Source organism: Enhydra lutris, unplaced genomic scaffold, assembly GCF_002288905.1.
Source record: "Enhydra lutris kenyoni isolate GAN:26980312 unplaced genomic scaffold, ASM228890v2 scaffoldscaffold8, whole genome shotgun sequence".
Lineage (NCBI taxonomy): Eukaryota > Metazoa > Chordata > Mammalia > Carnivora > Mustelidae > Enhydra > Enhydra lutris.
Genome location: NW_019154092.1, coordinates 27,152,293 through 27,296,471, shown reverse-complemented (window position 1 = coordinate 27,296,471; position 144,179 = coordinate 27,152,293). Strand labels below are relative to the sequence as shown.

Here is a 144,179-nt window from a genome sequence, read left to right as displayed (position 1 = left end):
TCAACAGAGCATGGCACCAGTCAGGAGTCAAAAGAGGAAGGACAGCAGGAGGGAGTAGAGAAATCAAGGAACCACTGAAATGGTATGAATTTTCAAATGCACAATTGTTTATGTCTAGCTCATCTCTTCTAACTTAGTCTCTTTGAAAGCAGAGATCTGAGTTTCATTTCATTGTAGATCTCACATAGTGTTCAGTATAATACCTGAGCCTAGTTAGCCCTCATAGAGATATATTGAATTAATTAATTGACTAACACTTAATGCATTAACTAGAAATGCCCCTTTGATCCCTTGGTCCTCTAAGACTATCTTTAGCACCTCTATACACAAGTAAACAATGCATGTCTATAACTCTGTTTATCAGTTTACTTTCCCTACTAGGTGAGGATTTTAGGATTTAAGAAAGGACTGAAATTGTCTGTGTTGTGGTCTGGCATTCATCTGCATTTCCTGAAAAGAAAGAAAATGTAAATAGGGGAGCCTGGGTGGCTCAGTGGGTTAAAACCTCTGCCTTCGTTCAGCTCAGGTCATGATCTCAGGGTCCTGGGTTCAAGCCCCACCTCGCATTGGGCTCTCTGCTCAGCAGGGAACCTGCTTCCCCCTCTCTCTCTGCCTACCTCTCTGCCTACTTGTGATCTCTGTCTGTCAAATAAATAAATAAAATCTTAAAAAAAAGAAAGAAAGAAAGAAAATGTAAATAAATAAACCAAAGACACAGACAAAAAGACTAACAGGAGTCCATGTTGTTCAGCCTCCTTTACAAGAAAATAAAAATATTCCAAGAAATATTTCAAGGTACATCTGTACCTGGACAGATTAGAGTAAGTTACAACCCAGGGCAAAATGAAAAGAGAACCAAACGTCCTACTACTAACATAAATTTGAGAACAAATGGAAAGTAACACTGGGACTTTGAAAATACGGGGGCTGACCCTGAGGATTTCAACTGAACTGCCTTGCCTTCTGCTTGAACAACCGAACAAAGAGCTGAGGGGCCATGTTCCGGCCTGAGAGCTCCCCACGTGTTTGCATTAGTGAGGTAAGCAACTGCAAGGAGGGGACTTAAAAGAAGACTTTGTATTGTTCATGGAGCCTTTCAAGCATAGCAAGGGTGGAATTCCATCTGTTCAGCTCAGTTTGGTTCAGTGAGCCAGTTCACTTTTAATGGTTCACTGACTTGTGACACCTAGTAGAAATTACAACCAATGTTTTAACAAAAAAAAAAAAAAAAAAAGAAAAGAAAGAAAGAAAGAAAGAAAGAAAAACTTTACATGATCATTTTTGAAACTGCGTGGCATTTATTAAAGTTTACTTTGAAGTTTTCAGCTCCGTGTGTTTCTGATCTGTTTCCACGACTTCTTTCCCCAGTGGGGAGAAAAAAAATAGCATTAAAAAATGCTGCTGAAAAAGAGGACTACATTTGTTGAGCTCTGTTTTGCACACTGGCTTAATTTGTGCCTGATTTCAGACAAACACAGGAAGTTACAGAGCTCTCACTCAAGGCTTGCATTCACCTAACCGTGAGCTCTTTATACGTAGAAAGAGCTATAAATGCCTACCAGTCTGCAGCAGCTTACCAGATACTCTACCTTGAGGAACAGGTAGAATTCCACTCTCCTCGCTTGAATGACTCACTGAACAATACCAAGTTATTGAGTTTTTCAGGAGCGAGGAGGTGATGGGGGAGGGTGCTCCATCTGATACGTGCTCAGTGGCGTCTTAAAAAAAGCCTGTGTGCTTGCATGGACCTTTGCAGGAGACCAGGTGCTGATCAGCGATTGTGATCAGTTAGATCATCATTTGCACTTACCTAGAGGAGAAGCAATCAAGTGGCGCAGGGCTCTGGTGATGTAAAGTGATGAATGGTTATTTGCCATGTATTTTGCAAATAGCACATTGGGCATGATGAAGGAGAACCCTTGTAAGAAGTTCAACAAATAACACAAGGCATTCCCACTACACTTTAAGAAACCTGCCTCAAAGCTGCCAGACCTATTTCTCACAAAGGGAAGGAAGCATGCAATCTACCAGGAGAAAAAAACAAAATAGAGAGAGGAATGCTTAAGGAGGATTTCCACTGCATGCACTGGAGATCTGAAAAGAATGAAAGCAAATCTCTAAAACAGAAATGTAAGGTAGAAGGAAATGCAAGGAGGCAGACCACATCAGGCACCAAGTCTGGCTGATTATGCCTTCATCACTGAATGCCACTGATGGTTTTGGCTTATCTAACACACATCGTACGCTTCAGTTGACTCCAAAAAGTAGCTCCAACATTTTCATCTGATCATTGCTGAGTACAGGAGGGGACTGGAACACAAAACGGACAGGCTATCCCTGGGTGTCAACACTAAAGAGTTTCCTGTTGGCAGTAACACTTCGTCAAGTAAAAAGATCCTGATTTGTCTGTCATCAGTGAAAAGGACACCATTTAAAGTAGCTCCTTTAAAATGATGCTTTTGGGGCGCCTGGGTGGCTCAGTAGGTTAAGCCTCTGCCTTCGGCTCAGGTCATGATCTCAGAGTCCTGGGATCGAGCCCCGCATCAGGCTCTCTGCTCAGCGGGGAGCCTGCTTCCTCCTCTCTCTCTGCCTGCCTCTCTGCCTCCTTGTGATCTCTGTCTGTCAAATAAATAAATAAAATCTTTAAAAAAATTAAAAAAAAATAAAATGATGCTTTTGCCATTTTTTGCTTCCTCTACATCTCTGACATTACTGCATTTTTTTCAAGTTCAGCTTACCATTTTACTCATTCCAAGACTGTCTCTTTGAACTGGGTTCTTGCTTTTCTTCACGGTCACCTCCGAGATTGTCGTTGCCAAGTCAAAGCAGGTGGGGCAGAGGAAAGTTTGCTGCAAAGGAAGCATCTGAAGCAAGCTTGCTTCTCTGAGGTCTACTCATATCTCTGATGAGATCCTTCCCTCTAGACTTTCAGGCTGTTAGTTGTTGGATGTTTGTGTCTTGGCTCTGTCCCTTTGCATTTGTCTCAGACTTCAACTTCTGAACAGTTGTCATCATCTTCCATCAGAGTGAGTGGATGGCTCATTTCCGGCCTGTTTAAGACAGGTCGACAGCATGCTATTAATACACAGAGCACTTGCTATTCTTGGTTCCAACCCCTTTTAGCCTAGTTTCTCTATACTAATCTTCTTTTCCAAAGCTGCTCATTTTGAACAGTAAATTCTATTGGTCAAATTAGTCTTTATTCGATTATTTTTCAAATTATTTGAATTATTTTTATTTTACTAGGTGGCCGAGGAAGCATCTAATAGATCAACTCTGTCCACTTTACAGATCCATTTTTCTTCTTTTTAAAAAGAAAAAAAAATGCTATAAAGTGTTTCGCATGTTCATCCTCCCAACAAAAAGTAAGCACACATACACACACGAAACTGTAATTGGACCTGAGTTTTTATTAACATTTATAACAAAAGGAAATGCTTCTCTCTAGAAATGAATATGAAAATAAAGGGAGAAAACTGACAAATATACTACAAAAAAAAAAAAGATGTTTCTGAGTACTCTCTGGAAAGTGCAAATCAGCTACTTGTGTGTCTGTGGGTTAAATCTTTCTTTGGAACTATTTCAGGGGCTAACCTGGGTGGCATTTAGAAAATCACAGCATGATTAAAGATTGCTGGCATGCTTTACAAAAAGAAAAGAAGAAAAAGAGGAAGGTCAGGCCTCACCAACTTCTTGGAATTTCTGGAAGACACAACTGACCATGGAGACAGAGAGAATAGAATGAACACCCTATTCTTTGCATTTTTTTTTACAAAAAGCTTTTGATACTGGTCTGTGTGAGATACTATGAGAAGTTTTAAAACAGGTGAAATCATCAGGACATGGGGAAGAAGTGAAAATATGTAGAGTTGTACCCTGAAAAATGGGTCCATCTGCCCATTCAAAAGGTAACAAATACCAAAATGTGTGTGAAACGTTCTAAAACAGAAACAAAATAGATACTTATTGGACACCTACTGTGTCCGAGGCATGTCACAAGCTTGCTCTCAGTGGATCTTCGCTCAGCCATGCTAGGTAGATACGGCTATCTTCCTTTACCACATGAGGAAACTGTTTCTCCATGAGACTGAGTAGATAGTTCTGAGTGACCTGGCTGGTGACTGAGTGGGGTAACAGGTATTCAAACTCAAGTGTAGCTGGCACCAGCCCTCAAGGTCTTGTCACTATGCCGCATGGCCTCCTGGGGAGACTGATGTTGGTGTCTCTGGAGCCCAAACCCTTCAGCCCTCTTTTTCCCCAGGAGGGCTCTCTGCTAGCCTCTTCTTCCAGATCCCCATTAAACAGATCCTGGATTTCTCCATCCACAGTAAAGTACAACAATGGTGGTATTTGGATTTCCCCCATGTTTTCAGCCTTAACTAAAGGGATTTTGTTCTAAGAGGAAATTCTAGTATTTGGGGAATGACAGGAGGGGAGGCTTACCATCTCCTTGTGACCTGTTCCTGGCTCTGCAGAAGGTCTCCCCTGCTCATGTATACCTTTAAATATGAGTGTGTGCAATGCACCGTGCAGAGTTCAGCAACATCTTTTGGCTAACTAGCTGACATTTTGGTGCTTAATAAAAATGGACAGAGCCTGGGGGAGTCAATTACAATGAGGGTACTGAGCTAGAACCTTGCTAGAAAGGAAGAGGAAAAACAAAAGAATAAAGTGGCTAGAATTGAAAAAAAAGTTTAACAGGTGAACTTCGATAATGGTTATATTAGTTCATATCATGAACTTTGTCCCCATAACTATAGGATGTCTTTTAATGTTCTAGTGTCCATATCTCTCAGCTAGTAAACATTAGACACTATGTATAGTACATACACACACTACACACATACATATTTACACATATATATTTACACAGATACATACACATACATATATATACACATGCACACACATATCTCAAAAAAGCAATCATAAGTTCAATATTTATAAGGCTTTTGAAAATTAAAGCAAATTACAATTACTAGACACAGTTTTTTTCTATGATCATCCCTCGAGATTATTTTTTACATCCTGGGGTATCACAAAATCAAAGTACCTTATGCTCCAGTGCTAGAAGTATTTTGGCCTTCAGAGAATAAATGCCCTGAGGAGCTTACCAGAGGGACTTGCTTGTAAGGGAGGGTCACTTCCTGTGTTTCTTCCGGAAGTCCATTAACGACCCACCCCCCACAAGATCCCCCATGATAGGTAACACAGCAATTTTAACTTCGTCCTTTCATGCTCACATGTGGCATTTGGCCAAGATTGTTGAGAGCCTCCAAAGAGAGTATGATTAAGAAATCAAAATCTTACCAAAGTTTTTTGTTGTTGTTTTTTCATAATCCACACTAGTGATTCTCACACCCTTTGTTTCAGGAATCCTTTACACTATTAAAAAATATTCAGTACTAAAAAGAGATTTTAATTACATGGATTATACCTATTGACATTTACCTTGCTAGAAATGAAAAAGCAGACATTTCAAATATATATTTATTAATTCATTTAAAAATGACAAACCTATTACATGTTACAATTGATCACAATTTTGTGAAAAGTACATATATTGTTCAGAACAACCCAAAATTAGGGAACTGTCTGGCATTTAAAAAATATGTTTACAAATCACTTCACTGTCTGGCTTATTAGATGACAATTGGATTCCTATGTCTGCTTCTGCATTCAATTGTTATAACATGTTGCTTTGGGAGAAGCATATGAAGAAAATCTGCTCACACAGACCTATAGTTAGATAAGGGAGGGCATTTTTGTGATCATTTCAGCTAATTATGGATATCCTTTTTTGATACTACACCAATACTTGACAGGCAATAGTTTCCTTTCAATCAGTTGCAATGTGAAATATGAGATTATAATAATTAACTTTCTATACTCTGTTAAATTGAATTCATTGCTTTATCTTGCATTTTTTTTCATGAATCCTTTGCCCATGTATGATTTTGTATGCCAAGCATCAATATTTGGAAAATATGGTTTCATCAAATTATGTTAAACTTCTAAGTGTTGACACATATCATTGTACAATATTTTAAAAAATCATCTGTTAATTGTAGTACCACCAATTTCATATGATAAATGTTTAAGTCAAGTTCATGGTGGTGCATGTAGTTTTCCAAAATTCTATTTTTCACTAGAAAGCTCAAATTTTATCATTGGCAATAAGTACTGTCAATTGCTTTTCTTGAAATGACAGGGTTCACTGTGTTTGTTGTCAAGAGAATTTCAGCCATATATCCATGTCTGAAAATACTTCTCAGTCATTCTTTCAAATCCTGTCACATGAAAATTTAAAAAAAAAAGGTTAGTTTAGCTTGCAACTCAAACAGTTGTACAAGAAGTTTTCCTTAAGACAACCATTACACTTGGGTATACTGGAACACTTCCCATTTTGTCACATAGAACATTAAAAAAATACATATTCAAAATTAGTATGTAACAAAATTAAAATTTTATTTATTTATCAAAGACATTCTTAAGTGAAATTGACAATTTTTTAAAACCAAAAGTACGTAGCATTTAAGAACACAATGACGCTTGTTTTGTTTGGTACTGCTGCCTTAAATCGTCCTAAGGCACCAGCAATTTTACCACCATTGTTTTTCCACTGTCAGTAAAAAGTCAAAGTGGTAAAAAGTTCAGATAACATCTTTATTATTGAAATAGTTTTGGCTTCATGCAAAGGATTTCAGGCACCACCAAGAGGTCTATGAACCACACGTTAAGAACTATTGCTCTATATAAATAATCTCTTGTGCTTATAACTACAAAAATTTGAGCATCCTAGAGCTATTAGAAACTCTGCATCCTTGCCTTTAGGCTTTTTCTGACTGGTTATCTGTGGTATTGTTGATAAAGTGTGGGTAACTATGTATGTGTTGTCATGAAATTTCCTCAAGGTGAGTGGGTTTCAGTTAGTGCTTTGTCTGCTGGCTGTTTTCACTTGCCTGATTTTAGCCCCGTATTCAATAATTACTCGGGTTTTTTAGATATCTGGCCTTTCTTTCATGTTCTGCAGAGCTGAATGGCTGAACTCTTTTTTTTTTTTTAAAGATTATTTATTTATTTATTTGACAGACAGATCACAAGTAGGCAGAGAGGCAGGCAGAGAGAGAGAAAGGGAAGCAGGCTCCCTGCCAAGCAGAGAGCCTGACGCGGGGCTCGATCCCAGGACCCTGGGATCATGACCTGAGCCGAAGGCAGAGGCTTTAACCCACTGAGCCACCCAGGCGCCCCAGGCTGAACTCTTTCAGAGCAGATATTGTATCTCTTCCATTTCTGAATTTGTACCACATGACACTTGGTAAGTGCTTGGGAAAGGTTGAAGTTCAGTGAATTAGAAGATGACAGGGTAGTTGTCTTGCTGGGGGATATTGTTCACCCTTATTTTATTACTGTTTATTTAGGGTAAGTGGTAGATGGTGATATGAAAATTACCTAAGAATGTAAGGCAGGATCATTTTTGGATACTGTCACTCACTTAGTCATCTTTATTTTTCTCCTTGAAAATTCAGTGCCACATTCATGTTACTAAAGAAGCTTGCAGGCTATCTGAATGTGCCTATCTAGTTCCTTGTCATACCAAAATTCCAGACCAGCTTGCTTTTGAATTACTAGGGAATCGTGCATTATTTTCCCTCATACAAATTGATAGAAGACTTTGTTTTTTCCTCAGATTTTGTGTGTCTTTGGTGCACTCACTGAAGAAAGTCATGGAATCAAACAGGCTTGAATTTGCCAAGTGTGTACTTAGAAATAGTAATTCCCCAACTCTAATTGTTTCACTTTGTTTCTGAAAAAATTAATATATTAAACCAACATGTATGCATCCTTTTACATTTTACGATTTATTTCATGTACATTCACATTGTTTTTTCACATAACAAGAGCTATTGTACATCGAGGATTTTCTTTTTGCCGATTTCTAGACTGGAAAATCAACACACACAGTTCTGGTTGATGCTCACAAAAATTCTGTGAGGCACATATTTTTACCAGTCCCAATTTATAGATGAGAAAACTGAGGCTCAGTGGGATAACTAACTTGGACTTAGATCTAGCAAGTTACAGAGGTGGAAATCAAGTCCAGTTCTCTAACTCCAAAGCTCGAATCTTTTCCACTAAAGCACACTCCTGGAAATTTAATTTTGTTATTCTTATTGAAAATACTCCAAATTCTTTATCAGAAGTTTGCTTCAAAACACTGTGGTTTGGGATTTACTGTTTTTGGAAAGCTTACAAAAAGATTAAGAGTCTTAGGATTGATATTATTTTTAAGAGTCTCGGAGCTAAGAGGGAATATTATCAAACCCTGAAATATTTGGTTAGGATGACGGTCTGGAATATTAGTAAAAGTACTTGGTTAATGCCTTTAGCAAACTTAGCACTTAGCTAAATGTTGAGTTTTATTTTGTTTTTTAGAAGTTCTTTGCTTTATTATAGCCCAATTTCAAAGACAATTCTTAATTTTTATCTTTAATGTAATTTTTTAAAATACTATTTAACCAAATTTAGTAAACTAATAGAGAACAATTTTCCAATTTAGATTACGGATATAATAAAAATGGATTTAAGAACCATTCCAGGGGCACCTGGGTGGCTCAGTGTGTTAAGCCTCTGCCTTTGGCTTAGGTCATGATCTCAGGGTCCTGGGATGGAGCTCATCATCTAGCTTTCTGCTCAGCAGGGTGCCTGCTTCCCTCTCTCTCTCTGCCTGCCTCTCTGCCTACTTGTGATCTCTCTCTCTCTGACAAATAAATAAATAAAATCTTTTAAAAAAGAATGATTTCAATCATTTCCTAAATATTATATTTATGTTCTTGAAAAAATTATATTATCCCATCTAATAGTATTTAATAATAACACAGAAAGAATACTGGCCTCATGAGTGTGACCCAAGAGCTATTTTGAACTTGTGCTTTCCATTGAAATTAAGACTTAATTAAAAATAAGTTAATTTCTACAGGGCATCTGTAAGTCAATGAGTATTAACCTTTGTCAAATGTCTTAGTGTCAAATATACAGTTACAAAATTGAAATGCTTTCCATAAAGTTCTCTCTCCTTCCAAATAGACCTGATATAAAACTCCATGGATTTTCCCCCTCATCCACTAGCAAATATTATTCAAATGGTACTGTTGAACATTATTCATTTAGGTGACCATTCATTAAATAATATTTATTTTATCAAGTGCTGTTTCTAATGCGGGGAAATCAGCAATATAGGGACAAAGAAAAGAATAAAACATGGTCCTGTAATGGTTTGTTTTTATTATTTTTTCCAACAATTAAATTGCATTAACTCAGATGGTACATTTGAATCTGCTGCATAATCAAGTGAAATTTTAAATGTGTCAGCACCTGGAAGACTGAAAAAATACTCTACATTGTTAACTGTTATTATTATTTGTGCTATTTTAGCACAGATTGAATCATCTTATTGCCTGGTCCAGTTATCTGTAGACTGAAGATAGATGAGATAAAAGTTATATAATTAAATGCTTTATTCCAACTTATAGGAGTCTAAGATTTCACTTTTGTGGAGACATTAAGGAATAGACATTTAAGTGTTCTTGATGGGTTGGTTTGACGACATGACTAGGCTCACTCTGGAACACTGGTTCTCAAATTTAAATAGGCATCAGAATCTTCTAGAAGGCTTATAAAAACACAAATTGCTAGGCCCTACCTCTAGAATTACTAATTCAGTGGATCTAGGGCGGTGGGGTTCAAGCATTTCTAACAACTTCTCAGGTGATGCCCTTGGGGCTGGCTGGTCCAGAGACCACACTTTGACAGTCCCTCTTCCAACATAGCTAGAGTCACACTAGATGTCAGAATGTGATATCTAATAATGAATTATTTGTGTGAGTGAATCTATAGTCATTCATTAACATATCAATAAAGATAATCATGTTAAAGGTTGTAACTGCATTTGTGGCAGAAGAAAGAGAGAAAAGAAGAAAAAGGGAAAAGCCTCTAATAAATGACTTCAGTAACTGAGCCAGCATCAGTGAAGGAAATAGAGAATCTTACTTTGCTTGCTGTATTTGCACATGATCTTTAAAGTCATGACAGTAAGTGTTGGAAGTGCTATCCCTACGCAAAGATCATGACTTGATAGCCTCAGATTCGGGAACAGAACAAATAAAAATATTAATGGGAGAAAAGAAATATAATCTTTTCCTCCTCAAGGTAAAAGGAACACTTTAAGTTAGCTTCGAATGTCTTTAAGACACTGCATTCCATCCATATGTAACAGGCCTAGCCTTAAGTCTGGTAAAGGTTAACTTCATGGAGCATGGAGGGCACTACTAAGTGATCAATTGCTTTAGCAGGCAATCTAGATTCCTGCATGCACGTCTGTCCTTGGGGCTGCTGCCCTCCCTAGAACCCCCATGGCCAACTTGCCACTGCAAACCCATCACTTTTCTGTGGACAACAGCTAGAAGCACACAGACCTTTCTGAAATTCTAAGCAAGATCTGGAGTACCTCCCTGAATCCTGAGCCCACAGAAATGTAACAAAGTGACTATTAATATTCAGATACTCTCTCACTGTCACAGACAATAATAATGCTTGGGAAACGTTGGGGTCATCCAAAGAGGGAGAATTTTGTCTGAAGTGAACCCATTATCCTGAAGGGATCTGTACCAGTAACTCACCTCATTCAGCTCTGAGCTATAGTGAATCCCACCCACATGAAAGGATTAAACACACAGGTTTTATTCCGTATAGGTAGGTAGCCCAGAACAGTGGGGAGGTTTCATGAAATCATCAGGGACCCAAGTCCCTTCAAGTTCTCTGACCCACCAATCTCAGATGTCAGCCATCTCCCCATGGTTCAGGATGAGCTGCTGAGGTTCCCATTAATATGGGCTAAGCACACTAAAGAAAAGGAAGAGAAAAGGCATGGCCCAACCTTTGAAGGAAGACATTTTACAAATCCCACACAGAAGCCTCTCTTATATCTGTCAGGAAGGTTGAAAAATGATAATTGGACAACAAGGACTCAGATGAAAATTAAGTTTGCCTTATTAAAAAGAAAGAAAAATACAGATACTAAGTAACCTAATAGTAATTTCAGCCATCAGGTCCCAGAAAATCAAAATTCTTACTTCCTTCCCATAGAAAGGGGTAAAGGGGGAAACATACCAACATCATGACTGAGTGTCCCACACTCTGGGGACATAAGAGCTCCTTGGGGGTCCTTGCTGAAGTTCAGAATGCTGGTGCCCAGGAAATGCTAAGTTGACATTCTCGTTCAGTCATTGTGATCCTGGAGGTACCCAGGGCCACACTTTGAGAAATACTGCTTTGCAGCTTCATTACCATTTGTCAGCCTTTCACCTGCTGCTGCCTGGAATGCTCTTGGTCATCCCTTGATAACAAAATGTTTTGTTCCTTTTTAACTCTCTTATTCTCTATAATTAGATCATACAAATGGGCTGGACATACTCCTCAGAATATTAGTTCTGTTAACTAATATGGCAAAGTTGAACTAATATGGACATACTCCTCAGAATATTAGTTCTGTTAACTAATATGGCAAAGTTGAAAGGGTAATGACAGATGGGTTTGGGTGTTGCAAGAAGTCCCTCCTTGCAGGCAGGAGGAAAAGTCTTCCCCAGGAGAAGCTAACCCGGGTCCCAAAGTGGAGAAGCAAGGCCAGGCCTTTTGGTGACTCTGATGGCTGGAAGCAGCCAGATCAAGCGCGGCAGTCAGTCTAACAGTGAGTGATCAATAGCCAAGCAGGATCTCTGGAGCTTTATTCCCCAGTCCCTGCTCTGCTTCCTCTTTAACACTCAGGTAAATGTCAAAAGTGGACCTAGGGATTATAGCTGACAAGGGGTAAATGCCTTCATGTTGTCCTCCAAAGGTTAAGGTTTCCCACACTCAGTTGGAAGCCCCAATCTCCAATAACCATTAATCCACTCTACACTGGTAGGAGTGAGCATATTTATGACTGCAGTCACTAAAGGGTGAAATAAAGATTAGTTTTTAGTTAGGAACGCAAAGCTTTTGAGATCAATACAAACTCACTGCTGAAATCAATCTAAAGTTTGGAATTTTTAAGTAAAGATTTACTGGGCTTCCCTGTACAGTTAATTTTCCAAAGGGAAAATAAGCTCAGAAATGTAACATAGTAATCAAATTGAGTAAACACCAGTCAGTTTGTAAACTGACCTTGGTTATGTGCATAGCAAATAAGTGTGCAAAGCAATAAAAATGCCCATAATGTGGATTGTGAATTTGCCAATAAACAGGTAAAACCAAAATACACATATAGATTTACATGATAAAAATACTAGCAGCACATTTGCTTATGTTTTTGCTTATGAAAACATAAATAATCAATAAACATTAATAATGAAGTTATTCATGCATTTCCCCATTACTGTGCATATTAAGTGTCTCAATTATTTATACTTAGTTTGATAGATAAATGTATGGCTGTATTTTGTAAAAAGCCTTCGGAAGGGATATAGAATTGTTCTTGAAAACAAAAGCTACTGCTTGAATGTGAGAACAAGCAGACTGGAAATACATAGCTTGTTATACTCCTCTGCTGTTCATGTTTGATGCATGTATACAATTTATTATGCAATTTCTTGAGATTTGACAAAGTAATTGTCTGGCAAACCATAGGTTTAATGATTTTTTTTTTCTGTTTCGTATGCAAAGACTAGGTATTTTAGGAAAATGGTTTAATAGATCAGTGCCTGTAAGCATGCCTTTGCTTGTTATATATCTGTAGGTTGTGGAGACCCAGAGATATTTTAGGAGAAGTGTGATTCCATGTAGTAAATTCATTTTCTTCAGCAGAGTAAGTGCATGAAAGCTTACAGTAAGCTATAACTTCAGAAATTATTTAAGCTACCCATGGGCCCTCATAGTGGAACTGCATATCTTCTCCGTTGGTGGGGGGGGGGAGCAAACAGGAGAGTGTCTCCAATGCAAAGGGGTCCTGGAAGACAGGCACAGCCTCCAGTTAATTTCTGACAGGGATATTGTGATCACAGGTTGGTGTTTTCTGCAGATAGTGGAGGGTAAAATGACCAGCTTCACTCTAAATGATCTGTAGCTCAGACTCATTGGTCACCATCTGCTGCCTGGATGCCAGAAATGGGCTCAGAAAGCCCTTCACCTGGAGCATATTCCTTCCATTCACTCCATATCATGGGGCAGAGCTGTAGAAAAATTTAGATTCTGAGTACTGATGTTGTACTCTTTGAAATAGTTAGAGAGTAGAGCGAAATTTTTTTAGTTGCTTAACATTGGCATCTGCCACCTGGTGCCCCACTCTGGGGAAATATACAAAGCCACTGAGCAAACGTGTATATATTCTCAAATAGCAGAATCCACGTGGGTCATAGGAGACAGGTAATATTTCTTCCTCCACTAAAGCTATTACATTGGTCCTAAAACAATATCTTAATAAGTCATACCCTCTAAGGATGGGTAAAACAATTCTTAAGCTTTACAATGTGCACACATACAGTAAAGAAGTGCACATATACAGTAAAGAAGTATACTATGTATATCTATGTGTGTGTAGATGTGTATGTATGGGAAAATATAATTCATGTGTGCACACACATACATATCTGTGTGCTCCCATGTTAATGTACAAGAATGGATATAAACACGCATGCAAAATCATCACATTTATCCTGGTAGAGAAAAGTTGACTACTTATATTGTTTTCAGATGTTTTGATCAACAGTACATTATTTTCCCAAATAATATGGTGGTTTTTAAGTTACTTTAATAAATTACATTTTTATTAAGAAATTTACTTAGCACAAATACACCCTCAGATTTCTGACACGTGCCATTAGAATAAAGCAATCTGGGGTGAAGGTTGGGGAACCGCCATCGTGTATGTGTATGAGTTCAAGAAAAGTCAGATTAGGAGTTACGAAACCAGAAGAGTTTTTAGTCTCTGCAGATTTCAGAAGCATATTAAGTGACAGGGTGCTTAGATGGTCCTACAGCACCAGTTCTTCCATTGCACAGACCTCAAAGCATTTGTTCTAAGAAACAACATGTGAGGACAAAAGTCATCTCACACAGAGTTAACTATTTTGTTGAATGAATGAATACACATACACATACATACATTAGTGAGACCCACCTGCATACACAAGTGAGACAAACAAGTCCAACTCTTCCAGGCCCAGTGGTGACCAGTTAACTGTTGAAGTGGCTCCAGGCAGGAAGTTGGGCCCTTGGGAGCCACAGGATTCTTCCAAGTCAGCAGGGAAGGAGGCCATACAAACAGAAGGAAGCTCTAAGAGCCTCAACTCTTCATGTCACAGGAATTCCTGAAATAGAAGGCTCTAAAAGGAAATCTATATTGAGCTCTGTATCTTTGTGCATCACAGAAATCCATCTACCTCCACAGCTACTTGTTACAGACTTAGCAGAATTCTTAAAGAAGCATGCATGGGGTAGATACACACTCTCTGGTGCCTAAAATTACAAATTTCAAAAAACTAGCACTACCACAAACCTTGCAAAGTCCACAAAATAACATAATTTTAACTAACTAACATATACCTCTATAATGCTCTTTTCCATGAAATTTTGACTTTATAGTCTTCAAAATGCATGATGGCAAAACAAACAAACAAAACAAACAAACAAAACTTGTAATACAATTTTCTAGAGGACAAATAAGAGATCAGTGTTTCTAGTCTTTCTTCTACCATGATTGATCGAAATTTGTTTTTTTAATTATTGATAGCTTAGACAATTTCTTTCAGCTTCCCAACATGTATGATAAATTTCTTTCATACACTTTCATACACTAACTATATGATTTCAATTTTCTTGTGCAGGGAATCATCTTAAATACCCCCATATTTTTCAAGGACTATTTCAAGAGTACATATTCATATCACAATAGAACTTCCAATCCAATTTTTTTCCTTGACAGTGTGTGAGTCAGCACAGTGGAAAGCCAGAATATTCCTAGTAGTTATTCTTTCATTGGGGTAGCTAATAATAACCTAACTCTATGTGAAAGTAATTGTGAGCACATAAATTACATCCTAATATATCTTACTCGGTTCACATTACATTCTCTGTTCAACTTCTGTTTAACCAGTGTCTCAAAAATGTTTAGGGCTCCTTCTCCAACACCATCTGACATGAAAGAAAATTCAAGTGGAAATAGAGAGAAATTTTAATTGGTTGCGATTAAAATGTCTTATTTTTGAAATTTTACACATTGCTGGGACCCCTCTCAGAGCCTTGGAGGGGGCCCCTGCAAGTGAAGAAGCCTTACAGGGTACAGCCTTCCCTGATCACTGAATTCAGGCATAATTTATCTGAGGCCCCTTATAGCTTGCTTGGGAGGCCCAATCCTCCTGCTTCCCAAATTCAAGAGAATTTACCCAGACTCTGTGTGGTTCTGTCAACATTTCAAGGAAATGGAGATTCAGATCTGGAGATTTAGAGCTAAAAAGGATATTACCCCTCTCTACTCATTAGATGATTAAACTGAAATCTAAATGAATCCAGTTCTACCTACAAAAAACCCTGATTCTTTGAGAAATTAGGTTTCTTGCCTAATTTTACACAGTTGGGAAATTGTGTAGTTGAGATTCTAACCCAGTCTCTTTCCAAAATCAACATTCTTGATCACCACGATATATCATCTTCAGCTACCTACATGGACATATCTCCTCCTATAATATTTTTTGCATTGCTTTTATCAATTCAAAAATTATTTTCACATTTGTTTGCTTTCTTGACTGTTATATTGCCCTTAACATATAAATGGTACAAAATTCTTATTATCCCCTTTTAAAAATGAGAAAATTGAGGTTAGAGGCATTAGGATGTTTATGTTACCAATGAATGATAGAGGAGATCTTCAAATACTTTTCTTTTTATTCTAAATCCTGTGATTTTTCTCCTGTTCCCTCTGGGCTTATGAACTATTGGATCAACTGTAGCTACAACCGTCCTCTTATGGAATTTCCAGTGTTCATCAGGACCAATAGAAACAAGATCAGGCTAGGTCTGAGATGCTTTTTCTTATAGCCTTTTCTCAATAGGCCTTTGTTTGGGTTTTCCTCTGTAGTTATAGAACTCTGACATCTTTCCTACTGAAAAGATACTGAAAAAATATTGGACTTCAGTGGCAAAGTATTCATTTTCTGCATGTTACACATTTGAAGTATACCCCTATTAAATAATAAATCTGAAGACCATTACTCAATGGCTTGTTCCTCCATAATAGCACTTGTTTACATCCTGCAAAAGCTCAGTGTACTCTGTGGTCTCATTAACCCCAAAGTAGGGACACTATTTTGCCTGTTCGTACTCCTTTCATGTTTTTCACATGTAAACCATTTAAGTTGAAATCAAGTTGGTTGGTGATGGATTAAAGTTGGAGACATCAATATGAACTCACGGTTAGTTTATATGGATGCAGATGGTTCTGTATAGAAACATGTATAGATATGTGTACATACAGGATTACTATATATACATATATTTCCTGTCCTGCCTACTGTCAGGTCTAAAGGAAACACCCCGGGAGCAACTAGCACACTTAATGCTCAGATCTTCATTTATTTTTTTTTCAGATCTTCATTTTTAATACCATCTCCAATAAAAAGAAGCAAAATTCCTTGGAGAAATGGTTGATCCTAAGACTAAAGCATGAAATATACAATGTGAACATGCACTATCTTGCCATGCCAGGAAGGAAGGAAGGGAGGAAGGGAGGAAGGAAGGAAAGGAGGAAGGGAGAGAGAAAGGAAGGAAGGATGGAAAGGAGAGAGGGAGAAAAAGAGGGAAGGAGGAAAGGAGGGAAGGGGTCAAGAGGGGTGGGAAGAAGGAAAAAAGGACAGTAATGAAAGGAATATATCGAGGGATACAGGAGCCAGTTGAAAGACCTCCCAATGGCTGAAGCTGAAACAGTTCAAACAACAGAATAAAGTAGTACTGGATTATAACCCAAAGAACAAAAATAAATATCCATGGGTCCAAACAGATATAAAGAAATGATTAAATGAATAAATAAATAAATGGGGAAGAATAGATCAAGTATCCTTTGCCAACAAGTTCCAAATATTTTATGTAGATACTTCAACCTCAGGGAGTTGGAGCGTAACTCTTCCATTCCTTAAGTATGAGCTGTGAATAATAACTTCTTTCCAAGGAGTACAATTTAAGGGGAAAATTGTTGGGGGTGGGGGGCGCTACCCTCAATGTGTAGAAACCTAGCAAATACTACTTCAGCCAGGTGATCAAGTTTAACATCCACATTGATAAGTCATGTTGCTCACATGTACCCTTGATGTTATGAGATTAAAATGTCACCTTGTTTACCTTTGTGGTCCTCTTCCTAAAAACCCATAAACCCAGTCTCATCATGAGAAAAACATCAGATAATTCCCAACTGGGAGATATTTTTAAATTATCAAATCACTATCTCTAAAAATTCAAGGTCATCAGAAACAAGGAAAGTATGAGAAACTGGACAGCCAAAAGGAACCTAAGGAAATGTGACAACCAAATGTAATATGATATTCTGGGTGGGATTCTGGAAAAAGAAATTAGGTTAAAAATCAAGTAAATTTTAATAAACTATGGACTTTAGTTAATAATAGTAATGCATCAGGGGCTCCTGGGTGGCTCTGTGGGTTAAGGCCTCTGCCTTCAGCTCAGGTCATGGTCCCAGGTTCCTGGGATCGAGCCCCGCGTCAGGCTCTCTGCTCAGCAGGGAGCCTGCTTCCTCCCTTCTCTCTCTCTGCCTTCCTCTCTGCCTACTTGTGATCTGTCTGTCAAATAAATAAATAAAAATCTTTTAAAAAAATAATAGTAATGCATCAATATTGTTTATTAATTGTAACAAATACACCATACTAACATAAGATGTTAATAATAGGGGACACAAGTGCTAGGTATATGGGAACTCTGTACTATCCTTTCAATTTTTCTGTAAATCTAAATCTATTCTAAAATTTAAAAATTATTTTAAAAATACCTCTGTAGCTTAGGGAAAAAAAAAACAAAATAAAATATTGTATTAATAATAGTTTCAAAAGAAAATAGACTTGGCAAGTACTGACAACTACCCATGCTGAGGAATAATAACTTTGGAGAACAACAGCAAATATACACATACATTTTTACCTTCAAAATTAAACACTGTACTCATTACCTAAATTCATTATACTTGAGCTTTTCCCAACCATCGGTAGCACATATTCATTAAATAGGCAAATAAGCATTTACATATGAGATTCAACTGACAATTTTACCCACTTCAGAGATGCCATAGAATTTTGTGTCAAGAGTACATGCATTTTTACATTTATGGAATATTACAATTGAAAGCCTTTCTTGAAGATAAGAACTGCAAAGAGTTCCATCTTATACTCACAAAGGAGTGTTCTTGACATTTCTTTTGAAGCGTTTGGTTTCTTTTGACTATTGTTAGAAAGCCAAGGAAATTAATATACATAAAACAAGATAAAACTGGACAAAATGTTCTTGCAGATGAGATTCAAGTGCCTACAGGGAACTTAAATCAATCCTTATCTCAACCCATGTTACTTTAATGTTGAGCTCAATAATATGTAATGTCAAAATGAAAAGGGTCCAGTCCAGATTTGCCATGTTGTCTTAGCAGCGGCTGTATGTTACCATCAAATTTTGAGAAAATACATCCTTTAGTTAGTTGGTTGTCTTTTAAAAAATAGAATGAAATGAAATACCCAACAGAATTCTTGAATTGTATGTCACCTCAGCCAACCAGCTCCCAAAATGTATCCAAACTGTCAAACAAAACTTCAACAGTATAACAACATCAAGCCATTGACTTTGAGCAATTCAAACTTTCTGAAGTATTGTGAAATATTGTATTTCAAACAAACATAATAGAAGTAGAAATAGGATTGGATGTACTAGGGTGGGATGCAGAAGTGGTAGGCTATGGTGAAAAAATAAGAGAGAAACAAAGAAAGATTATTCTGAAAATGGACAATTGGACAAATTTGCACTAATATCAAAGAAACTGAGAGCAGAAATAAATAGATATTTAAAGGTATAAACAGCTCATCTGTAAGGGAAATTGCACCTTACTCAAGATGGTATGTTCTTGTAAATACAATAATATTTATTGATTAAGCATATAGATACTTGACTAAAAATCTTACATCACTCTCTCTTGATTATGAAAAACTCAATGGTCTGGTAAATATTCCAACACAGCAATACATATCTTCATTTTTAAGAATTGGTAAGAGAAAGAAAAAAATTGCCACAAATAAAAGAAACATTTGAAGGGCGCCTGGGTGGCTTAGTCTGCTAAGCATCCAACTCTTGATTTCAACTCAGGTCATGATCCCAGGGATCCAGCCTGTGGGCTCCACACTCAGTGCGGAGTCTGCTTGAGATTCTCTCTCTCCTTCTCCCTCCGCCCCTCCCCCGATCTCTCTCTCTCTTTCTCTCTCTCTAAAAAATAAATAAATAAATTTGAAAGAAAAAGATAGGAAGGAAGGAAGGAAGGGAGGGAGGGAAGGAGAGAAAAAAAGGAAGGAAGGAAGATAGGAAGGAAGAGAGAAAGAAAAGAAAATTTTGAGGGTGGGAAAGGTGATTAGGATAATTTGCAAATTTAGGTGACAATTCTTTGTGATAAAGATGCACTGTCTTGCTCATAGGGAAACATTTCCATACCTTCCTTTATTCAACATTCAGAATATGGCATTTCTACAGTAAAACAAATACTTTTCCATAAACCCCAACTCTTGGAAAACTTTGATGCATATAAAATGATTTATTTGTGAGTGCACATAATTTCTGTTAATACACTCAAAATGCTTCCAATTGTTTATTTGTTTGTATCTGACTATTTCCCCCAAAGAGGACTTGGTAAATACTCTGGCCTCAAACTTCTGGGCAGCTTTCAGGGATAGGGTTGTTTTCTTCTTGTATTACTTAAACCTTCATCTTATTCCTCAAGTCATGAAGAAAAGTTCCCAACTATTCTCTGAGGAGCATTCACTTTAGTTTTATCTCAATGCAGCCCCACACTAGTTCAGTGAAGGAAATGCTCTTTCCAAATATGGGAAAACTGAGACCTGGAGAATAAAAGTGATTTGTCCAGGGTCACAGATAATGTCAAAGACAGGAGCTGAAGCCCAACGACCTCCTCTCTCATCTCAGTCATTGGCATGAAGGCCTATTGCCAAAAAGCCACTTTTCAGAGTCAAGCATATATTCAACAACCTATCATCAAACTATTACTAATAATAAATGACCTTACATTTTTAGAATCTCAATTCCTTAAGACACGTACATAGAACACCAATGTTCCCAAAGATAAAAGAATGGTGGTTTTTAAAACTACAGGAAAACAAACTAAAACATAAAACTTTGAAAGAATAAAGTCAAAAATAATGGTTCTTCTTTTGTTAAAGTAACCCATTTTTCTGGAAATAGAATTATGAATTATTGCAAACCTGAGAAAAGCAGATGTCTTTATTCCTTCTATCCCATATTTGTTGGGTTCTGGGCCTAGTGTGCAGAAAAGAAAGAATAAAAGGAACACTAAGAAGTCTTTAGCTACATACATGTATTTTTTATTTAACAAACATTCACATGGCTCTTGCTATATGTCTAGAACTGTTCTAAACACTTTTAGAAATATTGACAAAATTTAAGCATTATAAAATCCTAGGAGGCAGGTACTATAATTATCCTCATTCTTGAATGTGGAAACTGGGCAGAGAAATGTTATTTACCCAAAGTTGCAAAGATGGAAAGTGGCAAAGCTAGGATTCAAATATAAGCGGTCTGCTTCCCGAATGCAGGCTTAGAAACACAACTTTGTGTTACCTTGGTTTAGTAGTTAAATCAGTATTTCCATAAAAGTAACTATTCCCTTCAAATTTTTAGAGCACTTTGCTGAGTGATGATTGCCATAGGTGAAGGATTTGAGGGAAACTCTCATGAGGTCCTATCAGACTCTTATCAATGTGCTATGAAATAAATGCTTATTTCACAATGTTAAAAAGATTTTTTTTAATTTTTAGACAGTAGATCAGTAAAATCAAGAGATTGAGTAAGGCCACATGGTTGAATGCCCAACACAGTCCCTGATTATTAAATACGCCCTTGTTCCTTCTGATGTTACCCTGAAAAATTTGAAAATTCATCTTTCATCGTCCATCAATATATTTATTGAGTAATGTTTTGAGCAAGGTACAGAGCTGTGGACCATGGGAGATTTTATCAGATACCAGGTTTTTTCTCCTCCAGAAGCTTATAATCTAGCTGAGACCAAAAATATATTGACCTAAATAAGAAACAAACATACAAAACAACATAGAAAGTGGAAAACAATAAATGTCAAAAGAGTATTACAGGTAATAAGTACTATAAGGAAGTTAGAAGCCTGTTCTTTCCACTCCAGTTGTTCATTACACATACTCTTATTAGAGCAATTATCACACTGTAATTATTCACATGCTGTGTCTAATTTACCTGCCTGTCTCCTCCATTAGAATGTTAGCCCCTTGAGGGCAAGAATGCAGTTTTACTCATCATCATATCTTCCACGTTTAGCACGTTGTCTGGGATGTAATAATACCTTACATATGCTTGATGAATAAAGGAATGAAGTTCACAGAAGGCAGGCACTTCTTTCATGGCTAGTGTAGCCGAATGGTTCATCTCTGGAGTCAGGTTGTGTTAGTCTGGATCTTAGCTCTATCTTGGAAAAGCTGTGTGGCCCTGAAAATTTTACCTGATTTCTCTGCACTTCATTTTGCTCGTTGGTAAGATTAGAATAAAGGTACCTTTCTTTATTGGCTAATTTCGGGGGAACAAGTCACCCCCAAAATTAATGGCTCGAAACAGCAGCCATTTATTTCACTTAGAGCTCTGCGTGTTAGTAAATTTGAGCTACCTTGGTTCTTCTGTCCCAGCCGGGCCCATTCCTACATCCTAGGTCAGCTGGGATCATGTGGTTTCTCATCTGTCACCAGGCTAACCTGGGCTTTTTTATATGGACGTGGACAGGGCTCAAAGAGGGGACTCTGAGGCGTACAAGGCCTTTTGAGGCTCAGACCTGGAACTGGCACAAAGTTCCTTCTGGCACATTCTATTGATAAACAAGGGACAAGGCCAGCTCACTTTCAAAGGGTGGGGAGGTAGACTCCGCTCTTACAGGGAGAACAGCAGAGCCTCTTTATAATGGGGTATTTATATCCGGAAGTATAGAAAGTTGGCTCCATTTTTACAATCTACCATACTCTCTCACAGGATTAGCAAAAGGATTAAGAAAACAAACATCTAAAGGATTTAGGCTAGTGTCCACCAAACAAGTAATGAGTTCAATAAAAATTAGCTATGGTTATTCTGTCCCTAGTTGCCAAGAAGAGTTTCAAAGTGGAAACAAATCTGAGTTTAGTCTGAGATTAGGTGGGATTTCTCTAGGTAGAAAACCAACGCCTCTCCTAAGGATACAACATAAAGATGTGCTGTGAGAGTGGGGTGTATTTCAGAAAGCAGACAACGGACTTCCCAGAAGAGCTACAACAGTACCTGGGGTACTGGCCAAGGACTTTGATTTGACCCTGGGACAAGAGTAAACCATTGGCTTTGACTAGATGCTAGCCAATTGTACCATTTCTTATCTTTTACTGTTATTTCAGACTTCTTGTTCTTCCAGAAGCTTCCTGAAGCTGCTGGTTTTGCGATATTTCTGGCCATGCCTACCCAAGTAGAAAACCTATCATTTTTCTCTTGGTTTTGCCACTCCCTGGCTTTGGGGACCTAGGGGGTCCTTCTTTGCTCAATTTTATGGTAAAATGGAATAATTCCTCCCTTCTTCCATTTTACAAAGGCAACCACCATGAAGGTCAGCCCACAGGAAGTAGTGTTTACTGACCAAGAGCAACACGGGACAGGTCGGGCGTTGGTGTTTCTATAATTTGGTGGTCACTCCTAAATCTTAAAGCAGAAAAGTCAAGAACGAGGAAAATAAAGTTTCAGTGTGACTGCCCCTTCACATGAAGCAGAAAAAAACCCTTCTGGAACTGTTCTGAAGATAATCTGAAGTTCATCCAGTCCGGTGAGGTGGTCCTGAGATACCAGAGCCACTGATCCCCCCTGGGTCCCTGCCCCTGGGGAGGGCTGACCAGACGAGCTTCGAGCCAAAGCTCAAGTAGAATGCTCAGTGGCAGCAGTTCCAGAATCTCTCCACTGTACATAGTTTCAATGCAGGTTCACTGATGAATAATTTTGATAATTCTGTCGAAGTATGAAGACTGCTTGAATTAGACGACTACAGGATCCTATTTAGCTTTTTTCTAAGATAATTCGGGCTTCTCTTATGCCATGTGCAATCCGTCCTGCTGAGTGCTCTTCACTAGTCACGTCCTTCCTGCCATTTTAAAAACAATAGTGGCAGAGACGCAAGCTGCTGATAGTGCTCAGCAGGACAGATCAAACACACAGATGCAATTTCTGTACGTTGAACAGTGAAGTAGGATAAAATTCAAATACTTACAATCGCTTAGTAGCTAGCATCTGATTGCTGCAAATTGAATCTTTCATAACGGGATTTATTGTAAATAGTGTCATATCATTTGTGAGTTCTGCAATAATTTCAGTCAAAGCCAGTGCAAGATATTGGAGGTGTGAGACTTACATGATTTATACACCGCTTTACACATACATTATGAAGGGATGTTTAATCATCAATGTTATTTTTAGTTGCTTACAAAATAGCCGTAATTGTCATTTTTTTCTCTGAAATCTTAAACATTCTCATGTAGTGTAACTTTAAAACCCAGGAGAAACAGCCTAGCCACTTCCTTTCAACAGCTGTTTTAGAATTCCAAGACCCCAACCCAACCCTTCTCTTCCCCTTCCACTCTCATTGTTAAATAAGCATCAAAATTATAGTTAAAATTCTTAAAATGTGTATTTCATGTTGTTTGGGAGCAACAAAGGTCCTCATAGTCGTAATTAGTGATCAATATAGCCTATTAGTAAAAAAAAAAAAAAAAAAGAAATTCAAAATCAAGATATTTTGAGATCTCACGCACATCTTACTTTCTTTATGAGAACATGGAAAGATGGCAATAGTTTAAAAGATCAATACTCTTACTCATCTTTGGATTTAGTTCCAAATACTGGAAGTGAATATGAATAATATTGATATATGAATATCATATATGAATATATGAATAATAATAATATGTGAATAATAGGTAAACATCAAAGGCATATTATACAAATTATACGGTTAGTGTACGAGAATTTGGTGATACTGCATGTACTTGATAGCTTTCATTGCTAATGCACAGAACCCCCCCGGAAAGACACTATGTCACAATTACACAATCTTCCTGTTCAAGACCTAAATAAGAAAGGAAAATTCAAAGAAGGAAAAATTCAAAACAAATAGTAGGGCCAGAAGATTTGGATAATCTGTTCCCTTTCTTTTCCTGCTCTAAAAGAAAAAAAAAATCCTTTTCTATTATTTGACCATGTATTTGAGCTTTGTGTTATAAATATGAAATGTGAAATGCAGCATCTCTGCAAGATCTGAATAAAGTATCTTACTCTCAGATAACCTAGGACCTTGATAGAGAAGGGCCTTTGTGAAGAGTAAATGCTTCAGTTCGATCCTTCTTCATTTATTTAAGAGCAAATATCCCACATGCATGTTAATGTTTATTATTCTAAAGGGGGAATTCCCTATTTCTAAACCAAAGAATTTTCAGTTTTCTTCCCCTCTCTTAAGCAGGTGTCTTTCCATATCTCACAAATCAAAAGGGAAGGTGAGAAGACAGCCTTTCAGTGGTGCCCTGATGTGTATTTTAATAAGTTTACTGATCAGAGCACATATAAATTAGAATGAATCATATTCATATATTTAATAGCAAAGAAAATTCAATTTAACTCATGTCCAGCTTTCTTTCATGTTCATTTTATTCAAGGGCATGTCTTCCTTTTTTTGCTTTTTTTTCTTTCTTTCTTTCTTGGACACCTCCAACCCCCATTGACAACCGAAATGTAGGGCTATAAATGTAAGGGTGCAATACATTATGAGATAAGTCCAGAGAACATGTCCTCTACCAAAATGCACATGAATCTTTGGTACAGTGAAAATTCCAGAATCGTTTGGGGGTTCATTTTGCATGCTAAGCAGGGTCAAAAACGTGAGCTTTATGTGGTCATCCTTATATATCAGATGAAGTCCAAAGTTTAAAGGTGACATTTGTGAAATTGCAGCTGGATTTCCTAGCACTTGATTCTAGCTCCTGCAAATCAAAGACTCTTAATTGAAAGACAAAGCTGACAATATGATCATCTTTCAATTAAATAAAAATATGACTTCTGAACCCGTATCTGTTGAAGAGCTGACATAGAAGTTTGGAGATGGTTGTTTAACCAGACAAAATGATAGAGAAAATATATTTTCCAACAAGATCATAAGGTTTGAATAGTGCAGGGAAACAAATGTAAACCAAAGGGCTGTCCTCTGTTCCCTCTACCAGCTCTAATTCCCCCACCCCCAGTTTGTACACTCAGCCACTCACCTTTAGGCAAGGGCTAGTGTCTTCCAAATTAGACTCAAACCCCAAATACCAAGACACTAGAAAGTGGCATCTTGGCATACTTTGAGATCAGGCGTTTTCTGCATTTCATGGTGTGGGGGGAGGAAGCAGCATACCAATGTAGTGAAATCTGGAAACAACAGCATATATACAGACACAAAAAAAAAGTTTGCATATTGCACAGAGCGCTTGAAGATCATAAATCTATGCATGAGAAAGATGTAGTGGAAATTTTGGGGGGGATTAGAGTTTATTTTTGTCATCTCTGTGAGACAGCTACTCATTCATCCAGATCACAGCTAAGAAAAAAGCTGGTCACAGAAATTAGCAGTTTCAGCTCAGCAGCGAAGTCGCCAGCCTGTGAAGGCAGAGAGAAATTGACTAATTAGCAATGCGCACTAAAACTTGACGGTTCTTTATAGAGAGAGAGAAGAGAGAGGGAGAGAGAGGGAGAGGGAGGGAGGGGGGGCTCGCTTTTTCCCCTTCTTTCTTCCAAAGATGTTTGAAATCGCAGTCATTTACGCTCGACAATTTTTACAATAGCCTTGAGCCATAATTTTGCGAGTCTCTCCAGCATCCATCCCCCTGTATGGTCTCTCTCTACTGGCCAAGCACGACCGTTTCTCTCCCCAACCGTGGATTTCCTATTACTCTCGTTACGACTCACTGAGCCCCAGGCCCAAGGATAATGATGTGTTGTTTCTTGGTAGCATAATTTGTCACACGTACATTTTTTCTTCTTCTTCTCTTGCAGAAAGCTCTGCTCCCTCTCTCTCTCTCCCTCTCTCTCCCTCTCTCTCCCTCTCTCTTTCTCTCTTTTCTCCCTCTCCTACATTTTCTTGCTGTTGCTAATTCATGGTGATCAAATGATGTACGACAAAATAAATTGTAAAGAGTGACTGCCTGGAGTTGGGAACCAGAAGGTGTTTTCCCCCTCCCAAGGAGAGAACAAACCTTTAAAAAGGAAGGACAATTGATTTTTGGGGGGGAGCTTAAGTGAGCCTTGACTTTGCAGCTGGTTGAAAGCAGGTAAGTTTCTGGCCTTGTGTCTGCCTTGCGTGTATTTTGTTCTGTCTTTTGGGTTGTTGGCGGGGGGAAGGGATGGGGAGGGAGTCTTTGGGGGGGGGGCGGTTAGTTGCCTGGCAAACGCTCATAAAGAATAAAACTCCTATTGCAAGATATAAGCAGATAAGGGGGAAAGGCAAAGGAGGAGAACAAGAAGGAAGGGGAACAGGAAAAGATGGGGGGGGAGCGAGACAACGAAGCGGGGAAAGCGAGAGAGAGGTATGACCGGGTCCACTTAAAGGGAGAGACTCTGGGAGATGTTTCAAGAAACCCAGATCTTTGGGGGCCGGTGGGGGAGGGGGTCCTGCCGGGGGAGGGAGCTCGAGGGAGGTTAGGGTCCACCTGGAACAGGATGGTAAAGTGAGTCGAGAGGAGCCCAGTGTGGTATAAATAGGAAACCGGCGATCCAGGACTGGCGCCAGGCAGGGCAGAGTGAGCCGCAGTGGAAGGGGCAGGTCCGGCGGGATCCCTCGGAGCCGAGCGGCGGCGGCGGCGGTGGCTCTCCCGGGCGGGCGGGCGCGCGGGCGGGATGTGGGCAGAGGGTCCCTTTCTGCTCGGCCCTGGAAGGTGCAATTACAGGTTAAGGACCTGGCGTATCGATTTTGCCTAGCCTCCCCCCCCATCCTGCCGTCCTCCGCCTAGATGCGGGCGGTTCAGACTTTTTTTACAGAAGTAGTTCCAGGGCCAGGGGAGTGGGGGGTGCCCGAGTAGGGGGTCGCTGGGGGTTTTACCGAGGGGCTCGTGGGGAAGCTGAGGCTTCACGCGGAGATGCTGGGTGGGATGCAGAGACCCTGCACGGAACCTACCCCCCCCCTCTATTGGACAGCCCCCACCCCCTCCCCCAACACCTGCCAGTTAACTTGAACTTCTCACAGTTACTGGAGTTAAAGCCACTGTTCCTGGTGCCTTGGAGACAGAACCTTTCACGTGAATCCCTCCGGGCCTCTGGGGTCCTGCTCTAAATCCACCCCAGTGGCCCCACTTCCTCCCTCCTCTTCTCCCCGGTGCCGCCCCGCGAGAGAAGGGGAGATACACGTCTGAACTTCCGCGCTTTGAAATGCGGGGGGCGGGAGAGAGGGGGTCGGGGGTGGGGGGCCGAAAGGATTCTCCTGCCAGGTTTAAAGGCGTCTCTGGAAAATTAGCAAAACTGAGTGGTGACGGGGAAGCCAACAGTTTGCGAAGCAGGCAAGCAGGCAGGGCCGGGGTGAGGGAAATGAGCTAGAATTGATAAGGACAGCTCCCGCCTCTGCCGAGTCCACTGAGCTGGTCCTCACCGCGCTCCACTGCACTTTCCCGGGAGAAGAAAGGGCTTTATCTGCTACCTCAGACTATTAGCCTAGGAGTTTCTCGGGGCAGCACGGATAATCGAAGGGGTTCCCAGCTTTTGGAGAGCTAAGAATCGCCCACCCGCACGCTTGTCGGGTCCCCTTTCCTACCCCCCAAACTGGACCAACTGCGAAAAGCAAAGCTGCAGGCACAAGTTGACCTGGAACCTCTGCCGACGGTCGCCTCTGCGCTCTCCGGGAAGCCCTGGCTCCCCACTCCCTGGCCTTTCCCTTTCTCAGGCCCGGCATGGACACAAGCCCACGAGGTGTCTCGGCCTCCTCCGCCACTTTGCCGTCGCTGCTGCCACCCCTGTCGCTGCCAAGAGCCGAGCCAGGGTGGTTTTAGGAAAGTGAGGGACGAAGTGTGTGGGCGGTGGCGAGAGGAGTAGCACGGAGCTGAACCGGCGCCCCGACCCCAGACAGGGCCCTTTTGGTGGCGCTCACGGATTCAGCGCCTTCAGACCTTACTCCTAGGGTCGGGGTCCTGGGGCGCGCTGGGCAGGAGCCAAGCTGAACACTGATTGTTGTCTTCGCCCTCCCCTCCCCTCCACACCCTTCCCCACCCCGACCACACCCCACCCCCTCCACTACCCTTCACCCCTCCCTCCCATCCCCCACCCCTGTCTGCCAGGTTGGAGGAGGGTTTAAAGCCAGGTGCGCCGAGTCAGCTCGCCATGTCCAGATCCGGGGACAGGACCTCCACCTTCGACCCCAGCCACAGCGACAACCTGCTGCACGGCCTCAACCTGCTGTGGAGGAAGCAGCTGTTTTGCGACGTGACCCTGACGGCCCAGGGCCAGCAGTTCCACTGCCACAAGGCCGTGCTGGCCTCCTGCTCGCAGTACTTCCGATCGCTCTTCTCCAGTCACCCCCCTCTCGGGGGAGGGGTCGGCGGCCAGGACGGCCTGGGGGCCCCCAAGGACCAGCAGCAGCAGCAGCCGCAGCAGCAGCCGCCACAGCAGCAGCAGCCGCCGCCGCAGGAGGAGCCCGGGACTCCTTCCTCCTCCCCCGACGACAAGCTGCTGACCAGTCCTCGGGCCATCAACAACCTGGTGCTGCAGGGCTGCTCGTCCATCGGGCTGCGCCTGGTGCTCGAGTACCTCTACACGGCCAACGTGACCCTCTCCCTGGACACGGTGGAGGAGGTGCTGTCGGTCAGCAAGATCTTGCACATCCCCCAGGTCACCAAGCTCTGCGTGCAGTTCCTCAACGACCAGATCTCCGTACAGAACTACAAGCAGGTGTGCAAGATCGCTGCGCTGCACGGCCTGGAGGAGACCAAGAAGCTGGCCAACAAGTACCTGGTGGAGGATGTGCTGCTGCTCAACTTCGAGGAGATGCGCGCCCTGCTGGACTCGCTGCCGCCCCCCGTGGAGTCGGAGCTGGCTCTCTTCCAGATGTCCGTGCTGTGGCTGGAGCACGACCGCGAGACCCGCATGCAGTACGCGCCCGACCTCATGAAGCGCCTCCGCTTCGCGCTCATCCCGGCCCCGGAGCTGGTGGAGCGGGTCCAGTCAGTGGATTTCATGCGCACCGACCCGGTCTGCCAGAAGCTGCTGCTGGACGCCATGAACTACCACCTGATGCCCTTCAGGCAGCACTGCAGGCAGAGCCTGGCCAGCAGGTAGGAGACAACAAAGAGGAGGGCGGGGGGTGGGGGGGGGAGCAGGAAAGGCCGGAGGGAGGGGAGGGGGGCAGAGAGGAGTGGGGAGAGGGGTGGGCTGCGCGCGAGGCTCTGGCGAGCTGAAAACAAACGCAAACAAACAATTCAGACTGTGTGGGGAAAGTTGATTTCGGACTCTCCGAAAGGTCAACAGGAAAGTGGCCTAACAGCATCCCTGAGCGCTGGAAAGCCCACGTTCCCAACATCCCCAGGGCGAGAAATGCGGGACTTGGGGGCTGAAACTGACAGGCAGGTGGGGCCAAAGGCCGGGGCAGTTCCCAGTGCCTCTCGGGAACCCTCTCTAAGCAGTCCTCCCTCCAAATCTCAAAATGAACTTCCTTGAGGAAAAGGATTCTGCAATGACAAGTCCCACCCCACTCCACCTCTTTCCTGCCTGGGGTGAGCAGGAACGCCCTGGCGACGCTCCACGAGGAGAGCTTTCATTCTTTCTGTCAGACACTCAAGGTCTGTTGTTGTTGTTGTTGTTGTTGTTGTTGTTGTTGTTGTGTTTAGTGACTGAGTCTGCTGCTCCCTTTGGAAGTTAGAGCTCCCAAACCTTTTGTCTCTTAGGGCCACTATCGGAAATTCTGGCATCACAGACCCAGGCAAACTTTCTGTCTTGTGGAAAGCCTTTCTTTTTCACTTTTAAAGGGGAGCAAAGCAAGAGGTTTCAGGGTGTCAGAGTGAATCATGCCTAGCAGCTCCCAGCTCTAAGGGGAGCACTGCTGACAACTGGGAGGAGGGGAGTCTTCTGCCTCTCCAGTTAGGTCCTTGTGCCAGCTCCGAAGTCACAAAGAAGTTGGGGACTTGCTGTCGCTCTCTGGAATGTGTCTGTGTGTGCTGCAAATAGGGTTTCATGTCAGAGGGGAGAGGGAAATGATGACTTTTTAAAATGTGACAGATTTTTTTTTTAACTTTGGAATCGACAGTCCTGTTTTATTGGCTCCAATCTTAAAACCCCTTTTAATGAGCCCTAGCAGAGCGTTTCTTTCTCTTTTTAAAAAAGAGAAGCAGTATCTTCTCAGTTTCTCATGATAAAACATCACGATTTCAGATGCCAGGCTACCCCAGCCTAATCCACTGGAGTGTTACATGGTTTAAAAATCCATCATGGCATTTTCCCATTCAGAAGGATGTCTAAAGTGGGGAAGGGGGGCCATTTCATGCAGCTTTGTGGAATTAAATATTTATTTTTTAGTCATGATGTTTCTACTAGACTCAGGTAGAAATGTAAGAAAAGGAAGATATTCTGTACAGCACTGGTGTTCAGGTGAGGCCCACGGAGTTATGGGAAACCTTAGACTTAGAAACCTTCTAAGTTGATTTTCTACTCTTATGTGAGAGATGAGTTAATGAATTGTGTCAATAAATGACAGTAGGACAATAGCACAAGCAAGAATTCAATCCCTTGTGTGCTTGAATAGTGAGCATAGGAGTCCAGGTGTGAAGAAGAACATGGAATGTACTTTTATTTTGTAAGAGTTTTTCATTTGCCTAAAGATCGAAACTTAGCGTAGTGGGCAAATGTTACCCTGCCAATGGGCACTGGTGATTAATATTCTGTTCTTAACTTTTATCAGTTTCAATAACTTACGAGTATACTTAACTTAGCATATATTATACATATTCAGGAATATATATACATATTCAGGAATTCAAACAACACAGTTATAGTCCTGAACATACATTTATTTGTATTTTTAAAAACATGTAAAATCTAATAGAAACGCAGAAACCCAGAGGGATAATAAGATTAAAGCTTAACTTGTTTTAAGAGTGATTTTGGGATACGAGCATTACAAATTTGATCTTATAAAGAATTTCTGAAGCCCTCAATGTACTTGTGCTTAATAAGTATGTTCTAGGGCTCAGTATTAGAACGGTTGACTTTCAAAATGCAAAATCCATTTTCCACCTTCGTCCGGATTCAGCATACCAGCTGGGGCCTGCTGGTTCTGTCCTGGTGGATGGCTGAGATACCAGGCTGCCTGGCTTGGTGATGACACCTTCCAGCTTCACTGGGCCATATCATTTGAAGGATATGTAGTGGCGTCTGACCACTAAATGCTTACAAGTGTCATGGATGCTGCAGGAATCTGATACTTCTGCGGTAGGAAGAAACCTGTATTTTTCTTTAAAAGCAGAAGATACACGGAAGAAAACAGTTCGTGTGAACCTGTTGTTGATCTCAAAGTAATGTAATTTAGCTTTTGTTCCATTATTGGAGCTGTGGCAATTTAATTTGGGGGGGACTAATTGCAGTACTCCAATTTTAATTTGCAGGAAGAATGTAAGATTAACCACCAAGATCTTAACTTTATTGTAGACAAAATGCTGGAAGTTGTAACCAATAGTATTATGTTGGCCCATTTATTACAGCATCAGCAGAATATAAAAATGTTCTCTCAGACTTACATGTAGTTTAACAGAAGGATTAATGTGCTAAACAATTGCTTATGCAAATGCATCACTTTCATTGAAGACAACTGAATGGAGAGTCATTGTATATATTACTTTTTATCCACCTATAGTGTTAAAGTCTAAACATGAAAGGAGTCTTCAAATTTAGGCAAGGAGTTGAAAAATTAAAATTGATTAATCTGTTGGAAAAAGTACAAAATATAAGGAAATACAATCACTTAAAAAAGAATTTATTTGTTTAAGAATACATGGTCATCTGTAGAAAGTAGGGCTTTAATGTAATAACAATATTTTAAATATTTTTGAAGATTATTAAGTAATTTTGAATTTTTATTACATCTAGAAAAATAAAGCAACCCAAGCCTGAAGACTTTATAAATACCCAAATTAATATTTAATTTTTGCTCTAGTTGCCTTAGTCTTTCTGAGTATGCCATTTATGCTTAGATTCATGTTTTATTTTAGCAAATTAAGCATAAGAACAATAAATTAAAAATAAAAGACGTACTATCTTATATTCAAATATATGCATAACTAATTTAAGAGAAAAGGACTTAAGGAGACAAAAACTAAGACATCCGAAGTCTTATTTCTTATTTTCTTTTTGTTTTATTGCAAGAAATATAAAACTTAAGAAATAAGTTCTTGAAAAAGTTTCTGGAAGAGTCATTTTTAAAGGCTTTTAAAGCATGAAAATTTGATTTAGTAAGTGACATCACATGCAATGTTTAGTACATTAATAAGTAAATATCAGAAGACATACAGTCTAAGTTTAGCCTAAACAACTCCAGAAGTTTCTTTTTTATTTGTATTTTTAAAACTTTAGTGCATAATTTAGTAGTTGTTCAAATAAGTCAATTTGGCCTGGATTCATTAACTTCTTCTTTACATTTTCATCGCATCTCACATAACTTAGCAGTTAAATAAATGCTTATTGAAAGTTGAAAGCATTGAGATTATAAAATAAGAAAGCTTCAGTGTTGCACTTCACCAATATGCTCCTCGATTGCACATAACAAAAATCCACGGAAGCTTCTACAGGAACACACCTGTAATAGAAAAGCATTGGTGAAAATAATCATATTATTTAAAACATTCAACCACCAGCTATTACAGTCCCATGTACAGTCCTATACTGAAGTGTAGTTTTCCAGAGATTATATTTTACAGAAGAAAGCAGGCTACCTTATAAAGATTTCACTCTCTAAAAGAGTCTATTTAAAGATTTCATATAAATTAATTTAAAAATCTACTTAAACATCAGGAGCACAATTATCTATTGGCTAAAATGACTTGTAATGATTAAAAAGCCATTAAATTTCCTAATACACAGTTTTGATTCCTGGCCTTGGTGCTTAGAAAGCGTTTCTTTAAATGTAGGACTATATTTTCTATCAGTTCTCTTCCTAAGGCCTGAATAACAACCTTAGCAAAGCAAACTAATCTTGTATCCATGTATTCTCTAAATTGTTACTTCCCTTTATATCAATTTGATACCCTCAGATTAGAAGTTGTTAGGTAGTTAGATTTTTGTATCAGAAGTTACCCAACCATTCAGAATACAATTTGTTTATTATGTGAAACAGGACCATTGATTATTTTCACAGGACCTGTGAAAATTATATCACAGGTATGGGAGCCAAATAGTTATATCCTACAATCAAAAGGCAATTAGAGCAGATATTAATGTGTTGTATTGGCTTAGAGGATTTACTGACAAAAGTAGACATGTTCAAATTTTAATTCATATCTTGTATTTTTTCCGTATTTATGAACATGTTGAGGTTCACTCATTACCTTAGCCAATTTCCAAGTATCTCTATTTTCTTAACTTAAAAATGAAGTAAAAAAATACATCACTTTATTTACAACAGCTACTTTATACCAGAGGATCTTCTAAGCATTTTACAAATATTAACTTATTTAATGGTCAAACAGCCCTAATGGATGAATGCCAGCATTAGCCTCATTCTATAGATGGAAAAACTGGTACACAGAGAAGTTAAGCATGTTGCCCACGGTTGCACAGCTGCTTAGGGTTAGAACCAAAGTCTGAGCCTGGGCATTGTGGCTCTGGAGTCTGTGTTCTCATCCACAGTTTTCCACTTCTTGCTATGAGCCTCTCTGTGCTAGGATATGATCTAGTGATCGTCCTTAGTATTATATATAGACTTAAGGCTATCCTTTTGGAAAGAAACTTGTGAGGGTTAAATATTAATGTGTCTGACTTTAAAAGAAGTTAAGGAAGGGTATTTGTTCTAGGCCTGGAGTCAGAATTTTTTTCCTGTAAAATACCAAATAGTAATTCTTTTTGGCTTTAGGAGTCACACAATCTTTGTTAAAACTACTCCACTCTTCCCTTGTGGCACAAAAACAGGACAATACGTAAATGAATGGGCATGGCTGTGTTATAACAGGACATCAGTTATGGGCACTGAAATTTTGTAAAATTTTCACATGTCATGAAATATTCTTCTCCTTTTGATTTTTTTCCCCACCATTTGAAAATGTAAAAAACATTCAGGAAGGAGGGCATATACATAAACAGGAGGCATCCCAGATTTGTTCAGTGAGTCCTAGTTTGCCAACCCCTGTCCTAGGCACTTGGGATATATCAATGAGCAAAATGGACACAAAATTTTGTCCTTATTCTAGTGGGAAGAACCCCATTGATCTTCCTGCCTGTGCCTGGAAAGAATACAAGTCTCAATAATTTTACCAACTCCAAATTAGAATCTCAAATTTACATTTTAAGGCCTAAGAATTTAAATAGCTATCTCAGGAAAGTAAAGAGTAATTAATTTAAAAAGTGAACAAGCTGCTCATTTTTTTCAAGTGTACGATAAAGAAAACCAACTAACACAGATTTGGTCATTATTCAGAAGAGGTTTAAATATCATTTGTATGATATTTTAATGATTTCTAGTAGGAAATTAGTCAGGTATATTTAACACATTGCTAAGATTGACAGACACATGTCCAGCAGACTAATCAAAACACATAAATGAACACATGAACAATTATTTTTCTAAATGCCATCCCATATCTCCAGCTGCTTTGATCAAAGGGTACGTGTTGTCAGGACTCCTGACTTCCAAGTGAGTTAGCTGGACTGAGTACATCTGTAGTAACTCCCTGCCTTCTCCAAAATGAGTAACCTCTGGAGGAACACTCCTGCTGTTGTAGGTTTGGTTTAGGTGTCCCTCTCCCTCAGTAGATCAGGTGCCTGACCTTGATCTAGAAATGTGAGTTCAATTTGAATTAATATTGGTCTTAAGTATAGTTGAGGTGGACACTTAGGATTTGGTCAGTTAAGTGTGAATTGACAAAGCCAAAGTTGAAATAAAAATGGAGGTTATTTTAAAGATGATCGACACACATACAGTGTTGTTTACCAACCACAATAGTAACTGTCACTGTTGAGTGACTTCTGTGAGCTTGACATATTACTTACTTACATATTCTAGTCCTTGTAACATTTTTCTCTTCTTTTTAAATATTAGAAAATTGAGGCTCAGGGAAGATAAATAATTTGTCTAATTATATGGATGGGATTGAGTTGGGAGTCTGTCGTCATCATCTGAAGAATACTCCCCGGTTGTAAGTGTATTTAATAGATATGGCTTATACAGAAAGCATACTCAAATCTACAACTTCCATATCTTTGTTTTACCACATCACAGAAGAGATTAAAAGTTACAACTTTCTAATGCTTCTTCAAACCCACCAGAATAAAAGGAGTGAGAAGAATATTTTGGAAAGCCAAAATTCTTTGCCATTGGTCTACCATACTTAATTATTAGTTCTGAGATTAAGAGGCTATATAATGGGGTTGCTGAGATTTTTTCACCACAAAATTAACTTACTAAAAATATGTTGAGCCAATATATTTTAAATAAATCAATAAAAATAAGAACTCTCAATTTAACTATGGAAAATAATTGTGAAAATAAAAACAAGCAAACAAACAAACAAACAAAAAACAAAGCCTAGAAGCTTGAATTTAAACCAAGAGATTTTTTTTTTCCCCTAGATTTCTGTGCACTGGTGGAATACTAGAGTGGTATCAGCTTTGTTTCTGGGAGGACAATAGAAAGCCCTTCATGTTGGTGAAACTTACAGGTGATAAATACAACAGGTAGAAGCCAAAAGTATAAAAATACCTGTATACTCTCATAACATAAAATAAGGTTACTCTAATTGGAAATTTATTGTTTATATTTTGTTTCAAGAAAATCATTTTAACAATTGTTATGCCATAAATGTTTATACCTTCTGTCATTCACTTAGAATTTCAGAAAATATATTCACTGTTATGTCCTTTCCATTAACTTCCAAGATAATTCATGATGCATGAATTACTAATGATGATTTCTTTTAAAAAAGAATACCCCACACACAACACTATTATGATATGGGCAGGAGAACGAGCTAACCAGAGGAAGAACCCTCAGTTGTAGCATAGAAGAAACAGTGAATATATCTATTTCACTGTGAATATTAAAACGGCCTATCTAGCCACAAATAATATTAATGAAAATACGGTTAGAACTGTTGGCAACATTAGAATTAAAGCAGAAAGTTACTAGAAAAAGCCTACAAGCGTGAGGAAATAAAAATAGTGAATGTTTATGATGGCAAAGAGAGAAAATAAATCATAGGGAAGTGAAAAAAGAAGAAAAAGCAGCAGTAAGGGAAATACAAGGAAATATAGGAACTCAAAGAAATTATTAAAAATAAAACCATCTGAAAAAGAAAGAAAAAGAGGACTAGCAGTACAGGGAGATGGGCAAGGAAATTTTAGAGCCTGGAGAGTAGGTGTTCAATTATCTGTTGTACAAAGAAGTACAAATTTAGAAGCATTTATGTCACTACATACCCAACTAATATAGTTTACAAGGTTATCGATGGTGTTCCATTGAAAAGAGAAAAGCCAGTCCTTAAAAGAAACAAAAAAGACTGCTTCCCCAAGGAAAAGAAAAAGGCCAATCATGGTATCTTCACTCCTATAATTCAATTCAGTTCAGCAATTACATATTTGTAAAATGAGTTAATTAAGATGTTTTATTAAAAACTCTGTCCTTAAGCTAGATAATGCAGGAGTTTCAGAAGTGTCAGAGTTCAAAGGGGACAGTCTGCTGTTCCAATAGGAGGAGATGAAAATATAGCTGCATTCCTTGTAAAATCATCTTAATTTTCAATATAATTGGAACTGGCAGTGAACCTGAGAAGCAAGGCGGGCTCTTCTGAATCCATGCCTATGACCGCACCCTCTCCCCCCACAGTGGGCACTCCGGACAATGCGTTGCAGTATACAGCCACAAGAAGTCCTGCTGTGAGCTATCCCCCACGTTTGTACTGAACATAAACCTATCATCCACCAAGCCCTGAGCTAGGTTCTGAGACACAGAGTTAAACAGGACAAAATGCATTGCTGATTTTGTGCAGTTTACAGTGTAAGGAAAAAGAATAAAGAATTGCACAAATCAATCAGACTGGTAATACATGCTGCGGATTAGCAAACTTCTGGGAGATAACATATTCCAGAGTAACATATCCCAGAGTCTTGCAACCTCCCTGGGGAGACCAAAGAAGAGTTTCTCTACAAAGCGGTCTTGAAAGATGAGCTATCCAGAGTGATGGGTCTGCAGGAAGGCCAGGCGGTCGCCCAGGGAAAGCACGGGGTGCGGTAGAGTGTGCCCATGAGCACCAGGCAGAGAAGAGTTTGGTACCTTCCAGAAACTGAAAGAAAGTGTGTGTGGCCAGGGGTTGGGTGGGAAGGGTTGTTGAAATCAATCAGGAAGTTGTAGGCCCTGCTAAGGATTATCCACTACATGGCTGAATTCCACAGTGGAAAAATGAGCTTTCTTTTTTTTTTTTTTTTTTTTTTTTAATTTGAGTTAAGAAAATAAGCAATAGTATGGTAGAAACACTGCCTTTGAAATCATAAACCTAACTAGGTGTCCCAAATTCACTTTCGCTGAGCCCCACATCAGTAAAATGGGTTAATAATTAGAGTTCTACTTGCCAGGATTTTGGTAAGGACAGGCTGAGACAGTGAAGAAAACCATATACATAGAAAATGCTATTTAGAACTGACTTATTAATTTTCAAAGATACAATAAGTCAAGTTTACCTGAATACATTTTTGCCTATCAAGAAAACTCGAGTATAAATGCGATTTCACTGGAGCACAGAATTAGAGAGTTTTCAGACCAGATGAACAAAGTTTAAGGAACCCGAAGGTGAACACAAGGGCATTAGAAGAAAGTGGGATAATAAGACTTTCTGACTGCTCTCAGTAATTTATATATAATTCTTCAAAGGGAAGATGATGGCCTTTTTAGATGTAAAACCCTTCCGTTTCTTCCATTCGTAGAGGAGACCCCCCTCTTCTTTTTAATCTCACTAACTCCGGCTTTGAGGCTTCCTTTTTCTGGGGTCCCCGAGCCCCTCACGTACATACGTCAGGTCCTGGGGCTCCCAGTGCTCCTGTGAGTGGGGTGGTAAATGACACCTGCTCGGGGACTCTCCAAGCTTCCCCACAGCTCAGCTGGGGCCACCGTATGGAGACTGGCTCACCGGAGGCTGCAGAGAAGTGAACTGAAGAATTACAGTCGGTTTCACTTCCCTGCCTTATGTGCCTTCAGGTGCCTCTGAAGACAGGCGAGGCCCGTGAAACGGAGAGGAGGAGGAAGAGAGACAGCACCAATGTTAGAGAAGAAAGAGTCCTTGCAAATGTAGGGGCACTGTAGAAACACATGGCTGGGTGGATGTGTGTACGTGTCTGCATGTGTATATCCACAGACACAGTGCGTGGTGCTCAGTGCCCGCTTTGAGTTTTCTGTACAGTGATTTCTGAGATGTGTTTTTACCAGCCAAAGATCTGTTTTGTATGTGGGAATGGGAGCGGGACAGTCAACAGTTCCCAGTCTGGCACTGAGTAAGGAATTACCGCATTGGGAGGGTCAGTTTTTCGCCAGGAAGAAAATAATCACATTTGTAAATCCCGCTTAGAAAAAAGCAGCAGACCACTGTCTGGCCCGGAGTTTTAGCCGCGCCCCCCCCGGCCCCCCCCACCCCCCCCGCCTCAAAACCAACCGTATCAGAATATCCAGGGCAAATGGAAAGGATGAGAAGCGAGAACGTAAAATCTGTGTGTCTGAGACAGAAACTTTAAAGGAAAAACTTTAACGCTTTAATACGCACATGAGGACTTTCTCATATGTGTCAACAGGGGTTCATTGATACTGTGAAGGATCCCAGACAATATTGGTGTATTACATGAAGGCAGAAGTATGTGCCTCCTAGCAGAGACCAATTGGGTGGATTGGTTACTATGACAACTGTACCACTAGGGTCAGTGGCAATCCCTGTAATCTCCCTGTTTGAAGGTTTTCACAAGCGTTCCCTCCAAAATGACATTTATAGGTAGGGACTACAGAGTAAAGCTAGGAAATATACACATATGAATAAGAGAGAGGAAATGGTATAAGGGGAGGTACCAACAAAGCAGTTATGTTATAATGCAAGTCTTAAACAGTTCTATGGCAGAGTAATTAAGACCTAAAGGTCACACAGATGTAGGTCAGATCCCATCCTGACCACTTACAAGCTGGCTTTTTTTGGGTGATTTACTTAACTGCATTTTCAGATTGCTTATCTACAAACTGTACATAATAATACCCACTTCATTCAGGCCGTTGTGAATGTTGGAAGGATGTACATACAACACTTCACATAGTTCCTGGCTGTGAATACTATATAATGGGTAGCATTTATTTTTACGGGAATAGTTCTATTTATATCTAATTGGCTTTTCTGTTCCCTTATTAGGACTCCTAATTCCATACAATACGTTCTTTCTAGAGCTGGATTATCATAGCATGAATCCCAAGTGCTGCTCTGATAGTGGTAACGTCTCTGCTGAAAGTTTCCATTTTCTACACTTTTGAGTGGACATTGCTTAGGCAATGTCGCTTCCATCCTCTTGGTCTAGCCATGTCAGTAGCTGGAAAGGTGAGAAAAATCATGGTAGATTCACGTTGAATGGCTTTACTGAGATATAATTTATGTAATATACAATTCCTTTTACAGTGTAAAATACAGTCATTTTAGTATATTCAGAGCTGTACAGCCATCGGCACAATTAACTTTAAAACATTTCTATCACTCCCTTCCCAAAACACCCTGTATCTGTAGACAATTAGACCCCATCCTGCCTTAGCCCATCCCCCCAGCCCTAGGCAACCCCTCATCCACTTCCTGTCTCCAGAGACCCATAGTATTGTTTGTTCTGGGCATTTCAGATAAATCGAATCCTGCAATATATGGTCTTTTTTCTGGCTTCTTTCATATAGCATCAGGCTTTCAAAGTTCATCCATGTTGAAGGAATGAAGTAATAGTACTTCATTCCTTCTTACGGCTAAATAGTTTTCCATCGTTTGGATAGGCCACATTTTATTTATGCATGAATTGATGGACATTGAGGTTGTTTCCACTTTTTGCTATTATGAATAATGCTGTTATAAACAATTCCTCTACAAGTTTGGGTATGGACTTATGTTTCTGTTTCTTTCGGGGGATACACCTGGGAGTGGAAGTGCCGGGTCTTAGGGTAATCAGTGGACAATGAACAAATGTTTCACCTTTTGAGGAACTGTCAGATTGTTTTCCAAAGCAGCTGCACCGCTTTGCATTCTCACCAGCAGTTTATAAAGGTTCCACTTTCTCCACTTCCCTGCCAACGCCTGTTGTCTGTTTTTTGACCACATCATGGCCATGATGTGCTAGCTCACTGTGGTTTGCATTTCGCTAGTGGCTAACGAGGTCTTTTCATGTGTTTATTGGCCACTTGTATCGTTTGTTGGTTTTGTTTTGAAAAATACCTAGTCAAATCCTTTGGCCATCTCTTAGGTGGGTTATTTGTCTTTTTCTTATTGAATTATGAGTCTTTGAAGGATTTTTAGTAGTGTTTCCTGTGGCTCCTAGATCACAGCCAGGGCCCATCTTCTGCAGAAATTGGCTGTTGTGGCTGATAAAAATGAAAAGAAAATGCATGCAGATTGTACAGGGGAAAACTCTCAAGATACTTTTGAATGACATCTATGTCTATTACTAAAACTCTTCAGTGTTGGTTGTGACAGAGACAATATCTGTGGTCGATTTTGTTGTTGTTTTCTTCTCCATGTGATTATTCTGGCTTTGTTGGCTTAGGCATTATATTTCTCAACTGATAGTTGAGACTCGGTTTAGCAAAACTTTTATTTAAAAAAATCAATGACTTAAATAATTTATTTAAATTTTCTTAGAGGTACATAAGACATTTCTATTCAAATTGTGTTTATACAATATTTATTTTAGGGAAAGGAGTTAAAATTCTTTGGTTGCCGAGAGTATGGAATGAGGTGAAATTTTGTGGTTGGCAAGACGATGATAACTCATGATAGCCACTGCAGAAGAAGAAATATGTAAAAAGAAAACAAGACTGCAAAACAGTTGCTCTCAATTGGAAGGGGCTGCAAAAGTGTTTCTTACAGGGATCAGCACGGAACAGTACAGCCCAGGATTTTTGGTCATGGCTGGGTTTCACCTAAAGGCTTCACGACACATATCACCAAGGCAGTTTCTGCCACGGTAAAGCTAAATTTGACATGAGAATAACTTGCCCACTTTCATCCTCCTTTGCTACAGTCTCCTGGCATTTTTCATCAGGGATAAAAAAAAATACCTGCTACTCTTAACAAGAAATTACCCTTATGACTCATAGTAGGTTACATAATATTATTTCACTAACTGTTCTTTTGAGTGTATGGCTATGGAAGAACATTCAGCAAATCACTTCCTAAACTTAATGTTTATGCTTTTGGATGGACAATTTCTAATCTGATTATGAATCTCTTTGAACAATCAAATGTTTACTTTCTGTTAAGGTTTACAATCTCCCTTACATAACAAAGGCAACTCCAGATCTACGACTCCATCATAGATCTGGGTGCAAAGTGGTAAGAATCTTAACGTGGATTTCTTTATCTAGATACAAAGTGTTATCAAAGGTATATGATAATTTTATAGTTTCTCGTATGCACTGCCAACAGATTCCAACACAGCAGGTAACCTCTCTAAATTAGTCATTGGTGTAATGTTTAAAAGGCAGGCATCTTCTTCCCTCTGTGGAAGTCATACTCACATAGAGAAGGTACTAATTCTAGACAGTCACTTCAGTATTTCTGGAAGCTAACAAATTTCCACTGTCCCTCAGACATTCTTATATTCCAAACTCGGAAAGAGAGGAAGCAGACAAAGCAAAACTGAAATATGTAAACATCACTCTAATGCACTCAAAAAATTCAAGGTTTGTGATTTCTCCAGACATAGAAATCAGCAAACTAAACCAGCAGCAAGTAGTCTAAGTAAAACTCTATTCCTAGGAAGGGGCACCCCATGTTCAGAGAGGAGCCCCTCAAGCCTTCCATCAGCCTAGTCAAACTGAGAGCCCAAGTTCCAGAAAACGATAGTCTTTTTGACCCAGAAAGAATAATTCTCAACTCAGAAAGATGTGTCTGGAAAATGCTTCACATTTTTTTTTATGGAAGGAGACTGTAGAGTCTCAGAGCAGAAGAAACATTGAAAATTTGTGAAAGCACAAAGAAATTCATGTCTGTGGCTTTTATAGACACTAATTAGAGTCTGCCACAAAAGCGGATGTGAATCACTTCTCTCAATTAGCTGTGTCTGTTATTATCCCTCCTGATAGCCCTTCTTCCACTGGAACATCATTATCCATTACACTTACTACATACATACAGGATTCGAACACCAAGCAGAGGAGGAAATAAGGAGACTCCCTCCCCACATTCCAAATTCTCTGTATAGAGTGTAGATGGCAGGCTACTATAAAGGAGAGTTATTCTGTGGTAAAATTAGGAAAACCCTTTCTCAAGGTAGTTACGCATGTTTCACCATAGAGGGCTCCTTCTCAAGTGTCAGTTCTGGAAAGTGAGTATGGGATTCATCGGTTTCTTTTTGCCCTGTGTTCCTGTTGGCTGGACAGTTGTAAGGAAAGCTGTATTCATCAGCTTGAGCTGCCGTAGTAAAATAACACGGACTGGATGGCTTAAGTAACAGGAATTCGTTTTCTCACAGTTCTGTGAGGCTGAAAGTCCAAGGTCAAGTTGCCAGCAGGGTTGGTTTCTGGTGATGCCTCTCTTCCTGGTTTACAGACAACAGCCTTCTGTGTCCTCACATGGCCCTTCCTCTGTATGCAGAGACAGAGATTTCTGGTGTCTCATCCTCTTCTGATAAGGACCCCAGTCCAACAGATTAGTGCCCCACCCTGATGACCTCATTTAACCTTAATTACCTCCTAAAGACCCAATCTTCAAGTATAGTCACAGTGGGTTGGGGGGGGCGGGTTTAAAGATTCAACATATGAATTTGGGGGAAACACGATTCAGTTTATAACAAGAGCTAATAATAGGATCCAGGAATTAGAAAACAGGTTAGGGAAGCTAACTGAATTGTTACTTTTCGACTAGCTCTATAGGGCAAAGTTATATAGGCAGCTGAGCAATGATCCAAGTCAGCACTATATTAATAGCTATTCCAGTAATACAAAGCTCGAAGTGAAAAATGTCCTCTTTCCTCAGCCTCATAAAGTCTTGCCTAAATCAGTAGTTCTCTTAAGAATCAACAATAGAGATTTTTAATAATATATATCTTCCCTAGCCCTACCTCAGAGATTCTAGATAAATTGATCTGGAATGTGGACCCAAGAACCTGCATATGTAGCCACATCCCAGGTAGTCTTGATACTACTGGTGGTTTTGGTCCACACCTTGAAAATCGTGAGATTAAAACAAAAATTGCTTCTGCTTTCCAATTTGCTACATATTGGTAGAAGATGGGAGAACATGCTAACAGTAATTTACTGAAAGATAAGTTTGAGGGAAACATGTTGCAAAATTAAAAGAAATCTGATAAACTGACACGGGGAGGGGGGGGATGAGTCACAGGGAAAGTTATTGGAATTACCAGACTCTAAGGGATTTATTTCCTGATTATGGAATTGGGGTACCTACCGCACTAGAGAATTTTCAGAATAATGCAAGCCACGCAGTAGAGTGTCCCCAGTTCAGCCTCGGAGAATGTGGTCAATTTCCCCAGCATAATTCGTTCCTGCCTGACAAAGATCTGATGATTGAAACCGATATTGTCATGGATTGGTTGACCGGGGGGGGGGGGGGGGGGGGGTGTCTGGGAGGCTTCCACACAGACAGACGCCCTTCCCAGGGGGAATGCTGGGGAGCCTCTCAGCCACCCAAAGCCCTGGAGTTAGGGTTTACTTAAGTATTAGCCCCTCCAGGGTTGGTGAAGCAGCAAAGAACAGAAAGAACGGGCTCCCCACAGGGAGGGAGAGGAAAAGAGGAGGAGAATCAGAGATTCTTGTTTCACCCAGAGCAGCAGGGTGTCCCTAAGCTGGATCCCACAAGCCACACCTCATTGTCTCCACAGCACACACACCCCCGGCCTGCCTCAGTCCCTTGCTGCTTATCTGTCCAAAAGTAAGGGTAACCTTCTTCATTTATCTTAACCCCAGGATGATTTCATAGGCCTGTTCTTCCCCGCAAATCCAATTCTGGGCCCTTTCAGAAGGTATCAGCTGCAACTCCCTTTGCTTGAGTTGAAGATGGACACTAATTTATTGCCATGAATATTCCAAGAGCAGCCCGGAATGATATATTCGGTTACTAACTAACTTTTCTCACTGTCTTCCCGCATGGCCACTCCTGCAGTGACTCTCCAACTGGAAACAGCCTGCTTGGCAGGAGGCTGGCTCCGGTTCCTCGGAATGAGCTTTCTAGTTTCCCCACAAGAAATCTCTCCCTGGAGTTCAGAGTAATGGATAAAACCAGGCTCTAGATCAGGAGGTAGGATCTGGCCATGGTCCCCCTCAGCATCATCCAGAATGGCTGGACTTTCTTTGGGATGCTGATTCTGTTAATAGATTGATTTTGACTGTTATGTCCTAGACCCTCAGCAACAAGTCATGGTAGCGGGGTATGTGATATCCTGAACTTGAATTTTCAACGTTATTCTGTGATCTCGTGTCTTTCTGCACTTTTTCTTGTGCAGCAGGTATCAGTCTCCCCAGGTCAGGAAGTCACTATCTTTTCGAAAAGTCAGCCAGATGGGTGCCCAGAGAGAGAAAGGGAGAGAGAGAAGTCTCCATAATGAGATTAGTTCTCAGGGGGCAGCATAGTCTAATAATTGAGCTTTATTAGGAGTTCGAAGGCAGGCATTACTTATGAGTCCGTCACTAACGCGAGAGTGCTACTTTATCTCCTTTTGTCACCAAGCTGCACAGAGCTTCAGTGGCTCCTTTGTGACAGGCTGCGTAGAACCACTTCTCTCTTGAACAAGGAGAAGAGCTTTCTCCTATCGCACAAACGTTGGTTGTCCCTGCCAGCCCGTTCGGTAGCAAGCATCTGTGTTAGTGAGCGGTGAGATCCCGTGTCCCACTTGCAGGCGTGAGGATTAGTCCAGGAGGTAATACTTGCCACTCAACTTCCTCACAGGGATGCGGGGAGGATTAATGAGATGCTATTTCCGTTGCAATTTATGGTCTTCAGAAAAAAGGCACTAAGTACTAGGTATTAGAATTAAGGATTATATAGGTAATCAAGCAAAGAAGATATTCAACTGCTTCTAGTTACTAAAGGAAGCTTTAATGTGGGCGGTGTGGAAGGAGGGGGGAAAGGCAGTGAGTATAAACTTGGCCGGGAGCCATGGTCCCCCAGGAAGCAGAGGACCACGGATGGAGTGTGAAGTGCTCTGTACAGTATAAACATGGCCCTTTTGTGGCCCTGAAGGCTTTTGATCCAAGGGAGAGGCCTATGTTTCTTGGATTCAGATGAAAGCTTTCTTGTCACATCTACCTCTCCCATCATGAGCCAGTCTACCGCTTTGGTCCCAGGAGAGAGTGGCAAAAGCAGCTGCAGACTGCCCCATCCACATACAGGAAGACACAGTCACATTTCCTAAGTGCCTGGAATTCATACATGCCAGGGAGAAATCACGAAAGACCCCGGCATGCTACAGGGGCTCAGGCAAGGAGTGAGGGGACGGGAAGATACTTAGAATTGTGGTGTGCAAAGCTGTGGTCCAGAAAGAGTGGGCGTCCTCACGGCTGGACGTAAGCAATAGCAGAGGTGGAACGCAAGATGGTTTTCAGAGGTTCAGATCTTAAAGTCCAGGCTTCTTCCGCTTGTTATAGTGTGTCCTCAACTACGTTTGCCTTCCTCGGGTAGGATGGGAGACAATTTCAGATAGCACACAAAAAACCATTTTTAAATTTATGGTAATAATTAAGTTAGGTATTAGATTCAATTTGAGCATGTATTAGAAATAAACATTTAACCTGTGAAGTCCATAAGTCATAAATATGACCGCTTAGAGCAGTAATTCTCAATATTGCCCGCACAGTGGAATCGCATGGAAAGCTTATAAGGAAACAAACAAAAAAGAGCAAAAAAACAGCGCTGGGCCCCACCCTCAGTCATTAAACCAGAGTCTCTGAGAGCTTGTCCCATCCTAGATACTTTGTAAAAGCTTTCCCAAGGGATCCCAAAGAGCCTCACAGCACTGGGAACCACTAAGACAGAATGGGGTTCACTTTTTTAAGTGAGCAGTTTTAAACAAAATATTAAATAATATCATAGTGTGTGGTAAACTTTCTATCTCGGGTAGCTCCCATTCTGTGAGACAATAATAGTCCTGAAGAGCAAAGAGAAAAGCAGGGATATCCAATAAAAATCATGAATGTGGTGGTGGGATGACAGCTAGCCTGATTATTTGCACCTGCTCAAGGGGGCATAAAAGACAAAAGCATTGGGGCAGGGCAGAGTAAAGGTGGCAGGTTAGATCTGGTGTTTGTCAATAAGACTGTTGCCCAAAGTATTACTCTCTGACTCTGCCACCTTATAGTTCAGAAACCATGGCTTTTCCTCTTCCCCTTTTGCCTTCTGATGTCCTCATCACCACACTCACTGACTGAACCTTAAAACAAATGAGCAAAAACAAACAAAAAGGATGACAAAAAGTCAGTAATGATCTTTTGAAGGTGGGATTACCAGTGACTCTTTTCACCCATTCGTTCTTTTATCACTACTTCATTCATACAAGAAGCATTTATTAACCACCTACTGTATACTAAGTCCTTTCTGCTCTTCAGTCTAGTCAGAATTTTTCTCATTGAGCATGAATTATCTTTACGATATGATCAAGACAAATCATCAAGTTACTTCCATCTTACAAAAATTGAATATTGTATATGACTAACCATTCTCCGGTCACTGGATAGCCAGGCTTGTGGTGGTAGGAAGTGGGGAAGTTCCAATGTCAGTAGATTGGAAGCTAAGGCATTTCCAATTATTCCTGACTCTGAGAATCACAGAAAGGGGGTGTGAGAAAACCCTAGAGACATTTCCTTTGTGAGACAGAGGAAATAAAACCCATCCTGAGGCACTGGGAAAGACACCCAAGCCCTTTTTCCTCTATTCTTTCATCTATTAAATGGGGATAATGATACTTTGTGTTTACATACCTCAGAGAGGCATTATCAGGTCTATTTAAAGGCTCTTCCGATGAAGGCTGCTGTGTAATTACCAAGAACAGCTATGATAAAGAAACCTAAATACAACAGCATATCAGCTGGAACAAATTCTCAAGGGAGTTTACTTCTCTGGAAAATTTTAAGAAAAGGGTAGCAGCTCTCCTCTGAGGACTTTTGGGTACCATTCTAGGTGGAAGTTTAGGGAAGGCTAGCTGATTTTCAAAGTCTCCTCCTGGCCAACCATTCAGGATCTTCCTCTGCTTACTTTTCCCCATGGTCTAAGCAGTTTCCATCTGAAATTCCTCTTTCAAGTTTTTTCAGACCTTAACTCAGAAACTCTTTTATCCCTGAAAAGAACTGCAAGCAAGGCATTTACCTGTGAGAAAGAAAGAGCGAGAAAATGGAAGTTATAATGTGGGGAGAATGTGCACCTCATAAATGATAGGTAACAGGGGGAACTCTTTGATAGTTTTAAAAAAGAAGACTGAAGTAGTTGATCAGTAACGCCAGACTTTGCTGAAACTCATTTGACAAAGTTATGGAGGGTAGAGTCAACGGAAGCAGGAGCACAAAAAACAGGGACACCACTCCTCCATCAGCTTAGGAGAGAGCCAACCCGGCAAATTCAGGATATTAGCAGTTTGACTAGAATATAGAGATAAGCTAAAGAAACATTACGGCTCTAGAATCCTATAGGACTTAGCAAAACATTGAAGATAGCAAGAAAATGGAAGAAGAATCGAGATTATCGTAAAACTTGGCGACTTTGATAAGGTTTGGCGACATCCTTAGCAGAGAGATTGCAGCCCAGAGAATTAGCAGGTTGAAATTACTAATGAGATCTGAGTCCCTACCATTGTAGGAAACCCGATGGTTTTATATTTTTGTGAAACTTACTCATGCAGTAAAGATTCTGACTATTTATAAATATAACCTATAGTTTCTGAAAGCCTTCTAAGCAATATCAGATAAAGCCAAATTCCAATGAGTGATTTTCACATGAATGATTGGTAAGGTTAATAATTATGCATAATAATAATAATAATAGTTACCATTTATTGATTGATTACCATGGGAACTACATAAATCTTTTCCATATGCAACCCAAGTGTCTGCTGGTGGTCTTCCCAGATCTGGTAAAACCGTTCCAAACCCCACCAATTTCATGGCCTATGGAAATCCAAAACCATCATCACATCGGCGAATCCCTAGGAGTTTGTGTCTCCCTGGCTTTTCCTGACTCCCAGACTGGATGTGAAATTGCCCATTCACTCACTGCTTGTGTAAAATGCCAAGCCATCATAGGATTTGTGAAGTCCATTGAGATCGGAAAATGATGGGACTGAATCATAACGTCTTCCGATCTTCTCCAGCCTCTCTGCACTGGATTATGTCAGAGGTACCCGTTGTTCTCTCCTTTCACCAAGCAGAGGTACTCATTTCCAAGGAGGCAGCAGCAGCATGAAGTACTTTCCATTTGTTAAAGCGACTGGCTCTGGAAGGTGGTTTTATTCACAAGTAACAACCATTCATTTTTCCATTGCACTTAACCCTCACAACATCCCCACTTTACAGATGAAGCAACTAAGACTTAAAGAGATGGAATACCAGCCCAAGGATATAAACCTATGAAGTGGCAGAAAAAAAATTTAAATCCAGGCCTGGCTGACTCTTACATTAAAATTAACGTGGTGTTTAGAGGAAGGGACAATGATTATCTACTACAGTTTACTTTGCCACTTCAAAATTGCTTAGTTTTTCCATCAAATCTCTATATTAAAAAAAAAAAGACAATATATTCTTAAAGAATAAAATATAAATAAAATATAAATAAAAAATAAATATAAATAATATTTATATATATATATTTATATATATATATTTACATATATATATAAATAAAATATAAATAAAAAAGCTCTAGAGTAAAAACCCCAAGGAGTCAGTATTGTTTCAGAGAGAACAAGTTAGGATAATTAAAATATGTAAACAATGGAAATGCGGCACTATTATTTTTAAGTAATAAAACTGAGATAGGGACATAGGCCACTAGCTTGTCAAACCTGCAAATTACACAAAGAAATAGCTGACACTGATAATGGCAATGAGGAGGAGGATGGTAATGATAGCACTTATCTAGCGATACTATGAGTGCTTTGCGAATATTATTTAATTTAATGAAAAAAAAAAAAAAAACCTGTGCCTTGACTCCGTCATTATCCCTATTTTATAAATAAGGTTTAAAAGGGAAAAGAGCCTAGCCCAAGGTCATTCATCTCAAAAGAGCTAAAGCCAGGAGCATCTGGTGGCTCAGTCCTTTGAGTATGGGCTGAGTTTGGGCTCAGGTTGTAACCTCAGGGTTGTGGGGTTGAGTCCCACGTTGGGCTCTGTGCTGAACAGAGAGCCTGCTTGGGATTCCCTCTCCCTCTCCCTCTGCCCCTCTCACTGCTCACTCGCTCACTCTCTTAAAAAAAAAAAAAAAAAAAAAAAAAAAAAAGCTGAAGCCAGGGGTCTTCCCCAAGTTGTTGGAATTACACCCTTAACTTAACCCTTAATGACTTAACACCCTTAACAACTTAATTGCTTCTAGAATCATGATGTTTCCAATAGATGTCCCCTCTAGAATGGAAGTAAGTGCCATGAGAAACAAGGAATTTATACCTCTTGTTCCCACCGTTGACTCTAGTGTTTAGAACCGTACCTGGAACATAGTAGGAACTCAGTTAATAACTGCTAAATTATAAGTGAATGAAACAAAATATCTAAATCAGTAGAGGATATAAAAACATTTAAAAATAGTCACATGTTGGGGTGCCTGGGTGGCTCAGTGGGTTAAGGCCTCTGCCTTCGGCTCGGGTCATGTTCCCGGGGTCCTGGGATCGAGCCCCACATCGGGCTCTCTGCTCAGCAGGGAGCCTGCTTCCTCCTCTCTCTCTCTCTGCCTGCCTCTCTGCCTACTTGTGATCTGTCTGTCAAATAAATAAATAAATAAAAATCTTAAAACAAAAAAAATAGTCACATGTTGATGTTTAAAATATTTAACCAGAAGAAATGTAGGATAGGAAAAACCTGGCTTGAAAACATTTGTTTTTGTTTTTTTTTTTTTAATCTGTATTCATAGTCCTCTGGAAGCTGAAGAGGAACCTGACCCTGCACTGTAACAGCTAAAAGACTACTGTAATTTTAGAAAGCCTTAAAATATAGATTTTATAGATATACACTTACATATATACACATATACATTGTATCACATATCATATTTGTTATTTTGTGCACAATTCTGATCACGTCTTAAAAAGGGAACAGTGAAAGTCTAGAGATTCTCAAAGGAAGTGAGTATGACGGTAGGGAAAATGGAAACTTTCTCAGAAAGAAATGAGGATTTTCAACAAAGAAGACATACGGCGACCATCTTGCGATATTTAAGGTGCTAATGTGATTCAGAGATAGGCACTTGATCTTTTTTTTTCTAGAAAACTTGGGTAGATTTCTCAGCTCAGAGTAAAGAGAAAAATATATTTAACACGACTGTCCAACATCTTTCAACCATATTTCAAATGGATTTGAAAAACCAAGGTCCATTTTGTTATAAATTGCCAAAATGATAAGAATAATTACCTGTGGAAAAAAATACTAAAAAGATCTCTACATTATGGAGAGGGACCAAGTCAGTTAACACAAGCCTGGCTATATGCTAATTAGAATCAACTGGAAAACTGTGAAACCGTGTTAATTTTTAAGGCATCATCCCAACTGAATCATAATCTCTGGGAGTGAGGACCCGAGAATCTGTATCAAAAATCTGAATTGTGTAATCCCCTCAGATGATCCTGGTCACTCGCCAGGCTTGGGGGTCACTGAACTAGATTACTTCAAAGTTCTCTTCTAACTCGCTGATTTAATGATTCTTATAAGATTGCAGAATGATTTCCTTAACAAATAAATGAAAAAGATCTGTGATCTGTAAAATGTACATAGGTCGCTCTAAAGTGCCAGCAGTCCACCTGATTCCTTCAACAGGTTAAAATTCTCCTTGCAATCTAGTTAGCGAAAACTTTTTCCATGTATCATAGAAAGGTAAATTTTATCTGGCCTGTTTCCCAATTATTAAAGTTCCAAACCACTGAAATATAAATAAATGAGACTTTACCGTACTTAGAACACCAGTATGATGAAAAATTTGTTTACACCAGGAGGTTTTAGGTCATCCTTCAGTCATTCATCCCCGGAACCAAAGTACCTATGCACGCGTGAGCACACATGCGTACACGCACTAACGCACGCGCACGTGCATGTGAGCGCGCGCGCTCCCCCCCCCACACGCACAAATGTGACACATGGTAAATGTTGGGCAATTACTGAGCTGGAACAAAGGAGACCTTCAAATTCCATTGCCTTTTTAACCTTATATTTTTCTAGGCAAGAATCTGGGAAGCCAAATCAAAGGCATCTAAATAACGTTATGAATCATGACATACTAAGCTCTTTGTCTCTAATTCCTTGTCTTTTAAACACATTACTTTGAAAAAAATGACTTTGGTCTAGGTGGTGCTAAGTTGAGGAGTAAAAAGGAGTAAAAGGAGTATTTTAAAGTATTAAAAGATTTGAAGAGATCATATTCACCTTAGCTAAATCGGTATAATGATTTCTAAAACGTATACCGGGTAGCCATTTGAAGGAACTCTAATTATTGCAAAAGGACTACACCTGTAGATTTTTTCCTAATCTAAAATTAAACCTGTAAGGCTCTGCTGGAATCATTTAGGAAAGAATAATTGAAACCCCCTTCAGCAAGTTAATTCAGAATCTCCTAATTTTACTTTTCTTGTTCACAGGGTATCTTTTTTATCATGGTGTTTTCAAATTGAAGCTCACACACATCAAATAAATAGCATGATAATCAGAGGTTCCAATATCCAATACACACTCATTATTATCTGTCATTATTGTCAGTGTCACTATTATAATTGCACATGGTAAAAAGAATGGAAGCTTTTCCACAGGAATTATTCACGTGTATTATTTTCTAGGAGTAATTGAATAGTTGACATTGCATTTATATCAAAGTAAAATATGTGATGTTTTCTCATTTGTTTTATTCTTAAGAAATAAGAAATATAGAGTAATCTCTATTAGTCCCTTTATTTGGATCCAGAAAGGTTCAGTTTTATGTAATGTCCAAATGTGTATTTTCTTATAATAAGGCTCCAAAGATATCCAATATGATTAAAGTGATAATTTTCTAAGAACATATAAGATAACAACTGGGTAGCGAAGTCCTCTTAATTAGCTTGTATTTATATACATGAACTCAACAAGAATCTCAGTAGAAAAGATTACTTTTCTTTTTTAACTATTTAATCAGGTTTGGTATGTTGAAATGAAGCCCACATTGTATTGCCAATATCTACAGATTAATAATAATTTCCCTTAGAGTTTACATAGAACTTTCACTTTATCATTTTATGTAATCCTCATGACAACCCCTTGAAGAGGCAAGTCAGATACTATCAATCTATTTAAATATGAGAAAACAGAGGCTCCAAAAAGCCAAGTAATTTATACAAAATTACTCTGCTGAGTAGAAAACTGGTCCTAGAAGGGCTCTCCTGGGTGACTCAATCAGCTGAGGATCTGACTTCAGCTCAGGCTATGATCGTGGGTGGGGGGGTGGGGGAATGGTGTAGAGGGGGTGTGGGGGGGTTGTAGGGGATCAAGCCCCATGGTGGGCTCCACTCAGCGGGGAGTCAGCTTCTTCCTCTCTCTGCCCCTCCTCCTGCTGGTTTTCTCTCTCTCTCTCTCTCTCTCTCAAATAAACAAAATCTTAATTTAAAAAAAAAAAGGAAAAGAAAATTAACCCTAGAATCCTGGTCATCTGGATCTTTTTTTTTTTTTTTCTCCATCTGGATCTTAATTAGAAGTTATGGTAAAATAAAAATTTAAAAAAATAAACGTGAATTTTAGAAAAATCATAGGCCTGGTAGCATTAAGAGGCCAGAGTCTGAACACTCTTTATGCCATTTTATTTTACTATGGGAGCCTTCTAATGTCCCTTTAAAATGGAGTTACTTCTGTAGCTTTAAGGCTGTTTTGACAGTCAATGGAGGAAATGGGGAGAAAGACACATGTGTTCTGTGAGTCTATGTGTTATTTCTTTCTTCTGTCCTCTACTACTTCTCACATGCTTTATCCTATTTTTGGTTTCTATGTGATTCACCTTCACAAAGTTGGTTTTGTTTTTTTTTTTTTAGATTATTTATTTATTTATTTGACAGACAGAAATCACAAGTAGGTAGAGAGACAGGCAGAGAGAGAGGAGGAAGCAGTCTCCCCGCTGAGCAGAGAGTCTGATGCGGGGCTCGATCCCAGGACCCTGGGATCATGACCTGAGCCGAAGGCAGAGGCTTTAACCCACTGAGCCACCCAGGTGCCCCCTTCACAAAGTCGTTTTAAACTTTATTTAGACTTAAGTAATGTCAATACTGAGTTAGAAAATTGAGTGACACAAGCTTTAGAAACAAAATAATCTAAGGGAAATGCCGTACTGAGTTGAATGAATGATAATACGAATATAGGAATGCAAGATTTAAAATGTCTTTTCGCTCACTACAAGGCCATACATGATGACCTTAAAACACGGTTCCTTCACAGAAAACACACAACCAATGAGGAAGGGAGGTAGAGTTTCCTTTCCTTCCATGTAATTCTTCATCACATTCCCTGAGGAGGCTGGATGGTTTAGAGATTTATCTTAGTTTATGTGGAGGCTTTTGTGGCTGCTAGGCTAGCTAGCTAGCCCTCTGAATCCTCTCACTGTTGGCAGGGGTGAAGGTTGTTTCCATTTGCCAACTGTTCAGTGGCTTAGGTCTCGGTAGTCTCCGGCCAGTTCTTAAAGGACAGATGGCAGAGAGTGGCTATTTGGGCGGAGAGAACAAAGACTCTAGATCCTGTCCTCATCTCTGGAGATGGTCCATCTCATTTGCCGTTGAAAATCACCCACGTGGATTTGTCCCGGGAAGCTGGCCTTCTCAATTAATGAAACAACCTTACCCAGCATCATTAAGTCATTCATTCCTCTCTGTCTGTCATTCATGAAACATGTTTTAAAAGCAGTACCTTTATTTAAATGTCAAAACAGAGACTGAATTAGATTGCTTCGGTCCCACTATCACCGCCCTGAGTCCTTTCCTCTCCCGTCTAAGCATAGGTATTGGCCCGGCCTGTCTGCCGCCTCCGCAGTCCGGCAGCAGGTAGAGGTGTTACGGCAAGACAACCACACAGTGGCACCTTCTATTGGAACAGGAGAAGTCTCCACAGGGTACCCAGTAGCAGCGGCCTGAAAAAGAGTACTTGCTCTCATCTTGACTTGTCTTAGACTCACCGAGTGGTTGATTATTTGGACTAAAATGACAACAATAAAATAGTCCTCTATTAGTCCTGTAACCGTGCATTTAGGAAATTACAAAGAACATCAATGACGTATGTTCTCATTTCAAATTAATAGAAAGCTACTTACGACACTGAGTTTCCATCACTCCTCTTAGCAAACCACCCCAATCACCCAAATCCTCAAAGTATGGAGCTCTCTGCTATTAGATTCCGGTTTTGTTTCCCAACCACTGATCTGTAAGGCATATGGGTACATATGGGTACCTTAAATTCAAAGAAGCAAGGGGGCTTTTTGTGCATGACAAAATTAATATTGCAAACTGGTATTACATTAGGCATCCTTCTGGAAGTCCAGCTCCCCCTATCCATAATTCCCCGATCAGAGTTCCTCCAGAAGGCATTTTTTCTACTGAGGCATAGACAATGCATTCACTGGCACCAGAGTTTCATTAAAGGAATTCTCCTGTTCCCTTCCTTCCCATGGAAATGTCATTAACTGTATTAAGTTAACTCTCCGAATGTTAGGTTCTTAACCAACAAACAGTGCTTCTCCACAAGGGCATACTTTGCCAAGCGTCCTGGAATCCAAACGATGGGCTGAATATGTCCTAACAGATTCAGAGCCCCCACGATTGGTCGCGATCATATTTAAGAGGGACCTTTTTGTATTTATTGACTTTTTTCCTTCCGTCATGGTCGTTCCCTTTCTTCCACCACCACCTTCAGCCTTTCAGGTAAATGAAAAGTTCAATTATATGTAAAGCGACCGTTAAATCAGCAGGCCCCTCGTGGGGGTCTGGGCCTCCCGTCCCCGCTCCAATCGCAAGTGTGCTCAATCCATTAGCCTTCCCGAGGATCACACATCCATCAGGTCGAGTGTGCCGGCCAGGGTGCATCTTACAGCTTTTACTGCATATGAGACGTTGCAGGCCTGTTCTCAGGAGCTGCCAGGCAGACTGGGAATCACAGTCACGGTTAATAGCAGCGAATTGCCAGCTCTTGATGGGTGGGTAGTCACTCCTTTCAGTGGTTGCCCCCTGGGGGAGAAGGTAGAAAAACAGAGGGAGGGAATTAGAGTGACTTTGCACAGTTGAGCAGGTTCATGCCGCTGGATCAGTGGCAAGCATTGGCAGGGCTCCACTCTGGGGAGGCTCAAAACAACCTCACAGTCTCATTTTTACCAATTGGTGCTGCTGTGTCGCCAGTGTGCCCAGGGATGGGGGGGGTGGGGGAGAGTGCGGGGGCAGGAAAGGGGTGGGGGGCGCTGGAAAGAAGATGAAGGCAGAAGTCTCAGCTAAATTAAACAAACAAAAAGTCTCCCTGATACTGGTTAACCTACCCCAGTTAGCCCTGTGCTAACTAATTGTACCAAACTGGTATTCAAAGTTCCCTGGGTGATTAAAGAGTTGGCTCACAAACTCTCTGCATAACCTTAATTTTTTCAAGGTTCTTTGAGTGGAGAATGGCTTATAATAATGATTTTGACTAATACGATTTTTGACATGCAACTTTAATGCTTAACCTTAGTACAACTCCAGAGCATTTCATGTGTACTCAGCTGTAAAGAGTGATGATTTAAAGGGATAATATAAGAAAAAGGTCGTTCTAGAATGAACCTCTAACAAATTGCATAAAGGGAGCTTATTATTCCATGAGTATGGGGATATGCTGCTCTTCTGATCATTTTTCTGCTTGGTTCAAAAAAAGTTGTTGAGACATGAATGGGAGAAGAAACAGGAAAAAATGAAATAGAAATCTGCAAGCAAGGAACATTCTTTTGATGGTTATGATTTCGTCGCCACTAAAAAGGCTCTACAATAATGTGGTTATTCATCTCCTCTTTTGTTTTGGGTGAAGAATTCGCTCTAACAAGAAAATGCTGTTACTGGTCGGAGGCTTGCCTCCCGGGCCGGACCGACTCCCCAGCAACTTGGTTCAGTACTACGATGATGAGAAGAAGACATGGAAAATACTCACGAGTGAGTGGCCTTCTCTCTTTATTTACCCACCTGTTTATTTCTGCTTAGAGCTGTCTCAATGAATTTGAAAACATGGCTAATCAAATTAGACATTTTATTGATTTGTTACCCTTTGGAGGTCTGTTTATGTATCACAAGGGATTTGGAGTAAAAGACTAAATTAACATTGCAGAGGTGGCCCATTTGGTAAATGAATGGGCATAAATGAAACTGGACTCAAAGCCCTGCGAGAGTTTGTGTCTCTGTGACACAGAGGGGGTGGGTCACAGAGATGTTCCGAAAGAAATGCCTCCGTTCTTTTTTTTTTTTTTTTTTTTTGCTTACCGAAAAGTGGAAGGTTGGTTAATAGCCCCAGTAAATTTTCTCACATCATAAGGGGTGTTTCATTCATTGTCTTTGTAACTAACGTTCATGTTGCCTTTTAGACATTTTCTGCTCATTCGCCTGTAGTCTGTGGGACTGGGTCTTAGAGAAACCCGGCCCTCGATAGAGCGGTAGCAACAGCCACACAGTGTGGATGGACAGACATCCGCGGCCTGTCCCAGCCGCATTCCACTGTGCTTGCGAACTTCCACCCAACGGTCTCTTCCGCACCCCCTGAAAGGGTGATTGTGTTTTACAGCAAACCTCTTGCCTTGGGCGCTGAGATTTGGAACTTATTGTTACATTGGTTACGATTCCCAATCTGACTCAGTCATGGAATCAAAAATCATCATTTCTTGAGTGCAGCAGGCTGTGTGCTCCGGGCCCCTCGTGGGCACAGTGGCTGCACTGGTCAATAAAACTAAATTTTAACTGTCAAAATTGCCCAGAGCTGTATAGATAAAATAATAAATGAGTAATTTTGATCCATAAATCAAAGCCATACATTTAAAACCAACAAAAGAGAAAGTTAGATTTTCTTATGGCATGTGTCTTTTAAGCAGTTATATGTTTTATCAGATTTTAAAAAAATCATTTCCTTTCCTCGTACTAAAAGCCCTTTAAAATAATAGGAATAGGACAACAGTTTGCCCATAAGAGCAGAAGAGACGCAAAGACATGTGAGGTGGTGCTTGAAATAATGCATCTCGGAGCTGGCTTACCCCGGTGAGACCACTGGTAGCATTGTCCAGGATCTGCGACGAGGAAGCTCCCCAGACACCCATACACTACGAAAGAAGTGGGGGCATAGTAGCGGGAAGCTTAAGGAGAAGGAGGGAAGAAAAATAAATTACAGATCCTTAAAATGGTTTTCACTCTCTTTTTTGATAAAAGGACCATTCATATCAATCATTCATAGAGATTTGAACATCTGAATGAGTGACCAAGCTGTATTTTTAAAGTAAAACCAAAGAATCGATTATCTGACACTGATCACTAGAGAAAGCCTACATAGAATAAGACACGGATGCTAGGAGGAGGAGAGAAGAAAGAGGAAAGACAAAGATTCCCGAAGAGAGAGGACAGAGACATAGAAGCAAAAGAAGTGATAGGCATTCACAAACCCATCTGCTTTCCCACATACACCGGGCGAGGCCCAGTTTGCTACTGGTTTGAAGCCCTTCATTAAAGGCAAAAGGATTAATTAAAACATCATGAGTAATACTCTAAGAAAAGTCTTAGGTTCATTTGAAAGCTTGTTTGGGGACAGAGTGATCATTTAGTCTCCAAACGGGGACACTTCAGAGCATGACATGGGGACCTATTGATTATGCTGGGACAATAGGGATAGACTGGAACGTAGGGTCACCCTGCTCAAATTTTTCACCTTAACTTAGAAGGATGTGGTAAGAAGGCATAAACTTGAAACAGTCAGACCTGAGTTCAAACCCATGTCTTTGACCTTGATCCAGACATGACAGTTTCCCAAGTCATGGCTTCTTCATTTTGTCAGCACAGTTGGAGTATTTTTCTAAATAAAATTGTGTTTATAAGTCATCTAGCACATAGCGTGAGTGCAACCAACTGCAGGTGTCACGGCCATTATTATCACAACACCACCATTCTGAGGACAAGGACTGTGTGGACCTTTACACCCTAGAGGTGTCAGTCAACTCAAACTCTCCATGCAGAGGGGAGACCAATTACAGGGCAACAGATACAGCACTCTGACCCGCGGTCCCGGAGCCAGGAACCTAGTTTCCGTAGTTTTCCTACGTTGCATGTGGTAATCTACAGACTCAGAAGGAGAGATAAATGATGGTCAGTCGATTCCATTCACCAGGTTTGAAATGGAAGAAAATAAAGACATGAATGTATAGAAAAGTTCTTATAATAGGAGCATACTCAAAGATCTCGAACCTCTTTTCTATAGTCAGGCAGGCTTACAGCTTTGAAATAAATGTCTACTCCACTTACACTCTTGATTTCCCTGGAACTCATACTTTAAAAATTGAGTTTATTACCTGCTGGGCTGTGACTACATGGCCCCAAGTGAAGGCATATTTTCCAGGTTTGTTGGAGAGAGATAGTTTATCTGGATGATTTCTGCTGAGGTATGTATTTTTTAATTAAGGCATCTTATTTGGCTAATAAATAGGACCGGTCACGGACAGATTTCCACGCTATTCTGGCCATCTAACAATAAAGGAAGAAATGTTTCTTACTGGAATAGAAAAAAAAAAAATCCAAATTCTCCCTAAATCCAGAGAAACATTAGGGATTGCAGAGCTTCCCACTGTCATTCTTTTGCCCCTGAAGGACCTCTAAACTTACTGGCAGGGAGATGTGGATGACCGTTAATGCTAGCAGACAGGGCCAGGCTTGGGGTCTGCTTATTGATTAAATGGCCATCTCCATAGGAACTGACAAATAAACTAACTAGCAAAAACCTAAAACCCGACTCAGCTAGAGCCTCTGACTCTTAGAATCCTTTGCCCATGTGGCTTAAACACAGATGTCTCAGCCTGTTTCATAAACACGCTCCTTCGAGAAAGATGGCATTCCACAGGCAGGAGCACAGAAACCCAGTTATGGGAACCACATGGCTTACCCGAATCAGATAACAAAGAAGAATGCAAAGGAAGGGCAGTCGTTACTCTCTTTGGATCTTACCTGTTATGTGATATTTTAGAATCACAGTTTAAGGGGTACACAAATAATAATAAATTGAATGGAGAAGGGTGAGTAGAAGGGAGAAAATGGATCGACAGGACATAAAAGAAAACAAAATCCAACCGCCAGCCAGTCAGCGGTCTGGTCTACCCAAACAGCAAAGAGAACAATTACTCCCACTGAAAAGACTGTATTGGTAACATGCTGACACAGATTGCATTTTTATCTGCCCCTTTGGAAAAATCATTTAATATAACATTATATAATTAATGTTGAGAATAGTGACGGAGCTCCGTGGTCTCTCACAGAAAAAGTATTGGGAGGGAAATAACACGTAAAAATGACTGTAAAGTCCTTCTGTCAGTGTAAAATGTTAAGTAGTAACAGTAAAATTGGCATTGTTTTTCTCTCGACTGTTAATAATAGAAGGGAAGTTGGGATGCACTTTCGTTCATTTTTATTTTACAGTAGTGCTTCCCCTGCATTTCTCACTCCTGCACGCAGTCTCCCGTTTCATTCTTAACTTATTAGAAAGCAGTACAGGAGACATGAATACTAAAATGGCCAGTGTAAAAAACATGCCTCCTGCACTTTGCAGGCCCTAAATCCTTGGTGCAGAGATCAAACGAAACAATTCCTGTGACTGCTTTAGACATTTTTATAACATTTTATAACACAAAGTTTTTATGAAGTCCATGTGTAGAAGTCCTTTATATTGCCGAACCCCCCTACCCCCACCCCACCACCAAGAGACAGCACTGAGGAGCCATCTACTTTCTTCATGCTCACCACTGGCTGAGTCCTTCACTGGTGGGGAGAGGCATTTCCTGGGGACGGACTTCCTTCCTCCTGCATTTCAGATGAGACATTCTGCTTGTTAACGGCTTGTTACTACTTTCCGTGAGTGATGAGGGGGTAAAGGACTTCAAAACAAAGATCTGTCCTTCCATGTGCCCATGACGACTTCCCTTGAATAATGTCAGGTTGAAAATTAGAAGAACTAACTTAGAAAGGTATCTTCCTTCTTCTGGCCACCTTCATTCCCTTTGCCAGAGGTAGGGGGAAATGCCTTCTTTTCTCTCTTCCTTTCAGTTGACTTGTGGCTCTGTTCTCTTCCTGTTAGTGCAGTTGGGGGCCGTGTATTTTTCAGTGGCGGGACAAAAAGGAAACCACTGTGTGGAGATGTCCTGGGTGGACTCCTCTGATCCCTGGAGGACATTGAATTTGTTCCCATCCACACAGGACGGTTCCAGGATCTGGGTGTCAGTGATTTCTTTTAGGAGAATCACAAAGATCAGAGGCTGGTGGACTCTTCTTCTTCTTCTTCTTTTTTTTTTTTTTAAGAATGGGGAGTGGTTGAGGGCAAGAGAGATTGAGAATCCCAAGCAGGCTCCAAGCCCAGTGTATAGCCCTGCCAAGGGGCTTGATCTCACGTCCCCTAGATCATTACCTGAGCCGAGATTAAGAATCAGTTGCTCAAACCACATGCCCCTTCATTCTTTTTTTAAAATATACTTTCCGGAAATGCCTGGGTGGCTCAGTCAGTTTAATCATCTGCCTTTGATTATGGTCGTGATCCCGGGGTCCTGGGATCGAGTCCCGCATCAGGCTCCCTGCTCCGTGGGGAGCCTGCTTCTCTTTCTGTCTGCTGCTCCCCCTGCTTGTGCATGTACTCTCTCTGTCTCTCTCTCTGACAAATAAAATCTTTTAAAGAAAATAAAATAAAATATACTTTCCTTAAATGTTAAAGGAATAATACCAAGAAAGCAAATCCTATAGAAGACCATGAAACTCAGTTCTGAAAGATAAACACAGGTTTGATCATACCCGATACCTAATAAGTGCTGATTATTCAGGAAGTAATAAGCCTGCACACTGATCCTTTCACCTGGACTTCTTTCCTTGGCCCCTCTGTTTTTTTGACTTCAGTTTATTTCTTTGAGGATACATGTTGGAGGGAAAGTCAAGTTAGTCGAAAGCTAATAATTATTTCTTTTGATTATTTATTTAGAAAGAATTAAAAAGTAAGTCAATTGAGGGTTTTATAGCTGTGGGTTTCCTTTATTTATATTATCTTTAGACCTAAACCCCACAAATTAATTTTATTTAATTTCGTTTCTAGACAGGGATGCAGATCCCATACATAGTGCATTTCTCATTGCAGGGGAACCTCAGAAAACAATTAGGTGCTTCCAGAATGACTCTGAAACTGCCTGGGAAGAATTTAGAATTATTTATAGACGTCATTCCTTCATGTAACGAGCGATTACTGAATACGCACCCTGTGCTGGGTTAGAATGCAGATAAGATCATTTCCCCTCTGAAGAAACTAAGGAAGCAATTACAATATAGAGTGTTGAGGAATAGCGCTCAGGGTGCTTGGGGGGGGCAGAGAAAAAAGACCCCAAATATGAAAGGTTAGGGAAACTTTCCTCAAAGTGACCTTCTGTAAAGTTGAAAAAATGGATAGGAAGTATCAAGGCAAAGAAGCGGATGAAAAGTATTTTAGTAAAAGGGTCTAGTACTGGGAATGCCAAAAGGCAAGACAGAGTTGGTGCCTTCTAGAAACTGAAATGAATTTGTGTATCTGTAGGAGAGTCTGAGGCTGGGAAAGTAGGTGGTGTGGCTGGAGGAGTCAGCAAGAACCATATTATATGGGACTATTTCACGGAATTGTTAAGATCGGTTGAAGAAGTAAGAGCTGAGTGGGGTGCCGGGGTGGCTCAGTCGGTTAAATATATGACTCTTGATTTTGAATTAGGTCATGTTCTCAGGGTCTTGATCTCAGGACTGTGAGATCAAGCCCCATGTCAAGCCCCACCTTGGGCTCTGCTGGGTGTGGAGCCTGCTTAAGATTTTCTTTCTCCCTCTCCCTCTGCAACTCCCCTGTCCAAAAAAAAAAAAAAAGAAAGAAAGAAAGAACGAACTGAAAGAACTGAGAGGTGTTAGTGAAAACATAGTGATCTAAAAACTTTATACAATAGCAGGACAGTTGTCCTTTCTTAGCCTGGAACTTTTTATTTCAGTTCACGGAGTGATTGTTTCCATGACTTTGGACAAAGAAGAAGGAGAGAGAATTGTGTTTGGACTTTTTAAATATGTTAGCATCTAATTTTACCTTCAATGAGCTCAATTCTAATTTGAGATACCTGGCTGCACATTGCTATATATCTTGAATTATTTGCTACTGTGTATTCACGCACCAGTGCATTAGTGGATTTTTCATAGATTTTTTAAAAAAATATGTGTGGTGGTCACTTCCAAAATACTGTATTTCAAGGAAGTTGGGTGCCTGGAAAAACTAGTTGGCTTCCTTTCTGGTTTATACCTCCCTGGAATATAGAAGTTGCTTTTTCCTCCAGACAACAGCATGTGTACAAATAATTCTGAGGCTTTCGTTACATACAAGCTGTGGTACTTGCTACTGAGTCTAGTACACAGGGGGAATGAGTCATATTTGCTACTTAAATGTACTCTGTGTCATTCCTAGGCAAATGCAGACTAAGTCTGGCCAAGCCAATGAATGTGAATACTAGGAGATTAGATGATCTCTTTGCCCAGCCCTCTCATTTTACACATTAATTTCATTTATTCAATAAATGTAATTGATATCTTCTGGGTACCAGCCATTGTTCTCAATGCAAAGAAAACAAGGTCAACTCAAAGCAAATATTATTATGCCTTCACCAGTGTTTGAGCTGGGGGGAGTACCGACATTAATAAATAATCCCAGATAGCAATATATAATAACAAAATGTGATAGTTATATGAAGGAAGAGCAGAAAGGTATAAAAGGTATGTATGTAAGATCTTGTAACAGAGAGACCCGATCTAGTTTAGCCTTCTTGGAGGATGCCATCCAAGAGGTATTTGAGCTGAGAACTGAAGGATGAGACAGTTAGCCAAGTAAAGATGTGAAAAGAAGATTGTTTCAGTTAGTTAATAATGAGTACAAAGACCCTGTAGAAAGAAGATGTGTGGCCAAAATCAAAGAGCTGGGATTCTGAAGGAAGAGAGGACACGGGACGGAAGACATTCGCAGAAACCAGACCATGTAGGCTCTTCTATGGCAGGTTCACAAATTTGGCTTTTACTTTAAGTGACTGAAAAAAGGTGTCATACCCAGAGCCACACGATGATTTAGTGGCAGGATGAGGAATAGAACACTGGTCTCTGTATTTCCATCAAGCAGTGCTGCCTCATGGACCACACCAATCTGTCTCACCAGCAAGTGCCATTAGTCAAGAATCCAAGCAGATGAATGGGTTGTAATCTGTGCTGACCCATTTCACTCATGAAAATCTAAATGGATCCAATATACTTGTCATAGTACCACATTCAGAGAATAAAACTAGTATAGGTTAATTGAATGAATATCCTAATTCTAGAGATTAAGAATATTATCTTGGTTTATGGACTAAACTGCGAGTTATGATATGTAAGTGATAAAATTTGCATTTAATATTATTGACTAGCCATAATTTAATACAAATTTCTTGACATTTTTAACTTTGAGGCAGTGTCAAAAATGGAAAAACAAAACCCACCCCCTACACACACACACACACACACACACACACACACACACACACACACATAGCCTCATCTTTCAGGATGGAGAGATCTAAATTGAAATTCACGCCCAGGCACTGGCTGACTGAAACCTTGGTATGCTTTTTTCACCCTGAGCCTTCTCACCTGCAAAGCAAATGTAATTCTACCCACCTCTTAGAGTTATTGTGAGAATTAAATCAAATAATACCCATAAGGTTGTGTAGGCTCAGTATTGGGAAGATCGTTGTTCCTTAAAAAATTTTTATTCTACTTTAGTCTATTTTGCATATAACCAGAGCAAAGCAAAAGATTAAATCTTGCCTTCTGCTCTTATCACCAGGAGTTTGGGAAAGAAGACACACCTTTGATTCAGAATGAAATTTCTATCTATTTCTAGCATGAAGCCATGTGTATCAGTCAGGTTGGGCGAGATTATGCTGTGGTAAGAAACAACTCCAAAATCTCAGGGTTTTAAGCCGAAAAAAAAAAAATTTTATCTCTCGTTCATGCTACATGTCCATTGCGAGTTGGCAGAGAACACCTGTTCATCAGAGGCAGGCAGGGATCCAAGCATGTGGAGCTGCATCTTAACACAGATCTCTACCATCAACACCATGGGGGGAGCATATGCTGTTGGTGTCTTGCACTGGCACTTAAAAGTGACAGTTAGCATTTATGCTTGGTCACAAGACCACACCCCATTTTAAGGGGACAGGGAAGCGCAATCTTCCCCGGGTTCAGGAAGAAGAGGATCAAAGTATCTGGTGAGCAGCGCAGTGTGCCTACTATAATCGGCCCTCCTGGACATTAGATATTCCACATACTCTCCTGGCCATGCTCAAAGTACCCTTGCTCCTCCACACAAGAGAGAGCACCACAAATCACCAAGTTCAGTGATGGTCTCTGAGAGATGGACAGTCATTCCAGTATCGGGCTCATTTGTTCTTGATCTTGATCTGGAAACAAACTAAACAATCAGATTACCTAGTTTCCTCCCACATCTTGCAGAGTGATGGGTTAGGGAGAGGATGAGCATGAGAAGCATTTTCATCTGGAAAGAGCATAGCACTTTAGCAGGCCCATCAAACAGACATGCTGAAGGGTTGTGTTCCTTGATCTGGGCCCTCCCTAGTTCTGATCATTGTCCTTTGTTCTCCGTGGCCCCTGGCTCCACCTTATGGGAGACGCTTCTTTTTCCATTATCTTCTTTGGACATATCTGAAGAAAACTTGAGACTATGCTCTTCCTGGGGGCAGAAGAGTTTTTATTTTTATTTTTTTTTTAATGTTTATTTATTTATTTGACAGAGATCACAAGTAGGCAGAGAGGCAGGCAGAGAGAGAGAGGAGGAAGCAGGCTCCCTGAGGAGCAGAGAGCCCAATGCGGGACTCAATCCCAAGACCCTGGGATCATGACCTGAGCTGAAGGCAGAGGTCTTAACCCACGGAGCCACTCAGGTGCCCCCGGAAGAGTTTTTAAGTACCTTTCATGTCTGTAGATATTTAAGTCTCTAATTTTCATAGCCTGTTTTAATCCAGACTGGGGGTCTTTTGGCAGTTAACTCCCTAGAAAGCGTAGCTGTCTTCTCATGTTATATCCACTCCATGGCCACTAACCACATCCACAGTTCTTTTCCGATATACTTCTTAGATTGCTTTTTCCTTCTTCTTTTTTTAAATTTCCCTTTCTCTCTCTCTCTTTCTCTCTCTCTCTCTCTCTCTCTCTCTCACACACACACACCTTTTTACTCTTTTACTGGGTATCTCATCCTTTGTTGAAACTTTCCTCCAAGATACTCTAATGTGGTAAAATTACTGTGAAAGCCATATCTTTAATTTTGTCTTTGTCAGCTGAGTTGTAATTAAGCTATTTTGCTTAAAATGCACCTCATTTTGTGTATGATGCACAAAACTGAAATCTTCTACCAGAAGAGATTCAAAAAAATTACTTATTCCAGCACTGCACACTCCTGGATTTCTGGACTCCCTTTTCCTTTCACTTCTGCTTATAAATGGGCCAACTTTGTTTGTGAAATCATCTCTTTTTCTGTAGCTCTTGCTGGATGCTACCAACAGCGACCAAGGCACATTGTCAACATTCTGTCTTCCAACCTTGGAGTGGAAGATTATTAAAGAAGCGATCTGCTAAGTAAGAGCAAGTAGCCTTTACCAAGTGGTGTTCCGTGCCATAACACGCATTTCCATCCTTCCACCCCTGGGTCTCAGCTCTCTTGTCATCAGCCACTCTGGGCCTTCTTGATACCAAAGCCTATTATCAGTCAGATTAGGGGAGGCTAGACTAAGGGGTCATAACAGCAATCCCCCAATTTTTTTTAAGATTTTACTTTATTTATTTGTTAGAGAGACTGAAAGAAAGAGAGAGTGAGCACAAGCAAGGGGGAGCAGCAGGCAGAGTTAGAGGCAGACTCCCCGTAGAGCAGGGAGAATGCAGGACTCTCTGCGATCATGACCTGAGCCTAAGGCAGATGCTTAACCCACTGAGCCACCCAGGTGTCCCAACAATCCCAAATCTTACTGGCTTATTTCTCTTCATGTCACCTGTCTACTACGGTAGGTTGGCTGGGATCTCTGTTCAAGTCCTTCTTATACCAATCCTCAGGTTCATAACAGTTCCACTATTTGACTTGTCATTCTTGCTGTGGCAAGGGAGAGGACAGTTTCGCTTGGACTCTTTAAGCTCCTAGTCTGAATTTAGCACATATTATTGGCAAAATAAATCACCTAGTCACACCTAACTTCAAAGTGGGCGGAAAAGTGCAATCCTCCCAAGCTCTCAGAAGGATTACCAAAATATTTCTTTATTTTTTTTAAGATTTTATTTATTTATTTGACATACAGAGATCACAAGTAGGCAGAGAGGCAGGCAGAGAGAGAGGAGGAAGCAGGCTCCCTGCAGAGCAGAGAACCCAATGCAGGGCTCCATCCCAGGACCCTGGGATCATGACCTGAGCTGAAGGCAGAGGCTTTAACCCACTGAGCCACCCAGGTGCCCCAAAATATTTCTTTAATAGCATTAATGATTACAACCCACGCACCTTTAAGTTCAACGAATAATTCGGTGCACTCTTCTTATCACATGCAAAATATCCTCGCTCCTCTTATGAACCGTTATGAGTTAGAACAGATAGCTCGCTTCTCTGTGCATCTCTCTCTCTTCCTGTCTCGGTGTGACCTCATTGGCAGGAGCGATATTTATCCACAGAAGACTGGATGCCTCTATATTAGAGGAAATGTTTAAAAATACATTCCAAATATTATAATGCATTGGGGGTGGAATTTTAAAAATTTTGCCTCTCCCCAAATGGTTTAATTATCTCTGACTTTATGTGATTTTCACTGTTTCTACTGCTTATTATATATACGTAAACTACTACACATCTACAATGTAGATATGCAAACATGTATATAGACAAAAATTGCATTGATACACATAATTCCCATAGAACAAAATGGTTTTTATCATTTAGGGAGAACTCATTAAAAGAAGAATTGAAATAACCTTCAAAATTACAACCAAAAGGGCACCTGGGTGGCTCAGTGGGTTGAGCCGCTGCCTTCGGCTCCAGTCATGATCTCAGGGTCCTGGGATCGAGTCCCGCATCGGGCTCTCTGCTCAGCAGGGAGCCTGCTTCCCTCTCTCTCTCTCTCTCTCTCTCTCTCTCTGCCTGCCTCTCTGTCTACTTGTGATCTCTCTCTGTCAAATAAATAAATAAATAAATAATCTTTAAAAAAAAAATTACAACCAAAAAATGGAAAGATAATTGGGGTGAGTGATTATTGTATGCGAATATCTCCATCAAAATAAAGGAGTAATTAAGGCAAAGTGCAAATAAGCAAACTCTTCCTTTTCAGATCCCTGAGATCACTTTGCACTGGAGTTCGGAAGTAAATCAGCATTTCATGACTCTCTGGCCAGTTAGAAACTGGTGTTACATATCATACACAAGACGACCTCCCGGACTGGGGAACGATCACTTTGATCACACCTTTGTATTTATTAATTATACTGTTTTTGATGGTACCTTTCGTGGAAGGTACCCTAAGAGCCTGGCCACATTCGGCTGGCTTCAACAATGGTTTTGTTGAAAGGGGAGTGCTGAGCAGACACTTTTTTTACCTCTGTGTCTGGATGCCAAGGCAAACTATTGCTCCTTATGGCGTGTGCTAATTATTAATCCTAACCGGCGTACCTTGTTTGGTCATTAAGTCTTAATTTCTTTAAAAAAAAATTAAGATTGAACTCCAGCTATTTGGCTAGGACAATAATCATTGTGAGTTTCAAAGACCAAAATCTTCCCACATTTTTATGTCGAGAACCGCAAAGTGCTTTCAGAAAACCCTACTGCTAAGGCAATGATGTATCGCTTTCGCTTTCATTATATGTTTTTAATCAGAGCATGACTTCACACTAGACAAAGCGATGCTTTATGCATGGTCTCACTTGTTTTTGCTAAAATCTTTTGACATGATTAATTTTACTTTAATGCTTTGTCTTGTTGTAATGGTAAGGATGATGGGTATAAACCAAGCAAAAATACATGCTTTTCTATTATAATGCCTCTGAGCATTAAAAATATCTTAGATGAAAAGGAAAAAAAAAATCACAGGAGACTGGTCTGACTGGAATTAAATTTCTTGCTACCTGAACACAGAGTATAGGAGATTAAAAAAAATGATTCAGTCATTGTTTTTAGTTTTATTTTTGGTATTTTTTATAGCAATTTATTCATCTGTATTATTGGATCTGAAGAGGAGGAAAGAGATTGTGGCTCACAGATTTTTTGATCTCATTTGTCGCCTTGTAGCATTTACTTCCCTCTCAGTATTAAGGGACCAAAATATTAACCAATTTTATACGAAGTGTGCCTCCACCTGATGAGGGGAAAGCTCGCCATCATTTTCCATGGTGAAGCCCTGGATAGAGGTGCATTTTCAGCTATACTAATTTTCGGTCTAAAAGAATTAATACAGTATCCTTTGTCCAAATTACAGAAAAGCAGTGATGTAAATTATTTTATGAAGAAAACAGTAGGCTCTTCAGTGAGACTTGCCTTATGAGCAGCTGTCCAAGTATAAATTCTACCATAGTCACTTTTTCTTTTTTCTTTAATAAATGATGGAATTATTTATTCATATTACAAGAGTATGACACTTTTCCTTTTTCCTACACAACCTGTCTGCTTGTTCTACTTGCCTCCCAAATAAATCTTATCAATGATAAAAATATCATCCAGCATTGTCCAATAGAATTTTATGCGATGATGGAAATGTTCTTTCAAACATCAAAGCCCAATACAGCAGCCACTAGCCACATGTGGCTATTAAGCACTGGAAATGTGGCTACAGCAGAGAAGCTGAGTTTCGGGTTTTACTTAATTTTAATAAATTTCCACTTACCAGTCACCTCCCGTGGTAAGTGGCTTCTGTATCAACGGCACAGCTCCAGGTGACAGAAAGCTCTGTGATGCTTGCATTTACTCTGGAGAGCTGTCTGCCACCCAGCTTTGCTGGTCAAACCCTATTGCCCTCCATACCAGGAAAAAAATAGGTAGCCCTATGAAATAACTAGATTCAAAGAACAGGCAATGAACCACATGCAAGCCCTCTTATAGGTACTGAGTTTCACCTTTTAATGCCTCATTCTCTTCTTCCACAAGTCCCCACTTTCTCATCTAGATTACTGGTGTATTCATTTCTTGGAGCTGCCATAACAAAATACCAAAAACTAGACGACTTAAAACAACAAAACGTATCATCTCTCGTTACTGGAGATTGGAAGTCTGAAGTCAAAGTGTCCCCAGAGCCACGGGCCCTTCCCAAGACTGGAGGGAGAATGCTTCTTCTCTTTTTCCTGGCTTCTGACAGCTCCTGGCAATGCTCAAGATTCCTTGGTTTATAGCTTCATTCCCCCCATCTCTGCCTCGTCTTTGCATAGACTCCCTCCCTGTGACACTCTCCTTAGTCCAAATCTTTCTCTCCTTTCTTTTAATAAAAACATCTCTCATTGGCTAATCCAATCTGACCTCCTCTTAACTTGATTACATTTGCAAAGACCCTACTTCCAAAGAAGTTTATGTTCTCAGGTCCTGGGGGTTAGGACTTAAACCTATGTTTTTGGAAGACGCAGTTGACCTCACTACCCCTAGCAAATGACACAGATAAAGAAAAACCACAACACAAGAGACACTTACTATGTGGAAGGCACAGGGTCTAGTCACTTCACTAGCATTTATTCATTTAATTCTTACAGCACCACTAGAGTATTAGGCACTCTGAATATTTCTGCTTGAGATGAAGAAATGGAAGCACAGAGATATCAAGTCATTTACTCAGGATCCCACAGATGGTAAATGGCAGAGCCAAAATGTGTACCCAGATAGACCTTCAGACCCTGCACTCCTGTGTTTCTTACTACAGGAGTAATCACAGAGTGCATTTTATAAAGAGTTAAAGGCAAAGCAAGGCTGGGCAGGCCATTTCAGCACTCTTTGTGGAATAAAATGGAATGTTATTTGTACAAACTGAATATATTAATATCATAAATACACATATTTGTTGAACTTTCTGCTATCCCCTTTGTTACTAATTAAAGATCAAAGGAAGAATATTGTATTGAGTTATTCTTGGGGAAAATCATTCTAGAATGAGGTCAACTTCCATCCTAGGGGACTTACAACTCCTGCCACCGCTCTCTTGTCTAGCTCTCCCCTGGAAGAAGTCCTAATTGTAGGATCTGTGTGCCAAGACGTGATTTGCTAAAGAGGGAAAAGCTGCGCATGTCTGCTTCCCTGCTTGTCTGTTTCATCTTGTACTAATGCCGCAGGTGGCCTCCTTTGTCTGAAGCGTGTTGGTAAATCTTAGATCTCCATTTCCTGTCTGGTCATAAATTTGTTTGAGGTGTTTCATTACTAAGTTTACCAAGTACCAGTAGCTGCTCTTGTGGGCACATAAACATTTCCTAGGATTAAATTACTTCTTCCACATTAGAGCTTTCATTTAAAAAAAAAAAAATGATAAAGGTTCCTTTTTTGTCTTTATTCTTGTCAAAAACCCAAGTCCTTTTTTCCTGACCTGAGTGATAATCAAAAGATCTAGGTGCTGATGAATTAAGAATTGTAATGGTTATGTGCATTCAATGTTATTAAATTTGCAAGGTCTGATATCTTACATTGTGTTTGTCACAAATACATGTAAATGGGTTTCTAGATCTAGTTTCTAGATCTAGTCCAGAAAATAACCCAGGATGGTTCTTCTATTCCGTGGACGTGTATCTCTGATGTGCAGTTCCTATGCTTATCTCCGCATCAGGGTTTCATCACCATCTGGTCTCCGCCCTAAACTGAAAAGCTTAGTAGACGTGAGTCCAGGATGAAGCCAAAAGGGGGCACTACCAAGATCTTTCACTACACAGAATAACCCTTCTTGACCTTTGGAAAACTGTTAGGTTTCCCATACTGTTTTCAAAAAGAAAACAGAAACGTGAAATACTTATCTTTTTAAGAAGCAACTGTTGTTCTCTTATCCAACATTAGTCACTTACAAATATGAGAGCCAATGCCTGATTGTACCATGATCTAAGGAAAGCAAAAGATAAGGGTTCCATTCCCTCTACAGCTCCACTGGCTCTATATGGAAGGAATGCTTTTTCCAAGCCAGGGGCTGTGCCCTACAGCTTCGTATAGGCATCTGTCACTATTGGTAATGCAAGCCCCCTGAAAGAGAGGATGGAACGGTGTGAATCCATTAACATTGCTGGAAAATACCAGGACACTGATTCTGCTGAAAGCTGGTTCGTGGCACCATCTCATGCATGTTGCTTCCTTTAGAAGAACTGATGGGGGCTGGGAGGGCATAAAGCAGTACCGTCTGAGGTCATCTGAATTTCACTTGTTTGCAGTGTATGTCACTTGACAGAATGCAGACACATGAATATAACACATTTCCCAGAATAAAGAATATCTACCACAACTTTTCCTTTTGAGAAAAAAAATGCTAGTAGTAGCTGTCTATCCAGGGGTCAATGAACTTTTTCTGGTCTCTGTCACCACTACTCAACTCTGCCACTGTAGCATCAAAGTAGCCATAGGTGACACAGGAACGAATATGCATGGCTCTGTTCCAGGAAAGCTTTATTTATAAAATAGGTGGAGAGCTGGATTTGACCTACAACCTGTAGTTTACTGACCTTTGCACTCTAATCTAAGGACATAACTATTTTATTCATAAATCATACTTCTTGGTAGTGAAACAATGCTTAGGGTCTCATAACTAACATTTTTTAGACTAAGCCCTTTACCTGCATTAGCTCATTCAATCTTCACAACAATCCCACGGCACAAGATCCACTATCACTCCCATTTTATAGGGGAGGAACCAAGGCATTAAGAGGTAAAATAGGGGCGCCTGGATGGCTCAGTCACTTGGGCATCTGCCTTCAGCTCAGGTCATGATCTTGGGGTCCTGGGATCAGTTGAGCCCCAGGTCTGGCTCCCTGCCCAGTGGAAAGACTGCTTCTCCCTCTCCCTCTGCCTGCTGCTCCCCGCTGCTTGTGTGCTCACACCCTCTCTCTGTGTCAAATAAATAAATAAAATCTTTAAAAAAAAAAAAAAGAGGTAAAATAATTGTCCAATGCCCTGAGTAAGAAGCAAAGCCAAGGGGCCCCTGGGAGGTGCAGTTGGTTTGGTGTCCAACTCTCATTTTCAGCTCAGGTCACGACCTCAGGGTCTTGAGATCAAGCCCCACATGGGGCTCCATGCCCAGTGCAGAGTCTGCTAAAGTGTCTTCCTCCCTTTCCCTCCCCCTCCTTCCCCTCCCCCTCACTTGCTTGCTTTCTCTCTAAAATAAATAAATCTTTAAAAAAAAAAAAAAAGGAGAAGGAGAAGAAGTGAAGCCAAGATTCAAACTCAGGTAGTCTCGCTCCAGAGATCACACTCTTAAATCACAAACCATACTGACTCTCAGGGAATATTTTGTGAACTTCCCTTTTAACTTTGGAGATAGACTTTGCTCTGAGCATAAATGAAATACTTCCTCTGCCAGCAGCAGGAAAGCAGACACTCTGTCTACCTTGTTGACTCACTCCACTCCCCTGCTGGCTCACAGGACACAGCCCACAGACAGTGAGCAAAGGCTGAATAGGGGGATTGCCTCTCACTCTTGCCAGCGCCACAAGCCCGTCCCCAAAGTAACTAAACATTGGCTCAACAGCCATTTGGGTCCTCCAGGAGGTTATCTGCTGCTTGTGCTGAGACACTGTCCGCCTTTCAAAGATACGTCCAGCCCTTAAATGTATGCAGTTACATTTTCTGGTTGTCTTAATTCTGTCTTTGAACTTGCAAGTATCTGCTATGTAAACCAGCCTGTTTTCAGACTATAGATGTAAAAGCAGTAAAGGATAAAAAGATAAGGAAAGGATTTTTAATTTTAGCAACACCAAAATGAGCACAAACATTTTAATTGAGCATTTATTCTGTGGCCAGCATTGTGCCGAACAGATTGCATACATCTTCTTATTTAGATCTCATTCTAAGGCAGATATAACTACCCTGGTAAGGATTTAAAAACTAAAGCTTAGGATGGCTAAATAACTTGTCGAAAATTACAGTTAATATTCCAAGGCACGAGTTTTCTTACATCCAAGCCCGGATGCTTAACTACTGTATGACACTGTCTTCACTGAGATGCTCTCTCTCAACCTCCATGACTTAAGGCTAAATAGGTCGCGAACTTATTTTTGTAAGACATTGTGCTGCATGGGATACTCAGCATGACAGTTTGAGCTTGGAGTCATTATTTTTCCATTTATTAATAGGAAACCAAGGTCAAGGAGTATTTCCCAGATAGTTTGGTGGAACCAGAATATGGAACTAACCAGTTGTCTTCTACCTCTTCAACTGAATGTTGTACTGCTTTTATCTTATTAGTATAATTTTAAGCATCAGAGTAGGCATGTCCAGAGGGCTTTCCAGGATAATAGAACTTTACATGTATTTATTGGATACATTTTATCCTCATAACAACCCTGGGTGATACCCCTATCCAGTCCTCACATTTGGAAAGCACGTCCAAGTCTATCATTCATTGAGTCGCCCAGAATAACCCTCTGAGATAAACAGGTCAGGCATTATTACCACTGTCTGACATATGAGGAAACTAAAGTTCAGAGTGGTTAAGTGACTTGTCAAGGTCATGCAATAATTGATGAATTTGTGACTCAAACCTGTGGCTTCTGACCTAATTTAATTTAGTGTTCTTTCTATTAGGCCATGTTCTATGAAACCTTGTTAGGAGTTCTTTGACCTGTAACTGACATTATTTGATCTCTTCCTAACACAGTATTTTTTTTTCCAACTGGATTGTTTAGAAAAGTATATATCAGAATCTTTTAATTCACTGGAGCCATTTTGAATGGAAAGTAATTAACTCCTTGTTGCAAATTATGCAGACATGAGAACTCACAAGGTGCCATAGGAAAGTTGAAGCATCCTTGATGAATTACACAGGATACCAGCAGGAAGCAGAAATTAAGAGCTGCTCCCCTCATGGAGTGGTGCACCCCGCTTTCCAATGCCCCCATACAAATGGTGGGGCACTGTTTCTCATCCAGGTCTGAAAGGCAAAGAGTGGGGGAAGTTAGCAGAACCAGGGACAGAGGGGCTGTGTTGAGGAGATTAACAGGACCTTCATTCAAACCAAAGACGTAGCCCACACTGACCCAGAAGAAGGAAGCCAGGGAAGCATATACCCTGACTCGCCTCTTCCCCTCCCCACAGTCTTCTGAAACGGAATCCAGTCGGTTAAGCATCTGCCTTTAGCTCGGGTCATGAGCTCAGGGTCCTGGGATCGAGCCCCATGTCAGGCTCCCTGTTTGGCAAGGAGTCTGCTTCTCCCTCCCCCTCTGCCCCTCCCTACCTCATGCTCACTTGTTCTCTCTCAAATAAATTAATAAAATCTTTTAAAAAATGAAGTAAAAATTAGTGGTCTGATTCACCTTTTCCAGAAAACCCTATTGGTGTCTTGTAGCAAGAACTAAGACTGCTGTCTTCAGTAGTGTGGCTCACTGTTGGGCTCTGTGAGTTCCTTATTCACAGAACACCGCTCTGCTCCTATATTCGCTCCTCTCCATTTTCCCCACATCCCTCTTGGTTACATTTTCCTCTCGCATTTTTGTCATGGTTGTTCCTATCATGTTAGACTTGAGGCTCTGTTTGTGATAAAGCAAAGGCACCGTGTATCTGAAGGATATCACAGGTTTGAGCTGGGGCTTCCTGCCTGTCACTAAATGTAGAAAGAAAAGCCATTACGGGGAGGGTCCTACGGGAGAGTCATCCTGTCTGTTTTTCAAGGTCAGATGGGTAACTGCGGATCAAAATGGTGAGTCAGGCAAGTGTGTTCCCTGTGCTTGTGCTCTGAGACAGACTATTAGAGAAGGCTTCCCAAAACTTGTGTGAGAATTAAGTGTTCTAACATTCTTCACCACATAAAGATTTTTAGATTGGTAACTGAGGAAGGCCAGCCATGTGAAAAAGAAGAGCTTGATTAATTAGCCATTTAAAACAAATGTGTCAAGGTTGGGGGAGAGGAGGCCTTCCCTCGAGTGAACAAAAAACAGGTAAAAATGTAAATTTTATGGGAATCAAGCCTGAACAAATGCTCAGTGAATGTAGACGTCAATAACGAATCCTTCTTAATGAGTATTATTAACTTCAATAAAAATCTAGTTTGAAAGTCATTCTTTTCCTTTCTTTTATCCCTTAAATAGATGGTTCTCATTAGGAGGAGCTTACCTCTTACCTTTTGCCTCTGCCCGGTCTTTACCTCTGCTGGCAGATGCCTGCCGCACCCCCACGTCTCTCCAAGACCACCCAGAGATGTGCACTCCTCTGCAGACTCCCAAGAAATGCCCAGGGTTTCTGTTGGCAGGATTTTAAATATGGACTTTGCCACTTTCATTGTCCCCTGTCTACTAATGTTACCTAAATGTCCAGAGGCATGGAACTGAGGGTAAAAATGTTAGAGTGGCTTAAAATTCACCAGTCTCAGAGCACTAGCATGCTGCTGGCCAACATGGGGGGCAGGGGAGCCTTCTCTTCAGAGAACACACTTTGTTCTTTACAACTCTACTTGTCACCTGGCCACTGTGCCATTACCATTCTCCCACATTTCCATTTAATAAAACCAACGTGAAGATCATCTTAAAATACACGTTTTACCAAAGGAGAAAAATAACTTGAGGAAGGGCATTTTTTAAATTGTTAATATGTGAGGCAGCCTGGTGGGCATGGGATTGAACTCATGAAGAACAAGGAGGGTTTTGCTGGGCGGTGAGTTCGATCCAGGGAGCATCCATTCCACACTCCTAGAACTTTTTTTTTTTTCTTTTCAGTGTAACAGAATTCATTGTTTATGCGCCACAACCAGTGCTCCCTCTATAATACCCACCACCTGGCTTCCCCAACCTCCCACCCCCCGATCCTTCAAAACCCTCAGATTGTTTTTCATAGTCCATAGTCTCTCATGGTTCATCTCCCCTTCCAATTTCCCTCAACTCCCTTCTCCACTCCTAGCACTTCTGATACATCCTTCATCTCAACGAAAGCCGCGTCTATCTGGTGAAGTCATCTTCTTACTCCGAAAAAGTAGCTTTGGGAAAAATATACTTTCTCAGGTGCTTTCCTGGCCACCACTTTTCGAGTTACTCTTCAGGTACTAGTGTTTGGCAAAACATCATGCCTGCCCTCTTCTCATCCCAAACACCCTTCCTGCATTGTGGCATCCATGGTGGTTGGTGACAGACCACCAGTCTACGTTTCCTTCCCAGACCTCTCTCTTGATAATGACTACTGTATTTCCAACTGCCTTCACACCCATTGTCTTTTTTCTGTATTGCAGTCGTCTTCATCTCCCCAACCTGAAAACTTAAGTTTCACCCCTGACTTGTCCTTCTCCTCTGACCCCTTCTCCATTCCGCCAATAAGTGTTATCTTTATTATCTTGTTTTATTTTTTCTTAAGATTTTATTTATTTATTTGACAGAGAGAAATCACAAGTAGGCAGAGAGGCAGGCAGAGAGAGAGGAGGAAGCAGGCTCCCCGCTGAGCAGAAAGCCCGATGCGGGGCTTGAACCCAGGACCTGGGATCATGACCTGAGCCGAAGGCAGCGGCTTAACCCACTGAGCCACCCAGGCGCCCCTTATCTTCTGTTTTAATCCATATCTTCATCTCCACTCCCATTGCCTATCCCTTTAGTATAAAATCTTTGACACATCCCCAGAACACACAAGGTGAAATTCATCTCCTCGGCATGGCTGCTTCAGAAGCTGCTTCAGAAAGTTGCTGCTTCCTCTGGGGTGGCGCAGAGCGCTGCCCACACCTACCTGAGAAAGCTTATTGTTTTGTGTGGTAGTTGTTTAAATGCCTGCCTTCCTAGACTGGAAGCAAGAATCTTGTGTCTTATTTATCTGACAGCCACTGTGTCAAGCACATGTAGTCATTATTGAAGAAAGGGCAGCTTAGCAACCCTGGCAATCAGTAAACCCATAGGCACCAAGGCCACTTTACCTTCACATCGTATTGATACACTGATCAGTGTGGATGAATGTTACATCAACTTGTTTGAGGTTTAGATAGATAGATTGATTGATTTAGATATAGACATAAATAGATATATAGATACAGATATACACACATATACATGCATACGTATGTACATAATAGTGTTTTATATATATATATATATATATATATATATATATATATATATCTATATATATACATAATGTCATATAGGGAGGCCCCAAAGTGCTTATAGTTGTTAATGATGAGAGAAATATCCAATTTATCCAGATCTTTGAATAGTGGACTTAAGGGATATTAACATATTTATAGTTCAGGTTCAAAAATTGTGGGCAAGCTTTGAAAGTGTATTCTTTCCTATAGACTGTGTACTAATTTCCTATCAGAGTTGCACAAAACAGATACTAGCCAAATATTTGTTGAAATAGTGTGCTTCTATCAAATTGTAGCACAGTGTATTATACATTTTGATGAAACTGGCAGGTGCTGTTTTTACAAAGTATTCATGAAAGCGCAACTGTAGCAATACTGTTGAGTATAACTATGTCACTATAAAAATACAGGAGGATTAAAACTAGAGTGGAGCATAGGGCGTCTGGGTGGCACAGTCGGTTAAACCTCCGACTTATGATTTTAGCTCAGGTCATGATCTCAGGGTTGTGAGATTGAGCCCCACATTGGGCTCTGTGCAGGGTGTGGAGCCTCCACAGATTCTCTCTCTCTCTCTCTCTCTTTCCCTCTGTCCAACCCAGATGTCTCTTAAAAAAACAAATCAAGTATGAGCTTATTATAGTGACTACAAAATACTGAATTTTTAAAAACTATGATTAGTGTAATAAATCCAATTTAAGAATTGGCTTTCTATGTAAAAAAGGCCTCTGGATAGAATATATGACACCAAATACTGATGGGATCCTATATTCCAAGTTCATTTCATTCACTAAAAATGCTACACCTCACTCTAATCTGTGTTTTGGTGCTAGTGCTTATTGGCGTTTGTATCTGGCCCCTCTTGCTAATCATAAAATCCTCAGTAACCCATTTATGTGTTCATAGCCTTGGTTCTTTCTATTTTAAACTCTAGAAAATAATCCCTGCCTACCTCACAAAACGTGCATGGGAAAGTCCCTTGTAAACTGGCAAGTGACATACAAACGTGATGAGTTGTTATTCTGGCCAGAGAGAGAACAACATGAACAAAAGCTGAATGTGACATTGCGTTTTAAATTGAGGAAACCACAAAGAGTTGGGAACTGCTGAAAGGTGGGTTGAGAACAGGCCAAAAGGGTCAAGTGAAAACCATTTAGATCGTATTCTACGGTCCGTGGGGAGTCACCAAAAAAATCGTTGAGGAGGGAAATAACATAAATAAACCGGTATTTTAAAAGCTAATTTAGGGTGAATTGGAAAAGGAGAGATGGGAGACAAGCTACCCTTTTATTGTATAACCCAGTCAGGAGATAATAAGGGCCTGATTTACAGCAATGGCTATGAAAACAATGAAAGAATGGCAAAATTAGAACTCATTTTATAAAGTTAGACTTCATATGGTAATGCTGGGCAGTAGAAGATAAGAGACGGTCTGGCTTGGCCAAATTGAGCTGATGTCTTTCCTCAGAAGAGGAAACCAAGAAGAAGATACAACTATAGTAGAGAATAGATTTAATCTTAAACATTTGTGTTGCCGCATCTCTATGCATCACATCCAGATTTGTGCCTGGTACATTGTTGGTGACTATTTGGTGAGCATACGAATGAAGTAAGGAAGATCTAAAGACTGGGAGATATTTAAGGGACTGTATCCAGAGAGGACAAGAATTGGTCTATATGATGGAGAAGAAAATGCTAGAAATACAAATTGTGAAGTTACCATTAAACGAATAGTATCATTGACATCTGCAAGGGCAGAGATGGGGTCAAAGGAAATTAATGGCTCAACTCTAAGAAAATAAGATTGTCATATAGACCTTCTCCCTTCCATAATATTTTCTTTCCAGTTACTTAAATCTATCAACCAATTGCAGTTATTCTAGATTGTTCTTTCCTTAAGACTGACCATTACACCACAGCAACAGGAACTTTTCGTAACACTTTTTCATGCAGTCAGAGTGGGCCAAACAGAACCAAAATATTCAGTCCACTCACTTCAGTAACTGTGACCCATATATACAACATGATGCATAAGAGGTTTTAGAGTTATTGGTCCAATACCTTGACCACCACTGGGAAGGCCAATTGGGAGAGTGAGGATATTTCAATCTCAACATGAGTTGATTTTGCTTGTATGAGCCCAGCCTAGACAGGCAGATGAGGACAGCAGGACAAATAATATGTAAAAAAATAAATTAAACCCAAAGCCTTCAGGATTTACAATGTAAAAGATTCATATCTATGGAAGTAATATTTAAAAAATTAAATTATAAACTAGATCTAAAATGATATAAAAACAATTTTAAATATTAATTATACAAAGTAAAAGACTAAAATTGATTGTTAAAAATTAAGCAATCTAAAAACTTCACCATTTATACAATCAAATCACCTTATCATCCTAGTCTTTCACCACACATGCCTGCCCAAAAAGCAAAGTTTTTTCATGGCTGATACATGATCAATTTATTCACATTTACCACTGCACTTTGGCTTTACCCACTCTCTGAAGGATTAAATAACCAAAGGACAGGCTGAAAGGAGGTAACAGAAGAAATAATAATACTGGCACAATATATGAACCAGACCACTGGTCATTGAATAATCATGAGTTGACTATATTTCTAAAATTATAGTCATCATTTATCATTATAGTCCAAGAAATCTCATCTCTCAGCTAATAAAAAAATTTTCCTTAAAATTACTTCTAAATGTCAGATGAATGTAATTCAAAAAATGAGAACATAAAATTAGTGTCTGTTTTCAGAAACACCATTAGGGCCTTTTAGTAATTTCACTGACTTTTTAGATTTTCCAACTGAAGATCCACCTAGAGATGTTTTCTTTGTCCCATTATTGTGTCGAGGAAATGAACTTTGAGCAGTCCTTGGGAGCTCTGAGGCCCTGTTGGTTTGAAGACAATTTTCCCCACAAAGGATGATCCTATCCATTTGCTACAGTCATCTTTGTCTATTAAAGATTCAGAAAGTTAACTGCTACTTGAAATGAGGAGCTATGATTCATATAGGACTTAGGTTAATATGACAAGAAAGAGTAGGAGATATGTTGGAACTACTTAATCATAAAAAGATCATCAATAGTTTAAATGCATGTATTATTTTTAAAAATTGGAGAGTAATTTAAGGTAAAGGGAAGGACTATTTTTTATTCTTTTTTTTTAACTTTTCAAGTTTTTATTTAAACTCCAGTTAGTTAACATAGAGTGTAATAGTAGTTTCAAGAATAGAATTTAATGATTTGTCACTTACATGCGACACCCAGTGCTCATCACAGCAAGTGCCCTCCTTAATGCCCACCCCCCATCTAGCCCATCCCCCACCCACCTCCTTTTCAGCACCCCTCAGTTTGTTTTCTCAACTAAAATGTTTGCTTCTTAACAGAACGCAGGTTACTTTTTTTTTTTAATTAATTCAATAAGGAGAGAGGCAGGCAGAGAGAGAGAGGAGGAAGCCTGGAACCCAATGCAACGCTGGGCTCGATTCCCAGGACTCTGGGATCATGAGCCCAGCTGAAGGCAGAAGCTTTAACCCACTGAGCCACCCAGGTGCCCCTGTCCATATGAGTTTCTAAAAGAGGAAATAAATGATATTGCCTTCAGCACTGAGGGGTGAAGTTTAAAGATAGGTTACTATGAACAGCAAGAGAATCAAAGTGAGATTCTGGTCCATCTCATGTGTTTGGAATTACTTGAGAAAAATGAAGTGAAGAAAATAATACTGATCTTATTCTCCAGCTTGGAGTGATCTGCATCCAAAAAAAAAAAAAAAAAAAGGAACACTAGGTTTTTAAAAGATCCCCTTAATTTTTGTCTTACTGTTGTACTTTTCCTCTTTGTTTTTGCTGGCCTCACTTACAGCCCCATCTCTGAGCATAGTTCTTGACGCTTTTTCTGGGGGGCAAGCAAAGAACAGCGTACACCATCTAGTGGCTCAGTTCAAAATTGCAGCAGTCCGGGGAAGGCGAGTTTGAGCAGGATGCCGTCATGGCCGTCTGCAGCCCTGGCAGTGAACAGTTCTTCCTTCAGCCTTTCTCCGCCCGCCTGAAGAGCACTGAAGTGGTTGCCATGAATTCCAGGGGGAAGCCCTCAGTGCACATAAAAAGATTCAATCTCGGAAGTTAATTTAAATAGCCCACAGTTAAAATCCTTCTTTATTGCGATATGTATCTATAATTACTCTGCTTTAATGAGAACTTTTTACTTGCCTGCTTAGTACCGGAATTAATATTACTACTGTAACACTTTGTTATATCATGAAGTGAGCAACTTGGATGAAAGAGGAAATGGGTTCCATGCGTGATCATATGCTAAGTGAACTTCGTGTCTAAATCATCATCAACCAAAGCTGTGGCTGGCAGTCTGTGAACTCTGGAGAGCCACGGGGTCATTGCCAAGGTCCTTGAATCCACGCTCGCAAGGCTCGTCCTTCTCCGTAAGCGGAATCTGTGATGTCTTCTGCATACACTGAATTCAAAACTGCCATTGAAATGTAATTAGTCAAGGAGCATTACTAAATTATCAGTAGTTTATTTGTTATGTCATTTTCATCAATAAATATTGGTATATCACTCTCACCTAGGAATCTTGAAAAAATATTTACTTATATTTATGTAATTTATTACATAAAAAGATAGATTTTCAAGAAATATAATGGTCCTGGGAATGCCTGGGTAGCTCAGTCAGTTAAGCTGCTGACTCTTGACTTTGGCTCAGGTCATGACCTCAGGATCCTAGAACTGAGACCCTCATCAGGCTCCTTGCTCAGTACAGAGCCTGGTTGTTCCTCTCCTTCTCCCTCTGCTCCCGGCCCCACTCATGCACGCGCTCTCTCTCTCCCCCTCTCTCAAATAAATAAAATCTTTTTAAAAAAATTCTCTCTCCCTCCCTTTCCCTCTGCCTCCAAAAAAAAAGTATAATGGTCCTCATTTCAGCAGCCCTAATTCTAGGAATTTGTTCTAAAGAAATAATCCTATGTTCAAAGACATAAACTTCAGTGTTGTTTATCACAGCAATGAATTGAACTCATACTCGTGTTTGATAGTTAGGGATTGTTGAATAAATTTTAGTTTGTCCGTAGAAAAAATAACTTATCACTATTAAAAACTATAAATGAAGATATATATTCACTGAAATGAAAATAGTTTACCATATATTCACAGTGGAAAAGAGCAGATTAGAAAAGTGTATCTAGGGGCACCTGGATGGCTCAGTGGGTTAAGCCTCTGCCTTCAGCTCAGGTCATGATCTCAGGGTCCTGGGATCGAGCCCCGCATCAGGTTTTCTGCTCAGTGGGGAGCCTGCTTCCCCCTCTCACTCTGCCTGCCTCTCTGCCTACTTGTGATCTCTCTCTTTCTCTGTGTCAAATAAATAAATAAAATCTTTAAAAAAAGAAAATAAAAGAAAAGCGTATCTATCATAACCCATTTTTATCTCTTTGTGAGGAGGCAAAGAAAAAGTCTAAAAGGGTATCTTTAATCCCAAGAGGAATAAACACTGTATTTTATCAAACATAGCATGAGAGAAAGAAATCAAAGATGCCCCCTCAATTTTTTATCCTAAACAAGTGGAAGGACAGGGTTGACACTGACTTGGTTGGAAGGGGGAGTCGTTGAAGGGGAAAGCCAAGGGTTGATTTGGCGCATGTTACATTGGAGAGCCCATCTCATACCCAAGGATAGCTGTAAAGTCATGTGGCTGGAGGTAGTGAGTACTGATAGAGGTGGGAAGAGATTTAAAGGGCATGCTTTCGGGACATGCCAAGGTTTACAGACAGGAGATGAGAAGGAAGCAGCAAGGAGTGGGACCAAGAAACAGCCAATCAGGAGAAGGAGGACCCAGAGAGAGTGGTCGTCCAGAAGGACACGGGTGGAAGAAAGAGTAATCTCCTATGTCAGATGCTACAGATCCTGTGAGACGAGCTCTGAGAAGAAATCTCAGATACAGCAACATGGATGTTAATGTAACAACAGCTGTTTCCGTGGAAGGATGAAGCTAAAAGCCTAACCGGAAGGGGTTTAAGTGGAATTGAAAGGGAAAAAATTAGAAAATTTGAGTAAAGACAACTCTTTTCAAGGACTGTTTATGCAAAGAGAAACAGAGAATTGAGATAGGAAGTGGAGGATATTGATCCAAGGAAATTTTTTAAAAGATTTATTTATTTACTTGAGAAAGTGAGAGAGGAAGAGAGAGAGAGAGAGAGAGACGGGGGAGGGGCAGAAGAAGAGAGAGAATCTCAAGCAGACTCCCAGCTGAGCGCTGAGCGCATGGGTTGGGGCTTGATCTGAGGACCCTGAGATCATGACCTGAGCCGAAATCAAGAGTTGGACACTTAACTGACTGAGCCACCCAGGTGCCCTGATCCAAGGAACTTTTTTTTTTTTTCAAAGATTTTATTTATTTATTTGACCGAGAGAGACAGAGAGGCAGGCAGAGAGAGGGGGGGAAGCAGGCTCCCTCCTGAGCAGAAAGCCCGATGTGGGGCTCGATCCCAGGACCCTGAGATCCTGACCTGAGCTGAAGGCAGAGGCTTAACCCATTGCACCCCCCAGGCACCCCCAAGGAACTTTTTTAAGGTAGCAATTTAACAGCATTTTTCTCTGCAAATAGGAGAGATCTGATAAAGTGGGGGAAAAAAACTAATGATGCGAGACATGATAAAATTGCTGGGAAAATATCCTTCAGTAGTTGAGAGAGAATGGAACCTAGTACATGAAGGGAGGACTTGGCTTTAGAAAGGAGCAGGGACAGCCCATCCATCCTTAATAAGAAAAGGAAGCAAAAGCAAAGGCAGAGTATAGGTATAATGATGTACGTAATTTGGTACGTATGATGCTGGGAGCCTGTGGGAGTTTTTTTTCCAAATGTTTCTGTTTTCTTAGTGAAACAGAAAACAAGGTTATCAGCTAAAAGTAAGTCAAGGAGCAGATGTTAAAGAGTTGGAGAGAGAAGATGTGAAATTATCATTTAGGACAGAAGTTTTCATTTAGGACAGAAAACGTTTTCTATAAAGGGCAAGATAGTAAATATTTTATCATTTGCAGGCCATTAGGTATCTGTCACAACTATTCGACTCTGCCATTATCACATGAAAGCAGCCATGGACAATATATAAACTGATGGGTGTGACTGTGTTTCAGTAAAATTTTATTTACAATAACAGGTGGTTGGCCAGATGGGTCCCATGGGCCACAGCTTGTGAACCCTTAATGTAAAAGAATAGAATAAGGAATGACCTAGAGAAACATGGTAATTAATTTCAGGCAACAATATCATGAATTTAAAATGAGGCCTGTTCTAAACCAGGAGCAAAACCAGCCACTTCCCCATCACACATGGTGCCATTGGCCTGTTGGTCCCAAATCTACAGTCCCGCCGCCCTCCTACCCCAAACAGCGTGCACCGCTTGCCACCTGCTCAACACCAAGTCCACAGCCCTGCACCCCAGATCAACAGGGACTCAATCTGAGACTCTCCCCGTCAAATTCCGGCGCCTGTACTCAAATTTGTGTAGAGAAGTAGACATACCAGCAGAACAAAGCAATCCAAATGGTGACACTGATTCTGAGGAACTTGTAATGGATAAAAGGATTGTGCTGGTTTGGGAACATCTTCAAAGAGCCCATAAAAGAATACATACAGCATGATTCTGGTTCCTAAAAGAAACAAACCCAAACCTGGCCTTTTACATATACGTTTGAAAATGGATTGTAGGAGGGGCTGGTCCGGACACCAGCCTCTGGGGAGGGGCGGGCTGGGGGAAAGGTGAAGGAAGCTTTTCCTTGTACACATCCTTCTGTATATCTTTTTAAGTTTCTAAGACCAAAGGTAAAGTAAGCAAACAAACAAAAATTAACTAGTTAAAAAAATAAAATAAAACGAGGCCTGTTCCCATGATGGTATGAGGGTCTCCAGCCGCATTCAGTTGTTTGGGTAACAACATAGGGCTGGATATAACCAAGATTTGATTTTGCACTGCAAGTATGAAAAATAGAGAAAGGAACAAGAGAATTGATTATGGACACCAGAAAATTATTATGAAGATAGGCAATGAAATCTAAGCTGAGTCAAGGGGGAGATGAAGACACAAGGGGTAGAGCACTGACAAACAGTGAGAAGGAGGCCGGTTTTAATGGATGGGGCCTTTCTATTAGCCTTTGATGCTCAGATACTCTTCCTGAGGAAAGAGGGCACTTCATTAGCTATTTTATTGAGCTAAATAATGACTCAAACTTTCTTGGCTCACAGTGCATACAGTAGTCATCATTCTGTGGGGTAGATATAAAATTACTCCCCATTTTATCACCATGAGGAGAAAGAGAATCCAAATCCAATTTGGAAGTCGTGTTTAAATGACGGTTTTGCTTACAATTAATGTCTAGTTTCTTAGGGACTAGGACTATTCCCTCTTTTCTTCGCCTTTATTATATAAAAATTTTCTTGTCTATTCTCGCTCCACAAATAATGCTTATACCTATGGATATAATTTCATCAATGGTCTTTCTTTTTTTCTTTTGATGTCTCACCCTCCCATTTTCTTTACCTCTTAGCCTTTACATGTGCTTATATTTTACATTTTCTGAGTGGACGCTTGAAAGTGTTCATACTTTTCATGTTTTTTCCCTAAAGAACTTTCTCTCTTTCACTAGATTTATGAGCTTTAAGATGACAGCTCTCCTTATTTTAACAGAAACACACCCAAGTGAAAAAGAATGTTAGCAAGATCTAAGGACAGGATCTACCACCTGTTCACACAGTTCATGCCTTACTCCCCTCCCTAAACCTTCCATTCCTCTCTACTAAGAGTTGTAGACTCTTTGGTATTCGGGGACCTCTGTGACCTTGTCTCTCGCTACTTTTCCAACTTTACATCCCATTGCTCCTCAAACTCAACTCTACACTTCCGCCCCACAGAACTGCCTAACAGTTCCCCAGCCACTATGTGTCTGTGCACACAGATGGCATTGACTGGAATTCCCTGAGCCCCTCTGCATTGGTTCCTTTCCCACTCTTTCCTTCCCAGACCCAACACACATCCACCTGTAGCTATTATTTTACAGGACAACCAAAAAATTTATTCTTCACTTGCCTTGTCTTTCTCTGAACTTTGGACGTCTATCATATCATTAACTGTAGTCAGCTTTGCGTTAAATGTACGTACGTACTTTTGTACTTTTGTAAATGTTCCCTCTATGGGATGTAATCAGGGGCTATGCTTGTGTTCTCTGTTTCACACACAGCACACTGTGGGTGTGTAATATATGTTACTGAAAAACCAAATGAAAGCTTTTATACTCATGCGGTGTGTTTTTAGGAAGTGAGTTTAAACCCCTTTAAGTGTGGGGACCCATGCCTCTTCATCCTATGCACATACTCAGATGTGATCTTCTGGGAACCACATATTCCAACTCCAATACATCAAAACTCTATTTTAAGTCCATTCTCTATCAAATCCATGCTCTAACAATTTCGTGCTTTTATTAAGTAGTTAATATCACAAGTAATGGAACTTTGCTTGTCTGGAAATATTTTGCCTTTTGGAACATTAAACAATATAAAAATATTTGGCGGAAGAACCAAGGAAAAGGGAAGATAAAAGAACTAATTTTTATAGCTTGTCTGTAATGAGCCTGTGCATTACATACGTCATCCAACTTAATGGATGAATCCTCACAATAGCCCTGTAATCCACATCTTTCTGATGAGGAAAATCGAGATGCCTAAACTCATACAGTTAAAGGATATAAAACCTAGATCCATATGGCACTGTATCATCTTCCATCTTAAAAGGCATATTGCCCATAAGTCTCCATATTGAACCAAACAGCTGAAGTCTCATGCTTAGTGAATTACTATTTCACCTTAACCAAATTGCTTTACTTTCTCCATCCAAAACATGGAAGTATTGGTTGCGAGTTACAGAAATCCAGTTCAGTATAACTTAAACTAATTTGTCACTAACAAACATTTATTGGGTGCCTACTATGTTCAAGACATTGTTCTGGGCACTAGAGATTTGGTGACGGGCATGATAGTCATGCACTGTGCAGCTAGTTTGTGGCCCATTTGTTAGTATAGAAGTCGTTTGTAAACAAAAACCCTGTATAATGCTGGGCATTATCGAGTGCCCCGGGAACATTAAAGCAGAGTGAACAAGTGGTGAATGACAAGAGAGGCCTTTTGTAATGGGATAGTCAGAGAAGGTCTCTCTTTCTAGCAGACCCTTGGGTGAAGGTATGGAGTGAGCCTTGAGAACACAAAGGAAGAACATAGGAGACAGAGAGACCAGCAAGTGCAACGTTCCTCAAAGAGGAATGTGTTCGTTGTGTTGGGGAGATCCCAGGGAAGCCAGGGTGACTGGAGCACCACTGGTGAGGGGAGAATGGTAGAAAAGAAGGTTGGCAAGGGTGGCCAGCAGCCAGAGCATATGGTCTTTCTGGCCATTCTGAAAATGTGGACGTTTATTCTAAGGGTGGTGAGAAGTAAGGAAAAGACTGAGTAGAAGTGTCGTCATCTGACTTGACTCAGAAAAAGGATCGTTGTGAGTGTTCTGTGAAGACTAAGCCAGGAAGGAACAACAATGAAATCAGGGAGGCAGGGGGATATTGGGAAGGTCCCAGAGAGAAGGAGAACTACAGGACCACCCCTGCAGGAGGGCAGGGCTGCACTGTCCTCACACGGGACTCTGAAACAAAATTTTGAAATCCTATTGGGATTCTTTCTCTGTGAGTCTCTTTTCTCCCCGCTACACAAGCTCCTTTGTTCAGACAAAGGTTCAGACCTTCTTCCGCATTGCCACAAGCAGTTCCAGGATCTGTGGTCAGAAAGAAAAGATTTCTTCTTGTCAGCTTCAGTACGAAAATCCCTCTGAAGGGACTTGGCCGGGTCATGGGACCGTCTCTAGAGCAATCATTCACCGTGTCCAGCACTGTGCTTGTGAGACCAGCTTTGTGGCCCAGAGAGTGGGGTGCTCTAAGGATAGCTGGAAGGACCCACAAGACGAAAGAAGTTTGCATTCTCTAGTTCTTTAAAAGCCAAGGCAGGGCCCCCATAAGGATGCAGAAGGATGTGATGGCTGGAGAGAGATGGAAGGTAGCGTACTACTACCTAAGCCAAGGCCCAGGGACTCCTTCCTCCTTTAGATTTCTTTGGCTCAATGCTCCTACACCACTGTGTTACTCCTTCCAAATGGTCTCAAATATGTCTATTTAGTATTTCAACTGGGCTGTAAATTTTCTGAGGAAATTAACAAGGGCCGTAGTGTTAATTTCTTTGACAAATCCTCTGGCACCTCTGACAGGACAGAGTTGGCCATTAGTAGATTCTCAGGAGAGATTTACACTTTGATTCCAACCAGAGGAAATCTGGAACCCATGCCTCTACAGCTAAAAGAGTTCCTCAGGAATCCAGAAGCTGTCTTGTCATAAACACAGGCATCCAAAATTAGTTTCTTGAAAGAGCTTCCCACATATCAGGCCAACTAAAAACAACTTGAATTTTTCCAACCACTGATTTTTCAAAACCTCTCTGTTGGATGTTGCATCTCTCCCTGAGGCTATACCTCAGGACATCCTTGAAGCAGCCTCAGTTACACTGGGATGTTAAATCAAAACCTTATTCTCTCAATATACTTGCAGGGTCTCTGTCTCCTCTTGTGTCAGAGATTTCCAAGACCACCCTTAGGTTTAGTGACTCACTAGAAGAACTAACAGGGTCAACATACAGTTGTATTCACAGCTATGACTTATTATGGTGAAAACATATAAAGCAAAATCAGCAAAGAGAAAAGGCGCATCAGGCAAAGTCTGGAGGAAACCAGGTGCAAGCTTCCATGAGTCCTCTACAGTAGAGTCCCCCAGGACAAATTCATTTCCTCCAGCCTCAAATTAACGCAACACCTGTGAAATGTTGTCAGCCAGTGAAGCTCGTTGGAGACTCAGTGCTCCAAGTTTTCATTTGCGACTGGTCAGGTAGGCCTCCAAAATTCCATATTCCCAGAAGACAGGTGTTCAGCATAAACCACATTGTTTTTCAGTTTGGGCACAAATAGCCACTCTTGGTTAAGGTAGTGGGAACAGTCCTGAAATCTAAATTCCCTAGCATGAGCCAAAGGCCAGTCTTTCTAAGAAAGGCCAGACCTTTCTATGGATAATGGTCTCAGGCCTGGTGTTAGCCCTTTCCTACACTCATGCTGATGTGAGAGTGTGAAAGGCTGGCCCGCCCTGGAAGGAAAATCAGCCATCCTGGGTCATGAGGCTCCACTAGGCTCCACTAGGCTCCACCAGGGATAGATTTGGAGAGGAAGGTGCAGAGAGAAAAGTTCTTATTTACCTAGTGTTTTTCGAACTTGGCTTTCAAGAGACAAATGCTATAAAGCTGAATTTGTTTTTGATGAACTGTCTTCACAGGTTATATTCTAAACCTCTTTTTAAAGATTGCACATTAGGGGCACCTGAATGGCTCAGTCAGTTAAACATCCGCCTTTGGTTCAGGTCACGATCCCAGAGTCCCGGATTGAGCCCTGCATCAGGCTCCCTGCTCAGCAGGAAGCCTGCTTCTCCCTCTCCCACTCCCCCTTCTTGTGTACTGTCTCTCACCCTCTCTCTCCCTGTGTCAAATAAATAAATAAAATCTTTAAAAAAAAAAAAAAAGACATCGCATTTTACCATGGGCTATCCATCATGTAGCTTCTATCAGGGTCACCTTGACCTAGCAGTAGGGTGGAGAATTGTCTTGTGACTGTCCCATTCAAGCAAGCTCCCCACACATCAGCTCAGCCTGCAGAAAGGTACTGGATACCATTGCCCCACAAAATCCAGAAATACGGGCCCCTTCTGCCCCAGCTCTCTCCTTCCACGTTCCCATCCCAACCGGCTCCAACCAGCTTCTTGCCTTCACACTTCTCCTTGTGCCTGCCAAGCCCCAAGAGATGCAGAAACATCTGGCCCAAGACTCTTCCACCAATTTCTGTCTTTGGGGTGAAGGTGGGAGGAGTGTTCTCTTCTCCTGCAGATGGAAAATGCCCAAGGCTCCAACAAATTCGCAAAACACTCTCTTAAGGAAAATTCCCCACTCCCTAATAGTCTTCCACGTCATTGTATATACAGGCTAAATAGGGGTGTGCGTATGGATGCACGCACGTGTGTGTGTGTGTGTGTGTGTGTGCACATGCACACGTGTACACATAAAACCAGACGGAACAAGTTTAGGGGCCACCTTTAGCTAGTCCTGCATAGATGGCCCGGCATGTATCTTTAGATTAGCTTCAACCTCAGGGTCTCAGCCTAGATTCCAAGACAGGAAAAAGTGCCAATATTTGTGCACATTCATAAATATATTTATAAGTAAATATCACTCAGCATTCAATGGCTGTCTAGTTTTGCCAGCAAAAAATGGTGCCCAAAAAAAAAACAAGAAGAGGCAACTTCAGTATTCATTGTATTTCCCTATAAGCTTCTGTCTTTAGATCTGCACAGCCACAGTTCTCCACTTTTCCCCAGCAATATGGGTTTCAGAAGTTTCTCAAGACGGCTATAGCTTTTTGCCTTTCCATGGCAAGTACCACCCACTGTGGGCTCCTCTCCAAAGATCGTGGGCTGCACTTTCATTTCTTCTGTGTGTGGTAAGCTGTTGACTTCGTATACTTGTCACTGCTAGGCTCACCTGCCCTGGTATTTCCCAGATTTGACACACACACGAGTTTGTGTGAGTGGGCCCAGGCGCACATCATGAAATGGTCATGGGAGGAATATACAACAAATCCTTCTGAATCTTCGCAGTGACAGATCCTTTGAAGTCAGATAACTACAATAGCATAATAACACATGGAAGCAACAAGAGCACATGCGGGGAGATGTGGCCTGAAAGGAACAGAAGTATTGCTCACAGTTCTGATAATCCTACCAACTGCTTCTAGAACTATCAGGTGACTCCAAATGTTGGGAGAGATTTAATTAGAACGGAGGCCATTATTGCTGGATTGTCTAAGGAGAGAGTGCTCCAGAGGGAATCTGAGTTGGGCAATAGGACAGCTGCCTAATAAGACAGTATAGATAATGGTCCATCCCTTTTATTCGTTCCCACATTCCCAAACACATTTCCTCTGGCCTCAATGAAAACAATTAATATTGCAGTATTATGATTGTAATATTCAGAACATTTTGGAAATTAATTTTAACAATCAATTTTTATTAAGTAATCTAACAAAAACAAAAATAGTATCACTAGTGCTTAGTCCAAGTTCCAGAACATAGTAGGAGCTCACTTAAATATTGGTAGAATCCATGTTCCTTTTGCTGATAATAACTTTTGCTGCTGTGACAACCTGGAAAATGGCCTTTTTAGCCCTTCTGATTTAGCTTAAGCCCCTCTGTTTCTCCCCGAAGTTCTAGTCCTTTCCTCCCTGGTGCTTCTGTTGCTTTTCTCCTCGAGCAATATCTGTGTATTGTACAGTACAATAACTGTGGATCCTGTTTCGTTGTTTATATGTTCTCTTTCACTGTGAGCTCTGGAATACAGAAACAGTGTTCCAGAGGGGTACCTGGGTGGCTCAGTTGGTGAAGTGTCTGCATTTAGCTCCAGTCATGATCCCAGGGTCCAAGCCCCCCCTGCCATGTCCGGCTCTCTGCTCAACAGAGAGCCTGCTTCTCCCTCTTCCTCTGCTGCTCCCCCCTACTTGTGCTAGCTCTCTGTCAAATAAACAAATAAAATTTAAAAGAAAAAAAATGTCGTCCCAGAGTTTAGCACAATAACTACTAGTTCCTCAATACATGTTTGTAAAAGAAATGAATGAACAAATGAGCTGATAGACGAAGAATCCTTAAATGTACCTTTTGCTATCTCATGGGTTTTAATGTGAACCACTAGTGTTCACTGCCCAATATGGAGTTTATGGGATCTACATCAAAAAAACTCTGTGTAAATCCTCATTATATAGACCACACCCATTTCCTTTTCCCTGACCTCAGTGATCTGGGACAACTAGGGGGCCATCATCTAAGAGACTTTAAACTATTTAAGGAACATATTTGCTACCTTGTAAACAGTCCAGCTCCCTTGACCTTTACCAAAGGTTGTATTTTCACAGCTTTAAATAATATGTGCCACTCTGCTACTTCAATTCATTTGAAGAGTTTACTGTTTTTTTAGTGAGGCTTTGTAGGTGCAGAATGAAAGGGGCCATTTCTCACTGCTCCAGAAAGGTAAGAACAGGAAGCTAACAAGGAAGGAAGGGGTTTGTAGGAAGGGGCAAACATCAAAGCACCAGCACGTTTCATCAACCTGTCCCTGCAAACACAACAGTTTATAAAACAGAAAACAAAACACAACACAGAACTAATCATTGGAAGAGATTGTAGTTTTTATTCCCAAAGGCCTTTTACTTTCCAAAAGTAAAAATCAAACCATATTTAACTTCAAACTAACATGCCAGGAAGTCTCCAAAATTAAATAGTTAATATTATAATAACATCATCATAATTTAGGGACATATTAGTGAAAATAATCTAATTAAAATAAAATAAGACTTTGAAAGTCAGTTTTGTTTAAACAGGTAACAAAAGTCCTACTTTAAGTCCCCTTAGGTTTGCTGGCTGTTAGTGCTTCCCTAAGTAAAGTGCTCAGAGCTAAAACTGTAAATCAGCAAGGATTTAATGAAAGCCTTTGACCTTGGCAAATTAGGTCTATAATAGTCCCTAAAGAAATATGTCACAGTTTTTGAGGAACTTTCAAACCTCCTTCGTTTAAAACATATGTATTGTTTACAGGGTGACATCTCTCCTAGAAGTCATAGAATCTGATCTAAGGCACAACTCCCCTTTCTTTCTTTTTTTTTTGAAGATTTTATTTATTTATTTGACAGAGAGAGAGACGGCAAGAGAGGGAACACAAGCAGGGAGAGTGGGAGAGGGAGAAGCAGGCTTCCCTCGGAGCAGGAATCCCAGGACCCCAGGACCCTGGGATCATGACCTGAGCCTAAGGCAGAAGCTTAATGACTGAGCCACCCAGGTGCCCCTCAACTTCCCTCTCTTCCTTCAGTCCCTCCCTCCTTCAGATCTCCTGGAACCCCTCCTATCTTGCACACCTTCCAAAAAGTAAACTCCACAGTCTCTCTTAGCTATCATCCACTTACTCATGCTACTAACATTCACTAATATCTTTTTTTTTTTAGATTTTATTTATTTATTTGAGAGAGACAGTGTGTGAGCAGGAGGAGGAGCAGAGAGGGAGGGAGAAGCAGACTCCCTGCTGAGCAGAGAGCCTAATGTGGGGTTTGATCCCAGGACCTGGAGATCATGGCCTGACCCAAAGGCAGATGCTTGACCAACTGAGCCCCCCAGCTGCTCCAATTCACTAATATTTCTAATTAATGTATTAGGTATAAAAGCTCAAGCTAATGCCCGAGTTTGACCCAGAACTCTGTATTGGGCACCGTGCTAGGCATAAAACTATAGAGATGACACAGTCCAGCCTCAAGGAGCTCACAGATCTCTTACTGGTAACAAACATAAGGCAGGCAACTTTAATATACTGTCATGATTTGGAAAGTGTACAATAAAGGCATGAATTTAGTACCATAGTTACAAGAGAGGAAGTATCAAAGCCATACTCTTTGTCAGGAAAACTCTCCCGTAGATACAATTCTGAACTGTAAGAGAGAAACAGGCTCTCTTGGTTCATGCACAGCATCCAAAACCTACTACACATGCCCTCTTTTCAGATTTATGTATCATGAACTCACTTCAATAATTTTGTCTCCAGTGGGACTCTGGGAACCTGGCTCCGTGTGCTCAGAACAAGTTGGGGACGAGGGAGAAAGTGTTGGTAACCTTTGGGTTAACTCAGAACTTCAGCCAGCTCATCACTGGACTCGGACCATGTAAATTTCTTACAGGGCTTAATTTTCCAGACTAATTGTCCTTAGTGATCAAGTCATCCCCAAATATACAAACTACTACTGGTAGTTTGCAGAGATTGTACAATCCAAATATGACAAAGAAAAGTAGAGCCTTTTCTTTGAATTATTTATTCAACAGTATCTATCCAGCCCCTGCCTCATGTAAAGGGTTTTATTATGCATCTGTTTCTATCGCCAGGGAATCATTGGCCAAGTTGATAGGTCTTTGCAGAAAGAATAAAGGGTAGTATTAAACTAACTAGTAAATTTTTAATTATTTATTTTCTCAATTACACTTGCTATAAAGTTGACTAAATTGTTTTAAAAAATTCCTCTATGGAAAAAAAATTCCTCTATGATCCAATGGCAAGGAATACTCATTCAATATTATTAAAGTGGGGCATCTTTCTTTCAGGTTATATTTGTTTACAACAACATGTAAATGCTATTTGAATTTGCTTCAATGAGTAAATATTTCACAACTATACACTCTAACAACATCATGCTTACAAAATGTCATTTTTATTTTGCCAGTCTAGATAATGCCATAGAAAAGAACACTTCAAAAACAGAAATCACATAATTATAGGTAACATAAATTCTGATATCATGAAATTGGAAATCCCACAGAAAAAATATATAAAAGACAGATTTCGGCGCATGTGGCTGGCTCAGTCACTACAACATGAGACTCTTGATCTCAGGGTTGTAAGCTCAAGCCCCACATGGGATGTAGAGATTGCTTAAAAACAAACTCTTTCAATAAAAAGATAGATTTGAAATTTATGAAAAGATGCTCAACCTTTAGCTTAATTCAATATGGGCCCATTTGTATTTTAACTTGATCCCAATTGCTCACCTACCAAAGATATCACTATAAAAAGGGGTACGGTTTAACAATATCCAACAAAATCTAAAACACAGCCATCCTTTGGCCCAGAAATTTCCCTTAGAGGAATCAGTCCTACAGATGAACTCCCATGTGTGCACGCTGCTTGCCTCCAAGGACACAGCAGAGCACCATTGGTAGCAACAACCTTCCACATATGTCCCTTCTGTCCATCCCTAGCTTTGCTTCCTGATCAGGCATCCATCACCTCCCATCCCAGCCACAGGAGGGGTGCTCTACCTAGTCTCCCTCTTTCCCCTTTCTCCCTCCCCCATCTACAGGAGCCAGAGTAATGGTTTTAAAACAGAGATCGGATTACATCATTCAGCGGCTTAAAACCCCGCCAGGGCCTTTCCATCATGCCAAGAATGGAATCCATTGCACTTACTATGGCCTATGAGGACCCATCTACCCCGCCTCAGCCTCCTGCCTCCTGCCTTCATCCCGTGACGCTTTGGCCTTACTTACCTTCAGAGTCCCAGACACAGAGACCTCTCCGGGCTTCCCAGGCACGCCCAGTTCCCTTGTGCTTCAGGCTCTCTTGGCGTGGACTCCTTGCCCTCATTTTATAATGGTGCCTCCCTCTAGCCCTTCAAGCTCTATCTTAAATGCCATTCCTTGGGCACCCCAGCTAGAGCGATAACCAGGCGCGCACTGTGTATACACAGAATCCCATTTTCTTCCTCCTTACATCATCTATTTTCATTTGGCTGTGTTCCTGTTCATTATGTATTTGTTTACATACTTCCCTCCCCTGTCATGTAAGCTCTATGAGAGCTTAGTTCCCTGCCACATTATCAGCAACCAGAAAAGTGTCTGCCCATAATGAGTGTTGAATAAATGCTTGTTGAATGAATGAAGAATGGAATACATTATACCATCCCCATCAAACAGAACACTGTGCAGCTGTTAAAAAAAAAAAAATGCAGTGGTGGACATTCCAAGTGTTATCTTCTGACCAAGCCTGCACTCTCGCACCTGCCCTGCCCTTGGCCTCCATCTCAGATCTCTCTGTTCCAGTCTTCGTGCCATTCTCGATTCATTCCACGCCTGTGCCTCAAGGCCTTTGTGCTCGTTACTCACACACATCTCCCCTGCATGGTTCCCTGGCTCACCTCGGTCAGCTGGGGAGGACTCAAAAGTCTACTCACAAACGCCTTCCCTAACCACTAGCGACATCCCCCACCCCCGTCACTCTCCGTCTTCTGACCCTGCTGTACTTTTCTTCACTGCACCTGTCATTTGAAACAAAAGTGCCTACTTACTCGTGGACATGTGGACATGCGCACTTCGTGCTTCCCCTGACTGGAACGTTCCTTGATGCTCTTTTCCGCCATGACCTCCCCAGCAGGCGAACGCTGCCTGGCATAGAGTAGCAGCTGAACAAACACTTGACTGGTGGAGAAAGAGGAAGTGAATGCATTCTTGAGCGCAAAAAAGCAAGGTGTGCCCAGAGTATGCCGCTGCCATTTGTGTTAAAGATAATGACTCCTATATATAAGCTCTCTAAAGGGAAATCCAAGATCATGCTAACAGTGATCGCCTCTATGGTTGGAACTGAAAGGCTGAGGGGCAGGGACAGAAGGAAAACATACAGTCCTGCATATCTTGACTTTGAATAAGATTTCATTTTTACCATGGGCATTAATTTTTTTGAAAAAAATTTGGGCGCCTGGGTGGCTCAGTGGGTTAAGCCTCTGCCTTCAGTTTAGGTCATGATCCCAGGGTCCTGGGATGGAGCCCCACATTGGGCTCTCTGCTCAGCAGGGAGCCTGCTTCCTTCTCTCTCTCTGCCTGGCTCTTTGCCTAGTTATGATCTCTGTCTGTCAAATAAATAAACTCTTTTTTTAAAAAAATTTAAGAATTATCTCATATTGGACAGTTTTGCAAGGTTAAGTGTTTGAAGCCAATAGAAAATCAAGGCCCCTCATAGTGTTACAGCCAAATGATAAGCTCTCAACAACCATTTATCTAGCAGACCTGTAAACTTAGCACCACCCTATTCAGTCTCTTCTTTGGATGTTCATGAAAATGTATTGTTAGGAAGGATACTTATACTTTCTGCTGGAAGAGATATATATTCCTTAAGACATATATGGGAGGAAATAGGGTCGTGTGGGTCTCTACCAGGATAAGACCCACATAAATACAATAAGCCTCTGTACCCTTCATATGTCAGGAAAAGCACCTCTATACCCAAGATATTTTGAATCTGCTTACAAGGTCAAAATACGACCTCAGTGTTTTTTGGTTTTGTTTTTGTTTTTTAGATAAAAACTCTCCGCCAATAGACTCTACCCATCCTTAACTGGCTGATTTGTTCAGTGTTTTTCTGACCACTGGCTTCATCAAACAACCATACCTTACTTTGAGAAAACCAACTCTTTATCTGGATTTATTTAAAAAAAATTATAGGAGTGTCCCCTTGCTCTAGTTAAGGATTCTTTTCAATATGAAAATAATAAACTTTTAAAATATGATTCAATACAAAAAAATTACACAGAAATTTTGAGAGCACCATCATTGAACACACAGGTATTCAGTAATTACTTGCTGGTTGGATGAACACACCTATTGAAAATCAGTAGAGTGAAATGGACAAGAGCGTGGGTTGGGATCCAGTTATCCCTGTGTTCAGATTCTCTCTCTGCCGTTCATTAGCTGAGTATGACCTTCAACAAGTGACTTAACCTCTCGATATTCCTTACAGAGATAAAACAAGTGAGTAATGCTTCCTTTGAAGTTAGTTGTATTAAATGAAAGATGTGGGTAAATAAAATCTTGATATATTTTATCACATATTGCATTTTATCGTGTATTATAATATCAGATATGATTTCATTTACGTAATTCCTGCTTGCCTGAATGGAAGCAAATGAATGGCAAGAAAAAAACAAAACTGTTGTTATATTTTTGGAAATACAATACAGAAAACTATACATGAATATAATTACATATTTAATTTCTTCCTATGTATCTATAGCACCGGAACAGTGTCTGGCACATGGTATATGTTCGGTAAATGGTGATTAGCAGAATGAGAAGGAACACAAAATACTCTGAGGATTTGACTCTCCTTTGTCATATCCACGAAGACCAATTTTGTGCATAACATTCTCTAGGACACTTCATTGCACTGGTACAAGGAGGGGTAAAAGACCTTGTGTAATTGAGATTTTTTTTTTTATGGCCTTAAATTTAGGAGAAAACAATGAACAGGTATGTAAGTAAATTATGGCCGCTTGTAACAGTTGCTAACATCTCTTGAGTGTGTGATGATTAGTCATTCTGCTGAGTGAATACTGTGACTTAATATCCTGTCCAAGTTATTTTCATAGTGTTGCTTGCTTCCCACTTTCTTAATTAAAAATACTAAATGTAAATGCTTTATTTAATGTCCCAGACTAGGATAGTATCTCAGGTGTTTGGGGCAGGAAAGGGAAACATGGTACAAATTACTTCCGATTCAGAGACTGAACAAATGTGTTCCCTCAGGTGACGAAAGGTTTTTTTCTTTTTCTTTTTTGGCTCCCCCCGCCCCACTTTTCCTTCTGGCACTTTCAGTTTGTTTAGTAAAGTTTAGAATTCTCACAAAGGGCCTTATAAACACGTGTTATGAGATTTTAAATCTGATTTGAAAGTGCCTCTCTCCTACTCCCTCTGAGTAAAGTGACCTTTTTAAATGGAGGGAAGTGGGTTTAGATGACAGTCATGATAAATGCGGTCATGTTCACTCAATAAAATAAGGCCCAGTGCATTTGAGGATAAATCAGTGAAATGTACAGCCCCACCTGTCTGTCTCCATCATTCATTTCCACTGTCACTTTCACAGTGGCTGATGGATCACAGTTGCTGTAAAATTAGACAGCCTTTAATCTCATTTCATCCTGATTAGCTTCTCTTTACCCTTTCCCTCTAACTCACTGACTGACACGCTAAAAACTCGCACTGGGCTGTATATGAACATGAGTACAAACTTCTCCTCCAATACCCGCCTGTGAGGGCAAGGCAGGCACCCACCTCTCGAGAAATCTGGAAAGGGTCAGGCCTGGATTCCTTGTTATTTAAAAGGTAATCAATACGTGCAGGGCCCAATGCCATTTTAAACAGATGTTTGCTCTCGTTCACTGCCCTATTTATTTTGTTTTGCTTCAGGTTTAATCAGAAGTCAAATTAGGTCTTTTGCAAAACGCAAACATTGATTTAATATAGATTTTTTCTAATAAATTTGGAACGTTACACACTCAGAATAATTTCAAAGAGTTATTTGTGTGTATTTATAGCCTCCTGATTCACGGTAATAATTTTAAAAAGACAATAATTCAGGAATGAGAATACTAAAACACTCAGCCAAAATATACAGTGTATGAGGTTTAAAAACAAGAGCAAAAAATGGGAATGCCTTCAAGTAGCCTTTATACGAGGACTTCAAAAAGCTTCTCTCTTATTTTGAAGTTTCCATGGTTTAGTGCAATAGTTTTCATTTGTTTGCATAAAGCATAACAATAGGAGTAATCAAATGAAAAAGAGGCTTAAGAATAAATCATGTATTATTTCCTTCACTTAATTTCTGCTTGCCTGAGTGGGAGCAAATAAACGGCAAGAACAAAACGCAAGTGTTGTTATATTTTCAGAGATCGCGCTCTATTATCGAACTGGACTTCTAGTTAAAAAGATGGTTTTCCTTATTTATAAAGTTTGGGCACTGAACTGACCAAAAATTCAAATATCGCAAGAGTGGCAGTCGTAACAGAAGTTGGTTACAGCCCATGGCTCCTACGCGCGTCCCGTGAGAATAGAAGCCTGCTGATGACCAACATGCTGGGAGTCTACACTGCCCAGATGATACGACCAAGAACTGGAGTGGCACCGGGCTGTTCCCGACGGACACAGCATCCAGCACATATGAGTGGCCTAGTTTTCTGTTGGCTCTTTGGGAACTGGCATCATCATCTAAACAATGACGATTTTTTTTTTCTTTTGATGTTTGAAACCCATTCCATTTTTGTTGGTCTGCAAACTCAACGCATATTCTGCCCCACTGGATTCTGAGAAACTAGATGGTGTCCCTGCAGAGCTGTATGGTTAAAAGCATTTTCCAAAGAGATACCTTAGGGTAGAGGGACAAAAGGACATCCCCAAGATGACTCCCCAAGTCAGTGACCTAATTAATGGACCATACAAATCCACACCTAGTTTTCCACATTATCACAGAAATCAGGGGTTTCCGTACCAAGGCCTTCTGGCATTATAGACATAAGTTCAAAAGCAATGAATATTCATAGTAAAAAATAAATAACTAATAAAATAACCCAAACTCCTAAAATCCTTTAGTAAGAAGCTTAAATGATCTCATTTGCTCTTCCGGAAGCTGTGTTACAGATTTCAAAGCTATGCCTGTTCCTTATTCGTGGTATTTACATATCTTAGCCAGCATAAGTGCGTTCTGAGAAAAACAAAAGGTAGGAAAAACAAAATGAAATGAGAGATATATATCATCCAAAATAAGTTGGCTATAAGCTAGGCTCTCTGTCTTTCAGCACTGGCAAAAGAGCACAAAGTGAGAGCTGGCCCTGACTCATATTGATTTCTCACTGCACTGGTTTCTTAAGTGCTCTGTTGATCCGTGTCAAGCAATAAGTTCCCTGCCTGAACATGCACATCACCTCCCCATTTGTCCTCACCTAGATTTAAGGTGCCCATATGATGAGCTGAACAAGGACATCATTTTTCCTACTGGTGTCACTGGGTCCAAACCACCACATGTGATATGATAACTAATTCCGTGTGAGTTTACATTTGCCATATGAGACGATAATAGCAGAGGCCAGCGCTGTGCGGCACACGGGCTGACCGGGCTGTCCTGGCCTCCCTGTGCATGTCCCCGAAAGAGAATGTAAATGAAAACAGACAAATGCAGAGAAACCTGGCTTGGGTGGGTTTCTGAAGAACAGGCCCTCCTCGCAGCCACCACATTGGGGCTGGGGAGGGCCGGGGGTGGGGGTGTGTGGGGGGAAGGGCGAGACCAAGGGAATGGATATTTGTGATATTCCTGACAGTTTTTATCTTTGTTCCAGAAGAGCTCCTAAGCAGATAGATAGAAAATGTGTGATTGTGCTGCTAATGACATTGTACAGGAAATTAAGCATATACATTTGGAGAAGGCATTAAATCAGCAGGACCTTAATTTAAAAACTTAAAACTGTATGGAAATTCAGCTTGCTCATTGCTGTGGAATAGAAAGCTCCCGAGCACCCTGAGTCTGTTTCTGGAAAGATTGCCAGCAAACCAAGTCCGGGCAGAGCATCTTCATGGCTCCAAGTGTATGCGGGGTTATTTCTTCCAAGAAATAACCCCCAGCTCTGACCACTTGGGAGGATCGGTCGTTGTTTTAGAATGCAATCCCCGTCATCAGGCAGGTGAGGAGAACTTCAGAATCGAAAGCAGCAAGACAGGTTGTCCTTGACTAATTTGCCGGATAACATTATGTAAAATTAGTCAAAAGGGGTTGGGTTTGAAATTGCCGGGAACACACACGGCTGAGTCCCTGTGGATGGGTGGGTTCCCCGCTCTGCTGCTTATGCTCTCGTCTTCCTTCCGACTTACTCTCACATTCTGTGCCCTTTGGTGGAAGCAAATAACTAGGGTGCCAAGGTATCCAGTCATAAGATGGAGAATTTCATGCGTCTTTTTCTCCCCTCCCCCCCAATTCCAGTTATGCCGTACAACAGTGCCCACCACTGCGTTGTGGAGGTAGAAAACTTCTTGTTTGTGCTGGGTGGAGAGGACCAGTGGAACCCCAACGGTAACTATTGAACTCAACAAGTATGTGTGTTGTGGAAGACGCCGGTAGCAGCCCGTTTCGCAATTACTGTGGAAAATATCTTTCTGTGCACAGGGACAAATGAAACAGTCGGTAAATTGGGCTGACAATTGGAGGGAGGGTCAACCATTGAGCCGGCAGAGGACACACGCAGCAGAGCATTCGCTCATTGACTGTCTGGGGATTTGGCTTCGCAGTGACGCCCCGGCCCCTCTCCTTATCCATCCCCTGAGGAACGCCACGAGCATTAAGCACAGACTCCCCAGAGGCAGGTAGCAAGCTGCAGCTATTAAGAATTCTCACCACCTTCTCCACCACTTTTCTCCCGTTTTATCAGTACAGTAAGGCAGTTTCCATAAATTAGCTTTATCTGCGGTCATAACGCCTAACCCCAGCTCAAGTTCTTTGGCCTTGGGGTGGCTGCACCTGGTGCGAGGGCCCCTTTCAAAGACCATCCACCATCCTCCCCGTTCACGGGATTACTTCATAAATTTATCACAAAGAGAAACTGAACATTTTAACACACTTCCCAAGCCAACACAGGGAGAGCACTGTGCCTTGCAGAATTCACAAAATTATCGAGATATTTTTGGAACGCCTGCGCGTGAAGGAGGAGTCGCGGTTGTAGCCTTCTGTGTAACAGAGATCATTATGGCCGAGAAACCATAAAACAGCTTGCAGGTACACATTTTTACTCTAAAACCCCCAGAACATCCAAGCGAAATTACATATACTGCATATATTTTATTGTGAATGCTCTCTTTCAGCATCTGCACTAAGGCAAATTATAGAAAATTGTTACATCTGTTCACTCTAGAAAATCTTCAAGGAAAACAACCCAGGCCACCCTCTAGGAACATTTCTTTGAGGAGAGCAGGACGTTCTTTCTCAAAACCTGCCGCTGTGTTGGTTCCTCTCTTCAGCGTTCCAAAGGGGACAATTCCTGAGCTTTGTGAGAAACAGGTTTAGAACAGGAACAAAAGGGATATTTAATATCTCTCCTCTAACTTATCTTTGCAGTGACAGACTTGACGTGTCCCCAGAAAAAGCTGGCAGATGTGCAATCCGCTGTAAACTCCCCATTTACTGTTTAACCTGTTCTCCCTTCCTCAAATCGCTGAAGTGATCTGAATTGAATAGAACCTTTGTAAGTGAACAGTGCACAGCCATCAGGTTTATCTAAGCAAAAAATCTGCGGAACAGTCTTTCTGAAGGCCAGCTTAAAACTATCACGTGACAAGAGAAGGCTGCCAAGTCCTGTTTCTGGGGACGATACCCTCTTCGCCGGCCTCCTGTCCCAGGTGGAGCAGGTCTCTGTTAAAATGTCCGTATCGGTGCGACCACTTGGTGTTCACAAAACACTATGAACTTCCCATTCCTCTGAGACAGATCTTTTCAGTGGCACAGAAAACCTGCTCCCGGGGTTATGCCCCCTCCTCCTCAAAAGAACCTACATCTGCTTACTGTCCCGCATCTTCTCTACCAGAGCTGAGAGATTGAGTGGGGCAGGGTGGGTAGGGGAGGGCATAATGGACATAGTCCTTCCTCTGGTCTAGAGAGTCTAGGTTTTAGCTCCAGACTAATTCAGACTTCCATAAAACTATGCCATTGGACCTCACCCATCTGCCTTTCTCCACTCCTGAGAGGAACAGGAATTCCGTTGAAAGCCCTCAATGAATATGCTGCCACAAAAGACTATAGAAAACAGTGTTGCCTTCATGGCAGGGACACCTGTCACTGTCACTACGCAGTGTGCCCTGTGTGAAGAGCTAGGTGACAAGTTCTTGCCAGACTGTAGCACTGAGGCATTGTGTGCTTTGGACAGTTGCCACTAATGCATTCGTGTGATTAACGTGTCTCTCTTCTTTCGCGTTAGCCACTAGGAGGCTCAGAATTGAATTTTTAGTAAAACTTCAGTTTTACGTTTACTCTCAATCTGGGGCTGGCAGCTAGCTCTTTTTCTGTTAGACCCCCTTGTGGAGCTGTGGGAGTCCTAGCTGCAAAGCTGAGTCACTCTATTCTGTCCCTGATGTGTCTGGCACGTGAAGTCATTTGCTTAGATCTGGGCCAATGTTGAGGAACCACTGATGTGGCTCTCCTAAACAGAGGAGAACTGGTCGCGTGAGGAGGCAAGCAGACCAGTCTTCTGTCATTGGCTGAGGCCTTCCTCCAGGTCAGGGGGAGGGTGGGCAGAGATATGGCCTGTACAGCTGAGAGCGATTCCCCAGAAAGGGAGCAGCTATGACAGTGAGCGACCTGGGGAGCACAGCATCGGTCTGGTAGAGGTATCGGGGCTTGGTACCAAACACACCTCTACCACGGTCTTTTAGACATTTTCCTTGTAGCTTCATATTCCAACCATCTGGTCAACTATTACACACACACACACACACACACACACACACGCACACGCACACATACACACACCCCTTTTTCTTTCTTACCATGAACAGTAGTAGTTACTGAACACTATTTGCTAAGCACTCATCTGCATATTTTACTTAATCCTCCCAACCATCCTGGGAGGCCTGTTGCATGATTGTTCTAGTTTTGCTATGAGGAGTCTGAGCCTGAAGAGGTGACAGAACTTGCCAGGACACACAACTTGCACCAAGATGGGCTGATTCCGAACTAGGTCTGTCTGCCCCCATCTTCAACCATTGTATAACATTTCCCTCTCAGGCAGACATAATGTACTTTGTTAGATACTAAATAACAGTCATGTTTTTGCCTTTGATGTTGTAGAAATTGAGTCAGTATTGTATCACAGTGGAAAGTGGCTCTTATTCCCAAAGAACTCCTTATCACTTCTCATTTAGAAAACCATGCAGGGACTCAGTCATCTCAAAAATACGGGATTTTCGTATTATAATACCTTATGCAATTAAAAAGTAAGCAGCTAATACCAAAACTTATAAAGAACAGCAATCCTATGATAATATATAACTTTAATTTCATTGCTACCAGGGAGGAAAATTTTTAAAAACGTGAATTCAAATGCTTTGGATATGTCAGTTCCAAAAACAAAATCTTAAGTTAAACTTCAGTTCTTAGAAAATGATGCCTGAGATGCATGTCTTTGAATGAAATACAATATTGTAAATTTTAATACATGCTCATAAACCATGTATGTACTCATAAAATACAAATATAATCTCAGTTATCTATTATCCTGATTATAAAACCAAAATTTGAAATCACAAAACATATTACTTACTGGAAATTTAAACAGGATACTCTGTTTTTCTAGTCAGCTATAGATATTAAATCCTATTAACTCCCTTCATGTCATTAGTGATAGGAATGCATTATAATTTTCTAATACATATGCATATATTCTGTCAGTGCCCCAGCTTACAGAAAACCGATTTACATTTGTCCCTTACTGATGGTCATGATTGACTCCCCAAAACACTGCTTGGAGGAGACTTCCTTTCCTTCCCCTTTCTTCCCTTCACCACTGACTGAAAACTGCCACCCCACACTCCACTTACCTATCAGCTGAGGGACAGTCAACAGCGGTGTCTGGTGATAGGGCATCATCACACAAAGAGGAGAAATTGGGGAAGAGTTAGGAAAGAAATGGAAAAGATCAGAAGAAATTAAAGGAGTAGAGTTCCCTCACTCCACCAACACTCATTTCTTCTGATGTTCATTATCTCCTCCACATATCCTTTGCCAACTCCAGAATGCCTCCCTTCTTTTTCTCTCCTCAGTCCTCCATCCTCACTCCTCTTTCATACCACTGATCCTGCCCCCTGGAAATTCTTTCTTCATCTTCTATCCATATCACACCAGGCCCTGGTTTAGCCTTTTCTCTGAGTGAAGGCCACTACCAATACAACCAAAGCAAACATTGCTCATCTCTACCAGAAGGCACTCTGTCCCATTCCTGAATGGAGGCATATGTCTTCCTCCACACGGAAATTCTAAACCAGACTTCACAGAGAAACACTTGTATGTCTGGCGGGTATGCTCTACATTCCTATAAACAACATTTATCTTCCAGTGCTTTGGGGAATTAACCTTGGAGCCTATCAAGAATATTTTTTTTTCTAGAGTGAAATGTTTGCACATTCTACAAAAACTCCATTATAAACCAACTCTAGGTGTAATCCTTCCTTAAGCTGGAGGCTACCTTTGTGGAATCCAAGTCTTTTGGGTCATTCTCACTCTTGGAACTCTTAAACCCCCAAATGAAATGTAACTTACCACCCAATCACACCACCCAGACCTTTTCACAAGGTCCTTGGAACTCATGATATCACATCCACAAAATCCCCAGAATCCTTGAACTCTCTCCTGAATGGTCACTTCCATTCTCTTTTAGTCGAAACCTGGCAATCTTCTGAGAGTACTGTATTCCCAGCCACTCCCTCTAAAGGGCACTGGGTTCTGCCCTGCCATTTGACCCAAAACTTCTTATTGGAGGCAGGTAGCTTTATATTACCTCTTTATTGTCACTCCCACAACCTTATAACCCACCACTTTAAAGGATGTCTTCAGGTTTTACCACCCACTGCCCCTTCACGTGGCAGCTACTACTCATCCTGGACATGACACTTCCTTCACTCTATCCTACCACTTTCTCACTGTCCATCTTCCTCTGATGTCCTTACTTCCTTCCTCAGTAGCTTTATTTTGCTCACCCACAATCACGTTAGCACATATACCTGCAGCCCTTGGCATCCATCTCTCCTTCCAAAATGCCTGCCTGGTAAAGCCCTGGCCAGGACTTAAACCCAACACTCTTCGCCCCCGTCCCTGTACCTGAATGACTAAATGTGGATGGAGAAAACTGCACAGGCGTACCGGCTTACTGATGAACCATACTGGCTACTAGCCAACCACACTAAATTTCCCTGGTCAGTATACTCTCCTGCCCTCTAAGTTAGCCATCTCATGTTTTCTTTCTCCTCAAATGCCTCTTTCTCCAAAACCTCCCTCCTCACTCTCAGCTGATGGCCTTGCTTCATAGTTCGTTGAGAATAGAAGCAATCAGAAGATAAAATCTTCATCTTGCCCTGACTGAGTCCAGTGCCAGTTATCCTGTTGCTACCCATGTATTTTTTCTTCCCTCTTATTGATTCTGCTCCAACCTAAGTCCTACGTATCATTCTCTCTGGCCTGTTCAAGGACTTTCCAGTACTTCTGGACTTAAAAACACAACTAAACTACCCAACAAAACCTTCTCTTGATGCTGCATCCTCCAACTATCATCTTCTCCTTTTTACACCCAAAGTCCTAAGAAGCATTGCCTTCCTCTTGCATCTGTTTTCTTAGATCTTAGTCTCTCTTGAGGAGTATCCTATGTGTCCACTGAATCAACACATGTCAAGGCCACCACCAGCCTCCATGTTGCCAAATCCTATGGTCGATTTTCAGTTGTTCATTCGTCTCTTTGAAGCACTCTTCGACATATCTTCCAAAATATCATACTTTTCCTCCTATCTCTGACAATTCCTTTCTTTTGCTGGTTTTTCTTTTTGTATTCTAGGGTTCAATCCCAGGACCCATTATCTTCCATGCCCATACCTTCTGCTTAAAGGGTTTCATTTTGCTCTATGATTTTAAATAATTTCTCTAGACCAATGACTGAAGTTTGTATCGGCAGCCTCACCTAGCCAGTGGCCTACCACACTTCCACTTTGAGATCCTATTGGCCTCTCAAGGTTAAGTCCAAAACAGAACTAATGGTTTCTCTTCCCAACCCCCACACTGCTCTTGCCTGGTCTTCCCTACTTCAGTAAATTTCATGACCTTCCATCTGGTTACTCAGGCTAAAAATCTGGCAGCCATCCTTAATTACTTACTTTTTCTCATACCAATATTTGGAATATTGGAAATGGAATATGGAATTTGGAATATTGGATATTGGCTGTGCCCATATAATAGATCCCGAACTTGGCCATATCTGCAGTCTCCACCTACACTCAAGCCACCATCAGCTCTTCCCTTGACTGTTATAATGGCTTCCTGACAGCTTCCCTGCTCCCAGAGTGGCCCCTCTATAGTCTGTTCTTCACATAATAGCCAGAGTGATCTAAGAAAGAAATTAGGCCATGGTCCTCATTTGCTCAGAACCTTCCAGTGGCTTCCTACTGTTCTTATAACAGAAGGCATAACCCTATACCAGTCCTCAAGGTACACTGTATTTGGACCTTGTTATGCCTCTGATGTCTGTCCAAGTCACCCCCGCATTTTGCTGGTTTTGAACTCATGGCCAACCCCAGGGACTTTCTACTCACCTGGCCCACTATGTGAGAGACTTATTCTGCAGATAACTTGCATGGCTGGCAGAAGACATCTCTGGAAAGGAATGATTCTTTTTAAACTAGCCTCCCCCATCAATCCCTGCTTTTCTTTATAGCATTCACCTCTGCTTGAAAATATATATTTCTTTATTCATTTACAAGAACAGGGACTTTTCCTTTCTTGTTTACCAATATATTCTCAGAACCTAGAACACATAAGACATATAATAAATAATCAGTATATTTATGTAATTAGTAATTATGTTGGATATACATGCCTGTGTGAGCATGTACACACACACACACACGCACACACATTCCTATCTGTTTACTCCTGTGGTAGAGCTTGGTACCTGTATTTCCGTGTTTAATTACACATGTAAGAACAAAAGCAGACTTTCAGAGTTAAAACTTCAAGTGCTTTAGATGACTGTCATCGCAGGTGCTACACAGAAAATGCTTCCATTTCTTGCTTTGGTGTCAATCTGTGTGAAAAATAAAATTCATTTTAATGCCTTGGAGGCATCGCCATGCTTCTGAGGCTCAACAGAGGGGATAAGCTGGTTCACCAACTCTGAGGATTCCTGTTTCCCATTTCACACATGTACCTGCAACTGTGCTTCCCTCAAACTCACGTGACGTGCACAAGCTAAACCTGATTTCCTAAAACAAACTCTTATTACGCTGATCGCTGTTATTTCCATAGGGAGAGAGTTGACTCAACCACTGCTAGGTTCTTGGATCATTAAAAAAGGGGGGGGGGCTCTCACCAGAGATAGCACACAAAGCAGTCTCTGGGACTGATTATTTACAGACAATAACTTCATGTTTTTAAAGCCAAAAAATACCAAACCCAGAAATTTGTCCTCTAACTTTGTGGTAAAATTGGTTTGATAAACATACTTGCTTTTATTCTCATGGTTGATTTAGTTTTATTCTGACTCCTTCCAAAACAGGAACAAAAGGAAGGAAGGAAAGAAGGAAAGGAAGGGAAGGGAAGGAAAAAGGAAAGGACAGGACCGGAAAGGAAAAGAAAATAAAGGAAAAAAGGGAGATGAAAGGAAAGTAAAAATGGAGAGCAAGAGAAGAAAAAAAGGAAAAATAGTTGAGGGGCACATTTATTTTTCCACTGACATACTGCTTCTCAGACTGTGTTAGAGAGTCCCGCCAACCTAATTCATCTGGTGTGACACCTGAGAACAGAGACATCTTATAAACACTATTAAATGTACAAAACAACAAAGGAATCTAAGTTTTAAATGTCTCAAATATATTTTTACAGGAAAACACAGTACAAATTTTGTCAGCCGATATGATCCGCGATTTAATAGCTGGATACAACTTCCACCCATGCAAGAAAGGTAAGTGTTTATTTCTTATGTCTGAAACATTTGTGGCTGCTTTACAGGAAGTATGGATGTTGAATGATTTTCTTTGGTAAATTATGCTAAACAGAGCCAATGAAAGACATATGAGTCAAAATGCAAATTTTGGCCTGGCCAATTTGGAATAACTACTTCGTTAACTCAATGGAGAAAACAATCAAATAAGTCAATCATTGGTTCCAATGGAAGGAGAAAAAAATTGTATGACTTGTCTTCTATTACTACATTGCTTTGGATTTTTGGCAAGTGGAGCTAAAATTGCATCTCCTCTCCCACTTTTCTCAGTGATAATATACTTAATTCTATAAATGAAATCTAGAACGCCATTCTTACAATGGTATCCATTTTCATGCAGAAATTGCAGTATGAAATTTTCTGTTCTCACTAACTCAAATCCTTGACATTTGCCTTCTCAACTATCCTCCCATCATACATTCAAGAACAGGTCCTTTGCTAGCTTTAAAAAAAAAAAAAAAAAAAAAAAAAAAGCTTTTTTGTAAGTTGTCATCTTTTTTTTTTTTTCCCTGATATTTGGTGTTTATCTCACCCCAGTCTCCTGGCTGCCAAGGGACAAGTGGCTACTACTTTCATACAGTTTGCCTCTGCAGCTGTTACCTACGTGCAGCCGCATCTTAACATGCACATGCAAACTCCCATGCTACATTTTGTGCACTCAGGGCGCCCGGATGGCTCAGTCAGTTAAGCATCTGCCTTTGGCTCAAGTCATGACCCCAGTGTCCTGGAATCGAGTGCCGCATTGGACTCCCTAAGCAGGGATTCCCCCTTCTCCCTCTCCCTCTGCCATTTCCCCCGTCACCCCCCCAACAAACCCCCACTTGTGCTCTCTGGCTCCCTCTGTCTGTCAAATAAATAAAATCTTTAAAAAATAATAAATTTTGAGCATTCGATTCTTTTCAGATAATACTTCAGCATCCTCTCGAGCAACATATCCAACATAATAGCCATAAGCTACAACCTATTTCTTCTTCTCAAATGAATTATTTAAGAAATAATATTCTTTCCTGTTTCACTCATGACTCTTCATCTTTAACATCATTTTTATAAACATTCAGTTAGATTACACTAAGATCAACTTAGAGCCTTAATATTAAATTCCAAGTGAACAGAAAGTTTTCAGGTAATATCATTTATTCAAAAACGTGCATCATTGCAGGAAGACAGTATCCATCAATGCTAGGAGAAAACTCTGTATATTAAAGCCATCTTTAATATGTACCCTATACATAGGAGATGATGAGGCACAAGATAAGGACCACGACACTTTTAGGAACGTGTACTTCAAAGGTACCTCAAGAAACGATCCAAAGTCAGTTAATATCCTGACAAACTTCTCCGCCCCCCTTTTGTGCATACACGCACGCGTGGAAGCCTCCTGATGTGTTTCTCCAGGGCGCCTTGTTTCTCTCCCTTTGGGCTTATCTCTTCATGGCTCGGATTGTGGCTGCATCATTTTACCCTTTAATCAAAACCATTCCAAGAAGTTTTATTTAAAAAAAATATTTTTAAAATAAATATCCACAATATGTTTGAAATGGCAGCATCTCCTCATCACGGTCCCCTTTGCTGGGGGCTGGCTGCGCACCACGATAATTAACCTTCACGCCTTGGGTTTGGGAGGCATAACTCACGTCGCGGTCAATTATCTCACTGTAGAGCCCCTAAGGACGAGAAGTATTGCTGCAAAACCTAATTAGTAATTTTTTTAAATGTGTATTGTTTACTTGATATTCTATAATGACTTCCTCTGAGGCACTATGGCCTATCATGGCAGGGTCCTACTTAGACAATTTTTAGCAGCTCATTGACCTGATAGAAAGACCTGCCATGGTCTGTCGGCGCCCGGCAGCCACCGTTGACAGGATGGACTGTTTAACGTTTCTTTCTAAGTCATTATGGTATATCATGTCAGGTCCCTAGTAAGAGAAGTTTTTTTTTAGATCTCGAACAATCAACCCGATAGACCAAATAAAGAGTCCTTATAGAGCTGAGTGGGGAGAGGCAGATTTCACAAATGCCCAGTCAATCTTCTAGCTCCAGATCTTCTATGGGTTGATTGATCCAGGCAGCAATCCATAACTTCAAAGGAAAATTTTCTGTCATTACCAAGCCTCCATTCTAAGTAGCAAGTAAAATCAGTGACTGGCATGGCTTAATTGTGATTAAACAAAAAAGAAGAAAATACATGAGACACCCTTTAGATTAAAAAAAAAAAAGTTTCTTGAAACATTCAAATGAGTTAATTCTGCATTGTATAGATCATGAATCAGGCTCACCAGACATTCCACCACCTCCCTCCTTCCTTTAGTTGCTACCAAATGGATGAGAAGTAGTTATGCTGAGAAATTACCAAACTGAGAATAATAGAAACATGTTGAAAACCGCCTCTGGGGTAACCTACTCTTAGAGCTGACTGGACAGACTCTTAGGATAGCTCACCTAATCAGAGCTTCCCAAAGAGTGCTGTAATAAAATAGCAGAATATGCCCCACCCACCTAGTTCAGCCAGGAAATGGGCACACTGCCTCTAGGTTTACTCAATGAACTCACAAACTGCATCCCTGCTACATACGAAATGATTGCAGGAAAATATACGTTTAAATGTAATGCTACTGAGTTGTTTCAGTCTCAGATATAGGATTTGATTCCTCCCTGAAAAGGGGTTAAATGTTGAGACTAGGATCAATGGAAATGTTTGGCAACTTTTTTTCCAGTAAAAATAGACATTTTAGGTATCACTCATATGGAGACCATATCTCCTAGCTAGTGCAGAAAAAAGAAAAAAAAGAAGAAGAAAAAGAAAAAGCACTTTGGAGAGCACCAACAACAAAGTTTATATTTCATAGAGTAAGAGAAAAGCTAGAAGCAAATACATAAAACATTGTTTCCAAATTCAAATATTTTGTTTCTAGAAGCCTTAAAAGGAACAACATGAGACAATATTTTGTTTGAAAAATCTGTTGCCCTCTTTAACCTGATGGTGAAAGTCAAGAACTTAAACTGAGCTAAGGTTATAGTAATTCAGTCTCATTCTTTAGGATATAAACTGACCACCCTAAGGGGTGAGAAAGAACTAGTAAAGACCTCAACAATATGCAAGGTTCAAAGTATGTTTGTAGAAGTTGCTGGGAGGTTGCTGTCTTTTTTTAACTTATCACAATGCACTGAATTTTGCCTCTGGTGTTGGAGAAGGAGGAGCTGGAGGAGAGAGAGAGATGAACAATTTGAAATACACATAGTGTAATCCCATTTAAAAATCTTCAGTAATCTGGAGTTTACTTAAAAAAAAAAAAAAAAAAAAAAAATAGCCTAATCCTGTGTTCTTTATGTGGGGAGGAGGGTCAGGGAGCACTCCCAAGAGAGACCTGGTATGGTAAAATTTTAGCCTGGAGCAAATATTTGCAGTTGCTGACAGACCATGAACTAACTATCCAGGGCTCCTATAATGCATTTCGTGAATTCTCACTTTGGGCATGCAAGGGAGTACGTCAGAGGCTCAGAATCTTCACCATTGGAATTTCTACATAAAAATGCACTTTTAGTCAGGAAGTGAAACCGACTGATTTTTTTTTCCCCATTTAGATCCTAACAGTGACACTGTGTGGATAAAGTTAGGAGTACACACGAAGCATCAAATTAAGAAAATCTTGGCTAAAAAGAGAGCAAGTTCTGACAGGCTCACTCAGTATCACTGAGGAAGGAAGGAACCAGGACAAAGTGAGAGAACAGAAATTTAGACTGGATGAAAGGAATTCACACTACCACGAAGAGATCTTGCTCTTATTCTCCATTATCTAAACTTATTTAATGGAGGGTTTTCAACGCTTGTCATGACTAACAGGCATTTTCTCTTCTAGACCAGTATATGGCACATAGAAGAACGCAACACCTTACAGCCCACATAGTACAAATTATCTAAAGGTGGTTAAATTAGTAAAATTATTATTAGTAAAATTATTTCAGTAAAATTATTTCAGAGGCTCTAAGCCCTGTTAGAGAATCCTCATATGGAAGAGGGATACTGACATACTGTTGTATCCACGCTGCAAAGAAATATCTGTGTTCCTTCAGTCTATTCCTGTATTCATGTCAGTCTTTCCAAAGAAACATTTTAACTGAGAAGGTAAAAGCAGGTGTAGGACAGCTGTGACCTAACATATTCAATGAGAGCACAACTGAAGTCTAGTCAGAGAAATAGAAAGAAGCAATGAACATCCGTGGGCACTTAATTTTGCAACTGTTTTGAACCTAATATTTATAACCTACTATTATATTTAACCTAATATTATATTTAAATGGGTTTTTACTTTTCTGTAGTAGGAAATCTCAACATTTTTAAATCAATGATTGCTCTGATAGTCCAATTAAAAACTTCCTCCAGGGGCACCTGGGTGGCTCAGTGGGTTAAAGCCTCTGCCTTCGGCTCAGGTCATGATCCCAGGGTCCTGGGATCGAGCCCCGCATCAGGCTCTCTGCTCAGCGGGGAGCCTGCTTCCTGCTCTCTCTCTCTCTGCCTGCCTCTCCACCTACTGTGATCTTTGTCTGTCAAATAAATAAATAAAATCTTAAAAAAAAAAAAAAAAAACTTCCTCCAAATACCTTTCTCCAGACTTATATGTGGAATCTTAAAAAAAAAAAAAAAAAAAAAAGAAAAAATTACGGAAACAGAATGAATGGGGGTTGCTAGGGACTAGGGAATGAGGGAAATGAGGAGAGGTTGGTCAAAAGGTACGCACTTTCAGTTATAAGATTAAAAAGTTCCAAGTATCTAATGAATAGCATGATGATTATAGTTGCTATTGTAGTGTATACTTGAAATTTGCTAAGAGGGCAGATCTTAAGTGTTCTCAAAAAAAAAAAAAAAAAAGTAGCTATGTGACATGGTGGAGGTGATGGTGGATGGGTTAATTCATTTAATGGTGGGAACCCTTCCACAATGTATGCATAGATCCAATCACTGCAGTGTAACTTTAAACACGTTACAATTTTATTTGTCAATTATCCCTCAGTAAAGCTGGAAAAAATAAAACAAAACTGAATCCATCACCCTCTATAAAATATACCATTACCCATATAGTAATAAACCACCTATACAAACATAAAAGAATTTAATAAATGTCACTAGGAAATGTTCCCTTGCAAACATCTTGATGGCTGATTTTTTTTTTTTTTTTTTTGGCTGATTTTTTAAAAACTTGTTTATCTGGGTAATGTTAACTGATGGTTCCAAAGCATTAACAAAATGCGGGATCCTATGATGGCACTTTACATATGGACTTGCCAATAACCCTGTACGGAAGGTACCGTTAACAGCCCCCTGTTACAGAGGAGCAATCTGAGGTCGAGAGGGGCTGAGTCACATGTCAAAGGTTACCCATCCCATAAATCACGTAGCCAGGCAACCTCTTCCAGAGACTAAATTGTTAATCGAGATGCTGTTTACTGCTTCCCAGAGGCTTTGGCACTTTGTAAACACAAGTAAGAGAATCTCCCGATAGAAACCTCTAGGACTCTTGATCTTACTACTCCCATTGCCCGAGAGTCTTGGCACTAATTTTTATGAAGACTATACATTCATCAAACAAATTATATTCTCTGAGGGGCTTGGCACTTAAACACTGTACTTATTCAGTATTGGACCTCATGTTATCCCCATAAAGTATATTCCAGTAGCAGCAATGAGATAAAAGCAGCAAAGTGTCCAGGACTTGCTCAACATATCAACCTAGTCATCCTAACACCAAATTTTTTAGTCCCCTGTTCTCCCTCCGCTCTCATATCTTACTAGTTGCCAAGTCTTAGATCTTCCTTTAATATATCTTTAGCCTCAGCTCTTGTAGGTCTTCCGTAAAACTCTCATTCAGGTCCTCAACATCTCACCCCTCTCTTATGGTCTACCTCAGAATTGGTCTCCCTGTTTCCAGTCCTTTCAACACAGCTGGTGCCTTTGGCCTTTGAAGGCATAATGTGAAAATTTAATAAATTGCCACTCTTGAAAAGATACTAAAAAATACGGGGCGCCTGGGTGGCTCAGTGGGTTAAGCCGCTGCCTTCGGCTCAGGTCATGATCTCAGAGTCCTGGGATCGAGCCCCGCATCGGGCTCTCTGTTCTCTAGGGGAGCCTGCTTCCTCCTCTCTCTCTGCCTGCCTCTCTGCCTGCTTGTGATCTCTCTGTCAAATAAATAAATAAAATCTTTAAAAAAAAAAAAAAAAAGATACTAAAAAATATCCTGTAGCTTTGTAAGAAGGCACCCCAAAAGGCATATCACTAAACTTCCTACAATAGGTTATGTAAGAGCAAAATTTCAACACTAAATTCAGTTCACGAAAGTTTCTCTATTTGCAGTAGTACTGGGAAGGAAAAAAATGATAATTGAAGAAAAATTTTGATGATGTAGTACTCTTATAAATTGGGAACAATGACCCTTGAAGGACCGTGAAAAAAGTGAATGTCAAGATAATTTATTATTGTTACATTATCTACCTCATTTTTCACTTTGTCTTACTGAGCTGTGATATCCTTACAAGGTACCAAATATCCCAAACATTAGTGAACACTCTTTACAGTGTATAAAAAAGGAGCTGAAACAGAGTTGGTGAATTTCTCCTCCACTCTTATTTTAATACAAAATGTTAACCAGAGGGGGCAAGGCATATGATTACTGTCAAGGTCTCAGATTTAGAAGGGGCTGTATGTGTAGTTTCCAAGTTCCTGCCACCCTTTCTAAAGCAGGATTTACCTCCTTTGCCTGACTGAGCTCCTTTTGTGATTTACGGTGGGTTGTTGTTTTCGTTGTAGAAGAGCCAGTTTCTATGCATGTCGGTTGGACAAACATTTATACGTTATTGGTGGAAGGAACGAAACCGGCTATCTGTCCAGCGTGGAGTGCTATAACCTAGAAACAAACGAATGGCGGTATGTGTCCTCCCTGCCACAGCCTCTGGCAGCTCACGCAGGAGCAGTGCACAATGGGAAAATATACATTTCAGGCAAGTCATTTTTCCGCTTTCTGTTACCAAATTCAGTTCCAAGGCACTTTCTTGACTTGTATGTATATGTTTAATTCACAGGGGGTGTACACAATGGAGAATATGTCCCATGGCTGTATTGCTATGACCCTGTAATGGATGTCTGGGCTCGAAAACAAGATATGAACACAAAACGCGCCATCCACACTTTGGCTGTAATGAATGATCGCTTGTATGCAATTGGAGGAAATCATTTGAAAGGTCTTTTTTCTTTTTTTTTTTTTAAATCACAATATCATTTGCATCTTATGTTTCTTGCTAAGGGGGTTTCTCGTTAGATAATCATAGTTAACCAAGTAAAAAACATGTTGACCAAATAAAAGCGACTCTGTGTAAATTAGCTGTACCCTTGGGCAAGCATTTATTTTGGCTCCTCTGCAGATAGGATTATTTTTAAGTTACCGCACACATTAAAGAAATGAATAATGATGTCAACAGAAAGTAAAAAACGAGAGCATTAATAACTGAAAAGCACAAACAATTTGTTGTAACAATGAATTCAGTAAAATAAATTATTCCTTATCACCAAAGTTATAGTAATAAATTTTTTCCAGAAAATTGTTTTTTGTAGTAATCATAAAGAACTTCAGTCATAGATGCTCAAAGAAGCTAATACGTGATTTTTCTTAAAGAAAACATTTCGTAGAATTTCATGTCTAAATTTAGAATTATTTCTTTGAAGAGTTGGATTCCAAACATTCTATGACTCTCAAATTCTTTGTTTTATTAATAAAAAAAATTTAAAACGTGGTATTTTTAGAGTTTCGTCTGAGCTCCTTTCCTTCTCCGTACATGTGTATGACGACAACTTTCTGTAGTTTGTGTGTGTGTGATGTTACGCACGTGCACAGCACACTGGGCACAACAGGGAAGCTGAGAGAGCTCTGGTGTTGAGAAGAGTCCCTGAACTACTGGTCTCCTCACCTGAAAATGAAGAAACTGGTCTAGCTGATCTCTAAAATCTCCTCCAGCTCTGACCTGCCATGATCCTTGAAACTGACCCAAACGAGAAACAGGTCATCCACGTGTGGTAGCTGAGGATTTATTTTTCCATAGTACACCCATCTCAAAAAATGGGTTAGATGTAGACATTCCTTCTGGATTTCCTAATACATATGTACCCCTAGTGTAATTAAAGACCACACAGGCTTAATGTTTATGTAAATATTTCCAAGTTCCTACTCAATCCTCAATGTCAATATCCTGGTCCCTGCTGCTCATCTTTGTGCTCAGTGTGAGATTATCTTTGCTGCTATAACTCTTACTTTTTTGTTCTTTTGTCTCTCACTGCTGCTCCTTCATTTCAATCCAAACACCATTCCTTTACATCAGAATACTTGTATATAGTATTACCTTTGTGGCTTTCTATATTAAAATGTGAATTCCGCTAATTTCTTTTGCATAATAATGACGAAACATTCTAGGAACTCTTGAATTTTGAGGTTAAACTTGAACAGAAAGATTTGGGGAATGACAACCTAAATGAGAAATAACACACACACATCAAATTAGGTTGGCTCAGGGGCACCTGGGTGGCTCAGTGGGTTAAGCCTCTGCCCTTGGCTCAGGTCATGATTTCAGGGTCCTGGGATCAAGCTCCACATCGGGCATCTGCTCAGCAGGGAACATGCTTCTCTCTCTCTCTGCCTGACTACTTGTGATCTCTCGGTCTTTGTGTCAAATAAATAAATAAAATCTTAAAAAAAAAATTAGGTTGACTCAAGGAGTCATTACGGCTTAGAGGGAAAGGTGTGGGTTTGTGTCCCAGTTATGCACTTGGAGTTGTGTGGTCTTATTCAAGACACTCAACCTCACATCTATAAAAGAGGGATAATTATCCTTTCCTTGGTAGTTTTTGTGTGAGGCTTACAGTCAACATATGTAATACATGTACTGGGCACAGTGCCTTCTGTGATACCACTAGAACTTCAGCCTGGGAATTTGCTCCAATCTTCAGTCACATATATTATCATCAATAATCTTAATGGTAAAGGAGAGAAATACACCACAGAATTCCAGTAAGCCCTTTGTTCTACCGTTCCCTATCTGATTTATTTTACATAAGAAGTTACGTAAGAAGTTCAGTGGCCTGAAATAATTTGTCCACCTCTTCCAAAATGAAAATTACTCTACTTTTTGGTCTATCTTCTCAATTACTTTGAAGAGTCAGTAAGTTGATTAATTTAGTGTATGCATTGTAATTGCCAGCTAGCAAATATCCATTGCATGCATTTAAATAGAGGAATATTTTACTTAGGATTTGGTCTGCTCAATGACCATGAAGCCCTCCCTCTACAGATTTTTGACTTCCTAAATTAAAAAGCAGGGCCCCAGTAGAGTCCCAAGATCTTAAGTTGTTCTCTGCCACCTGCTTACTGACCAGTCACTGAGAAACTTCATCAAAGTAAGAGAAGAAGCCCTCAGCAGAAGTAGCCCCTGACTCTACCTTAATCCTTAGTAGATATTGGAAATCACTCATACCATTGTAATTATTTATAAACATAAACTATTGGGGCAGCTGGGTGGCTCAGTCGTTAAGCGTCTGCCTTTGGCTCAGGTCATGATCCCAGAGTTCTGGGATTGAGCACTGCATCGAGCCCTGCTTTGAGCCCCACATTGGGCTCCACGCTCTGCAGGAAGCCCATTTCTCCCTCTGCCACTCCCCCTAATTGTGTTACCTCTCTCGCTGTGTCTCTCCCTGTCAAATAAATAAGTAAAAATTTTAAAAATAAATAAGTAAATAAATAAATAAACTGTTAAAAAGGTAAAAGTTGCTAAACATCATGTTTTTAGTTAATTAAAACATTTGGAGAGAGTTAAATATTTGTTTAGGAAAAATGATACAGTTTAGTCTGTAAGCATATGAGCTCCGAAGCCCCTTTGCCTGAGTTTAAACCTCAGCCTGTCTACTTGCTGGCTGTGTGACTTATTCAAGTCACTACCTCTCTCTATCCCTCAGTTTTCTCATCTGTAACGTAATGTTTAACTATCTCAGAGATGGGATGAGGGGAATTAAGTGAATTCATCTACATAAAGCACTTAGCAGACAACTAGCTTATTATAAGCACTTTATAAAATGTTTGCTTTTAATTATTTTAAACCTTTTTAATCCAAGGTTTTAATAAACATTTTAAAATAAGATCTACCCCCATATAATCAATGTTTACCAATGACATCGAGTCAGACATTCTTGCTTTGGATTAATTGGAAATACCCAGAGTTTGTTTGTTTGTTTGTTTGTTTTAGGTCTTTGTAACATGTCTCCCGATTTCACTAGTAAATTTATACTTTTGTCTCTTTAGAGACACAATTAGCTATTTCTTGGCTCTGGCGCTATTTTAAAAAGAAGCCCTAGCCTTAAATCAGGACCCTGAGAATTCATTCTTACGTGCTTCCATTTTGCTATGTCCCATAGGTTTCTCCCACCTTGATGTAATGCTCGTGGAATGCTATGACCCAAAAGGTGACCAGTGGAATATTCTCCAAACTCCCATTTTGGAGGGTCGAAGTGGTCCTGGCTGTGCAGTGCTCGATGACAGCATCTACCTTGTGGGAGGCTACAGCTGGAGTATGGTATGTGTCCACATTTACCTCACCCTCCTCCTCTCTGTCTTGTTCTTGCTTTGTGTTTCCCTCCATGTGTGTTACCATCCACGCAGAAACCTTTGAAGAGTATCGTGTTTTGGGGCACCTGGGTGGATCAGTTGATTAAGCATCTGTCTGCCTTTAGCTTGGGTTGTGATCTTGGGGTCCTGGGATTGAGTCCCTCATCCGGGTCCCTGCTCAGCAGGGAGCCTGCTTCTCACTCCCCTCTGCTGCTCCCCCATCTGCTTGTGCTCTCACTCTCTCTCTCAAATAAATTAATTTAATTAAATCTAAAGAAAAAAGTGTGAGTATCATGCTTGTATGCAAGCTATAAGTTACTTCAAGTAATAAAAAACAATCAGTGAATTGTTGTCGAACTGACTTGCTCTCTCATCCACTGTTTCCCGAAATGTGGTTGGTTCTCCGCCTCTATCCTGTGCGCATGCCTTTGTGATTCTGGCTTTCCAACTGAAAGTGAGACGGAAGTGGTTTTACAAACTTTCTGTTGAAATTGTTTGCAGAGTTGGTTGAATTGTTTGAATTGTCCAGAAAGTTTCTGACCAGGGAGATATAAAAACTAGAAATTGTCTCTTTAGGATATATAATTTGCCATTGCTTTTGACTTTGGCCTGTCTTTATCATGAAAATTTCCAAGCTCACACACACAAAAAAACGAGAGTACAGTGGACTCTCGTAAACCCAGCCTCCGGCTTCAACATCTGTCAAGATTTTGCTCTACTTTATCTGTCCTCCCTTTTAAACATTTTGACTAAAGAAATCTGAAGCAAATTCTAGACATCATATTATTTCACCCTAAATGATTCAGTACTTATCTTTTTAAAAAATCATTCATGTGTTTAAACATACCATCAACACACCCAACAAAATTAACAATAATTCCTTCATATCTAATCTATATTCAAATGTTTCCTATAGAAATATATATTCCAAGTTGATATGTTCAAGTCAGGATCCTATAGTCTCACTTGTATTTGGTTATTATATCTCATCCATCTCTTGCAATCTGGAAAATTACCCCACTCCACTTCTTCTTCCATACATTAACTTGTAGAGAAAACAAAACAAAAACCAGGGTCAGTTATCATTGAGAAGAGCTGGTGTTCTGAATGGGCGAATGATGACCTTGCGAGGTCATTTAAAACAGTCTCTGTCTCTGTATGGACTATAAAACAGACACTTAGGCATAAGGACTTAATAATTAAGATCAGCTTTTTTCTGTTTAAAATTTCTTCTGTTCTTTTTTTTTTCTTTTTTTGCCAACAATACCTGAGGAGGTGGCCACGTAGTTGGAATTATATCACATGAGAGCCTTATAGGGCCCTGTGGTCAACATATTCATTTTTTAAATGATGACCGTGTTCATATTTTCTTAGTTATAGATTGGCGTTACAAGATTAAATGGGGGTTTATTTGTTTTGGATCAAACAAGGTTGTTAGATAAAGTTGGGTTTTTTTAAGATTTTATTTACTTATTTGACAGACAGATATCACAAGTAGGCAGAGAGGCAGGCAGAGAGAGGGGGGGAAGCAGGATCCCCACTGAGCAGACAGCCTGACCCGGGGCTCGATTCCAGGACCCTGGGATCATGACCTGAGCCGAAGGCAGAGGCTTTAATCCACTGAGCCACCCAGGCGCCCCTGTTAGATAAAGTTTTGGGGGAGTTTTCAGTGGATATTAGTTATATGGAGGCAAATATATATTGATATACAGTAACTAGATATTCAGACCTGTGCTTGATCGCTGGGACACATGAGTAAGCTCCAAAAGCGTACGCATTTGGAACCAGACACCAGCAGTCCACTTTCAAAAACTGATGACTAGGCTGTTTAGAATTTTTGGGTTTTGCCTATGATAAAAACCAAATGGGTAAAAAAAAAAAAAAAATACAGGTCTGGTGATAGAAGGGAAACGTTACACAAGCACTACCCCGAGACGTTAACAAAGGAAACAAGATTAAAGACATTTTTTATTTCTCATGTGGCCACTTGAAAATCAATCAGTCAATCAATCAATCAATGTGCAAAGAAGTTGGCAAGCCCACTTTTCCAGTTTATTTTAAGCTAGTTTTGAATGCCAACTCTGATTCTCTATGGTAGTAAAATGAAAATGGAAGAGTGAGGCAACTATCTCAAATCCATTGTACTGAAACTATTTGAAAAATTAAAGATGGGTTTGTGGGGTGCCTGGGTGGCTCAGTGGGTTAAAGCCTCTGCCTTCGGCTCAGGTCATGATCCCAGAATCCTGGGATCGAGCCCTGCATCGGGCTTTCTGCTCAGCAGGGAGCCTGCTTCCTCCTCTCTCTCTGCCTGCCTCTCTGCCTACTTGTGATCTCTATCTGTCAAATAAATAAATAAAATCTTTAAAGACGAGTTTGTTTGTTTGTTTGTTTGTTTTTAACTTAAACCAGCTGGACAAATTCAAGTTTTTGGTCAATTATTTTAAAGGATTTGCTGTTCATTTAGGTGTTGTAGGCACTTGACTGTTATTATTAATAACACACACACACACACACACACAGATTTTGGAATCTCTTGACTCTCAAATTTCCTCTTCGAATAAAACAGTTTAAAATCCACTGCTTTCAGGGAGAGGGTGGTGGGGTTATGGACATTGGGGAGGGTACGTGCTATGGTGAGTGCTGTGAAGTGTGTAAACCTGGCGATTCACAGACCTGTACCCCTGGGGCTAAAAAAACATTATATGTTTATTTTTAAAATTTTAAATTTTTTTAAAAATTTAAAAAAAAATAAAATCCACTGCTTTCATTTGGAACTTTTCAGCAAGAGCAGAGAATTGATGTTTTCTTTCCAATGTAAATGTGATAAATAAGATTGTTGTCACACTTCTCTGAACATTCTTCCCTAAATGCCCCCTGCTCTGCCATTACAGGGGGCCTACAAGTCATCTACAATATGCTATTGTCCGGAAAAAGGCACCTGGACAGAACTGGAAGGAGATGTAGCAGAACCACTGGCAGGCCCAGCCTGTGCAACGGTTATCCTGCCTGCCTGCGTCCCTTACAACAAATAACACCAGCAAGCCCTGGAATGGACAATATCACATTCTAGGAGACAGTGACAGGTGACATCGCGATCATACTAGGAACAGTGCATTCTAATGGTATAACTGCCGGAATCCACCCTTGGTTTCTAACAATATTTCCAAGTAACTACAAAAGAAAATGACCTGTTCTTGAACAGATAACCGTGTCTGGAACTCGGATCACACCAAACGTGCTGTGGTGACAGATGCTTCCATTTCAGACTGGTTTTAATTCGTCCCAGCTTTCCAAAAACTCCTCACATGGATTTTAACTTTCAAAAGGAGAAAGATAAAATTTGGAAGAGTGCCCCCAGAGAGACCTAAGATCAGTATTGTGCATTGTAGTCTACCTGCATGTGATCTATGTTGAAGTTTTGGGGATATTGTGTTCATGAATGATTCAGAATTTGACCCACTAAAATATTTACTGCATCACAGGAATTGCCACTTGATTTTATATTCCTAACCTGTGGCTACTTCACAGACTCCATAGGCAACACAATTGTAGAAAATCATATGAGATTGAAGAGGAACATGTTTGTTTCTATAGATCTTCATTTCATTTACCTTCTGCCCCTCACAGCACCCCATGGGATCAGAGAAGAGAAAGATGTTGGTTCTTGTAGCAATTGCTTCCTGCCCTGTAGGTTCTAGGCCAGCCAGTCATAATCTGTGTCCTCAATTTTATATGAAAGATTAAAGCAAAATATATTATGTCACTGTTCATTCCAAAAAGGCTCAGGTTTTTCTCATTTTTTACAGTATATAAAAAAGTAGTGAACACACCTGTCATTTCCTCCAAAAAGTAGGACTGAAAAAATTGCTTGTCCAATATTGAAGAGATTCTTATTGGTTAACACATCTGACCCAAACTGAACCCATAATGAAACTGGGAGATGCCTTTCAGGAATTCAGGGATAGAAAAAATAATAATTTCTTTTAAGTACAATCCCGGTTGTCTCTTTGTCCTGAAGACACACAACTTAAAAGAGCCATGAGAGTGAATCATCCCTCTTAACAAATATTTCTCCCTCTTCCTCACCTTTGGCTCTAGAAATGGCTCTAGATTTGACTCTAGAAAAGCACATGACTCGCCCTGATTGTTCTCCAACTCATCATACTCCTTTGTTATCACCAAAGATGCCTGAGCTCAGTTAGGTGAGCAATTGCTAGTTGTCTTTAGGAGCAAGAGGAAATTAGGAGCAGAAGGTCAGGAGAGCATGAGATGGTTTTCGGTGCGGCCAGTCAACAGAGCAAGACTGGAAAGAACATAAATTTGATTTTCAAGCCCTTCGGAGCTGGAACAAAAACAGTTAAGAGTAAATACTAGCCTAAAATATTTCCTCATCACCCAGGGGTATTGTTGAATCCCTTAACAAATGTGTCATTCGAAACAACAACGTGGGGAAGCCACAGATTAAAAATGCTTTGGTGATAAACTTTCACCGTGGAGCATGTCAAGATAGATGGGCGTACTGGCATCTAATGCCTTTTCTGCAGTAAAGTGCAATCTTTGTTGTTTTTGTATTTATTTGTATGTTCAGATCCAAAGGATCCGTTGTAAAAATATATATATAAATATATATATATATATATATATATATATCTCCAGTGCAATCAACTTGCATTTCTTTTTCCTTGAAAACATACAATACAGAGAAGGAAAGAAAAGTTACAGTACTTTGCGGGGAAGATCGTAGCTGGCGTGCTGAAGAGAACAAGGTCGGCTTCAGAAACTTTGATTGTCAACCGCTACCATTTCTTCTGAAAGTCACAGTTTATACGAGGATATCCGCCTTCCTTAGACTTGTTCTTCACTTATTTTTTATTTCTAGCCAAAATAAATAAGAGCATTTATGAGAACTGTAAGTAAAGCTTTCTGTATTTCAGAAAGGCACAAACTATTAGAAGTGAAAAGTGAGTACTTACGTCACAGAGATTGTAAATTTTGTACAGTATTAGAATGTGTAAATGAAGCTTGCTTGGAAGGGGAAAACTTTAAATAAAAACTTTATGTACTAACTCAACTGTCTCATATTCCTACCTATAAGGCATACGTATAAATCTCTGTCTCATATTCCTACCTATAAGGCATACGTATAAATCTCTATGGTGAATTGTTTAAAGGTTTACAATATGGAAGTGCCTAAATATTGTTATTCTGCTGATATGCTTTGCAAGTTTATTTAGCTTCCTGGCAACATGTAAATGTATATGGTATGGACGATGCAAAAAATGGTGAAATGCTTCTGGAAAAAAATGTTGTGAGTTCAAAATTATGACTAGAGGGGTGCCTGGCTGGCTCAGTCAGTATAGCATGTGACTACTGATCTTGGGGACGTGAGTTCAAGCCCCACGATGGGTGAAGAGCTGACTTAAAAAAATGAGTTTTTTAAAAATCATGAGTAGCATCTGATTTATCCACTGCAAGAGTGCTGTGATGAGACATAAGTGACCGAAGATCTAATAATTAAATACTTATGTGGATTATAAGAAGCACCATATGTATTAAACAGTACTTGCAAAAAAAAAAAAAAACAGTACTTGCACACTTTCTAAAGAATAAGTGAATCACGCACTAAATTAGATCAATTATCTTAAAACATAGTACTTAAATGTATTTTCTTTTTAAAAAAATCTGAAAAGGAAGTGCAGGGGAAGAAAGAGCTGTGGGAGACAGTAGGGGAAACTGAGGTATGTAGCTGCAGATAGAAGTTGGGCAACCTTCTAGGCAAAGAGCTATAAAGGGTTGGAAACAATTTCCTGAAGCCCGCAAGAAAAAATTTACTTTAATTTTTCCCAGCTAAATGGACCTTTATTGATAACTAAACTCACAATTAAAGGATCATTTGATCCCTCCTGGTATTCCATGAAAGCAAGAGTAATGGGGTTTCTCTGTTCTTCTGCTGGCTCTCCAGCTTTCAAAGCTTGCTCTCTGTGGTGGCCTCTGGTACCATCTTCTCCTGAGCCAACTGACTAGTTGTTGCAGGGCTTCTTCCAAATGCCCTGTATCCCCAAAAGCTCTAGTACTGACCAGATACCATGGGCAGTTAAGCAAAAACATCTCTTTTTCCTAATCCCAAGGAACCACCTATTTTAAGTCTGTAACTAGACTGGCAAAAACTGGGAGAGTGAGCATGGGGACCAGGTTTTTTAATTAATTAAGCTGTGTTTGTAGGTTTAAAATTAGTACCTGTGTTAGTGCTCTCCATTAGGGCCAAATTTATATTTTTCCCAACTGCTTGATACTTACATCACCTAACAAATTGTCATCATTATCGACATTAAAAGTATCAAGTATTTATTATTTTTTTTTCTAAGATTCTATTTATTTACTCAATAGACAGAGATTACAAGCAGTCAGAGAGGCAGGCAGGGAGAGAGGAGGAAGCAGGCTCCCTGCTGAGCAGAGAGCCCAACGTGGGGCTTGATCCCAGGACCCTGAGACCATGACCCGAGCCAAAGGCAGAGGCTTTAACCCACTGAGCCACCCAGGTTCCCCAAAAATATCAAGTACCTATTTATTGAACATAACCCAAAAGGCATCACTATAAATGCCAGAGTTCTCATTAAACTTGGTTCTCTGGGTCAAAGTATTTTTTTAATGAAATAGAAAATGAGCTAAAATAAGGTTGGTAAAGCATCCCAAAGCCAATTAAAACACACGGGCAAGTAACGTGAAAGACTGATCTCCTATAGATGAGGTAGCGGGAAGATCAAGACTGATCCAGCCTGACTTCCAAGAAGCACCTGACCTAGAGGATGTTGAAACTGTGATAGGAAATAAAATGGCAGGGCACCTGAGTGGCACGGTCAGTTAAGCATCAGACTCTTGATTTCAGCCCAGGTCATGATCTCATCGTCATGAGATTGAGCCCTGTGTAGGGCTTCATGCTCAGCGTGGAGTCTGCTTGAGAGTCTCTCCCTCTACCCCTCCCTCCACTCACACTCATGCTCTCTCTCTCTCTAAAATAAATAAATCTTTAAAAAAAGAAAATAGCAATGAGAAGAAGCAGAAAGGTCAATATAAAAAGATATCTAAGTAGTATGTCTTTTTTGTGTGGTTGCACTGTATACAGCTACTCTGGTTAGTACAGTAAATACAGGCCAAGTAGTGGATGGGGTTCTTAATGGAGATATTCTACATGTTGAGTTTACGGCTTGGCGCAGTAGCAAAATGTTCAGTTCTACAGATGAGTATGAAAAATACCCTTCAAGAATGCAACACAATGGTGTAAGAATAAGAAAAAAGTCTACAAATTGAAGTTTGAGTGGCTTATTCTACTCTAGGTTATTGTCTGGCATATATTAAGGACTCAGTAAATGTCAGTTCTTAACATTAGCATGATTAATATTAACCCTAGTAGTAATAGGTAATCTAGCTCACTACTGATGCTAAAAACAGGATGATTGAAGTGAGTTAACATATAGAACTGTTGACTCCTCAGGCTAAAAAATATATAACTTCAGATAATGAGATTCTTGATTCTAACCTCCCCTTCTGTTCTTTATTTATTAGGTTAACTCTTCCTCTGTGGCCTTTCAAATCCCCCATGTAAAACAAAATGACGCATGGGCTGGGGAGGTAAACATTGAGCTGCAGGATGAAGTCATCCTACATTTAGAGAGATGGAGGGCTTCTTGCTTCCAGACAAGTCACTCAGATCCAGGACATTTGAGGGGGGGACCTGGGGGCACAGTTGGTTAAGTGTCTTTCTTCAGCTCAGGTCATGATCACATGGGTCTTGGGATGGAACCCCATATAGGGCAGCCTGCTTCTCCCTCTCCCTGTGTCCCTCTCCTCCCCCATTCAAGAGCAGTCCTCTTGCCTGCTCTTTCAGATAAATAAATAAAATCTTTAAAAAGGAACATTTGAAAATTGAACTAAATTAGGAAAAAAGGAGTAAGAGAAATAGGGTTTGGTTGTTAATTCAAAGTTATTATGTCAACAATATTATAATAACATAACACTTCCACTGATTGAATGTTTATTATGAATTAGGTATTATGCTGGCATTTTATACACGTTTTCTCATTTACTCCTCTGAAGAGTTCCATAAGGTAGATATTATTCATAGATTAGAGGTCAGGACAATTTGGCTCAAAAAGGGTAAACTGTGTGATAAGGTTAAAGAGCTGATACGTTGTAGAGCTAGGAATGGAACCAAGACTTTAAACTTAAGTCATCCTCTGACCACCATCTTCTTCCAACAAAGAGACTTCCTAAGTCAACCATTTGAAGTCATGTAGGAACTCTTGATGAATTTGTCCTAGATGAAGAAGATGTGCTGGAAGGGAGAGTGAAAAATTAATGACGACGCATCATGGCAAATGCTATCTATGGCTGGTGTAAATTAACTACAGGGAAGTGCAAGACTGGGCAAAAGGAACTTGTTCTGTGACCCTGGGCGGTCATTGAGCTTCTCCAACTTGAGTTTTGCCATCTGTATATGGAGTGATAATCTCTCATGCAGAACATTGTCATGAAAATCACAAGAGTCTGAAAACTGGGACGCCTGGGTGGCTCAGTTGGTTAAGCGGCTGCCTTCAGCTCAGGTCATGATCCCAGAGTCCTGGGATCGAGTCCCACATGGGGCTCCTTGCTCAGCAGGGAGCCTGCTTCTCCCTCTGCCTCTGCCTGCCACTCTATCTGCCTGTGCTCACACTCTCTCTCTCTCTCTCTCTCTGACAAATAAATAATAAAAAAAAGAAAAAATAAAAAAAAAAAAAGAATCTGAAAACTCCTTGCAGCTGGTAAACTCAAAAGTGAAATATGCAAATCAGCTATTGGGACACAGTGACACAGTCTAACTTTTCCCTTGGGACGCAAGATACATGAAAACCTGGCTTCTGCCTCACTTCTGGTTCAGTTTTCTTTACTACTGTGTTCACTGAGCAAGGTGAATCCTTGCTTTTCCACAAACATGGCTATGCTTTTCCATCTTTGCCCTTTTGCTTGTGCATTTTCTCCACAGAGAATGCCATTTCATGCTCAACACTATCTATTAAAATCATGTCCTTCAAGGTCCCGTTCAAACTCCACTGCTTTCATTAAGCCTTCATGATCACAACAGTCTTGTGTGATATTTTTCATCTGACTTACTATGGCTTTCTAACTTTATCTATTCCATACTGTTTGTGAGATTTTATGTCTTACCCTTTTACTAGATTCAGGGTTCCTTGAGGGTAGAGAGAATATACAATGTGCCTTTGAAAGAAAAACAAAGGCCATAAAATATTCATTGAATAAAAGTACTATTTTTTTAATTATCAATAAAATATAATCAAATTATGGGCACATGAGGAAATACAGGGGGAAAAAGAAAAATACTTTTGGTCCACCGTTAGCACAGTAACTTTTCTCTTTAGGGTCTGATCTTACCCGTCTTTTTCATTTGACATTTTGCATTCTACACAACTGAATTTATATCTTGACGTCTTAAATTTTTTGCATTTCACAAGCATGTTTCCGTGTGACTAGTTGGTCTTTATAGTAATTTTTAATAATTTCATAGTGTGCTGAATGAACACTCAAGCATTGGCAAATTTTGATTTATGTACTGGTGTCACAGAGTCCTCAAATGGCATTTGTATGTGTTCTTTCGGATTCCCTCCCACCGATCTCACTTTACAGTTCATGTTCCACCCACTGCTAATATTGCTTCACTATAAAAAACACTTTGAAATACATAAAAGCTCTGGTTCTCCAGAGATATTGCTCATTCAGTTCATCTCCAGTCCTTTTCGTCACTTAACATTTCTGATGAGAAATGCTACAGCTCCCCCCACCTCCAGGCTCTTCCTGAATAGTTGTGGTAACTTGTACACTCCTTGTGAATGGACTTAGACCACCAACACCCCACTTCAGGCCAGATGGCATTTATATAGTTTGGCAGGAAGTTCTTTACTTGTCTACAAGTTTTTCTTAAAAGCAATCCAGACTATTAAAACCAGCTAGGATAGGACACCATAGTAAACATATTCATTTGTTTTCCAACATGATTGGCCATGTTAATCCAACTCACAGGAAAGAAAAAAGAAAGAAAGGGAGGAAAAGAAAACTTTAAAATCAAAGGCCTTTTAGGCTACATGTCTGATAAGAAAATATCATTCAAATCTCTGACTAGACCATACTTAGGGTAGTCATCATTTCCTTTAAATCCTTAAAATATTTACTACCTATACTGGTTATATAACATTAATAATATATTTTATTATATTGATAGCATTATATGACATACTTATTACTTGTTTTAACTCATCCCTTTGGTGTAGATGGTATAATGCCTGAAATGTGTTTTCCCACAGTGCCTTGCCCATAGTTGTGTTTAATAAATGAGAAGAAATTAGAAATTTGATTTTTGAGGTGTTAAAATCTGTGAAGTAGCAAAGTCATTTCTGACTGAGAAATTTTATGCTCATAATCTTGAAAATGCAGGCTGAACATGGATTTTCCCAAAAACAATTCTGACTGCTATGAATATGACAAACTCTACAATAGCCTCTGTCTGTAAGTGTGGGCAAGCTAATTGTCTTTGTCATATTAACCATGTTTCCTCTATTTAATGACTGTGAAAGCCAAATTTTAATGCAAAAACCTTTGTTCGGTTGTATTAAAACCTTACTATCATGGAAGTCTTTGCCCCAGTACCCAAATGAGATAGTACTGGTATAATTCTGGACTCTAGCTCTGAAAACATTCACAAATATTGCTTCTCAAGGGGATCTCTTCACAAATAATGATGAATAGGTAATAACTCTTTTGGCATCCCAAAGAGTATCTCCAATATTATGCTGTCAATTTTTTGCTCATTTATTCCTTTCATTATGGACAAAGCTCTATGATGTGCCTGATAAAGAATATAAATGTAGGTAACTATAATGCAAGGTATATGTGCAATAAAGATATATGAATAAGATGATGTGGGAGTTTCTAGAAGGAAAAGTTTATGTCCAACCAGTGGTATCAGGGAAGTCTAGGGCAGATGGAATAAAGAAAGTCAATCTTAAAGAACAGGTGGAAAATAAATAGAATTTTTTCTCTTCAGTTAATGTTTGTAAGGTAATTCTTGAAAATACTGTAACTAAGTTTCATATGGAAAGCTGCTAGATAAAAGATACTATAATCATCTCCAGAGCAGAGTATAGAATGGTGGTATAAATGATGATGAAAATGAAGAAGTGTAAAGACAAGAACTTTTCATGTTTAGATTGAATGAAATAATCCACAGCTGGCCAAGATAGTTGCCATGGCAAATAACAAAAAGAGAATAAATTAATTTTTTAAAATATTTTGCAAGGCATCAGTGAGAACTGAAAACAATTGGGACTAAATGAACCAAAGTTCCAAAGAATGGAACAGTGTTCTGAAGTGAGCCAATGATGGCCGGTAATTTTTTTTCTCTGGGGACATTTTCAAGTCCGGCCACAAGTTGATCAGCCTTGGCCCAGGCAGAGAATCTGTGCTGTGGGAAAGAAAAACCAGCAAACTTTTAGCTTTCATACAGAACTGGAGTGACAAAATGAAAACTTGAGGAATCCTAAACACACAACCAGTTTTCCCTGAAGGGAAACATTTGGAATTCTGGTGTTGGTCAGGAGAATGGGGAACTAGACCAAAAACTTCTAGAAGGCAGAAAAAAATTCCCACAATCTCACAGTGCTCAGGAGTTAAAGATTTGCCAGGTGAAGAGAACTGTTTGAAATATATGATTCCTCATTCCCTTAAGACATTTGTGAATTTTAAAGTTATACAAGTTAGGAAGATAAAAAAAATTAAGCTGAAAACCACTGGAGAGAAGAGCTGGATCTTCTTTTAGACTTCAGGCTGAAGATACAAAGACCAGACTCTCAGCCAAGAGCCTGGGAGAGACTGCCCTAAGAATAGAACCAACAGTAGACTAACAAATCCTGAAATGAGCCCCAGCAAAGCTCAAATTGAGATAGTACCTCCTCACTCTATCTGAATAATAGAGTTAGGAGGAAACTTTCCCTAATGGAAGATAAAACTATATTGAGTCACTACAGTTCTTTTATACACAAAACCACACATTCAGTCGAAAATGACTAGACAGGAGAAAAAAATACAAGACCATGTGACCTATAATCAATGGAAGAAAAAGAGAAAACAAATAAACTCATGACTGATCCAGATTTTTGAGTTAGCAAATACCTATGATCAATATATTAAATAAAATGTAAGAAAAGTAGACAAAATAAATGAAAGGATGGAAAATTCTCTGAAGAATTAGAATCTGAATTTTAAAAGAATCAAATAGCTATTCTAAAACTAAAAAGAAAAAAATACATATCTTAAATCAAGTCAATGGAGTTAACAGCAAATTAGATACAGCAGAACACAAGATTGGTAAACTGAAAGAAAGATTAATAGAAAATATCCAAATGAAGCACAGAGAGAAAAAAAGAATAGAAAAAAGTATATATATATATATATATATATATATATGTGTGTGTGTGTGTGTGTGTGTGTGTGTATTATATATATATGAAAGGATAAATACTATACTATAGGAAGTATATTTATAGGAAACTATAAATGAATAATGACCATATAAAATAACTGCAAATAGTTGTGAAATTTAAAATATGTAGATAACTAAATTCTATAATGAGAATAATTCAAAAGACAAGAAGGAGTGATAAATAGAGTTCAAATGTTCTAAGTTTCTAGCAGTATTAGGGAAGAAGTAAAATAATAATTTGCAATAAGTGAAGGAGACATGTTGTGGTCTCTGAGTTAACCATCAAAAGAATAATTAAAAATGCAAAATTAAGAAATGAATAGGAGAAAAATGGTATAATGAAAATAATTAGATCAAGAAAAAAGAAGAAAGGAGATAAAAGAGGATACAAAGCAGATTAAATAAAAAGCAAATAATAAGATGGGAGATATAAAACCAAATAGATCAGTAATTTCATTAAAGATAAATGGACTAAATATTCTAAGTAAAAGAATAAGATTGTCAGACTGGTTTTTAAAAACTCATTATGTGATGTTTACAGGAGACAAAATTTAAATGTAGAATATGCCAAAAGAAAACTGATGTAGCTGTAATACCACTAGGTATAATATAAACATAAGTAGAATTTTAAAAGTTCAAAATGGGCAAGCTTAGCACCCCTGTGTTGGTGATATTTGGCATATTAGATGGTGTTTTACATATTACGAATCAGTTTTAACTAATCGGTGTTTTAAGAAATGATTTTGTACAAAAAATATTTAATATGAAAGAAAAAGGAAAGAAAGAAAGAGACAGAAAAAATAGATGATAGATAAATAGAGAGAGAGTGTGTGTGTGTGTAAGGTGATCTTGGATATTTATTACAAGGTCTCCCAGAATTTATATTTGTGGCTCAAATTTCTAACATGACTCTTAGATCTTCAGGCCGTCCTCACAGTATTGTTTCTTTAAACATGGTTCCTAGTCTCCAGGAGGTCTCCACTGCGTGTTCCCCAACATGTACCCACATGCAAACACAGCCATCTCAGTAATGTTCAGGAGAAAAAAGATACTATGTCGCCCCAAAAACCTAAAACTGGGAGTAGAGATGGAGGGCATAAAATAATGATAAAGGCAGGATGACATATTCTGAGAATAAAAAGAATCTTGTTTTGTAGGAAAGAAATATATAAAGAAGTATTATTCATCCCCAGATGAAAACAAAACAAAATCATAAAAAGCTCTGTTTGGGGGTAAATTGTCAAGGAATATGTCTGATATATATTACCTCAGTTATCAGTTAGATTCTTAAATTGAGGTTTGACTCCAAAATGCCAGAAGAGGCAGACCAAATGAATTGTGTGAAAAGTGAGTAGTTAATGGAAGAGGCAGATAGTGTTAATAAATTCCAAAGGGCTTGTTCCATCAAGAAAGATTCCGTTAATCTGCAGAAGCCTAGCTCATAGGACCTCATAAGACACATTCTGTTAGTGTCAGTGTTCCACACCAATTACAGATTTCTGAAGGACCATCAGAGCAAAACTACTCCCTTAATATGTAAGCCGGCACTGCTGTAACTAAGATTGCAATTGGACTGGGACAAATCTCTATGATCTTGATATATGAAAATCCAAATAGATGGTTTCCACAGAAATGAATAAAAACATTTCCAAATTACTTATTCAGAATTAATCCACTGCAGCTCTGCAAAGCAAATACATTTGATGAGGCTCAGTAAAGCAGCCAATGAAAAATAAACCAAAATCACCCAATAAGGTAGTGCTGTTCGCTAACATGAAATCCATGCACAGTTAAAATAGGAATTTAGACAAAGTGTTATCTTTTCATTTCAAGTGTACAAATCCATAAAGTTAATAATTGGAAATACCTTAAAGATCACTGGATACAATTTTAACTAGATGAAAAGAGCAAAGGCTGTAGCCACTGACCCTCCTACCCAAATCTTGATTCTGTTGTTTCCTAGCTAGGTTAACATGGGCAAATTAAATTCTTGTCTCCCAGCCTTAGTTTTATCATCTACAAAATGGGAATAAAAATACTTTTTTCTTGGGTGTAATGAACTAATTTTACATCTTCAGATGAAGGAAGGATAATACAGAAAGATGAAGGGTTGTATTCAGGACCATCATTAGTTAAGAAAAAGAGAAATTTAAGAGTCACAAAACTGGCCTCAGAGTCCCAAATCAATCCTCTTCTATTTCTGTTCTGTTTCCTTTATGGTTGAGTTTCCATTCATACAAGCAAACTGAGCTAGAAACCTGGGGAATTATCCCAGGAATCTATACTAAAGTGATTTTTCTTCAAATATTCTGTTGATTCCAATCTACCCCCCCCCAAAAAAAAAAGGTTTGAGTTTCAGATACCTGGCATTAAATCAAATATTTTAAAGTTTGAACCCATGGCATGTGTAACACGATATGAAATGGACTTTTTTCTGTTGTTTCAAATGAAAGTTTGGGCTAAGTCCTCAGAACTGAAGACAGTGGGTATTAAGGGCAAGTATGTGTTAGTTTAGTTTTTCTAAGAATCAAACACCAAGACGTGTAAACATGAGAGAGACGTATTGAGGAAAATGCCCATGAGGAAAAAGAGGAGATACCAATAGAGACAGGAATCTTGAGAATGCTATTCAGGTCTGAACCCAGTGAAGGAGAGAGGGAAGAAAAGAAAGTTGGGCAGGGAGATTCTCAGCCTACAGCAAAGATCTAAGGTTTGCAGAAGGCCAATTAGAAGCTCTGGAGGCAAAAATCACTCTTCAGAAGAATTCTCCATTTGGTAGGAACAAGCCTGTCTTAGCATCCCTGACATACTCAGTCACTGGCTGGAAGCAATCTGTGGGAAGTGTGGCTTTGGCATAAACGCAGTGACAGATTCTGAGCACAGCAGCTGGGACTGTCAGTCAAGTATGTTCCCTACAGCCGAGGCTCTGAGTGGCTCATTTTTATGGCCGCTGCATCACATTTTCTATATGTGACTGCCATATCCCCAGAGGACTTGCTCAGAAGGAGGCTTACTGATCCAGTGACTATAACCTTCCAACACTTCTGAAAGCAAAGACTGTAAATTAATTAGAGGGAGATCTTCAAAGGGAATTTGTAGGCAAGAGGGTGCTGAGACGTTTCATCTCCCCTCAGACATTCATGGGAATTGGAGTCATCTGATTGAGTAGAAACTGAGATCCCTACCTCCTCCCCCAAGCTACCATTCCTACTATAAAACACTGCTTCCAGAGCGGAAAGCAGGAGCATCCTTGGGAGATCATTGAGTTAGGGACCACAGAGTAATCAATATCTTCCCTTAACCCTGGCGAAGCCTGAAGGTGGGATTCTTGGAGAGCTCCTGGCATGTATGTATTAGGCACATCCTCTTCACATCAGATCTCTCTGTTATTTGAGAGACAGCTTTATATAGCCTCAGAGGGGGCAAAGGCAATGCAACTGCACAGTTCATTGCCTCGTCACTTATTTCGACTTGAAGTACATTATTTTACTCTCTTGAGCCTCAATTTCTTCATCTATAAGAGAATTGTAATTTCTACTCCAAAAGTTTGTTGTCAGAATTAAATGAGATAATGTATGTGATAGCCTGAGAAACCTCCACAAAAAGCAACTCTGTTCCCAAGCAAAGAAGTAAATTTAGTGCTCTGTAATCCTGGCCGATTGTACAGTTTGAGAAAACACAGGTTTTGTCATTTAAATAGTACCTTTAAAGAACTTGCTGCCCTAAAAGGTATTTATTGAACACCTGGGGACTCAGAGCTACTTAGGACAGCTCAGGAACTTCTTTCAGTACTCTTACTATTTGAGGACAATATTTTCAAGGGTCCCAGTGTTTTATTATTTAATGGCTGTAAATTACTGTACAGATTGCTTGGAGTTAATGACGTGACAGGGTGACCAACCGTCCCGGTTGCCCTGGGATCTTTACAGTTTTACCACTGCAAGCATAGCAAGCAAACCATGACATTGGGTCAGCTCCTTGTTAAGCTCCTAAAGCACTGCCTAGAATATATTAGGCATTCAGTGAAAGTTAACATTTGTTGTTGCTTTTGTTTATTGAAATTTGATCTTTACAGCACCTTTACGTATAATAACCCAGTTGTAGAAATAGCCAAAATGTCTCACAGGAGGTAACGTTAAAGAAACAGCCGTATATCCATGACATGGAATCAAGAGAAGGATCTACTGATACGTGGGACGACCTCAGTAAATCTCCACTGGATGAGGCTGGGGAATCTCAAAAGATCACCTGCTGGGGGGACTTTTTACACAACATTCTTAAATGACAAAGAATAGAGAATAGATGAACGGTTATCAGGGGTTAAGAAAGAGGTGGGGGTAAGAGGGAAGGGGACACCAGACACTGTGAGAGGTCCTTGCGTTGAGAAACATTCTGCATCCTGACTCTATCATTGTCACTATCCCAGTTGTGATATTGTTCCCTACTTGCCAGGTGTCACCGTTGGTGGCAAACTGGGGAAAGGGTACAGGGGGATCTCTCGCATTATTTCTTACAACTCCACATAAGTCTACAATGATCTCTCCCTAAAACATGTAACTGACAAGAATCTGAAAGTGCAAGAACACCAGGGTGCCAGGTCAGCCTGGAGTTTATTAGATTGCTTTTTTTTTGGACCATGTGATAGAATAAAAAGTGGAAAGTTTCAGATGAGTAGTTGCAAAAGTCAACTGAAGCTTAAAAAAAGAAAGAAAAATACAAAAACACCTTAAAGATTCTATCGTGACTTAAAATATACGCATGCCCGTTTATTTGATAACCTGTTGTCCTAGTGCCACAGTCTGTTCTTTGAGTGTGAAGCCTGGGCAGAGCTCCCGGTGTGGCTGCGCTGATCACCATTGCTAAATCACTTCTTTAAAGCAAAAAAAGTTTAAAGAATTTGGGACACAATCCACGTGCTCCAATTCTAGGTTTTTCATAGTTTTTTGTTTTGTTTTTTTCTTCTTTTAAAGGTATTTTCTGGTTATCTCCCACATGGGTCCGATTCAACACTTTTTCAAAGCAACTTTCTGGTTCTCTCCAAAGAAACCATAAAAATGAAATTACCATACTAACAATCCCTCCACTGGGATAACTACTCTTAATACGTGGTACAAACCCTTCACTGAAGATCTAATTCCAATGTATTTTTAACTGAGGTGAATTTTTAGATGTGCTTATTTGTATTTCTTTTCTATATGGTATGTGCTGCTTTTGTAATAAAAGATAATTTGTTGAAAAATAAGTTAACATTCCTATAATTTAAAAATCAGATAAATAAGTTCATGTTTTGTAATAAAAAAAAAGTTATCAATGTTCCCATAGCCTTCCCCCGTACCCTTCCCACCATCACAAAAAGAGGAAATTTCTGTCACAGACAAGTTTTGTATCCAATCCATTTTTCCATTACACTCACTACATCTTGGACCACCTTCCTCCAGTCTCAGGAAATAGAAACTAATTTTCACACCCACAAAAATAAAGTATGACTAGAATAGGAAATATGCATTATAGGTGTTACATTCTAAACCTGAATGTAAGTGGTCTGGGAGAATTGGCTCTGTTACGTTGCTGCATTATTAAGCTGATAGAAAGAACTCATTAATGAAATAACTAATCTGCAAAGGTGAAAACATACAAGGTATTTTCACTTGGGGAGTTAGCCTAATAGTTGAATAATTGCAGTCACTCCTGTGTAATAGTAATGGGTTGCCCATGTTTTGAAAGTAGTGTTTAGGATCACCTGGGACCTTTGTCCTTCCTTGCCTAATTCAGTCAAGCTATACAGAGAAGCCTGGTAACAGATGTGTGTGTGTGTGTATGTGTGTGTGTGTGTGTGTGTGTGTGTGTGTGTGTATGAAGAAATCAGAAAGGCAAACATGTGTATAGCTTAAAGTAATGGACTATGTGCATCTGTATACAAAAGATTGTCGTCCATGTGTGGGTGCATCCTTGCACCTGCGGAGAAGCCTAAAGCTTTTGATTATACATTGAGTATACATTATAGACCACATGATGTACTGGAAAAAACACAGGAGGAGAATTTGGGAGACCACCCACAAGCTCCATCTTTGACAATCCAATTTCTACGCTTGACTTTGATTTCCTGCTTCAAGCACCAATGGCCCTGCAAGCAAACTACCTGAAGACAGTGATTTCTCAAAGGACGCCCAACAGGAAAGAGGAGAAATTGACTGAAAGAGAAACAAGTGCACTCAGGATGAACCCCACCAGGGAAAACGGAATCTCAAGGTTTAGAATTTAATTTTTCTGGTAATGATGTGATTCTGCTCTCAAGTGAATCGCTCTTTACTCCTCCACTTTATTTTGCACATATTATCTTGAAGTCACAATTTTTAATCTCTAATTATCTTACATGTAATTTAGACCTTTTATATAGCAGTAAGGTACGTGTTACATAAACTAGTCTGGTGCTAAACTGTTTTGCTGGGGTAGGTCTTATCACACCCATTTTTAAAATATAGCTCTTTAAAATATATCTCTTATAAAATATAAAATATATCTCTTCAGAGCCCAACTTGGTGAAGCAATGCAACGGTGTAACTTGCATGACAATGGTTGTGAAAAATATTAAAACAAGCCTCCAACAATCTGCTAAGTCAAAGTGTGGGAAACGTTGCTCAGAAAGCATGCTTCTTTCTGCCAAGAGAAGTTTAAAACCTCTCATCCTACCTCCCCTAAGAAGCTAAGAGGTTTAGAGAGCATGAAAGTGGATGTCAGGTAGAGCTACATCAGGAGGAAAAAGGAGGGAAGGGCAGGAGAGAAACAAGGAGTACTAAGTGCAGAAAACAGACAGAACCGGAAAGAACAAAGTGTAAGCAGAATCAGAACAAAGAGCATTCTTTCAGGGCGCCTGGGTGGCTCAGTGGGTTAAGCCTCAGCCTTCAGCTCAGGTCATTATCCCAGGGTCCTGGGATCAAGTCCGGCCTCGGGCTCTCTGCTCAGCAGGGAGCCTGCTTCCCCCTCTCTCTCTGTCTGCCTCTCTGCCTACTCATGATCTCTCTCTGTCAAATAAATAAATAAAATCTTTAAAAAAAAAAAAAAGAGCATTCTTTCAGTCATCATGACTATGAGATAAAACCAATTTCTTCAGCATTAGGTAATTTCAACATTAACTTCCTCTGTTTCCTGTAGAGCACAGCATTGTGCTTACTTACAACACATGTGCAAGAAATGAAGGAAGGAAGGGAGGAAGGAAGGAAGGAGAAAGAAAGAGTTGCTTAATGACCAATCTTTTCTGTGTTTGGTGGGACAGGAGCTCTTCTACAGGAAAAATATTAACAATCTTCTATTCTCCTTCTCCAGGTCTCCAAACAAAAACACCCCAGAAAGAATCTGCTCCTCTTAGTCTTTGTAAATTACATAATAAACAGAATCTCATTGGAAATTTTTGCTCATGTTTTGGGTCAGACTTTCGTTTTTGTCATCCAGTCTACTGATGATGTAGATAAATCTGAATTTTTTTTTAAAGATTCTATTTATTTATTTGACAGTCAGAGATCGCAAGTAGGCAGAGAGGCAGGCAGAGAGAGAGGAAGAAGCAGGTTCCCTGCTGAGCAGAGAGCCCGATGCGGGACTTGATTCCAGGACCCTGGGATTATGACCTGAGCCGCAGGCAGAGGCTTTAACCCACTGAGCCACCCAGGCGCCCCATGAATCTGAATTTTTATTAACTGCTTTTCCTTAGCATGTGATTACTTTGGGAAAATAAACTGACAGTAGATTCTAAGCAATAAACTGATGCAAATCTGCAAGTTTGGGTCCAACCTTTTACCATCCAAAAGGTCTAACACTGAATTTCCATCTCTAGTGAATTGTGTGTGTGGTTTTTTTTTTTTTAAGATTCTATTTATTGGGACGCCTGGGTGGCTCAGTGGTTAAAGCCTCTGCCTTCGGCTCAGGTCATGATCTCAGGGTCCTGGGATCGAGTCCCGAATCGGGCTCTCTGCTCAGCGGGGAGCCTGCCTCCTCCTGTCTCTCTCTGCCTGCCTCTCTGCCTACTTGTAATCTGTCAAATAAATAAATAAATAAAATTAAATTTTAAAAAAAAAGATTCTATTTATTTATTTGAGAGAGAGAGAGAGAAAGCATGAAGCAGGGAGAGGCTGAGGGAAAAGGAGAAGCAGTCTTGCCACTGAGCAGGAGCCCAACATGGGCTCCATCCCAGGACCCCAAAATCATGACCTGAGCCAAACGCAGCTGCTTAACCAACTGAGCTACCGAGGTGCCCCTGCAGTGGACTGTATTAATGCATATTTTACATAATGCAGATTGTAAGGTCTAGCAATGTAATGGAAACATTCGCTTTAAAAAGAAAAATAAGGGGTCACCTGGTTGGCTTACTCAGTTAAGCATCTGCCTCTTGGTTTCGGCTGAGGGCATGATCTTGGGTTGTGAGATTGAGACCTGAGTAGTCCTCCCTGCTCAATACAGTGTCTGCAGAAGATGCTCGTGCCCTCTCCCGCTACCCCTCCCACTCGTGCTCGCTCTCTCTCGCTCTCTCTCTCTCTCTAAAACAAATAAATAAATCTTTAAAAAAAAAAAGATAAGATGTTTGGTGCCTGTAATTATATGTAAAGCATATCCTTGAGATGTGGTAGATACTCAAAACACATCACCATCAGCATCCCAGCGCCAAGCACTTCCCACTTACTCATTTATGTAGCAGTCTCATTCACAAGACTTGGAGATCCCATGCTCCTGCCCCATTCTTATTTGAGGCACTCCTACTCCGGGTCACTCTGCTGCCAGACGGCTCAACCAGCCTTGACCACTGACATGGACTTGCGTGCCTCATCGCCTCTGCCTCCCAGTGTTTCCAGGTGCCCACTCCTTCACTGATCTCAAGACTTCTGTATATTGGCTTCCTACCAGAGTTGTGCTTAAACTGTTTCAGTGTGCATAAATACTAAGCCTTCCCGTAACACACACACACACACACATTAGTAAAAGGTTTCATTTGCAGTGAATATCGATACCAGGACATTACAACAGATAAATTAAGGAAGAAAATATTCCAAAAAATGGTGGCTCTCAACACCCATGTACATTACTAAAGTGCTTTCTCCTCCCTTTTATTCCAGACAACCTTTTCTCCTACCTCTTGCTCCAGGTAACCTTATCTCCAACACCCCATAGAACCGTCACACGGTGTGGATGGCTCCATTTCAAACTGTGTTTGTCCAACAGCTTCCCACATTTATTTCCCAATAACCTCACAAAGCTCATTCACTTATTCAGACAGCTGAAATAATTCCATCATTAGGAATAATAATTTAGATTTATAGAATAGTTAATACACATATGCTATCCTCTATGTATATTATTCCATTTAATCAGCAATATAGCATTTTAAAGGTCCTCTTTTAAAATCCATACGAAAATCAGTGCATCACAGGATAAATAACCAGTACCCACTATATTTTGATCATAGGATCCCATAAATTAGCACATTGTTATTACGTCCAGTTGTATATGCTCGTTAACGTTCCTTCTGAAAACAGTTTGCACGGAAATACTCTATACATCTGGTTTTCCCAAGAATAACTCCCAGTGTCTCTGGGCGTCACAGTGTCTTCTCCCTGTAGGGTAAAAACTCTGATGTTCTCATCAGTGTCAGCCATGAATAATTTTATAACCTCCCAGTAGGTTATGTGCTTTGGAATTTTTCATTGGCCTGTGAGACATTTATTACATTCGGAGAACTTATTAAGCATGGTATAAAACATGGAAAAGATATAGTCCCTATCCAGTACCCTTTTCATCTAAATAACACAAGCAACCAAATAAAAATAGTGTGTCGCAAAGATTGGTTTCAATTTCCTTCATTTCTTTTTAGGATTATGATGTCATTTTTCAAAGACCATGTCCGGGAGCTTCCGTCTAAGGAGAGCCTGTGGTCATATGAGATTAGAGGCTGGTTCACCAAAGAAATGAGTTTTGAACAAGACCCACTGAAGCAGAATTTGGGCCATACATCAGAAGAAACACTGAAATGGAGCTTAGCATAAAAGAACTGAAACACCAGCTTTTTTTTTTTCCTTTTGCAGAAACATCTACTAGATAAAATTCTGAATTTGGAGTAAAGAAATGTTTCAATGCTTGGTCCTTGCTCTTAGCAATGATGAAGTCCATGACCTCAGGCAAACAATTTTACCTCTTTCTACTTCTGTGTCCCCAGGTATGGAAAGGGGATACATTTTTGATCCTGTGCTATTTGCAGAGATGACAGAAGTACGTAGAATAGATACACAGCGAGCATTTGAGACCTTGGTTGTAGGGGCCTGAGGACTTCGGTTGCTAACACGGGTTTCTCTCC

At 40.2% G+C, this 144,179-nt stretch overlaps 1 protein-coding gene across 1 annotated transcript; it reads left to right on the top strand.

The window, feature by feature from the left end:
* The first annotated feature begins 28,611 nt into the window (after positions 1-28,611).
* LOC111142450 (kelch like family member 14) lies at positions 28,612-124,796 on the top strand. Its single transcript, XM_022495601.1, has 8 exons — positions 28,612-29,627; positions 56,948-57,069; positions 102,919-103,008; positions 110,563-110,641; positions 117,483-117,673; positions 117,755-117,913; positions 121,128-121,285; positions 124,209-124,796. The coding sequence occupies exons 1-8, from the start codon at positions 28,678-28,680 to the stop codon at positions 124,347-124,349; spliced, it is 1,890 nt and encodes a 629-aa protein (XP_022351309.1). The 5' UTR covers positions 28,612-28,677; the 3' UTR covers positions 124,350-124,796.
* The last annotated feature ends 19,383 nt before the right edge of the window (positions 124,797-144,179 follow it).

Bases quoted from the DNA above. Each gene is read 5' to 3' on its own strand.
- LOC111142450 (XM_022495601.1), top strand. From the start codon at position 28,678: ATGTCCAGATCCGGGGACAGGACCTCCACCTTCGACCCCAGCCACAGC. The intron at 110,642-117,482 runs GTAAGTGTTTAT...TTTTCGTTGTAG, and splicing joins CTTCCACCCATGCAAGAAAG to AAGAGCCAGTTTCTATGCAT. The intron at 117,674-117,754 runs GCAAGTCATTTT...TTTAATTCACAG, and splicing joins TGGGAAAATATACATTTCAG to GGGGTGTACACAATGGAGAA.